This window comes from Perca flavescens, chromosome 18 (genome assembly GCF_004354835.1).
Source record: "Perca flavescens isolate YP-PL-M2 chromosome 18, PFLA_1.0, whole genome shotgun sequence".
Taxonomy (NCBI): domain Eukaryota; kingdom Metazoa; phylum Chordata; class Actinopteri; order Perciformes; family Percidae; genus Perca; species Perca flavescens.
In genome coordinates, this window is record NC_041348.1 from 21,200,523 (window position 1) to 21,316,212 (window position 115,690).

At 39.2% G+C, this 115,690-nt stretch overlaps 10 protein-coding genes across 24 annotated transcripts; 8 read left to right on the forward strand and 2 right to left on the reverse strand.

Annotated features, from left to right (window-relative positions):
- The first annotated feature begins 8,233 nt into the window (after positions 1-8,233).
- Positions 8,234-23,326, forward strand: LOC114572853 (apolipoprotein B-100). Its single transcript, XM_028604635.1, has 25 exons — positions 8,234-8,288; positions 9,090-9,202; positions 9,312-9,457; positions 9,607-9,754; positions 10,184-10,336; positions 10,633-10,757; positions 11,004-11,095; positions 11,180-11,630; positions 11,748-11,862; positions 11,967-12,113; positions 12,211-12,422; positions 12,550-12,769; positions 13,064-13,237; positions 13,340-13,543; positions 13,644-13,811; positions 14,084-14,289; positions 14,435-14,605; positions 15,297-15,427; positions 15,556-15,757; positions 15,923-16,095; positions 16,211-16,386; positions 16,486-16,601; positions 16,720-17,087; positions 17,207-21,894; positions 22,008-23,326. The coding sequence occupies exons 1-25, from the start codon at positions 8,234-8,236 to the stop codon at positions 23,115-23,117; spliced, it is 9,864 nt and encodes a 3,287-aa protein (XP_028460436.1). The 3' UTR covers positions 23,118-23,326.
- Positions 23,327-24,231: 905 nt separating this feature from the next.
- On the reverse strand, positions 24,232-27,269 carry LOC114573264 (rho-related GTP-binding protein RhoB). Its single transcript, XM_028605332.1, has one exon. The coding sequence runs from the start codon at positions 27,051-27,053 to the stop codon at positions 26,463-26,465; it is 591 nt and encodes a 196-aa protein (XP_028461133.1). The 5' UTR covers positions 27,054-27,269; the 3' UTR covers positions 24,232-26,462.
- A 53-nt stretch (positions 27,270-27,322) lies between these two features.
- Positions 27,323-56,563, forward strand: pum2 (pumilio RNA-binding family member 2). Of its 15 annotated transcripts, none has more exons than XM_028605316.1 (24): positions 27,323-27,924; positions 29,653-30,013; positions 34,567-34,635; positions 35,654-35,759; positions 35,981-36,180; positions 36,312-36,484; positions 36,836-37,127; positions 37,221-37,314; positions 37,443-37,550; positions 37,703-37,842; positions 38,666-38,713; positions 41,632-41,752; positions 41,960-42,100; positions 42,251-42,565; positions 42,666-42,893; positions 45,594-45,861; positions 46,001-46,130; positions 46,245-46,379; positions 46,530-46,667; positions 46,945-47,070; positions 47,341-47,412; positions 49,577-49,698; positions 51,711-51,903; positions 54,057-56,563. In XM_028605316.1, the coding sequence occupies exons 2-24, from the start codon at positions 29,666-29,668 to the stop codon at positions 54,186-54,188; spliced, it is 3,699 nt and encodes a 1,232-aa protein (XP_028461117.1). In that variant the 5' UTR covers positions 27,323-27,924; positions 29,653-29,665; the 3' UTR covers positions 54,189-56,563. The 15 variants fall into 15 exon arrangements, with proteins under 15 accessions (XP_028461117.1, XP_028461120.1, XP_028461118.1 ...); XM_028605319.1 differs by having other exon boundaries at positions 46,245-46,373; XM_028605317.1 differs by having other exon boundaries at positions 42,254-42,565.
- Positions 56,564-57,452: 889 nt separating this feature from the next.
- Positions 57,453-61,710, forward strand: LOC114573409 (syndecan-3). The gene is made up of 5 exons (XM_028605599.1): positions 57,453-57,604; positions 60,451-60,529; positions 60,658-60,722; positions 60,849-60,954; positions 61,037-61,710. The coding sequence occupies exons 1-5, from the start codon at positions 57,542-57,544 to the stop codon at positions 61,198-61,200; spliced, it is 477 nt and encodes a 158-aa protein (XP_028461400.1). The 5' UTR covers positions 57,453-57,541; the 3' UTR covers positions 61,201-61,710.
- A 2,032-nt stretch (positions 61,711-63,742) lies between these two features.
- On the forward strand, positions 63,743-77,110 carry laptm4a (lysosomal protein transmembrane 4 alpha). The gene is made up of 7 exons (XM_028605597.1): positions 63,743-64,010; positions 67,333-67,453; positions 69,259-69,335; positions 70,468-70,590; positions 71,180-71,275; positions 73,179-73,277; positions 76,197-77,110. Exons 1-7 carry the CDS (start codon positions 63,882-63,884, stop codon positions 76,269-76,271), a joined length of 720 nt encoding a protein of 239 aa, XP_028461398.1. The 5' UTR covers positions 63,743-63,881; the 3' UTR covers positions 76,272-77,110.
- A 1,143-nt stretch (positions 77,111-78,253) lies between these two features.
- matn3a (matrilin 3a) lies at positions 78,254-84,475 on the forward strand. The gene is made up of 6 exons (XM_028605742.1): positions 78,254-78,595; positions 81,359-81,934; positions 83,146-83,271; positions 83,693-83,791; positions 83,984-84,053; positions 84,149-84,475. The coding sequence occupies exons 1-5, from the start codon at positions 78,418-78,420 to the stop codon at positions 84,037-84,039; spliced, it is 1,035 nt and encodes a 344-aa protein (XP_028461543.1). The 5' UTR covers positions 78,254-78,417; the 3' UTR covers positions 84,040-84,053; positions 84,149-84,475.
- A 6,268-nt stretch (positions 84,476-90,743) lies between these two features.
- ttc32 (tetratricopeptide repeat domain 32) lies at positions 90,744-93,408 on the forward strand. The gene is made up of 3 exons (XM_028605772.1): positions 90,744-90,890; positions 91,072-91,238; positions 93,203-93,408. Exons 1-3 carry the CDS (start codon positions 90,772-90,774, stop codon positions 93,328-93,330), a joined length of 414 nt encoding a protein of 137 aa, XP_028461573.1. The 5' UTR covers positions 90,744-90,771; the 3' UTR covers positions 93,331-93,408.
- An 878-nt stretch (positions 93,409-94,286) lies between these two features.
- zpax1 (zona pellucida protein AX 1) lies at positions 94,287-99,087 on the forward strand. Its single transcript, XM_028605744.1, has 21 exons — positions 94,287-94,444; positions 94,577-94,653; positions 94,732-94,827; positions 94,912-95,036; positions 95,260-95,400; positions 95,480-95,563; positions 95,673-95,834; positions 95,904-96,000; positions 96,084-96,301; positions 96,374-96,527; positions 96,607-96,815; positions 96,928-97,045; positions 97,200-97,399; positions 97,472-97,586; positions 97,676-97,845; positions 97,911-98,002; positions 98,081-98,211; positions 98,307-98,496; positions 98,574-98,706; positions 98,784-98,913; positions 98,989-99,087. The coding sequence occupies exons 1-21, from the start codon at positions 94,425-94,427 to the stop codon at positions 99,084-99,086; spliced, it is 2,760 nt and encodes a 919-aa protein (XP_028461545.1). The 5' UTR covers positions 94,287-94,424; the 3' UTR covers position 99,087.
- A 2,417-nt stretch (positions 99,088-101,504) lies between these two features.
- Positions 101,505-108,098, reverse strand: LOC114573476 (uncharacterized). The gene is made up of 21 exons (XM_028605695.1): positions 107,926-108,098; positions 107,781-107,839; positions 107,625-107,711; positions 107,419-107,540; positions 107,186-107,329; positions 106,930-107,028; positions 106,683-106,853; positions 106,219-106,321; positions 105,503-105,723; positions 105,164-105,320; positions 104,875-105,086; positions 104,675-104,789; positions 104,397-104,596; positions 104,156-104,270; positions 103,906-104,075; positions 103,729-103,823; positions 103,158-103,288; positions 102,408-102,594; positions 102,102-102,243; positions 101,918-102,014; positions 101,505-101,588 (listed from the first exon to the last, which is right to left on the reverse strand). The coding sequence occupies exons 1-21, from the start codon at positions 107,946-107,948 to the stop codon at positions 101,524-101,526; spliced, it is 2,715 nt and encodes a 904-aa protein (XP_028461496.1). The 5' UTR covers positions 107,949-108,098; the 3' UTR covers positions 101,505-101,523.
- Positions 108,099-109,967: 1,869 nt separating this feature from the next.
- Positions 109,968-112,747, forward strand: kcns3b (potassium voltage-gated channel, delayed-rectifier, subfamily S, member 3b). The gene is made up of 2 exons (XM_028605678.1): positions 109,968-110,102; positions 110,663-112,747. The coding sequence occupies exon 2, from the start codon at positions 110,667-110,669 to the stop codon at positions 112,176-112,178; it is 1,512 nt and encodes a 503-aa protein (XP_028461479.1). The 5' UTR covers positions 109,968-110,102; positions 110,663-110,666; the 3' UTR covers positions 112,179-112,747.
- Positions 112,748-115,690: the final 2,943 nt, after the last annotated feature.

The following is a 115,690-nucleotide window of genomic DNA, read 5'->3' on the forward strand; positions in this document are numbered from 1 at the left end:
ATAATAACAATGTTCCAATGGTAAAAAGTGGTAACTGCAAGGTAGTCTCTTTGACATCATGCAATTCATTTCTCACACGCCCTGCTGGAGAGCATTCCAGAAACACACCCAGAAGTAATTAAAGCTTCAAGCTGTCTGTGAACATATTAGATATGGTGTTATAAAGGGCTTGTTGGCAATTGGACATGCATATTTTTACTTGTGTAAGTTATCTAGCTCTCTTACTTATTTAAATCACTCTTTATGTGTATTATTTTTGAACAACAGAAAATAGATAGCAGTATCCAACAAAAGGGATCACCTGAACACAACTCAGCAAGAAAAACAAACAAGCATCCCTCAGAGAAAATGAAATGCCCTACCTAGGTGCAATGACTGAACAAAAGGCTGTTGCCTCCCTTCTTTTGTACATTCTTATGACTGAAGTCATGTGGTGTGTGTGTAGGTGAAATTGTAAATGATAAATTTGAGGTAGATTTAGGAGATGATAACAACTTGAAACCAAGGGAGTAAGCTTCTCCTCGGAAAGCGTAGCTCCTATGGCGCCATTTTGATGCTAACAAGCCATCACCTCCCGTTAGCATTCCATTGACTGCCATTCATTTTGGTGCCACTTTGACAGCAAATAACTTTACATCTGAAGCGTTTAAAGACTCTATTTGTCCATTGTTTATTTCTAAAGAAACACGACAGTGTATAAAAGGCTCCATTACCTTGTACCTCACGTTATGGCTCCGTAGCAGACGTTTTTGTAAAAATAGGCTAACAATTGTGTTATAACCACGCGACTGTCTGTTGCATAGTAGAATTACCGTACAGTACAGAAGAAGCTCGCAGACAGTTTCGACTCACTTTAGCTGTTTAAGTTTAATTAGGCTTACTAATGTTAACTAGCATTTTAGTTAGCAATAATTAGCCTGTGCTCAGTCTCTGCAAGATTGGGAATGATTGAGATTTCTCAAATATTCAATAATGTGAGCACGCATTCCCCATGCTGTGTCATTTATGTCCCAGTATTCTTGCCATACTATTTCCATTTGATGCTTAATAATTGCTTTGCCCTCAGTTTTACTAAGGCTTTCCATGTCCACAATCTGGGATTTAGTTGATTGCTTGGCCAATATGTCAGCATCCTCGTTTCCATCTACACCTATATGGGTAGGAACCCACACAAAGCAAACCTTTACTTCCTTATTGTACATTCTATACAATAAATTATATTTCAAACATGTGATCTTGTCTGCATGATTTCATCGTTTTTATGCTTGTAAGCGCTGCCAAACTATCCAAAGCAGTTAGTGCATAACTTTTGTTACTTTCTTCCAACCATTCCAATGCTAGTATACTAGCTAGAAGCTCACCAGTATAAACTGATAAATGATCTGTGTCTCTCTTCTTAATACATATCTTATACAGTCCTGTGGAATGTAAACTGCGGTTCCAGTATGTCCAGTCTCAGGATCTTTTGAACCATCTGTGAATATCAACAACTTTTCTGCAAAGTGTTGCTCAATATAATGCTGTACTATATTTCCAGTATATCTCTGCTCAGACTTCTTTCTCAGTTGCTGGATATTTAAATCTACTAATGGCATCACAAACAACCATGGAGGAATAGTTGATGACGGGACTGTTGGACTATATTTTATATTTCCTAAACCTATATTTTTTGCTTTTACATTTCCTATCCACCCAAAACTATGAAAATTGGACGTGTTAGGCTCCCAACAATCCTGCAAAATGGTCTTTGTAGGATGAAATATTCCATGACCTTCTAAATTGACCCAATATGCCATCATAAACTTTACTCTCCTAATCCGCAGTGGCATTTACCCCATTTCAATCTGTATTGCAGCTACTAGTTATGTTTTAAATGCACCCAGGGGCAATTCTAGGATCAGACCTTTAGGGGGGGCTCAGCCCCTAATGAGAATGGATACGGTGCCTTGCAAAAGTGTTAACCCCCCCATGCTAAATCAGTAATTTCATTAGCCGATAATCTCTGAGCTAGCTATGGAACAACAACGTCAGCTAATGTTTTTAACTAAACCAGTTCAGCAAATTCAGCAAATTTATTTGCTTACGTTTCAATTTGGGTTCTAATCTGCGACTTGAAATTACTAACTTCTTCTCCTTCTCTGGAGACTACCAACGTTAAACTTCCCAACCGCACTCCTGCTCTCCCTCTGACAGATTAGATAGAGACACAGCCAAAACCGGGAGTCAACCACCTCGATTGGCCAAAACTATGTTTCTGTTAACCCTTTCTTTGACTGGGTTACAGGTGCTTAGCATCGGCGACAGACACACAGGACATTAAACCTGTTTCAAGCCCTTTGAACCTGTAATTGTTTGTTCTCTGTTACTAACAGACAAGTTCACAAACTCTCACTTGAAGCACCAAAATTGAAAAAAGAAAAATTAATATTGTAATTTTTACTGGGGCTGAGATGAAATTTAGGGGGGCTTGAGTCCCTGTAAAAAGGGTCTAAAATCGCCCATGAATGCACCACTACAAACATGTAGAGCCTGAGCCTGCTGTACATCAAGCATTTTAAGATTAGTCTCTGCTGCAGATGCATATGCATATGTTATGCAACCATAATCTAGTACTGCTCACATTATGTCCAACCTGTTCAAAGATGTCATTGATCATTATATTACATTTATTTATTTATTTTATTTACATATTAATAATGGACTACATACACTACCTTGCGGAGTTAAATTTTTGGATTGGAATACTCTGTACCACTTTTACTTCTATTGTCTATTTGCCTTGATCCTATATTTCATTAAACAATCTTACTTCAAGTGCATTATCTGACATATGTGCTAACATGCTATAGCAAAAACCATCTTTTCCTGGTGAAGATTGCCATGGATTCAAATAGATTAAATGGTAGGTCTAAATCTTCTCCTGATGAAACGCTTTTTTTGGTAACCCTTGGGTTCGTGCAAGGGTCTCTTCCCTGTTTAGCCTGTAACGATACATTTTCCGAACTATGAACCTTCACAATTGTTTTTGCTAGAATTTCTGCCTTTTCTAAATTACTTATTGCCTTTATATTATTGCTGTATAACACTGGTATTTCAAAGTTGTTCTTTACTCCACTGATTTTCCTTATCACTCCCCATACCTCTGATAACTTTATTTCTCTTCCAATTTTGTTACAGTATTGTCTCCAGTATGTACGTTTTGCAGACCTAATTGCTTTTTGAACCATTGCTTGTGCTTTTGTATATAAAATCAATGCATCCATTGTACGGTGAACCTTTAGCTGTCTAAAAGTTCTATTTGTCTTTTTGATTGTTTCCTCACTATTTTCATCCCACCACGGCACACTCTTGCACACTACTTTTGAAACTTAGCATCACCGAGCTAGGTTAGCTAACGTTACATCCCCATTAAAAATAGTTGGTAACAACTGTATGAGTCGGTCTTGCCCTCCAGACACCTGTTTATGGGTCTCTCAGTTGAAGACGGTCCAGGGTCGACTTTTAGGGGTGTTGAAATTAATCATTGCATTGCGATGCGGACCTGGACGATTCTGCATCGATGCAGTAACAAACCATAATAGATTATTGCCTAATGACGTAACATGTTGATTTTCCCGTCGCTTCTTTTTTGTTGTTGTGCCTTTTGTCTGATGTCTGCTGTGTTCAGACTCCCTACATTCAGGAAGTGTCTTTTTTAAGAACAGATACAATAAAAAGGGCAGTTCATATATATCTGATTGCTTGAATTTGTTGATGAAAACTTTTGTAGCAATATATAATAATATTGAGGAGGTGGCACATTGTGATGCATCGTGATATTGAATCGATTCAAAATGTTGACAGGATAATCGTTATCGAATCGTGACACCAGTGAAGATTTGCACTCCTAGCGACTTGCTGAGTCATGTGAAAAGGGAATTGCCGTAGTCTAGCCGGGATAATATAAATGATCATCTCTAGTGCAGATTTCGATACAACAGCCTTGAGTTTGGCAATGTTTCTTAACTGGAAGAAACATGCTTAATGCAGTTGTATGGTATTGAATTGTTTTTTTATTGCATTTGATGTATTTCTAATATTTTGTCAACCACATTTATATCAATGAATAGTTATATCAATAAAAAGAATTGCAACAAAAACAACTGAAAATTCATATTTATGAATGGTAGGCTATGTTGCACAGCTGCTGTATTAGTTGTTTTGTGTTTCATGAAAACACCACTTACACAACCAACTGTTAAATCAACAAAGCTGAAGAACATGAAAGCTATAATTAGATTTGGTCTATATTTTTTGGTGTACATCCAAGGTTTCCTGCAGTAAATATGTATTATTAATTTATTAATATTGATATTGTCAACATGTTTATTTCTATCTGGTCGTGATTTGAAAACATGACGGGTTTTTTTTCGTTTTTTTCTACTTGCCATATATCTGTTTTTCGGTCAGGAGAACCATATCTCTTATTCGTACCAAGTCCAGTAGTTATGACAACACCTACTGCATCATCAAGACTGTATTACCACAGTTGTAGAGGTGAGTTGATTTTGCTGAGCAAAGCAATGATGGGTCTGGCTCCAACTAATCCTGTCAGGGTCCAGAGAATGTCCAAAAACAGATTACAAGCAAGACGCCATCCGGTCGTATTGACTTTGGGATGACTTGCATTTTAAAATGGGTAAATGTAAAAATGATCTTCCTAAACTCACTCTTATAGTGCTAATGTATGTAAAAAGCTCTTTTAGTTATTGTGTAATCAATCCCACTTTTCTGCTGACTTTGCTTACTTTTTTAATGTTTGTAATATTGTTTGCACCTCCATGTTATTGCTTTACTTTACTGATCTACTGTTTAACTGCTTTGTGGTTTTTTATATTATACGTCATTAGTTTTGACGACCATTGTAGCCATACAATGACACCACGTGTAATGTATTGAATCATATTGATCTGGTGTGACTCCTTTCACAACACAATTGCACGACATACAGCAGATGATCAGTTTCACAGAACAAACTTAGAACCAGAGCTCAAAAGTCCTCACACACAGGGGTGGCAAAAATGTATTTGCTATATTTATTGATCCATATTTGTGGATCATGTTTTTATATGACAGAAAGTGTCAAATGCAATTTTGATTGATCTTAGATCTTAGAGGATCCATTGTTTCAGATTGACTCTGTGTTATATTTACACTACTAGTTAATGTACTATTGTAAATTGAAATCAATCATTTATTTCACCCTTGCAACTTTCGGTTCGCTGGCCGAAAGTTGCAAGGGGGGGTTTTCCGCTCACAGGCACTAGGGGGAAGCGAGACGACCACCATTCAACTCGAAAAAAGTCATATAACCATTCCAATGACTCTGAAGCTGTTCAGTTAAGGTAAATTAAACTAAAAAAAACCCTGCATAGTTCCCCTTTAAGAAAAGGTTTTACAAGACATCTGTGGATATTTTGGTTTTTGTGAACACCTCTATATCAATTCTATCTCTGGTTAATTAAACATTGAAAATGCTTGTACATCACAACAACCCCTAGAAAAGGATAATTTCAGCACTAATTTCTCTTTTATTTGTCCCACATTTTCTTTGTATTAATGTATCGTTTAATTATGGCCATTTGCTCCAAGTCCAATGATGTCATTTTGTACATACTGTAATCACTGTACTCAGTGCTGTTGTGAATTTGAGTCTGTGTTCTTCTGACTGATTAACTTATCTTGAGTTCACCTCTGTTGTAATCTCGATCAAACAGCTGTTACCTTTTTTTAGGAGGTGAAAGGTGAACCAAGATGTTCAGACATTCGTCTTTTTTTATCAGCAACATTACAGACAAATGTTTTCTTTGACTGTAACAGTATATCCACTGTTTCGGGGGGCATTGGCTTAATTTATCTTTTCATTATAGTAAATCTAACATTGTAGAACAGTGTCTCAGACAATTTAAGTTATTAAGCCAAGCATACTAGAGGCCTACTTCTGAATATATAGAACATAAGCCTGAACTTGACAAAGACATAGTAGTTTCCATCAAATTAGACTTTAACTATCTCCTAGAGAGTGATCTTATGTATATGTTTGTTGCTTTTTATCAGTGGCGGAGGAAGTATTCATATACTTTATTTCAGTAAAAGTACCAATACCACAAAAATAATCCATTAGTCCTGCACGGAAAATGTTACCGAAGTAAAAGTATAACTATTATCATGTAAAATATACTTAAATTATCAAAAGTAAAAGAACTTAATGCAGAGAAATGGTCCATGTGAGTGTGTAGATTATATATATTTATGATATACTATATATATATATATATATATATATATATATATATATATATATATATATATATATGTTTATATACTATATGAATATATCATTGTTACTCATGCATTAATGTTCAAACAGCATTTTACTCTTGTGGTTGGTTGAGGTGGAGCCTCCAAATGTCTGTCTGAGCAACAGAACAAAATTATTCAATTTACTGTAATGAAAGGCAAGGAGAACAAGAAGTCTTTACATTGGAGAGGCTGAAGTCATGACATGTTTGCCATGTTTGCATGAAAACGACTTAAACAATTAATCTACGAATTTGAGTTGTAAGATAAATGCATTAGAGTAAAAAGTAAAACATTTCCCTTTGAAATACTCAAGTAACGTACAGTAGGCTACATGAGTAAATGTACTTAGTTACATTCCACCACTGCTTAATGAGTATATTCATTGTAATAGGCCTCGTTCATGGGAGACATTTTGAAAAGCACATCCTAACATTGACACAATGCACTGTACCATAACTGAAGAACTGGCTAACCTAAATGGAATGCAGCCATTATTGTTATCTGTTACACTTGTGCTTATAATGCTATAATACAATATGATATTTTGTGTGCACAAATTTTAAAATCTGATGACCAGCATAGACTGATCAAAAGCCCTAAACCAGATCATATAAGATCAAGTGCTACAGCTTTAAGACATACTCTAATACAGCGGTAATAAAACTCCCCAAGTGCTGTAAGAAAAGCAGCAGGTGACTCAGGTTTCGATTCTGCGTGAATATGATTCATATTGTTGGGCAGTCATGGGTCAAAGGCTTACTTTCTGTAAAAGGCCTTCTATGTAAATGTTCAGAAAGGACACTATAGTGTAACCTTTGTGCTAAAAATCCATAAAGACTGGCGGAGTACTTCATTTTAAAGTTCCTAAATCACATCTCTGAAATAGTCAAAATTAAGCACTTGACTTAAAGTCAATAGTTTTGAAAACATTTAGAATGAAAAACAAAATAACACACAACTGGAATTTAAGGGAACACCACCTAAATTAAAAATATGTTATTTCCATGGCCTAGGAAAGTTCAATTAATATTTGTTTGTCCAACTTGTGATGTCATCAGGTATGAAGTATGGAGCTGCTCTGTAGACAATAAATAAGAGGCTGATTTTGTGAACTCCCACAGAATGTTTTTTGTTTTTGTTTTTTTTATCTACCCAAATGAGCTTTATTCTATTGTAGTGTTCTACTGTGTGCTCTCAGTGTCATCTATTACATCTTTCCCAGTTTATTGTTTATGGAGCAGCACTTTTTTCACAAATTTGAGTTTTAGCACTAACAAAAAACTCTCTGAGAGTGTCTTAGATCATAGGAATAACATGTATGAATTTTGAAAATGGGCGTAGTTCCCCATTAAAAAAGTAATCCCCTTACTTTGCTGATACAGCCAAATTAGTTTATTTGTGTACTGCCCTTTGAGCACTACAAATAAGCAATCAAAGTTAGTGATTCAGGATATATGAGCTGTTATATGACATTGAACTGATTACAAATGTTTTTTGGAGATAGAGATAAATGATAAACATTAATATATTTATTTCTCCATTAAAAGGACCTTAGGATCAGCCTAATGTCCCGAGAGAAAAAAACAACCAAAACGATAAAACAAAAGCTGAAGAGGATGATGTAAGATGTAACATACTGTAATCACATACAACACCCCCACCCAGTGCTGACAGTCAAGTCTTTGTGAAACGTTTTGACCTTTGGCCTGCCACAAGGACTGCTTAGACTTTGGAACCAGGGCAACACAGTTGCAAGTCCTGGAGATCACAAACAGTATGACATAGAGAGAGAACTATAAAAGCCAAGGGTCGAGAGTATAAGAATTGGACCTCACAGAAAGAGAAGATCTCTTCTTACCTCAAGGCATTCGGGAGCTATACTTATCCCATCATGGGGAGTACCAAGCTCTGCCTTTTGCTGCTGCTGGGCACATACACACTAGCCCGTAAGTATTGTGTTTTTATTTTGAAGCTAATAGAATTTAAGTATATAGTTCTACAATTTTTAGTGTAAATCTATTGAAAATTGTTGAAAGGTAGCCGGCTGGCTAACACTGGCACATTTACAGAAATGTTGACTAATGTGCATTGTCCTCATAAATAAATAAATCTCTCTAAATTTGAGAGAAAAGGGTTAGTGGACTTTTATTGCTTGGTATTTAAAAAAAAAAGGAAAAAAAAGATAATTTTCTTTTAAGATTTTGCTGTTTTTGTCTGTGGCAATATTTGATAGCTTGTTTGGTACTCGAGCATTCATTTTGTCATACTATTTGTGTTAGCTGTGATGCTATTAAAACCCTTTTTAAATGAGCTAAAAAATAAATGCTTAATGATGGTTTAATTATACTTATAAATACAGATTTTATTTAATTAAGTATTTAATTGTTCTCAGCTTAGTTTTACAGCAGCTTAATGTGGCTTTTTCAAAACGTCAAGCAAACACAGTTTTTCATCCTTTACAGAGCAAGATGTGGGAAGTGTTGAGGAACAATCTCCAGTTTGCTTATGTGAGTTGCTTTATCAATCTTAACATTGTTTTCCTAAATTATTATAAGATGTGTTTATACATGATAAATACACCTTTGAATGCTTACTAATGAGCCCACCTGTCAGTAATTATTGATCGTGTTTTCTTAGTATTTGTGTATTTCAAGATCTGAGAATTTCTTATATAAGTGTAAAAAGATGCACAGTGTACTAAACATCAACATTACTGAGCTCTAAATGATGTTATAAATATTTTTTAGTGGCCAAAAGATTCAAGAACTTCCGGCGGTTTGTGTACGACTACGAAGCTGAGACATTAAACGGCGTGAATGGAGCTACCGACAATAAGAGTGGACCCAAAGTCTCCTGCAAAGTATGTCACACAACCTAGACTATTTCTGCAAGCACAACAGGCGTGTAACCCTGAATAGAATAGAAAACAAACAGTAGTACTAAAAAAAAATGTTTACTCTGCTGCACAGGTTGAGGTTGAAGTGCCCCAGACCTGTAGCTTCATCATCCGCACAACAGAGTGCTCTCTGAGCGAGATCTCTGGTGTGGACACAGAAGGAACCCCAGTGTATCGTCCTGCTGAGGAAGCTCAGGCTTTTAAAGCTGCCATGGCCAAGTAAGTTGTGTAATACAGCAAAGATTTAACATTCACCTGTATTATTTAGTCCTACAATTGAGGACTGTCTGATTAGAAAAGTGGCTACAATTGAAGAAAAGGATGGTCTAAATGGCAGGTTGTAAATGATGATCTGTCCACGTCAACAGGAACAACTTGAAGATCACAGTCGAAGGACAGACTGACGTCAGACTCTACCCCGAGGATGATGAGCCTGTCAACATCCTGAACATCAAGAGGGGAATCGTCTCTGCTCTCATCGTGCCAGTAATGGAAGAAGAGAAGAACAACAAAATGGTAGCTCCCCTCACTGTTTTATTGTCTTTTTTTAGTTTTGTCAGTATTTAAAGCAGTTGCCAATCAATTTAGGCCAGAGTCACCATGTAGATCTTGATTCTGATTATGGTGTAGACTTAGGCAACGATAAAAAATAAAGTTGCACAATGAGTAGATAAGCTGTACCAGTCACAGGTGATAAGTACACTCCAGTAACATGATGTTCGCAAAATGACATTCTTCAGCTGCAGCTCAAAGTCCTAGATAAGTTTATCTTGCTAATGGCATCACCGGCTCTCATAACGGGGGGGGGTAATCATTCAGTAGAATTGATAATCAGATTTATGGAGGTTGCTAAATGACAAAAAGCACGTTTACCACATTTGCCACTTTTTTTTTTTTATTGTTTCCAACATCCTTGGTATTGATGATGCCTCTCATCATTTTCAGTCCACCGTGCATGGAGTGTGCCCCACCGACTTCAGCGTCAACGCCAGAGAGGACATCGCCACCGATGTGACTGTCAGCAGGGATCTTTCCAAATGTGACTTTTTCTTTGCCCGCAGGCAGGTCACTAGTCCCCTGGCACTCATCACTGGCATGGTAAGAGATTAAGCAACTACCTCACACTGTCACCATCACAAACTAAAGCCAAGAGTTGGTAGATTGTGTTTTAATAGCATAATATAAACTAAAAAGAAGCTATATTTCAACAGTATAAATCCACTGATGGATTGCCTTTTAGAAAGAGAAAACAAAAAACTGAACAGAATAGAAAATAACACTAAAAGTGAAAATTAAAATTAAAACATCAAATTAATCTTCAACATGCTATTTCCTTCCCTTTGTGCTCTTTTTCATAATCTAACAAAACATTGATGTTGTTTTTCTACCATTAGAACTACCCTCTGTCCAAAATGATTAGCAGCACCCAGACTTGCAACTACAAGTTTGACAACCAGAAGAAACACATGACTAGTGGAACCTGCACAGAGAAACACATCTTCCTGCCCCTCTCCCACCAGTGAGTTTTAAAACAATGACGAATCCACTAAATAATAGAAGAGTGATCCATTTCTAGTGTACAGCGCGCCCTATTTTCCAATTCTCAAGAGCAAAAAATGTGAATTGTAGGTTTGTTTTATTATTTGTGCCCAAATTAGGGAATTTCTTGACATATATATGCCTTATAAAAATACTACTTTTGGGAGGTGTAATTATTCCCTATTATGACCAATATGTGAAATTCTCTCTTCTCTTCTGCAAACAGGAATGAATATGGAATTTCTACTCTGGTGAAGCAGACTGTGACTCTGAGAGAAACCGCCAAGATCAATGACAGAATCTTTGACCGCAGTGAGTGTTTCGGTTTTTAAAATTGCTTTGTGTGTCAAATGTGTCAAATTTGCGGCATTTTCTCACTGTTTATGATATATATTTTTTCAGATGAGTACAACCTCAAGGCCTTGGCCATGGATGTTGCTGACGAAAAGTCCCCTGTGCAGACCAAGGATGCTGCCATTGCCACCATGCAGCAGCTGAACACCCTGTCACAGACCGCTCAGGGTGAGGAACGTGCCAGCCTCTTTCACAAACTGGTGTCTGAGCTGCGTGGCCTGAAGGTTGACGTCCTGGGATCTGCTACTGTTGAGATGATGGACATGTCCCAATCTCTGACATGGCAAGCTCTGGCTCAGTGCGGCACCCCAGAGTGCACCAGCGCCATGCTGAAGATTCTCAGGACCTTTGACGATGCTGCTCTAGAGGTTGATGCTGCTGTCTACGCCCTGGGACTGCTGCCTAACCCCTCCCGCCTCATGGTAAAGGACATGCTGGCAATGGCTCAGTACAAGCAGAGCAAACCCATCATGTATGCCCTGAGCAATGCAGTCAGGAAGTAAGTAAACCTACATATCATCTTTTTTTGAATCTGAAGAAAGTTTTCCACAGTACTGTAGCAGTGAGTGGTGGTTTCTGTTGTAAATTAATTACTAATGTCTCACTTTGTCATTAGACTGTATCAGGCTGAGGGCGTCACCCCCGAGATCACTGCCGTCTCTGAGTACATGACTTCCCTCCTGGGCGCAGACTGCGCTGGGGAGAAAGATCTGACCTTCTTGACGTTGAGGGTAGGTAACCAGCTGTGAAGATAGACAGCTTATAAACATATTACTTTTTATGGCAACTTCCACTTTTATGTTTTTTTTCTGACTGTTAATACTATTCCATCCAGGTTGTTGGTAACATGGGAGATGCAATGGAGGCTGCTGACGCTGCAATAAAGACCACCCTGGTGAAGTGCATGAGACAGCCTGCAACCACACTGTCTGTGCAGCTGGCTGCCATCCAGGCTTTCAGACGCATGTCTGCGACAGATGAGGTAACTAACATCCCCCTCCCCGAATGAACTTTATCCTAGATTCCCAGTTGTAGAGTTTCCACAATAACAAACATGTTACTGTTGTTTTTCTATCCAGGTTCGAGCTAACCTCCAGAGAGTCTGCCAGTACCCCAAGGGTGCTGTGCAGAAGCGGCTGGCAGCTTACCTGATTCTGATGAGGAATCCTCAGGACAGTGACATTGAGATGGTGAAAAAGCTGCTTAAGCAGGAGCAGAACATGCAGATCAAGGCCTTTGTGACCTCCCACGTCTACAATATAATTTCCTCCACTGATTCAGAGACCCAGAAGTAAGATTGGAGAGCCTTTCAACTGTCAACACAAGTTATGCTTTATTTCATGGAAATACTGTGCCGATTTAACCACCCACCTTTTTATATTCAGCTGATTTGTTTTTACATTTTATTATTACCCCAGGCTCGGTCAGAAGATAAAGGATGCCCTGCAGGACACTGATGTCACCACACACAGCGACTACACCAAGAAGTCCCGCAACTACAACCTTGGCATGGCACATGAGAGCATGCAGGCCGCCATTCAGGGCAACATTGTCTTCGATCCCAGTAGCCAGTTGCCTAGGGAGATGATGCTGGAAACTACCCTAAAAGCTTTTGGTTTTAACATGGATCTTTGGGAGGTATGTAGTACTAAAGTATACGTACTATAATCAGTAATTTGTTGCTGTTTCAAATTGTAGTTTTACACTTACTGTAAACACTAGCAGCAGTAAACGTAATTCATATGACTTATTCTTCTTCTTAATATTGTTTGCTATATTGGACTTTTTGGTTAATTTGGCCAGCCCTACCCATCTGCTCCCTGAAATTAAAACTTAATAGCATATGTAAGATAATTGTTTGGCTCAAATTCACACTTTAACACACTAAACCCACACGGTTTTTTAATCTAATTGTTTTATTTTTTCTGATAGATTGGCATGGAAGGAAGGGGCTTTGAGCCAACCATTGATGCTTTGTTTGGAAAGACCGGGTTCTTCCCTGACACTTTGTGCAAGACTCTGTACTGGACTTTAGACAAGATACCACCAAAGATGAAAGAAGAAGTGGAGAAATGGGTTTCTCCCCTGGACACAGAAGAAAAAAAGGTATATCTTGTGTGTTATAATTTCTGTTAAACACTCTTTAAGTATAAGTTATGTTAATCATTTCCACTGATACCACCATAACTAATACAACTTTTTCCTAAGATTCCCGAAAATCTTGTAAGAGAAATTGTTCGCAACTTCAACAAGCTGGTAAAGGATCTGCAGAGTCAAGAGTCCCCAGAGGCCGTGGCCTACCTGAAGATCATGGGAGCTGAGCTTGGCTACATCAAGGGAAACGAACTGAAGTCCCTTGTTGATAACGCAAAGATGTATGCAGAGATTTTCATGAGGACCATTCCTACCCAGGTACTCTTCTGAACTCCTGTTATCTATTTAATATAATGCCTGTTTTTTCTGTACCATAGTGAGAGAGAATTAAAAAGTGACCATTGATTTTTTTTATCAGGTTGTGGCTAAACTGATGTCCAGCACTGACAATGAAATCTTCGCCCATTACATCTTCATGGACAACAAATTCATCATGCCAACAGCATCTGGCTTTCCTCTGACATTTGCTCTGTCAGGCACATTCACTCCTGGAGCAAAGGGAGGCCTTCGCATGGCTCCAAACATGGTAGATTTTCCATCTTTTGTCCTCAAACTACTCTCAATGCTCTATCAAAAATGTAAATCATAGTTTTATTATTATGCTGTTGCTATTTCATTGATGTACTTCCTCAAATGTCTTGCAAAGTTGTATTAAAATCTATGACAATAATAATTCAATATAAATAATATAGACTATTGTCGACTGTCATAGTAGTTGTACAATAGTAGAAGTGTCATTTTATTTATTTCTTGACTTTGCAACTAATTTAATTTCATGTGATCTGTTTTTGTGTACAGAATGAGCTGCTGTTCACACCCTCTATTGGAGTTGAGTTTGTGACTCAGATGGGAGTCCATGTCCCTGAATTCGTTGTATCCGCTGTTGAGATGCACACCAACATGTACCATGAGAGCACGCTCAATGCCAAGATCACCATGGAACAGAACCAGGTCAAGCTATCCATCCCCACTCCACAGGGCACCACAAAGCTCTTGAGCATCGGGTAAAAAATAACATTCATAAATTATATTTGATAAATTATATATATTTTTAAGTGCTTTAGTAGACGATGGCAATGTTTATTACAGCATGTTTAACAAAGTTATTAGAAGATGGAAAGTGATGTTGCTGTTTTTTCTTTGAAATAGCAATAAAGTGCTGATTGTGGGTGCTGGTCAGGCTGCTGTGATCCCACACACAGAGGGTAACGCAGACTGCAGAACTCTCTTCTCTGGAGTCAGATACTGCACCAACACACTCCGTGCAAGCACTGGTGATAAGACTGCTGTTCCTTACTTCCCCCTGAATGGAGAGTCTAAGTAAGTTTTTCTTTGAAGAAGCTATGATTGTTTTGTTAATTTTTATATCACTGAATGCAACATACTGAATGATAATCATTCTTTCAATCACAAGGAAATGGTAATTTAATGGTGTCTCGCCTCTGTAATTTGACATATTTCAGTGTGTACATGTACTGGTATGCCATTCAGTAAGGACATCAGGGATGTGGACAGGTACGGGCTATTGTTGCCCGGGCAACAACCCGTTTGCCCTGATTGGCTTAGCTACCCCTCTGGTGGAATAGCTTAAATAAACTTTCTTTCTTTTTATATATTTTTTTTTTTTTCATTACTAAAGTTAAATCAAATTAAATCGCTATATCATTCAATCTTGCCCTCCCATGTATTTATATTTTCACATGGTGCACTGCATATAGCAACAGGCTAACGTAGCTACGTTACGTCCGTTACATTAGTGTGCGTTCTGTAGAGAAGAGAGAGGCTCAGGGATGTGATGGTTTGGGCTCTTGAATCATGCTAAGTTATACTTTGTTTCCAGATTAGAGCAATAGCCCCTCCAAATGTCTGTGCACATCCCTGAACGACATAAACAATGTTTAGTAGAATTAGTCAAAGTTTGAAACACAAATACTTAAAAAATGATTGTTCTTGTGTTTTTACAATATCATAGAATATTTGAGAGGGTTCAACTTTGTTCTTTTCCCCCTAGGTTCACCTTGGACATTAAGCCTTCTAAAGAGGTCTCTGAGTACACAGCCACCATTGCCTACAAACTCCTCAGCGAAGGAAAGGACGACCGCCAGAAGGTTGATTCTTTGCAGTTGGCCCTGAGAGCTGAGGGTATGAACGTCTTATTTGGAGAAAAAAAACAACCTGTAATGATTGACGTCTTTCTGTGCCACAACCACCTTTTTCATTTAATAGGGTTACATACATGAGTAATCAAGTTATACTTTCTCTAACTTTAGGTGCTCAGCCTACCGAGGCTACAGCCACCATGAAGTACAACAGGAACAGGAATGTCTTTACCACACAAATCCAGGTACCTGACTTTGATATTGAGGCCGGCGTTAAGGTTGGCTTGGCCGACAGCAGTGCCAAAGGCAAATCCATTACCCTTGAGATCTCCAACAAGAACGTGCCCCAGCTCTCTCTGATTGGCCGTGCCAAGTAAGTCAACAAAAAACAAAAATCTTTTGTTTAACATACTGTCAATAAATAATATATCTGACTTAGAGCTATGTACTGTAACATGCCCCATATCCACATTTACACAACAGCTAAAACATTTATTTACAGACAGTGACTTGATCATGTTTTTTTTATTAATCACAGGCTTCAGGCCATGACTGATGGCATGCTGCAGGTTCAGCTGTTGGTCCCCTCACTCAAGACTGATGCTGCCATCACTGCTACAATGAGCAATGCTGATGGACTCACCATGGAGATCAAAAGTGATGTCAAGCTCCCAGAGACCTCCTCCATTCAGGCAATCACATTCAAATATGGTATGTGTGTTTAAGAATATACTGCTAATGGACTTCAAAGATTGATGATTTCAGGCATTTGTCTCAAACACTGTCTCAAATGTAAAAGTAAAATGCTAAATGCTTTGTATCTAAGGTGAAGACCAAGCTGAGGTTCATCTGATGTCCAACATGAATGCTGATACTAAGATCCTGGTGCCTTACACTGAAGCTCTCCAGGCCTGGCTCAGGCAGTTTGCGGAGGATATTGTGGACCAGCAGGTTGTCAAGACTGACATGAAACTGCGTCATATCTTCAACAAGGCCGTTGAGGTCAAGATAATATAATCATTACAACTATTTTAGCAGACCTTGACTTAGTTATAGTTCCTCTGGACTAAAGCATGACAAATGTGGTGATTTCTTCATCAGGCCAGTGATATCTGGATGGACAAGATCTCAGCTGATGTTCCCTATGTTGAGACTTTGAGGAGTGGAATTGCAAGTGTTGAAATGCCCTCCATGCCTGAAAACCTATTCATGAACTTGTAAGTATACCCCACATCTAAAAATAATAATTACTATGTTTCACAACATGTAGTGACCAGTTGGATGTCTGCTTTAAATTACATAATAATACATTTTCTGCTTTTATCCTTTCACCAGTGATAGCACATTTAAGTACCAGTTCAACCAGGACCGTTTGACCATCACTGTCCCTCTGCCTCTTGGAGGCAAATCATCTGAGGAGCTAATGATACCTTCATTCAACACCCCACACATCTCAATACCTCAGCTGGGCATGGAGTTTGCCTCAAAAGAGATCCAAATCGATTTTATCATCCCTTCTGAATATGATCTCGCTCTGCCTCTGATGGGAATGGTGGAAGCATCTGCCAAGGTCAACAGCAACTATTATAACTGGGAGGCAACTGTGTCTGCTGGTAACAACACTGCAGAGTCTCCTAGCTACTTGGCCAAGTTCAGCATCATGGCTGACAGCCCAATTAAACTTCTCTCCTTTTCAACTGAGGGTAATTTAATCTTTATTCTTGTCTTTAATTCGAATAAGTATACATTTGTTATTTATCTCTAGAGAAACAACATAAAAGTTGATACTGATTAATATTTTACTGTTTTGTCTGTTTTAAAGGAGCTACAAAAATCACTGACACACCAGAGAAGACTATGAAACTGATCATTGATGGTTCCCTGAACCACATGCTCATGAACACAGGTTTTAATGTGCAGGAAACCATTGCTGTCACAGACAAAGTAATGTCAACAGGACATTATAACATCTATGCCAACACCCCTGTGGGTCTGGAGACTTCTCTGACTATTACCACCCAGGTCACCCTAGATTCAAACATGCTCTCTGGAGATATCAACACAGACGGAACTGTGTCTATTGGACCCATGACTGCTAGCACTACTTATCTACACACCTTCTCTGTTGAGCCAGCAAAGAAAGAAGCTAAACTGGAGAGTACACTGAGGGTGAACTCTGAAATCCTCAAGGTTTCAAACAAGATCAAGGCATCATATGCAAATGAGGAACTTTTGATTGAGTCGAACACCATCATGAACACTGACCCCATCAAGCACACCACCAAAATGAGCTTTAGCTACAAAGATGTCAAGCTTACCATCCAGTCTGACTCTGTGACCAAGGCTGATGAGAGAATACTTCGTAGCCAGATGGAGTTTTCTGCCTCTGGAGGACAGGCCAGCCTCAGGATAGAGAATCAAGCTGATGACACGGTGAACCGTGCCTACTCTTTGCTCACTGGGTCTATGAACCCCACCGGTTTGGAGATAAATGCTGATGCCTCCTTGAACATCTTCTCAAGCCTTGCCTCTCACAAGGCAACCTTAGCCCTGACCATGAATGGCCTGACTACTAGCTGTACAACAACTGCTCAGCACAGCCCAATGACCTTCGAGAATGTTTTCCATGGTGGAGTTGACAACTCTGGTGCTACCATGTCTCTCACCACTAAGGGAGCCATTAAAGAGAACAAGGCTGAGCTCAATGTTGATGGGAAGATTGCAAGCACAGAAGTGTTTCTCAATGGCATCCTTAAGGGCAACCTCTTTGACATCAACACCATAAACAGAGTGAACCTCAGACTGAATGAAGATGGCTTGATCCTCTCTAACAACATAGTTGGCTCTCTCAAGGAGATGAGAACCGAAAATACCCACTCACTGTCTCTTACGTTGAGATCTTTCTCCCTTCACTCCAAGACTGACAATTTCCTTGACGAAAGGAACTCCTACATGCATGACATCACAGTTAACATGGAGCGTTTTATTGCCTCAGTTATTGTGAAAAATGACCTAAAGATCATGGAAATTAACTTTGTGAATGATGCCCAGTTCAAGGCAAAGCCCTACAATATGGAGCTGACTGGAACAATGATGGGAGTCTTCTCAGAAGAAGAGCTAAAGCACACGTATGAAGTCAACTTCATTGACATGGTCTTCTCTGCAAAGTGCAATACCAATGGTAAACTCCTGGGATCTCAAATGACACATACCACTGATATGGAGGTTGTTGGTCTGACCATGAAATTCAACAATGTGGCTAACTTCAATTCACCAGTTCTTCGTATGGACAGTACAGTCAAAACTGTTGCTGCACCCTTCACTCTGAACATTGATGCCATTTTCAACTCCAATGGTGCAGTGTATCTGTATGGTGAGCACAGTGGTGAACTATACAGCAAATTCCTCCTGAAGGCAGAACCCCTTCTGTTCACACAGTCTTTTGAGTACAGAGCCTCAACCACCCATAAACTGAAAACCACTATCATCACAAATATGAACAACAAGTTCAACAGCATGCTGAGCCTCCAAGAGCAAATTGTCACACTGAAGATGGCATCCACAGTGAACGAGCACACTTTTGATCAAGAAATGAGTGCCTTTAACAATGCAGACAGAATGGGTATTGAGATGTCAGGAGCTGTTTCAACTGCCCTCTTCAGTGATGCCAATCAAGATTACGGCATCTCTGGATTTGTGAAATATGACAAGAACAGTGATAGCCACTTCATCCAGATCCCATTCATTGAGCATCTACCTGCAGTTATTGAAAACGTAAAGATCAAAATGATGAAAATGATGGACCACAGCATTGAGATGCTGAAAGACTTCAACACTAAGTATGAGATCAGTGCCAAGATTCAGAACAAAGTGGCCGAACTGAAGGAGGTCATTGACAACTTTGACTTCAAATTCTTTGTCCAAGACTTAAGAAAGTTTCTCAACTCAATAGAAAACGTCATGATCAACTTGACAACCAAGTTCCCAACTGACAAAGTCATGAATGTGCTGAAATCAATGAAGGATGCTATCATGGCTTGGATCAAGAAGCATAACATTGCTAACAATTTTGATGTAATCTATGCCAAAATAGAAGAGATCCTCTCCAGCTATGAGATTGAGAAGATGATCGGGGCCATCATGGATGAGGTTGTTAAAATTATGAAGCAGTATCAGGTGAGGGAAAAGATACAGTCTGCAATTTCTGCTCTCAAGTCAGTTGACATCCAGCCTTTGCTTAAAAGAGTTATGGCACCTGTTCAGGAGCTTGTGAATGAACTGTATTCCTTTAACTTTAAACAGCTGATTGATGACATGAGTGACTATTTCATGAGGATGGTCCAAAAAATCAAATCTTTTGATTATGACACATTCACTATAGAGTTGAAGAAGAAAGTTGCAGATATAACCATGATTCCCTGTTTTGGGAAACTCTACGGAGAGTTCAGAGTTACCTCCCCTCATTTGAAACTCAGGACCACTGCTGACCTTGAAAACACCACCACTACATCAGTCACACCAGAGTTCAAAATCAACCTTAACTCACAGACTACATCTACTTTGAAATGCCTTAACTTCAATGTGGATGCCAGTGCCCATTTTGCTGCACCCAAGATGAGTCGTCTGTCCATCTCTGAGAATGTTAAAGTTGACCAGTCATGTTTCACACTTGACCACAACGGAACAATGACTCTCTATGGCCTGTCAGCTCAAGCTTCCTCTGAAACTACTGCAAAGGCCAACACTGAGCTCTATGTTGCCAAGCTTGTCAACAATGCATTCTTTGTCCTTGAAAATGGAGTTTCTGCCACTGTGGAGACTAGCTACAAACATGACCTCAACATGCCATTCCTCAACATCTTCACTGAAACCTCAATGAATCAAAAGAATGTCCTCCAGATTGAGGCTGGCACTGCCCGTTTGACCATTAACAATCTGGCCAATGAAAAATATGCAGTTCAGGACTTCTCAGATGAGGTAAACCACAAGAGTGACATGGAGCTGGTCATGGATCTCCACACAGCCAAAGTGACTTTCACTGGAGCAACAGGTAGCAACCACCTCACACTGAATCAAAATGTGGATGCTGAAATCTGCATTTTCCGTCACATAATTATTAATGCCAAGTTTGAGACAGAAACACCTTTCATGAAGGGCAGCATTGCAAATGTCAAGTTCCAGGCTAATGCTGGAGACATGAAAATTGATTTCACTGCCTCTCACAGTGCTGAGCTTGCTGGACAGGTTGAGGGAACTCTCTCAAACTCTGCGCTTGCTTTGGTCACACCTACTGAGCTTATGTTTGACACCAAGAACAAGGGGAATGTCAAGGTTGCCCTTCCATTTAAGCTGTCTGGAAAGATGGATCTCCAGAATGACATCTCTTTGACCCTGAACTCTGAAGTGCAGCAGGCTAGCTGGACAGGTCGGGCTAGATTCAACCAGTACAAATACTCCCATTACTTCACCGTGGATAATGGTGACAGAGAAATTAACATATTTTCTCAGATCAACGGAGAGGCAAATCTGGATGTGCTCAAGGAGCCTATTACCATTCCTGAAATAACTGTGCCATTTGTTGGTATGTGGAGAGGAGTGGAAGACTACTCTCTGTGGGAAGACACTGGCCTGAGCTACCTCCTGACAACAACTCAGCAGACATTTGACATGAACTCCAAGCTGAAGTACATGAAGAGCCCTGAGATGATCACCATTGACATTAATGTGGATCCAGTGATCAATTACATTAACAACAATGTCAAGACTCTGCACAAGAAAGTGCTCAACTGCAAGGATAAGACTGCTGCCATTCTGGCTACATCTTATGACCAAGCAAAGGCAGAGTATGAAAAGTATAGCATTGAGTTGCCCAAAACCATTACAGTCCCTGCCTACAAAGTTCCAGTGATGAATGTTGAAATGTCCACATTCACGATTCCCCTGCCCGACATCAGTCTCATCACAATTCCTGCTCTGCATGTTCCATCTGCCCTCAGTAAGCTGACCCTTCCAAAAATCACCCTGCCCAAAATTCAGAGCATCAGGATCCCAGTACTGGGTGATCTGACCTATGAATTCTCCATGAAAACCGCAATGGTCACACTCAAAACTGATGCCAGCATCCTTAACCAGGACAGCATTCTCCTTACACTCGATGCTTCCTCAACCTCTGAATTTGAGGTTCTGACCGGAAAGATTGAGGGCAAAACCAATGTGAACACAGTCGGTGGATTTAAAATGGCCTCTGTCCTGTCTGTAAAACATTCAATGCTTGAGGGAAATCATGACAGCACCATCACCTTAAGCTATGAAAATGTGGATACCTCCATCACCAATTCAGCAAAGGTCAATCTACCTGTCCTGAATTTGGAAATCTATCAGGAGATTACTGGAAATCCAGATGAAGGCCTTGTTGTCTCTATGTCCACTCCATCTGCAGGACTCATTGCACTTCAAATGCAGACTAAGCGCCCAGCACAAGTGAAAGCCAGACTCTATGGTCGCTACCCAGTAAGATAACTTTTGCTTACTTGTTTGCCTACTAATGACCATAGAATGTGATTTCAATGTGAATAGTGTATTCATATTTTAATATTTGTTTCATGTTTAATTTTCCCCCACAGTCTGAGCCAACAACCGACATTGATATCTTGGGTCTGAAGATGTCTGTGATTAACTCTAAGAAGCTGAACCTTCAGACAACCTGGAACATGGAGATGCCATATGAGATGATGCTTGGCCTGAAAAAACAGGTGCCCACTGTCATGGAAATGATGTCTGATCCTGCTGTCAGGACATATAACACAATCTACAGATTTGCTAGAAGCCTTTCTTTTGAGCAGGCAAGAGAGCAGGGTAAAATGGTGTCCAGGTGGGCTTTTGACAACCTTGTAGCAGTAAATCATTATATTGAGACAACTGTCACAGATAAGACCATTTTGATCCTCAGAGCATACCAAAAGAAAGTTGAAATTGTTCTTGATGCAGTCGTTAAATTCCTGAAAGAAACCAAGTTCCAGATTCCTGGGTATGAACAGAAGTTGTCTGGGCTTGAGGTCTACCAGAAGTGTAGTGCTTTTGTTGCGGACGTATCTGAGGAGGCTGTTCATAAGGTTCCAGAGTACTTTGCCTCCATGTTTAGAGCAGTCATTGATTATTTCCAAGCAATTGAATTCACCCTTCCTGCCTCTAACCATGTTGTCAGAGGAAGAGAAATTATTGATGACTTGTTTGTAGCTTTGATGAAAATTCAGGACCAAGTGATTGCCACTGTTAGAAAACTGGGGGAAATCCAGCTGGAAGATATCATTAACAAATTATCTGCATTTGTGCAGTTTACCACTGAACAAAGTGAGAAGTTTCTCCAAACCCTTAAATCTCAGAATGTAGAGAAGCTTTATACTTTTGTGACTGATGTGTACAATGATGCCATCAACTCTCGTGTCCTGGCTGATGTTACCAGGCAGGTTGAAAAGGCCCGCAAAATTGTTGTAGAATATCTAAAAGCTGTGAGAGCTAAACTCCAGATTATTTTGGCTGACATGTCTTTTGAACAGCTTAAAGCTGACATCCAGTCTTGGATTGATTTATTGGTAAAACATGGTAATTCTTTCCACAACAATGTCATTAAGACACTTAAGGAGAAAAGCAAAAATGTTGAACCATTTGTGAGAGTAGGTGACAGACAGATGGAGATTGACATTCCTTTACCATTTGTTGCCAAATTCAACTAATTGACAGTGGCTGATATACTACAGTGTTTGTATTGATTGTATCTGTTGTGCAACCATGATGCTTGTCTCCCTACTCTGTTATTCAAATTATTAATTTTGTTTGTTATTTTACAGTAGACTCCCAGTTGTTCAGGTCCTACCGTGCTACCATTGTCTTGTACTATTTAAAATAAAACATGTGGCCTTCAATAAAGACAGTTTGTACTGCATACTGTACATCTTTGTGCATTTATTGTATATAATTTAACTTTGTTTATAAAAACTAATGCCATGGCAGGCTTATAAAAGTAGGAGTGTAAGCAAAGATTGTATGAAATGGTATTTACATGCTGGTAAATTTTTCTTTTACATTGATTATTCCTCCCAATAAAAAATGTGGCATTTCCTGACATGAAGCACTTCAGTTTGAGTCAAAGTTGCTCCCCTCAAACTCACAAATATATAGTTATTCAATTTTTTTTTTTTTAAACTTAATACTGAACACAGTCACAAAAAGCTCACTATATACTGCTGTCATTTGCCCATTTGTATCCTAGGAGTCTAAATTTAGCAGAGACACAAATAGCTTCGAAGACAAAAAAAAAATCTCTCTTATCATAAAGCAAAAAGAATAAGTAAAATAAGCAAAATAGCACATAACACAGTAAATTATGCAGTATTGTAATGTAGTTTGCTGGGGTGGAGCTGTTCTGATATACTTCACAAGCTAAGCAGTTCATTCTATAACCATGCATCATAAGTTTTAAACTCATATGTTTTGTTTACAAAATAATAATCAGCCAAGTGTATACCAACTATAGCTTTTAGATCCATTGTGTCGGGTGAAAAGTACAATATTAAGTATAAAGTATCATAAAAAGGAAATACTCAAGTAAAATATAAGTACCTCAAAACTGTACTTCACCACTGATCTTAAAACGTATATTTAAGTTATGATGAATGTATCCTACTAAAAACAGAAAAGAATTACAAATGCAATGGATGATGTAATTCACAAAATATAACATGTTCATATTATTATCAATAAGTATATTGGAACTAATGTCAGCTGCAACACGACATTAAGCATTTGTCTTTAATGTGAGCAAATGAGGCAAAATAATGGAAAAGTAGAGATGGTGACACAAATTGATTTTTTTTATTGGCTTTCCCAAAACAGTACCGCTTGTTCCCTTACATGCTGGATTGTTTTTCCTCACAACAAATTTCATTGTTCAATTCAAATGAAATGATGTCATTGCAACAATGTGGTCATAATTTGACACACTCTTACAAATATGTTTGGCACATTTTCAGCATTTTTCTTCTCCAAAATTCCATTGTTTTATTCTTCAAAACAAGAAAATTAAAGAAAAACATGCTCTGCTTTGTCTGATCAGTGAATAATAACCTAACAACATTGGAAATGAGGCACATGAGGGGGGCCAGTGTGGGAAAATTAACCAGTCCAGCACAATGCATTCCGGTCCTGTAAGTCAGCAAAAAGCCCAGCAACAGAAGACAGGGAGGAATGTGACTTTTACACCATTGTGACTCTGGCTGGATTTATAAAAGATACTCTTTTTAAACTCAGATTCATCTTCACTATGGTTACTACTGTTTACTGAACCACAGAAAAATGACATGTTTAAAGCAAAGATAATAAAGTGCATAGTAAATCCACCAGGGTTTTACCCTGAATTCCCAGTGTTGCAACACCGTCTGTAATTGATAATCATAGCTGTCATTTGAACAACAAGCACTCCCATCATCTGTAAGGGAAAAGTAACACAACATTTCTAGTAAGATCAGACTTGAGCTAAAATTCTTACACAAGTATGACAAATAAACTCAAATACATTGATTTCTGTTGCTAACTTCAAAGCTCTAAATAAATGTGAGGTACATGCAATCATAAAGGAAGACATTAAGATGTTTTTGTTCCTAATTCAGTTGTAGTGCTGTAAACAAACTTTAACATCTTCAGAAAAGAAATCACTACTGAACACTTAATTGTTGCCTAGTGTTTTAGTCAGATACCTTTTTGTTTCAGTTTGTGTAATTATTATAAGACAGTGGTTTTAATATATAATACAATTCCATCCAATTTGAATTGCCACACTCTCACATAAGTGTGTGCTTCTTGCTCATTGAGCTCTCACATAGCCTGCTCTTCTTTTGATGACATTTTCAAAAAAATAAAAAATAAATAAAAAACGTGTTTTACTGAGTGAAGCAATCACATGCTAAACCATCTCAAATGCTCAATCTTCCCTTGGTAATATCACCACCGTAACTGTAAATGAAGCTGTAGCTAAATAGAAAATGTCAAACAGGTCTTGTAAGTATTGAGACTGCTGAGATATGCCAGCCTACATGTGAGACAAGTAGATTTCAGATTTCAGAAACATGGTGGGATACTGTATTACCTACTTTGTATGGTTCAAATGATTTGGTTCAGGTGAGCTGTATGGACAAATTACCCCCCATTAATTAACGTCCTCCCAAATTGAGTCATTGTAGCCACCTGAAAGCTAAACTACAGTGGACAATATTTATATAGTTAGCCCTTTTCAAGGCTGGATAATGTGTATAGTCTCTAAGACCTTCGATTTGGCCTATTGAATAAAAAAAACTATTAAACTACGCATTTATTATTGTGAAGTTTTTGGTTGAGGCTCCAACTAACAAACCTGAGACAACTGATTTTGTTTTTTCCGTAAACTTAAGCTGTCTTTATTGAAAATGGCGTAAAACATCAGAAGAAACAGGCTACAGAACACCATGGGCATCCTTGCACTGACTCAAACTTCTAAGCTTTCTTTGAATTCTAGTGTCCAGATGCTGTGCAATTTCACAAACTAAATACAGTCATTGTTTTGTTAATACAAAGTGGACATAAATAACGAGTGCAATTTTTGTACTGCTTTGCTTATTATAACTTTGGCAGTAAGGCATTGCCTATATGCAAACACTTTGAAACACAAAAAGTGAGCAATTTAAACCTTGGCTCGAAAGCAGGCCTTTGAAAAGGACAAGTCCACATTGGAAAATTTGTGAATAAGGCGTCCACTTCCATGTTGTTAGTCATTTTTACCCCTCCACCGGCCAGACTGGGATCATGTGACGCACAAAGAACATGCAGTAAGCAGTCCATTTTACACACACGCCCCGGTATCAGATGATCAACGGATGTGTTCAAAGCACCTTGTTTGCAGTCATTTGTTTTAGTATAACCAAGGGTTGACTGATTACAAGGGAGTAATCAACCCATGGTCACTTCCCGTAGGCCTACATGATCAGACACAGATCCCAGCGGCGGAAGCGTCTTGTCATGCGCTTCACAGTTCTCCAGATAGCGTGGATTCACATCAAAACACAGCATTTAAGACAACTTTCTGATGGGGTTTTCCGTTTTTGTAAAGCTGCCCGTGTTGCAGTTTCGAATACCTCCCAGATCCCTTCCTTGGTTTTGGCAGAGCACTCCAAATAGGCATATGCGCCAATGCGCATGGCCATGGCCCGGCCATCCTCTGTTTTCACAGGCTCCAGCTTCAACCGGGACAGCTCGTTCTTTACGTTTTCATCGTTGCGCAGATCTTTCTTGTTGGCCACTAATATAATAGGTACATTCGGACAAAAGTGTTTGACTTCAGGGACCCATTTTTCAGGGATGTTTTCCAACGAGTCCGGGCTGTCCACGGAGAAGCACATCAGAATGACATCGGTGTCAGGATAGGAGAGGGGGCGCAGCCGGTCGTAGTCCTCCTGCCCAGCTGTGTCCCACAAAGCAAGCTGGACTTGCTTGTTTTCCACCTCTATGTCCGCCACGTATGTCTCAAATACAGTCGGAACATACACCTCAGGAAATTCGTCTTTGCTGAATACAATCAGTAGACATGTTTTCCCACCTGCCCCGTCCCCCACCACGACAAGTTTCTTCCTAATGTCTGCCATTCCTGCCTTTTCCTACCTCTCGCTTAAATGTGACATCAAGAATAAAGATGTTCCCGGTGTAGCCTACTCACTAGGCTACCTCGGTTTTAGTATGCTACTCTAAATAAAACTTGTCCCATAAGGCGCTCCCGTCTTCCAACTCCAGAACATTTATAAAGAACCACTGCGATCTCTTTATAAAGCATAGGGTGGTTTCCTAAATATAGCAATCCAATCGGAAATAGGGAGGTGAGATCACAGTTTGTAAAAGAAGAGGTGATTGGATCTCATCGGGGTTTCCTTATGTAGAGGAGGGTCAAGGACCACGAGGACCATCCGACTCAGGATAAGCCAATATCAACCAAATCTAACTGCATGCATGATGTATTACGCAGGATTTTTTGTAATTCTCCTTTGACGCGACTTCTATTATTATTCTCGTCATTACAACATTTCCCATATCCGGATTGTTTTTAAACATACTGTTTGAGCTACTTTTGTTACTGGATCAACCTATTTTTTTTTAACAAACGTTATCCAAAAATGTCTTAAGACATATCCAGCAGCAATATGGAAACGCTTAGGGGAATGTAAAGTGCTCATTTATAAAATGTTGGATGACAGCTTGCTATGCACATTAAATAAGCTAACGTTGTCTATGTTACCTTTGTGTACAAACGGTAGCCTACGCTGGGAAGGCAAATCAGCATTGGCTTTATACGCATGTCTACGTAGTTTACGCTATTTACAGGGAGGGGGCACTAGCGTAGGCAAACTCTTAGCCTTGACTATCAAGCCTTGCTAAATCACCGCTCTCTCCAAGGAAACAAAACAATATAGAATTGGGTTGATTGCGTGCAACAAGCATAGACCCGCTATCAAAACGACACGCGTAAGTATCTCCTCTTTATTTGTTCACATCGAAAGCAAAGGCTTTGCAAAGCGAGTGATTTAAACGCGACTGCCGTGGTGTGAGTATTTCCCCTTTTGTTTAGCGGTTAAGGCCCCTCTGTTTGGAACTTGAAGGGGGGCCATGTTGTTTAGCCACTGAGTGTTTGCTTGATGTTTTAGCTCACACAACACAAACTTTGCAATTAGCTTCCGCTAGCTCTTACATTAGCTATTTTGGTTTATTTGGCTTGTTGCATTCAACCAATGTGGTATTTCGAGCCAAGACAATAACTTGTTTTCCGTCCAACACGGGAGCCCACTGGCTTACTGTAAAACAAAGGTAAATTCACGGATTTAACTTTGATGTCAAGCTAACGTTACCAATAATAAACAGAGCAGGCCCGCTGCGGTTAGCTTGTTAGCGAAGGAGGTTGCTAATGCTCACTCTAGCGAAGTAACCTAGCTAACAATAAAAATGTTCAATATCCGCTAATGGCAATAAAGGACTGGACGAAGAAAGCAAGAAGGGGACACACGGTTGGCTATTAACAATTTTTAAAACGTAGCTAGCTAAATCATTTAGTCAAAGCCTCAAAGTTAGCTTTCTTGTTAGCCGCGGTCTTGTTGGCCAGGTTAGCTACTTGAGCTATGGTTAGCCAGCTTGCTGAAAGGCTTGCACGTCTGTTTGCTACAACGACCAGTAATGTTGGATATGTCGTTGTAACGTTAATTAGTTTAAAAAATAAATAAAGCTCTTATCGCGGAAAACAAATAGGTTTGTCTGGAGTGTTTTTTTTTTTTTTTTTTTTTAAATAATAATTAGTAACGTTGCATTAATGGTAGCGTTAGCCATTATCACCCGCTAACACTAGGCTAACAACGTTACCTAGCTAGCTAGCATTCTTGGTCTTGCAAGGCATCAACATGCTTGTCATTTATCGCTACATGTTTTGTACTTGTATTGTAAATTCGTAAATTAGCAAACCGTCAAATTAGTCTTCCTATTTGACGTTAATGTCCCGTTTTTGAGCAAGCCATGTAACTACATTTGGATATTTAGGGAAACATTACAGCTGTAATCTCGAAGATCCTCATTTAAATAAAGGGCTGTTAAGTCACTATCACTGAAGGAGGTGACACAATTGAACGGGAAAAAAAAATGTTTCCTGTAGTGAAGGGATTTTGAGAACGGCAACACACAAGAGCATAAGGTGAGGGACAAAGCCTGCGTGCCGGATATCAGGCTTTATCCTGGAAATGTACTCCTGTTGATTCAGACTAATTTGACCCAAACTAACGTTTCAATCTTCAACCATAGAGCAGCAGGATTAAGTCATGTCCCGGCGAAGACAATTAAATTGTACCCGTTATTCACGTAGTTTTTTTTTTTTAAGGCGCTTCCTTTTCCTAAAGTCTACTTAAAAAGTTGGTTTGTCTCAAAGCTCACATTAGTAAAGGCCACATGTTGTAACTTAAAGCTTTTAATTGCTTAAAAGCCTACCAGAATAAAGTAACCGGTCACGTTAAAATGGGTGCCACATTGGTTTTATACTGATATATAAAATGTAACTTAAACTATACATTTGACTTATTTGTGTTGGGCAGTAACTTTGGTAGACTACAAGTCATATATGCTATTATGCAGAACAGCACAAAAAGGTGATATAACAAGACTGCATATTCATGTCAACATAATACTCGTATGATTTGTATATTTTGTTTTGTGTAGGCTTTCCCGTGGAATGAGCGTTCCATGCAGCATCCTAGGTATGAATGACGTGGCCTGGCAGGAGACGAGAGGTGGGATGCTGCATGCAAATGGCGCTCCTGAGACTGGAGGTGTCAGAGTTCATGTTGGAGGGCCCCTAGCCACAGTTGTGGGAGCTGGACAAGCTGGAGTCCCACATTTACAGGGCATGGACAGGATTGCTAACCCCACCCCAGGTACCCCACAGCCTCCACTGAGCGGACGATCTCAGGATGACGCCACAGTTGGGTACTTCTTTCAGAGGCAGCCCGGAGAGCAGCTTGGAAGTTGCACACCCAGCAAGCATCGCTGGCCAACTGGTGATGCCAATCATGTTGATCAGGTAAACGGTGTTCAGTTATTGTACTGTATTTAATTTAGTGCAGGTTAGAGGTACAGACAGCAGTATTTTGGATCAGCCAAGGCTACAAGTCTCACTGGATATTGTATCAATAATTGCTGTGTCAGAGGTTGAATGCCTAATGTGATGTGTAGCCCAAACAATAAGACCCTGTTAGATTCCAGTGGCACTAGATCACATGTTTCACATGCTTAGTTGATCAGTGATGATTTACACCAGATGCCAGCCATTCATCAACTACCATTTCTAGGCCTGTCACGATAGTCAATCGCACGATTAAAAAAAAAAAAAAAAAAAATCGATAATTCCATTTGCATGCTTGTTTGTTTTCCTCGGAAAGTGGCTGCATGTGTCCGACAATGCACAGAACATTAACGTGGGTGTGTGGCAATGATTTCTGGGACAATTTATCATCCAGCAAAATTTGTTATCGTGACAGGCCTAACCATTTCTTCTAGGCATGTTTTATTGAAGTTAGAGCATGCAAAAATGTCAGTGGCTTTTGTTGGTAGAGCCTAATGCTGTGAGATGCAGCTATCCATAAATATAATTGCATTAATTTCATAAGAAAGAAATGCTAAGATTTCATAATTTAAAAACCAATTACTAACTTGAGATGAAAATGTAGGTTGGTAAGCATTTGCATTTTTTTTTTTTTTTTTTTTTTTTTAAATCAGTTTATGAAAAGTGTACAAGAATTTCACCAACAGGCAATTATAGTGTTTGTTTCTGAAAGAACACAGCCAAGAAAAGGCTGCTACTCTAACTGCTAAAATGATTAGGTTCTATGTTAATTAATCTAGATTTATTTATATAATTTTCAACAGCTAAATTGGAATAGAAAATATTTGCTACAGTTAAGTTGGTGCTTTATTCGTTGACGCCAGTAATTCATTTCAATTTGCTTCTAGTTGATAATACATTTCCAGTGAAGGAGTTTGTCCATTCAGTAGGACTTCCTGTTTAGGATGCTCTTGTTGCTTTTCACCTCCTCACTCCTCCAAGCAAAGTTAAGATAATTAAAAAATCCTTTATAATGGCAACCCGAGTTCTGGGTCCATCCAGTCTCTGAATGTGGTTATTCCAGCACACACTGATTGAAAGCTAGGGTACTCCCTGAACAGGTCACCAGTCTGTAATGGTGCAAACGCATACAGACCTAGGTGTGCAAGACGGCAATAGTGCTGCATATTTTTTATTTTTTTATTTTTTATTTTTTTTGAGCAACCTCCACATTTGCAGTTAGCAAATCTTGTGAGACCAGAGGACTGTACTACGAATCAAGATCAACATGCCCTGGATTTCTTTCAGTTACCCGGCTTCACCTAACCTAACAACCGTGGTCCTGCATAACCTGTGTCATGACGGTCGTTAACAACTAGTTCAAGCAACCCAGGGTTTCCCAATCCAGCGACGCGTGTGTGCACATGTTTGCACAGCATGACCAATTCCAATCATCTACTAGAGCTGCATATTTTACATAAGAAGAGCAAACTATAATTCTACAGAAATATGAAGAACACAGAAACTGTTTTTACAGGCAAAACGCAGGAAGGAAAGCTGGCAAAAAAGCTAACTGTTATGCGTAAATCACAACGCTTATCAATATCGCTTCCCCATCAGTCAGGCACAATATCGGACCATAATTACACTTGTGCTTTCCAAGCTGTCGTTACTTTAGCCTATTATTTCAGTTGCAACCCTGGTAGTGGTAAGCGATCGTGAGAGGAAATAAAATATAACCTAATTCAAACCGATGTGTGGCATTGGCAACACACGGCTCAAGAAGCTGACAAATTGCCTATCCCTCCACTGAAAATATATATTTTTCATAATAAAAAAACCATCAGGGAATGTTAACGGTTGTCTGTCTCTAAATGTTTAAACTTTTATGAGCGCAACTCTCTCTCTGCGCCCAGAGCTCCACCGGATCTTCTAAGAATGGTGACGTTATCAATTGAGTATTGATTGGTCGGTAGGCGGTGCTTTTACACCGGTTGATCTCTAATCTCGAGCAGGTTAGGAGTTAAGCATAAGTTACACGGCGATTTAACCCGGTAACAAGTGATCCACCGTCATGATACACAAAACCCTGGGTTGAAGCTGAAGTTACATCGTTGACGCCAAATCTTGCTTTGTAGTACAGGCCTCAGTGCTTTGGCCACTGTGTTGGCAGAGCAGGAGAGTGGCTGTCACTGAGATAACCGGCCAGACTTGTAATATCCTGTCTTACAGTATTAAACTGCCGTGCATTGTTTTGGTATGTGAAAAGTTTTCAAATGTATGGATTTGTTACACAAACTGGACTCCGTGGATTTGATCTTTGTACAGGTACCTGTAGCAACACACCCACTTAACCTGCTGGGCTATGGGAGAACAAACAACCTACTTTGTAGAACATCATTTTAGTAGAATACTTAATGATAGTCCTACAAGGGTGTTCCTGACCTGCAGTAATGTTAGAAATACTAAAGGTAAAAGAAGGAAAACCTTGGGATCAAAATTATCTTGAGTTTTTTTTTGTGTTCTTTTTCCACTCTTTACAAATCTTTAATTTGTGAAAATCTTGTTTCTAAATATTGGCCTATGAATCTCAGTCTCCAGGGCTCCAGACTAACTTTTTGCCTTGGTTGCACTGGTGCACCTAACTTTTTTTATTTAGGTGCACCAGCACAAACTTTAGGTGCACCCAAATATTTCCTTGCGTTGCCATTAACGCTGAATGGCAATACACTATATATAGCTCTGTATTTTTTTACAAAGTGGGCTAAATGTTCAGTCTTAAGTCGAAGCCACTTTTCACAAGCTTTTATTAAAACAGATTGTGATTAAAATAAAAATGCAAAGACAGGGTTTCCTTTACCAGTTTGAAAATATACAGCTGCAACACATGTAAATGAAAGTTATCTGAAATAAATAGCCTAGGATATATTAAAAAAAATATATCTCTGAGAAAGCTCCTTCACTTGTTTTCAACAACAATAACAGACTGATTAAAAGAGAGGACGCCCGGATAGCTCAGTTGGTACGTATAGAGGTTTGACTCCGACCTGCGGCCCTTTCCTGCATCTCATTCCCCCCTCTCTCTCCCCTTTCATGTCTTCAGCTTTCCTATCAAAATAAAGGCCAAAATCTTATATAAAAAAAACTGAGAGAGGGGGAGTGCGATGGACTGAAGCGTATGCTACTCACAGAATGACGGCTCATGAATGGGTCCAGCACGGGTCGAATGCGCTTTGCGCTTTTGTCAGAGGCGTTACACATGTCTTGTGTAAGCTATGAAATGTCTGTATCGTCACTGCGCTGCATTTTTATGAACTATGATATTCTGGCCATGGGACACATCCCTCGCCCAGGTCCAGCAGGCTCCGTCTCAAACGCCATTAGTCAACGAACTGAAGTTGGTTGCATTTAATAACTTCTGTGTTTTTCGCGTGGCTGCAATAACAGTTACCAGCGGAAACACTGGTACCAATACAGGTTTCCCTCTCATACTTAACAATATACAGCTGTGTTAATAACAATTAAAACTGTACACAAATGTCAGCAGTTTGGACCGGTGGCGCTGTCTCTCCATGTTGCAGGGGAGCCGTGTGAGTGAATGGGGGCGGGGCTGCGCGGAGGAGAGATCCAAACACAGGCACGGCTTTACAGAAGGAATGGGTCATGTAACGCAACATTAAACCATATCGATATAAATGACATCACTTTGTTCGTGGAGAGGCAGCGGATGTGAGGACGTTGGGTGCACCGGTGCGACCTAGGAAAAATCTTAGTCGCACCCTTACAAATTTGTCGCATGTGCGACCAAATTGGTCGCACTCTAGAGCCCTGGTCTCAATCCATTAACTGTGCAATGGTCCCTCTTCAATTAGGTCCCCATTTCCTATGCATGGGTTATCACTCAGCCTGATGAAAAGAAAGCTGTTATTGTTGAGCCACCTTTTTTCTCTTTGTGTTCTTTAGACCAGATACTATCCAGGTTAATTTTGCATTATTGCAGTATTCTTTTAAATATGTTAATGTTGTAACCTGAAGTGTTTCTGCCAAATATCTTCATTTGAGATGACAAAGGCCCACGGGCACACCAGAGTGAAGTTTTGTATTTTACAACTTTACTTTTCACGTGCACACAATTGGAAGGGGAGATGCAGCATCACTGTTTTGTCCTTTTAATGTAATGTTATATGATTCTAATTTTCCATCTGCTTGTGACCTTTACATCCAAATTACTTCCAGCACCAACAACTTCAATGCACAAATCTAACAATGACTCAACCATTGTATGAAAATCCATCTTGACAGAGTGGTACTTTGGTGATTAGGATAGCTTATTAGGCTTACACATTTCAACACTTTTTTTGTTTGTATTGTGTTGATTATTGACAGATACTTCATGTTGACTGCCTCTGTATTGAGCAAGCTTTTGTTGGCTGAGGGGCCTCTTGAAATTTGTAGGGCCATATTTTGTATTTGGCTTTGGCTTTTTTTTTTTTTTTTTTGTTTACGGTCCTGTTTTTCGTCCTTTTTCTCAGGTCCGTGCTGTGGATGAAATGAACTATGACTTCCAAGCGCTTGCTTTGGAGTCAAGGGGCATGGGAGAGGTAAGGGGTTTTGTCTTTTTTTCATTAATGAAGTACAGCAATACATCAAAATGAAAAACGTACTCTAGACTTGAAAGATGGCTGTAAGACATCTGTATTTTGCTCCATTTTTACATGATCAAATTAAGCTAGGACGGAGCAGTTTTTGTGACCAATGCAAGAGCGGGAAACAGCCGCTCTAACAGAAAAAAATCAATTCATGCTTGACAGGGTTGTATGTTAGTATTGAGATGAAAGTAGTGTATGCTCAGTGTCAAAGTGGATGGGTGAATCAATTTAAAAATGCACTATAACTCTGCACTGCAGTAGTTGCAATCATTGAGCATAAAATTCAATGAAGTGTTCTCTACGAAGGAGCAAACTAACATTTTACAGCCACCGTAAGTCTGTAGTAATAAGTGTTCATACTGAAAGATTTTTGATGGAGAATGACTTGGACTGAAAATGTTTAACTGAACAAGACTACATAAAGAACCAATATTTACGACCCACACAAATCGACAGAGAAAAAACGTGTAGTGAAGTGGCTCTGTTGTATAGGCTAAACAGTTTATTAGCAAATTGTTTATTGCAGATTATCACATTAATGAAAATACAGCTATTAGAAGTTAATATAAGAAGTTGAAGCTGACTCTGATCGCTGAAAAGGCAGCTAGCTGTCTCCATGAAGCTCCCAGCCAAGCTTCTATAACTTGCAACCAAGTTGGGAAACAAGAACAAACTTTTTGCATTTTGACTCGGTGGGGGTCAATTTAAAAACAAAATGTTAAAACAGTATTTCCCGTCATCTTTTGATTCCCAGCTGCAGCCTGTCACTCTATACTACTCTCTTTTAACCATTGCTCCCGTGCCCTAAAATATGACCATGCATTGCGTCGCTCACGTCACATCATGCATTTCTCTATACATCAAATTTTAAATAAGCTATGGTTGTTGATGGGAGGAGTAAATATTACATTGCACTTGACATGCGACCTTAATGATGCTTAGAAAATATGTACAATTTTTTTATTTGTAGCTTCTGCCAGCAAAAAAGCTCTGGGATTCTGATGAGCTGGCCAAGGATGGAAGGAAAGGGATGCTTCTTGGAGAGGAGTGGAGGGACAATGCATGGGGATCATCTCGTGAGTGGCTCCTATTTGTGTACTGTATTCTCATGTAGCTTTTCTTTATTCAAGATAATGAAATCATAAGGTCTGATATTCCAAGTCAAATTACATAATTGAAAATAGCATCATGCATCACCCATTACTATGATTTTTTTTTTAATAGGGTTTCCTTAATCTGACTGTTTCTTTACACAGCTATAGTTTATGTACATAACTATTTAGTTATTTGATCACAGCTTTTCATTCAGATCATTCAGTGTCACAGCCAATCATGGTGCAGCGGCGACCAGGCCAGACTTTCCATGGCAATGGTGATGCCAATTCTGTGCTTTCACCTCGCTCAGAAGGTGGAGGCCTGGGGGTGAGCATGGTGGAGTACGTCCTGAGCTCTTCTCCTGGTGACAAGATGGATGGTCGCTACAGGAATGGTGGCTATGTGAGTTGACCTTCTGTCTCACTTCCAACTCAAAAGGAGGGGCATCTCTTGCTTATTTAACACTTATTCTCAAGAGTGGCACATAGTCTTACTTAGTCTTTTATCTTTTTTATACATCTATATAAATACAGGGTGGAGGAGATGTTGACCAAGATGGTAGAGACACAATTGATGTCCAAGAGAAAGTGTCCCCCTTTGAAGAGGACAAGAGCCCAGAGAAGAAGGTGGGAGATGAGAATGATCCTGCTAAAGCCAACGGAAGAGGTCTATTAAATGGCATGGACAGAGACTGCAAAGATTTCAAGTATGTTTTCCTTTTACTGTAACATGAGGTCAATGGCTACCTATTGTTTGATGCTTTGACTATTGTGGTTTTAAATTGAGACTATGAGCATAGTTTTCCAACCTCTTCTGCAGCCCTTGTTCTAGATAATCCTTCCATTTCAGAATGCCTAAAGCTATTTTAACAGTGTTAAAGTTCTTCTAATGTTTTGATAAATTTTAGCGTTGCGGTGAACCAGAGACATAATGAAATTGTCCAAATGAACGTATGATATAAATGTAAAGGCTTATGGTCTCTTTAATGTTGCTAGGACTCGTGTCTGAGACAATGTTTTGTACTAATAGTGGCATATGCTCTTCTTTACTATCTTAGTCCAACCCCTGGAAGCCGCCAAACTTCTCCCACTGAGGCTGTGGAGAGAATGGGTCCCAGTCAGACAGGGTTGGAGATGATGGGACAGCACCACCCACATGTCCTTCAACAACACAACCACACCCAAAACAAGGCACCTGAGGACTTCCATAACCAGGAGGCTCAGAACATGGGAGGTATGGAGCAGCAAGCCGGTGTGGAGTCCCTTCAGTTTGACTATGCTGGGAACCAGATTCAGGTAGACTCCTCAGGGACACCAGTAGGATTGTTTGACTACAACTCACAGCAGCAGGTTTGTTGTAAAACAAAACGCATCTTTCAAGAGATCTAACTATGTTGGCTCAGCAGATTGTGATCAGTTTTTGTTTTTGTTTCTTTTTTCCAGTTGTTCCAGAGATCTAATACCCTGACTGTTCAACAGCTCACTGCAGCTCAGCAACAACAATATGCCCTGGCTGCAGCCCAGCAGCAGCATCTCGGTGTGTAGTAGTGCAATATAGTTAAACTACTTTTTGTCTCTAGAGATCTGTTTTTACAGTGGCATAGTCATTTGAATGAGATTTGATATGGAAATATGAATTACATTACTGTTCCTCATATTACCCAGCTGGCCTTGCTCCTGCCTTTGTGCCAAACCCTTACATCATTAATGCTGGCCCCCCTGGAACCGATCCCTACACTGCCGCTGGGCTGGCAGCAGCAGCCACGCTTGCAGGTGATCACACAGCACATTTTCATCCCTTTTGTTAACTGTCAGCTAAAGCTCTAATTTGATGTATTTTTGATACAAAATGCTGTTGTGCCAAGTTCAGATAAAGAGTACTATCTTGCTCAATTTGTACATGTGTATAAAAATGTTTTCTTCAGGCCCCACAGTGGTTCCACCACAGTACTATGGTGTTCCTTGGGGTGTGTACCCAGCCAACCTTTTTCAACAACAGGCTGCATCAACTGCGAATCACTCAGCTAATCAGCAAGCATCCAATCAGGGGCCAGGGCAACAACAGGTAGGAAGTGTTGTGCTATTGATTTAGAGAGGTGTTTCATTAAGGTGGCTCCAAAAAGCAGAGGTGATTTTAAAAATGTATGTAAATTGCACCAGGATTAAACTATTTTATAAACGCAACTCAAAGCTAATGTGGGCAGACTAATTCAAGTCTGGTTAATGTCATGTCTTTAAAATACATGCTGCACATAGTAAAGTCTATAGTATGGACAGGGTTTTCCCTGCATAGAGAATTAGGAGGAGGGACAGATTTGACCGAGGCACCCGCCTCCTAATTCTCTATGCAGGAAAAACCTGTTCTTGACATAACTCCAACAGGTGTCCTCATGGAAAACATGAAGTGTTGCACTTGGTGGATTTCTGTCATTTGTAACTGCAATTGCAGCATTAGGCCATTGTGGATGTGGTGGCACTGTATCATCAACACAATAGGCGTGGGCTGTATATATTTGTTTTCATACCTTCTTGACATTTTGGCAGGGTATACAGCATATGATGGTATTTGTGTTTAAAAAAAAAAAAAAAAAAAAAGTTTGCTGATAACCATTTTGCCAGCAGAATAATTTTTTTTTTTTTTTTTGCAAGATATGTCATGTTCTCAGTCTCAAATATAGCTTTAACCATGTTGTGTGATGTGCTACTTCAGTACACTTTAATATTACAAATGTTACTGGGACCACTACAGAAAATTGCAGATGAACGTTTAATATCTAGGGGATATAGACACCACTGACTATCTGTGTAACTTTTGGCCACACTCTAGCATATTGATCAAACACAGTCCAGCCATATACAGGTTTCAACCTAGTCTTGTTTCCCTACAGCAGGAATGTGTCAGGCAGCGCCCTGATATTTTGTGGCTGTTCAATCAGGTGAATATTGTTTATTTTGCATCCAAGCACGTCCAATTTCTTAAAGGTTTCCAAAATTAACGGTACATCCCATCAGTGTAATGTTTTTTTTTTTTAGTTTTGCAGATATGGCTTGTAGAATCAGCGATTTACTTTATAAAGCAAGGAAGAGAATAATGAGGGCAGATAAAACAGTGCAGACATCATCTGATTATTACAGGCAGTTAAAAAGTAATGAGATTTTAGTAATTGTATCACCTCATTTTGAGCCTGGAAAAACCCTGATATGGAGAGTAAAAACGGACAAAACCACTGTTCTCTTATACCTACCTTTCTGGGCGTCTGCTTGTTTAATTTTTAAATGATATTTAGCGAGAGAACACGTGGTGCTATAACGGCACACATGGTGCTCTTAACAGATAGTTTAACTGCAGTACATTTACAATGTTGATCCATATGCTGTGCATGTCCTAAAAAAAAAAAAAGAGCTCAGGTTTCAAATAAAAAGTGCAGTGCAAGTAAAATTAATAAAATTTTTAGTATTAGTACTAGTATTCACAATGCAGTGGTAAAGTACTATGGAGAAAACACGGTTACAGTCTGTCAGATTGATTGTAACACTGTTTAAGCCTAAGGCGAAGCTTAGCCAGAAAACAAAGAAGTTTATATGGTAGATTAGGGCTGACTTATTTGAAGCTAAAAAAAAAAGCAGAAAATTCTCTGAAAATAAGCATGATTTTATTAAAGCAAGTCTGGTTAAACTGGTAAACTAGTTTTGTAAAACACTCCTCTGGTTTATATATTTAATCTGGCTGTTACCCCCAGATTTTGTTAATCTTTAAATGCTCATTTGATTTGATGTCTTCATTATATAAGTTTTGTGCTTCAGAATGCATTTCCAATAAACTTTCTATAATGTATGTGAAGAGCAGGTTCTCACATGCAAAATGTGATTTGATTGGAAGCTTTAAAGGCCCCGAAACCTTTTTTTCCTCATTCAGCTTTTTGCTCTGAGCAATTGGGTCCCACACAAACAACTTTCTGTTGAATTTAGAAGTGTTTTGTGTTTTGTTTTTTTCTAGGGCTGTCAATCGATTAAAATATTGAATCAAGATTAATCATTAGGCCTGTAACAATTCCAAATTTAGCTGGACAATTAATTGTCCCAGAAATAATTGTGATTACAATATAATTGTTTCTTTTAGTTTATTTACTATTTCAAACAAATACAACTTTCAATAAACCCCAGGATACATATTTTGTTATATCACTAATAATAATCACTTATATAATTACAATTTTTAGCACAGCTAAACAAAATCTACAATTACCATCAATAGTCATACCCCTTAGGACCTTAGCAAAAGTTAGCAAGCAAGTTGTTATGTACAGACTAGAAAAATAACAGCACAAATCCCTGTTGAACTACGTTAGCAAAATGTTAATGAATAGCTGTCTCTTCTGCCACAGCGTTGTCATTTACGGTAACGTTACAAATTAAACAAAGCCCCATAGTAAATAGTAAACACCACAGACGGCCTAACTAAGCTACTCAAACATAATATAAAGGTGCTTCGGTGGATTTTTAACGTTCGAAAGCCGACAGGATTTGCAACTGCGGGTGGGGCGTCCTCTGGTAGGAATCCATAGTATCGTAGCTAACGTTACTGTTGGGTGATGCTACGCCAGTATTGCAAACACATTTGATGGATCCAAACAATAGTGTGACCAATCTCATTTAAAAATAAAAAAAAAATAAAAAAGAATTTAATTGTTATAGGCCTATTAATCGCATGATTTTCCATAGTTAACTCGCGATTAATCACACTTTTATTTTTTTAATCTGTTCTAAATTTAATTTAAAAGGATTTTTCTTATTTTCAAATTTGTGAAATAGCTCTTATCAACATGGGGAGGACAAATATGCTTGCTTTATGCAAATTATTATTATTATTATTATTATTATTATTATTATTATTGCAACAGTCCAAAACGATGACAAATACGGTTTAGAATATTCTCAATAGATGGGCATATTAACCTGAATGTAACATTACTTGGTCATAACACAATTTATGACATGGCTTGGTTTAATACTTGATTCGGATTGTTCAATCACGGCATCTGTTATTTCTGTAGACCATTGCTGAGCATAACAGACCGTTGCGTTGGGCGGCATTCTGATATAGACTCTGGCAGACCACATATTTTAATCAATAAAATCTTTTTTTTTTTATCTGTTTCTGCTTATACTGAGGATCAAAACGGGGAGAGGGTAGAGGAAACTGGGATCGCTAATGGGAACAGCAGTAGTTAGTTCCATCATGGTTAGCTCACTCACCAGCGTGACCTGGCTTCCACTGTAGAGCCGTGCTCCTCAGCAGTAAGGTTAACCGTCCTGACATCAGCAGGTAACCTTTTGTATGAGTAGCTGTGTAATCAGTTGTATAAAAATAATAAGTGGGATAAAGTAGAGTGAGCCAGTTAATATTGCGAATAAGAACCCAGGCGGTCGCACTCGTTATTGCGTTAATTTCGACAGCCCTAGTTTTTTCCAAAGGGGAGAAACTCTCTCGGTCTTCCTGTCATGTGTTTAAAGTGGGTGGAGCTCAGTTGGAAAAAGGTGATATCACATACTCCTGTGCACCAATCAAAATTTAGCAACATTTGAATCAATATGTGATGACAGTTGTGGGGTTGTTGATGTTGCTAGGCAACTGTTAATCAAATCTGAACAAACCAAAACCACACAGTCCTGATGAATGAGATTAGCTTAACTTTGACTGTTACTCATTTAGTCTTAAATATTTAATCTAATATAGAAATACTTAAGATTTGAAACCAAGTTTTCAGGCGCTTTAAATGCAGAATGTTTGAGAACTTTCAAACCGTATTTTGGTAGCCTGTGTGTGTGACCGTATCATTACCATCTCGTCCAGGTGATGCGCACAGGAAACAACCAGCGACCTCTTACACCTGGGCAAGGCCAACAGAGCCAGCAGGAATCTCTAGCTGCAGCAGCTGCTGCAAACCCTGCATTGGCATACGCAGGAATGTCTGGTAACACATTTATCTTCTTTTGCTTCATGTTATTTGAACTGCTCTTTTAAGAATGTTTTTTTTTTTTTTTTTTTTTTTTTTTGTAATACACATTTAAGTCATTGTTCTAACACTAAACACCTAACTTGTTGAGTGACTTTATACTTTGTTTAATTTGTAGTACTCTATAATTGCCAAGCTCCTTTTTTATGTTCCTTATCTTTCCAGGTTATCAAGTGTTGGCCCCTGCAGCTTATTATGACCAGACTGGAGCCCTGGTGATGGGCCCTGGTGCTCGGGCTGGTCTTGGTGGGCCAGTTCGTCTAGTCCAGACCCCTCTACTCATCAACCCTGCAGCAGCACAAGCTGGTAAGTACTAGTCCACCTGTCCATTATAATTTCAGTATGTATTTATGTATGTATGTCTACTCCTCCCTGTTATTTAATTAGTACCACTCAGGGTCATTCTGAACTCAGCTCTGCTTTTACCCCTCACACTCTACTTTCTCCCTCCACCAGCAGCTGCGGTATCAGCATCTGGCTCCGGTAACAATATGTCTGGTCCTCCAGGCAACGGGCTATACCGCTCCATGCCTCAACCTCAACAGCAGCAGCAGCAGCAGCAGCAGCAGCAGGCTCCCCCACAGAGCAGCGGCCTGCCTTCTAGTTCATTTTACGGCTCTGGATCAGTCCCTAACACTTCTCAGAGCAGCTCCCTTTTCTCACACACCTCTGCTGCGCCGCCACCACAAAGCTCCTCCCTGGGCTTCAGCGGTACTGGCGGCTCCCTCGGCGTAGGCCTGGGCTCTGCTCTTGGAGGCTTCGGCTCTTCTGGTCAGTGACTTAGCCACAAGCTACATGGGGATTAAAGAAACGTTACTTTTAGAGTCTGTTTTCCCACACTGTTTTTTTTCTTCTTCTTTTTTCCTTGCAGTATCCAGCTCTACCAGTAGCAGTGTATCTCGCAGGGACTCCCTGCTGGCAAGTTCTGATCTATACAAACGCGGCGGCAGCAGTTTAACTCCCATTGGCCAACCCTTTTACAACAGCCTTGGTTACTCCTCTTCACCCAGCCCCATTGGCCTCACACCAGGTCACTCTCCACTCACTCCTCCACCTTCTCTGCCCTCCTCTCATGGATCCTCTTCCAGCCTTCACCTAGGTAAGCCTTATATTTATGGGAATAGTAGTCTGGATTAACGGAAGTATATTTCCAGGATAATTGCCTGACCTCTATGTTGCTCACCTACTGCTCTGTGTGTTGTCATTCTCAAACTCTTTTCGCTTCGGGAAACAATAACCACAAACTTGGAGCTAGCAAGCTACATGCTGAAAATGGCAAGTTTTAAAGAAAATATGGATCGTGCAAAACGACAGGCCCGCTTTCGGTTAAAGATTGTAAAGATTAAAAAGGAATGTTTATGGCATTTACTATCTAACTGGGATGTTTTGGGACCGTTTGATGGGGATTGCTGTGGATGAAGTACACACTGGTAAGAGCAAATTGCGTTAAGCCATTTATCCAGCTAATTTCAACCGCTCACATTACTGTATTGTGTGAACAGTAAATTTAATATTGTATATGGCGTTTTCTTTAGCGGGGTGCAAATGTTCCACCAAAACAAGTTCCTTCCCTAGACAATTTTTCAGAGGCACTGCGTGCAGAGCTTAGCGCTGCCCAAGACTATGTGATTGGTTTAAAGGAATGAAAACAACCCAGAGCATTTCTCTCTCCTATCCCAGAATGTGTGTGTGGTGTAGCCAGACTTTACTCCACCGATCTGTGGTAATAAGTCTGGCAATGCGAGCCCATGGAATAGTGAACATTTTACTTGACATAGTTGATTAAAGAAGATATTTTACACCCAGTAGTGCTTTTTTCAAAAGCTTATTCAATGTAAATTCATTAGTTCAATTAAAGGTCACTCACTATGCTTTCCCAGAGACAAAGAGCCTTTGCTTCGTTTTCGATCTGATTTCAAGGTACATTGTCATTGTAAAACACAGGGTTGCACAACAAAATGCACTTTTGGTCCTTTTCGTGCTGCACAAGAAAAATGAAAAATAGTGCATTTTTTTGAATTGGCATCAGGAGGAATATAAACTGCAGCAACAAAAACACTGGGGCATTCTCTGGGAAGACATGGCCTGAATCTTAACATTAAAGATTCAACATAAAAGAAACATTGCCCCTCAACTTTGACTATGTTTGAGCACCAAGCATTACCGATGCAAATGCAGAGTCTGACTCTTTTCGTCCCACCCAAGTTCTGCGCTCTGTCAGCGTGGAACACACTGATCTGGGATGGTGCAATGAAGCCAGGTTTTTGCAAGATGTGGGCACAACAGTTTCCGATCTCCCCTTGCTGGGCCATCCGGAGTCCTATTTTATCCATTCCACTATCCGGACATCAGCCATGTCACATTGCCCTTGGTGGAGCTTGAACCGGCTGGTCTAGCTGGGTGGTTGGAAAATGATAATCGTCTCAAGGCCCACTGCACTTTATCTAATCCATGCGCTTCCTTCCTCTGAAGTTGATGACCGTATCTCATAAGTCATACGTGCTCCAGGCAAAAAGACAACCAATTAAAACAGCGGCGTTCATGGTAGCTACTGGCCGCTGCTGTCGCCAGAATATTATTTATTTTATAGAATTATTTAAAAGTGCGCTGCCACACATTTCATTACTTTGTAGTAATGTCTTAAGTTCTACCATGGACTCTGTAACATTTTTTGCGTTAAATGCCTTGGTTACCTTGTTTCAAGCCATTCTAGCAGCAACAAAAAGTCAAAGGTACAATCATCCCATAAACCACCGCGCACCACTGAATAAAGGAAGCTACGTTAGTTTAGCTAACAGCTAATTGGGCTAACTGCTAGCTGAGCATGTAATAACTTTAAAAGACCCTCAAAATAAAACCTGAAAATAACCGTTAAAATATATAACAGCTGTTACATCAGCCTGCTTTCCCCGGCGTTTGGTTTGAGTTAACGTTATTTTAGACTGAATCAAGCGGTCAGCTAGCAGTTAGCCGAATTAGCTGTTAGCTAAATTAACGTTAGCTTCCCGGCGGAGGCTAACAGCAGAAGTGTGGAACAGATTGTGATTTGTGCAGTGTCGTAAATCCTCGTGACAGATTGTGCAGGCCGCTCCCCCTCCTCACCAGCATGAGTTCCACCAATCAGAGGCATCACTGTGGGATTGTCAAGGATTGTGGGTAATGAAGTACTTATCCAAGACATCGCGAATAAAAGACATTTATCTCAAAACAAGGTTGGTGCCCCATGACTTTTGGCGTCTATATGAGCATATAGAATCAGTCACGTCGGCATGCTGGCTTTAAGTCTACCATCGACTGTTACCATTTTATGGCTTATACTCCAATTTGTCAATGGAGAAATTGCATTGTATTTTTACTTCTGGAACCCGCTGTGGGCGTGACTGTTGAGCTCCATTCAACAAGCTAAGCTGTTTGAATCTGATTGGCTAACAGCTAGCCAATAAGAGCCTGGCTGTCAGAATCCTTTACCCAGCCCAACTGGGCGACCTAATGAATAGTGATGAGCTCAGGCAGTATGATGTCAGACTGACCAGCTTTTATAATATGCCTGATTCTCTGCTTATTTCTTTACAGTGGCTAGAGCTGACAATGGAGGTAGCAATTCATTTTCATAACATAACACAAAGTGTGTGTGTGTGTGTGTGTGTGTGTGTGCGTGTGCGTGTGTGTGTGTGTCTTTGTCTTTGTCTTTTTTCCAGAAATCTATCTTGCGTCCCAAGGCGTGCAGTGTTACATTCATAACAGTCATGGTCAACTGCCGCCAATAATACAACACTATCCGGTCATTCTGTATTCCTAGGTGGCCTCACCAATGGCAGCGGGCGTTACATTTCTGCAGCGCCTGGAGCGGAGGCCAAGTACCGGAGTGCCGGAGGGACATCCAGTCTTTTCAATTCCAGCAGCCAGCTGTTCCCTCCGTCTCGGCCCCGCTACAGTCGCTCTGATGTCATGCCGTCCGGACGCAGCCGCCTACTAGAAGACTTCAGGAACAACCGCTTCCCAAACCTCCAACTCCGGGACTTGCCGGGACACATGGTGGAATTCTCTCAAGACCAGCATGGATCCAGGTGGATAAAATATGCTCAAAAAGGCTGCTTCATCCTGACATTTAAACTGTAAACCTTAGGGAGTGCATTGTTTTAGTGTAGCAAAGTCTGACAAATTTCTTTTCATCGCTACTCTTCTTTTTCATTCTTTTCTGCCTAGATTTATCCAGCAGAAGCTAGAGAGGGCCACTCCAGCTGAGAGGCAGATGGTGTTTGGAGAGATTCTGCAAGCAGCATACCAACTGATGACTGATGTATTTGGGAACTATGTCATCCAAAAGTTCTTTGAGGTCGGGACTGTTAAAAATGTTCTAGATGTCATTTCAGTACACAAGATTAACTAGAACAGATACTTTATTTTCTGTAGCATGTGTGCAATAGTTTTTGTCTTCTGGGTTGTGCAGTTTGGAAGTATAGACCAGAAGCTGGCATTGGCAACACGTATCCGTGGACACGTCCTTCCCCTGGCTTTGCAGATGTATGGTTGCAGGGTTATTCAGAAAGCTCTGGAGTCCATTTCCTCAGACCAGCAGGTAATTGTAAGTGAGATTATACTTCTTTTTTAACAATGTTTTCGATGTCCTTGTTTTATTTAGGATTTTTTTAAATCAATCCAACATATTACAATCCTCAATTTCATCAAAGTGACATCTGTTACAATCGCGCCCTCCTAATGTCTTCAATTTTAGAGTGACATTGTCCGTGAATTGGACGGCCACGTGTTGAAGTGTGTCAAGGACCAGAATGGCAATCACGTGGTGCAGAAGTGTATCGAGTGTGTCCAGCCTCAGGCCCTACAGTTCATCATTGATGCCTTCCAAGGACAGGTGGGTTTAGTATCCTAAGCAATGGCTCAGCTGCCAGTCATTTATCACATGTTTCATTCAGGTAATCAAAACATTGAGAGCTAAGTAATTGTAAGGCAAAAAAAAACAATTGCTTGCATTATTCCATAGCTCCGTAGGTAAAATAATCACCAAGGATAAACACTGGCTTAGTATTACCTTTCATCTAGTTTAGTGTAGCTTTAATGCCACAGCCATGCTATATTTTTGTGAAATCCCTTATATATTGATCAGCTCTTATTTCTTTCTTTCTTTGCAGGTGTTTGTGCTTTCCACACACCCCTATGGCTGCAGAGTTATCCAAAGGATTTTGGAGCACTGCACCCAGGAGCAGACTCTGCCCATCCTGGAGGAGCTGCATCAGCACTCTGAACAGCTGGGCCAGGTAAGCACATCTGTCTCAACCTCTCATTTTTAAGCCCATATTGATTGCAGATTGTTGTTAGATGTGACAGATCATTGTTGAGATATGTGTGCTTGTCGTATTTGCATGTCTCCTTCATGTTTTAGCATTTCATATTTTCAGCTTGTCATTGTTCCTGTGTAGTTGTGGTCTAAGTGTAAGGATGAATGTATTTGTTCTGTTAGCTGTCATTACATCTGACATATGTGATTATTTAAACATCCACCCTACCCCCTCACTTATTCCATCTAGAAATATCAAGGCGTATCATTGGAGATGACACCCAAAACATATTATACAGTGTCCCGCGATGCACTGTTCAAGGTCAGAGCAATTTGCCTCTCTCGCGGATGTCCCTGTGCTCCTTTCCTCTTTCCTTTTTTTTTTTTTTTTTTTTTTTTTTATTATCTTTTCTTGTGTAAAGAATAGGGTTGCAAAGGGTCGGAAAATTTCCAAGGGTACTTAAGCTCGGGAATTTGGGGAATTTTCAAACAATGTCATATATACAAAAATTGGACATGGCATGTTTGGTTTAAAATGCCCATTGAATTGGTACCATGCAGTGCATTCAGTAGCACACTCTTCCATATAATTGACAGCATCCCATTCAATAGGAATTCAGTAAAATTACGATGCTCTGCATGCACAGTGCATTGTTCCATCACATGTGCAGCCCACACTACTGCACTGTCTGAGCCAAAGGACTGCATGCTTTCATGTAAGTTTCGATTATATTACTGGAGTGAAATATATTTTAAAAACAAAATGACCGCAGATACTTCTGTATCACTTGCCAGTCGACAGCAGGGTGAACAGGCTGTTGCTGGGGTGGGTATTATCTAGAGCTGCAAAAATTGATTGGTAGTATCATAAAATTAATCGGTTGGAGTAAAAATCCTCAGATTCCAGCTTCTTAAATGTAAATGTTTTCTGGTTTCTTCACTCCTCAGACAGTAAACTGAATATTTTGGACAAAACAAGAGATCTGAGGAAGTCCTCTTGGACTTTGGTAAACATTGATCAACATTTTTCTCCATTTTATAGACCAAACAACTAATCGATTAATTGTGAAAATAAACAGATTAATCAAAAATGAAAATAATAATCTTTCAGCCCTAGTATTATCTTTTAATATCCTTTTGGGCCCTCTGCGGGCACCTCACCGATATCGGTGATGCTCGGTAGATGGTACCAATGAAGTTTTGGGCGGTTTTGAATAGCTGCTGCTGAGCCATCCTGTCCCGGGCCGTGCACATCCCTTGCCAGTTTGTAATGTTACCAGTCAGGATGCTCTCTATTGCTCCGCTGTAAAAGTTGACAACTTAGCATGGGAATTATATTGTAAAACATTTATGAATAAATTGTTCACTTTAAACCCTAAATTTGCACACCGCCCATATTGTGGGCTGGAATTTTCAAAGTACCTTTCCCCATTAGTTAACTTGCTAGCTAACTTACCACATGTCACAATTTTCACATTGTATGTATTTGAATAATTAATGGATTTATTTGGCAAATTAATGGATTATGTCCACTTAAGACATAGTAAAGACAGCCTGAGCAAATTTTATTCCCGTTAATTCCCATGGTAAATTTACACCTTAATTATTCCCGGAATTTTGCAACCCTTGTAAAGAATCTACTTTAACATTTTAGATAGTTGTCCAACTTTCAACTACAGGCCTTCTCCTAACCCACTGAGCCGCCTTCTTCTCGCCTTTTCCCCTCTCTTGCTTTATGTCACAGTGGATTCACGAGGCACATGCTTGCCTGCTGTCTGATAATCTCTCCTTTGCCAAAAGCATCTCCTGATCAATCTGATTTCCTGTTTTCATCTTCTTGATTTCACTGTAATTGTTTGATAGAAGCTTCCAGAGAGTTTGAACCTTTTTGGACAACTTAAGTGTTCATAAATAGTGCTTAAATCACTTCACCTTGAGTACTTGACTTAAAGTCAAGTCCAGGAGCAAAATAATGCAGGTTCTTGTTAAAACAGATTGACAGGAAATGGATTTTAAGGCAAATACTACCAAATTAAAGGTGGAGGTCACATTACCTACCCAACAAATTACTACTACTTTAACAAGATCGATTCAGAGTTATTTGTTGCTTGGTCAGGTGAGTTCTTGTCTCTATCTTGTCACACTAAAATTACACCCATAACTGTCTATCACCCATTTCTGAAGGGGCAACCATGCTAATGGTTGTGTTGTCTATTTATATTAGCAACACTCCAAACCGGCAGCATCTGTTTTGTCTGACCTTCCGCAGTGATGACGTAAGGGTATTTGTAAGACTTGAAATGGGGGTGTCACTCATTCGCCTACCTATCATTGTAGAGATGCATGATTATCTCGCACCGATTAAGACCAATGGTGAAAAGAAGTGCATGAGCATCAGATTAAAGGGTGTCGCAAGGATCCTTTTGTGATCATTGAAATTGACATTTTTTTTCTTGAGCTCACACCTCCACTCTCCCCCCCTGCAGGATCAGTATGGTAACTACGTCATTCAGCATGTTTTGGAGCACGGCCGACCAGAAGATAAGAGCAAGATAGTCGCAGAGGTTCGTGGGAAGGTTCTTGTCCTCAGCCAACACAAATTTGCAAGGTAAGTAGTATATGTTTTAATGTAGTGACAGATATGAAGACTTTACTGAGGTCTACCTATGTATTTAAATTTTCACTGTCAGACCTCAAATATTTCATAAACCAGTACATAGTTTTATTTATTTGAGCACAGTAAAACAACCAAATCATTTATCAATCATTTTATTTCCACCAATAATAAAAAATAATTTTAATTACTTTATAAATTAAAAAAACACGCTGTCTATAAAGCTTGATTTTATAAAAAGTAATATAGATATATAGCTAGCTTGATTCCAACCACACATACACTACCGGTCAAAAGTTTTAGAACATTTATTGAATTAATTTTAGCAGTTAAAGTCCAATGAATAGCTTGAAATGGTACAAAGGTAAGTGGTGAACTGCCTGAGGTTAAAAAACAAAAAGTAAGGTTACCCAAAACTGAAATGTACATTTCAGAATTTTACAAAAGGCCTTTTTCAGGTAACAAATGGGTTAACAACGTAAAGCTGTTCTGCAGCAGTGGAGGTTGATCAAGCTTTGAAAGTTGGTGCTACCAATTCCCACAGGTGTTCCAACTTGTCTGGATTACTTACAACCCCCTCTGTATAAAAGTATTGTTGGAACACACTGTGGTACCATACCCTCGTGAGCATTATTTGAACAGTATTGTACTGCAGAAAGTAGTGTGTTGCTATAAAAATGGCGGGGAAAAGGCAATTAACAATGGAAGAGAGACAGACCATAACACTTAAGAATGTTGGCCTTTCCTACAGAGAAATTGCGAAGCAAGTCAAGGTGTCGGTGAGTACAGTATTCTTCACCATCAAAAGGCACTTAGAAACTGGCGGAAACTCTGACAGGAAGAGGTCTGGCAGACCCAAAGCCACAACAGAATCAGAAGACAAGTTTCTGAGAGTCAACAGCTTGCGTGATAGGTGGCTCACAGGACAACAGCTTCAAGCACAGCTTAATAGTGGTCGTGATAAGCAAGTCTCAGTTTCAACTGTAAAGAGAAGACTTCGAGCTGCAGGTTTCATAGGTCGAGTTGCAGCAAGAAAGCCATTGCTAAGACGTCAGAATAAGAAAAAGAGGCTTGCCTGGGCCAAGATACATCGTCAATGGACTACTGAAGACTGGAAGAAGGTGCTATGGACTGATGAATCAACTTGAAATCTTTGGTTCATCACGCAGGATTTTTGTACGCCGTCGATTAGGCGAAAGGATGGTTCCTCAGTGTGTGACATCAACTGTCAAACATGGAGGAGGAAGCGTGATGGTCTGGGACTGTTTTGCTGGATCCAGGGTTGGTGATTTGTACAGAGTGAAAGGCACCCTGAACCAAAACGGCTACCACAGCATTTTGCAGCGCCATGCAGTACCCTCTGGTATGCGCCTAGTTGGTCAAGGGTTCATCCTACAGCAAGATAATGACCCAAAACATAAGTCCAAGCTATGCCAGAACTACCTTAGCAAAAAAGAACAAGATGGTAAGCTTAAAAACATGGAGTGGCCAGCACAGTCACCAGACTTGAACCCCATTGAGCTGGTTTGGGATGAACTGGACAGAAAAATGAAAGCAAAGCAACCTACAAGTGCCACACATTTATGGGAACTTGATTCCATGATTTATTTTTTAACTTAAATTGTTCATGTGTTCTATTCTTTCATTTCAGAGTACAATAAGACATTGAACTGCATGAATTTCAATAAAAACCTGGAAAAATTTGTGTTTTAAAACTTTTGGCCGTTAGTGTACATCAGAAAAGTTAGGTCTGTGAAAAACTTTTTAATGTTGACACATTTTTAATACACCTCCCACTGTTGCAGTTTGGAACATCAATTCAGAATACATCAAATCCAACAGGCCTTACAATTTAATGTGTCACAAATACAATGTGGACAAAAACTGAAACAGATTCAAACATTCAGCCTTTCAAAATAACAAGCATCCAACATGACTGGCCAGTGCTGTGACTCCTGCTGTGTAATGCATTTGTAATTGAAGCTTTTCTGTCTATTTTTCCTCAGTAATGTTGTGGAGAAGTGTGTGATCCACTCTTCGCGTTCAGAGAGAGCACTGCTGATAGATGAAGTGTGCTGCCAGAAAGACGGGCCCCACAGCGCTTTATACACCATGATGAAGGACCAGTACGCAAACTATGTTGTCCAAAGAATGATTGACATGGCAGAACCTGCTCAGCGCAAAATCATCATGCACAAGGTTGGTAAAACTACTAAATCTGTGATTATGCAGATATGGAATGAGGGGGCTTGCAGTGTGGCTCGAAAGTTTGGGCACCCCAGGTAAAATTTTTTATTAATGTGCATAAAGAAGCCAAGAAAATTCGGAAAAATCTCCAAAAGGCATCAAATGACAGATTAGACATTCTTATAATATGTCAAAAAAAGGTTAGATTTTATTTCCATCATTTACACTTTCAAAATAACAAACAAAAAAATGGCGTCTGCAAAAGTTTGGGCATCCTGCAGAGTTTATAGCATGCACCGCCCCCTTTGGAAAGCTGAGACCTGACAGTGTCATGGATTGTTCTCAATCATTGTCTGGAAAGACCAGGTGATGTCAATCTCAAAGGTTTTAAATGCCCAGACTCATCTGACCTTGCCCCAACAATCAGCACCATGGGTTCTTCTAAGCAGTTGTCTAGAAAACTGAAACTGAAAATAGTTGACGCTCACAAAGCAGGAGAAGGCTATAAGAAGATAGCAAAGCATTTTCAGATGCCAATATCCTGTGTTCGGAATGTAATTAAGAAATGGCAGTCATCAGGAACAGTAGAAGTTAAAGCAAGATCTGGAAGACCAAGAAAAATATCAAGACAGAACAGCTCGCAGGATTGTGAGAAAAGCAAGTCAAAACCCACGTTTGACTGCACGATCCATCCAGAAAGCTCTGGCAGACACTGGAGTTGTGGTACACTATTCCACTGTAAAGAGATACTTGTACAACTATGGTCTTCATGGAAGAGTCATCAGAAGAAAACTTCTTCTACATCCTCACCACAAAAATCAGCGTTTTGAAGTTTGCAAATGAACATATAGACAAGCCTGATGCATTGTGGGAACAAGTTCTGTGGACAGATGAGGTTAAAATGGAACTTTTTGGCCAGAATGAGCAAAGGTACGTTTGGAGAAAGGGCACAGAATTTAATGAAAAGAACCTCTGTCCAACGGTTAAGCATGGGGGTGGATCAATCATGCTTTGGGGTTGTATTGCAGCCAGTGGCACAGGGAACATTTCACGAGTAGAAGGAGAAATGGATTCAATAAAACTTCAGCAAATTTTGGACGCTAACTTGATGCCATCTGTGAAAAAGCTGAAGTTAAAGAGAGGATGGCTTCTACAAATGGATAATGATCCTAAACACACCTCAAAATCCACGGTGGATTACATCAAGAGGCGTAAACTGAAGGTTTTGCCATGGCCTTCACAATCTCCTGACCTCAACATAATTTGAAAATCTATGTATACACCTTAAAAGAGCAGAGCGTGACAGACAACCCAGAAATCTCAAAGAACTGGTAGACTTTTGTAAGGACGAATGGGCGAAGCTGCCTCAAACAAGAATTGAAAGACTCTTGGCTGGCTACAAAAAGAGTTTACAAGCTGTGATACTTGCCAAAGGAGGCATTACAAGGTATTAACTCTGCAGGGTGCCCAAACTTTTGCAGATGCCATTTTTTTTTTTTTTTTTTTTTTTTTTTTTCTGTTATTTTGAAATGATGTGTAATAAAGTGTAATTTACATTAAGTGTAAATGATGGAAATAAAATCTAACTTGTTTTGACATAGTGTCTAATCTGTCATTTGATGCCTTTTGGAGATTTTTTCCATCTTTTCTTGGCTTCTTTATGCACATTAATATAATTTTTTTTTTTTTTTTTTTTTTTACCTGGGGTGCCCAAACTTTCGAGCCCCACTGTATATGCACATCAAACGGGTGCACAGCTAGTAACAGTTCATATTATTTGGACTAAGTGCTAAAAGCCTAAACAAATGTGCACTTGTTTTTCCATAAATGCAGTGTACCAATACCAATGATCAAATACATCTTCAACCTCTAACATCAGAACTGGACTGTTGCCTTTGAACCAATTTGAGTGTCTGAGCCAGATGTGGAAATATTTACTATTCTTTTGTAACTTTGAGTATAGAATATAGTCCTTTACTTTCACAAAGCACTAATTTTAAACTAATTTTAGAAGCTTGAACCAGTTCATCTATAGCATTTTTACTTCAGAAATGAGTTTAAAAATTGTTACTATAAAGTTTTTGATTAACTAATTGATTAATCCACTAATAATAATTTCAGTTCTACTTTGAATCTGCTGAAATTTGCCGTCTCTCCCTTCTCAGATCCGGCCTCACATTGCCACTTTACGTAAGTACACCTACGGGAAGCACATTCTGGCCAAGCTGGAAAAGTACTACATGAAGAGTGGCTCTGAACTGGGTCCCATCGGCGGCCCCCCAAATGGCCTCATGTAGTCATGTCAACATCCCGGGTCCCCTGAAGAAGTGGAGTAGTACGAGCCCCAAACCCCCCTGTTCCTACGAGAGATGCTCCTTAGCCATAGGGGTTAGCCTTTGACATCCTCGGTTATCCCATTTTTGGGGAATTACCAAAAAAAAAGAAAAGGAAAAAAAAAAAAAAAAAAAGACAAGTAAACTTCACCTAAGAACGCTGTGACAACTGATCCCTGCCACTCTGCCACCCCTGGTGCAGGTCCCCAGAGTGGCCCCCACAGTCAGCAGGCCGATTTTTCTTTCCTGGGTAAAGCACAAGCCCATTGTTAATGATGTAATTGATGTATTTCACTGGTTTTCATATTCTCTTGTACATTTAGTTTTTTACCTTGTAAATTCTCTGTAGAAAAAAAACGTATACACATTTGCTGAAATTTCCAATTCCTACAATTAACACCAGCAAGTGATTTTATAAGGCTAAACTGAGTGATCCTTTTAAAAAACAATTCCACTTGTTTTGTAACCAGACTTACTGTGTCAGCTGTTCAAAGTCTAGGCAATTGAATATTATATTTGTATATTATCCCATGCACAGTAAATGTGTTTTCCCATGCCAAAGCAGCTGATGGATTAGTTTATAATATAGCACTACATAGTATGGATGGATTTTAAACCCCTCCGTCCACAGGTGAGTACTATGTGTCCTGTGCCACAGTCACCCAGAGGTCTTCGAGACCAGTTTGCGAGCTTGGCTTTGGGGATTGGTGCTTTAGTCCAAGGTGGTAATTTCCAGTGGTGGCTTATTCTTGACCTCATTTTCCAGGCTAATGGGTGAAGGGGGGGGGTGTTTACCCCAGGAGCTTGTAGTCTGCCTGGTGTAATTATCTGAACAGTTTCGGTACTTCATTTTACAGACTGACCAACCTGAGCTGCTGCATTCACTGAGCCCCATTTAAGCCGTCTGTCCCTCATCCAGGTGATCACTCGGGGTTTATGCAAAATAAAAAGCTACCGTTAACTTATAGAAGTAGAGCATGAGGTTTGGTTATACAGTGGGTGTGTTACCTGGTATAATCTTAACATGAAATGACCGTAGTGGGGGGCTTTTTGTGGGGATAGTGGGGTGGGAGTGGGGTATGTGTTGGCATGCTGTGACAGGTTTTAATCCTTGGAATGATTTTTTTCTTTATCATGTTTTGTGTAACATCGGTCTTGTACTTTGAGATGAACACTGCCCTAGAAAGGCTATCTTTATGTACTGAATAATCATCTCTTGCGTAGAAGTAGTTTAGCAATGTATAGCATCTTTATGTATGAGTAAATTGTTGCTTTTGGGTAGGGGGCTTGCAGCGATGATGGAACCCCCACCGCCTGATGGTCAGTGTAGTCCAAAAAAGTATATATATTGTGAAGTGGAGCTTATCCCAGCATTGTACATCTGAGGTGAAATGAACTAGAAGTAGTGGGATAAGATGAAGAAAGGGATACTTAAAGAACCTTTTTTTTTTTTTTTTTTTTTTTTAAATGGTTCTGTTTTTTAAAACTTAATTTGTTGGGTATGCAAGTGCATCGGTGGAGGCTGGTGGGGCCATCGAAAGCTAAACAACTCACCTGTTATGCTCGTAGTGATGGCTTCTTTGCTTCATATGAATAATTGTAGAATACATGTAGTATATGTGCAGTTAATAAGTGTAAGATTATTAGTTTAATTGAGAAAAAAATGTCTAGTCGTGGTGTTTGACAGGCCTTGCTCTAAATTTGTAGTGATGCTTTTATTTCGTCTGTACAGTTGTACATTTGTAAACGTTTATGCTGTAAATGGGATGTCTTTTACACTTTTTGGGGAGAAAAAGGCAAAAATGTGCATTTTGATGTGTGTATATTCATCACTCCTTTACCCTTGAATATAATGTATACAGTTTTATTTGATCAAGTGTTATTTTAAAGGAAAAAAAAAACTTTATGGCTTCACAATCTGGCATGGTTTTTGTTTTTAATCTGTTATGGGAAAGGCCAGCCTCTATTTGTACCGGAGCTGTAACATCCACTGTTAGTCTTTCTGAAGTTTGACAGTTTAAAAAGAAGAAAACAAAACACTACTAAAACTGAGGCTGCATTTAGTCCTCTCTGCTACCATGGAAACTTCACAGGATATGACAAGAATTATTTTTGTACAGAAGAGTGCTGTATTTTGGAACAGCTTCTACCTTGTAAGCAAAAGCAATGTAAAATATTGTCAATTATATAAATATGAACATATGAGTTTTGTCACACTGTCAAAGTCATGTACATTTTCAGGTGGCCTTATGTACATTTCCAGATGTTAGATGAAGAAAACAACTCATTTTTGGAAGCAGAATTGTGACTTATGATTAAACTGTTCTTCTAACATTTGACCAGAATTGTTGTGGCTTTTCCTCATGTAAGGTATTTTTCAAAGCGTTTTAGCTATTCCCGTACATAGTAAACCGTTAAAACTATCCCTACACATGCTTAAACAGATGGAATTTTTGTAAAGTATTGTACCAACTTTTTGACACCGAACTTTTTAAATTCTGAGTTAGTTTGTTAAATGTGTGTATACTCAAGTATGGTATTTTAGGTACTACAGTATTTTACTTTTATACCTCTACTCCATTATATTTCAATTGAGTCTTAGTCTATTTATTAATTAAATTTAGATCAGCTGTGCATCGTCAAGAGTCAATTAGTGGTAGAAATACAGCTGTATCCAAATTTTGTGATATAGAACTTTTTACTATTACTGCACTATATTTCAGAGGTAAATGTACTTTTTACTTCAATAGATTCCAGCTCTACTCCTAGTTAGTATTCAAGTTTTACATACAAAACAAACTATCTTAAACATATAAAGCGTTGTTATAGATTACCCAAAGGTATATAAATTAGTTAGTAGCTCAACCATGCTCTTTTGCAACATTAGAATACTGCTAACACATCAGTCGTTCTGTATTACGAAGTCTGCGTTTGTTTGTCTGATGTAGACCTTGTTTTTACTCCCGTTATTCTACCATAATGTAGACCTTTAAATGGATAAACATTCAGGGAAGCCAAATATATTAATATATATGTATGTAGTCTTTCCTATAGTTTCTTGCAACTCAGTTTAGTACTTTTAATTTCAGGACGTTTATTTAAGTTATACAGACCCATAACATCATGTTATGATTTAAAAACGACAACAAAACAAATATAGATGTTTTCTTCAGGTGCCCTCGGTCAACATTTCAAGTTCAACATGTTTTATTGGTGGGCGGGGTTTGGGCCGTCCGGGAGAGGCTCAAGGTTCAATTAGAACACCTGCGGAGGAGGAAGAAGAGGACAAAATAAATTGACACCAACTCAGCTGCAACATGGGGATATCTGTATCTTTTTTGTTTTTAGCTTTGGGATTAATACATCCTATCAATATGTCGGTAAGTCCTTTTCAGTGTTAGACCATGGATGTATTATGAGAACGTGGTAGACACGTTTTGAACAGCGTAGACGGTACGTCAATGTCGTGCTCATGCACCTTTCTCACTTCCTGGAGTTAACCAGTGTTATAATACTGTACAGAAGGCCCTACGTGTGATTATATTTACGATGTTTGGACTTGTTTTATATTATAGCCTAAACATTTTTCTTCTTTTTTTTTTTTTAAGTTTTAGGCAGAGTTACAGAGTAGAATTTAATGTAGGCCTATGCTACAATATTCGGATTTATTCATGCTTATTTGCTTATTCATGTCTATGTAATTTCAATGAAACATTTATTTGTAATACTCATTAGAAACTAATTAGGCCTATTTGGTGTCACAGGGATTATTTTCAGTCCTTAAAACTCAATTTCAGATCAAATATTGTAGGCAGAGAATTGAAGAGACTAATAATCAAAGCCAAGTGTGTTTCAGCAGAGGACATCACACTTCCCATGTTGTGGATTTTACATCTCTTACCTAAATCCCCTATATGGCTTTTGGGACCTTTAGTAGGAATTCCTTATATTAGTAGGGCAGAAAACAGATATTCATAGTTCCACCATTCAATATATTTCATTATTGGCACTAATGGAAGTATTCAAAGTAAAAACACCAACATATAAAATATAATCCATTACAAGTAAAAGTCCTGCATTCAAAGTATTACTTAGATAAATGTACATCAATGTATCAAAGTATTACCAGTGGGATTTACCTAAAGTATCAAAAGTAGAAGTGCTCATTGGGCAGAATGGCCCTGCTCCCACTATTCCCATACTATTGTGCATATTATTTCATTATTAATGTGTAAGATAATTATATAACTTTAAATATATAACTTACATAGTTATTAACTCTCCCATAGTTTACAGTGTACCAAATGTTATAAATCTATTATATTGTGTGCAAATTATAATCCACAAAGTAACTATTAACTATAGCTATCAAATATCTGAGTAAAAAGTACAATATTTCCAATGGTGGAAAACGTGCTTAAGATAGGCTACTTAAGTAAAAGTAGCAACACCACAATTTTAAAATACTTTATTACAAGTAAAGCTCCTGCACTCAAAATCACAAGTAAAAGTACTGAAGTAGGAAAATGTACTTGAAATATCTAAAGTAATCATTATGAATAAAAGTTGCCCCCATGCCTGTTAAATTGCCATGCAGTGTAAATCGCTTATTTTGTCTGATCAACAATACAAAAAAAAAAAGATATTCCTTTTATAACACAGAAAAGAGAAAAACAGAAAATCCTCACATTGTAAAAGCTGAAATCAGATATTTGTTTAGATAGTTGTTTTGTTGTTCTACAAATGACTCAAATAATTGATGGATCATCGACATTATTGATGATTGATTTTTATTTATACTTATTGATTAATAAACTAGTTGTCTCAATTCTACGTTCATCCTTTATCCACTCGGCATGCAATAGACAAGAGTCCAGCCCAGAGTGGCCAGTCTATCACAGGGCTAACACACGCAGACAGAAAACATTCACACCTAAGGAAAAGTTCATCTTGCGTTCATGTCTGTAGACTGTGGGGAGAAACCCATGCAAAGACGAAATAAACAAACCATCGATCGATTTCAAGTTAAACACAAGGTTCCCTGTGTCCCTCTTAAGCATTAGTCCTGCTTGACAAATGTTTCCAGCTGTAAACATTATTAGTGTGCACAACTACAGCTGGGCAGCACAGACAGAATGAAGTGCCTAAGGCACTTTTTTTTTTTTTTTTTGGGGGGTTTTTCCCAGTACAACTGTTCAGATCTTTTTCATTTTCCAAAACAAATGTTATTTCATTCCTCCACCCAGTTTTTGGAGTATAGATCAATTATTCACTCCCTGTGTATAAAAGCTGAATAATATTTATAGTTTTTATTTCATTAAGAACAGCATGCTTTAATATGGTATATTGGTTACAATGGATACAGGCCATTTAATCTCCATCAATTAGTCTAGCAAATGAATATCCAGTACAGTTTTCAAAATAAATGCCCCCTGTTTAAGAAAATAATATATCAGTGGATTGTTTACTTAAAAAAAAAAAGTTTGTAATTTGCTTTTTTTAAGTTTCACGTTGAGCTACTACATTAACTGAATCACAAAAAAAGTGTTGAGTCCAAACAAAAGATTCTGTGTTGTCTTTATCGCTTTTCCAAATAGGTGGAGTGACTTTACCTTTTAATTTGAGCTATATTCTCTACTCATTACACTTTATTGGTGATAGCGATTGCATCACTATGGGTTTGTCAGCCACAGTGTGCTTTTGAGATTGTGGTACTTGAATGGGACTTTGTATCCAAGACATGATTCATTTCTTTATTGTCCTCTTAAGAACAGTACATTTTAAAGGCTTCCTTCACCTCTTGTCTGTTTTCATATGTCTTTTTTTATTTTATTTTTATTTAACCTTTATTTAACCAGGTAGGCCGTTGAGAACAGGTTCTCATTTGCAACGATGACCTGGCCAAGAAAAACATAAGCGTGCAAGACAACATACAGTTTCATATACAATAAAATACAAGAAAACAGAATACAATATACAATAGGCTACATAAAGTGCAGATTAGGTAGGCATTACAAAACCGGCGTGAAGGGAGGTGTAAGTAAGTCGGAGGATATACAAAAGTGATAAGGTAATAACAACATAATATACATGAATAGACAGTCTGTAACACTGCTGAGATGTAGTGAAGAGTCAATATACAGTTAGTCTGATAATAAGACAGGAAACAATATTGTGGTGGTCTGCATCTTTAAATATCCTCCTCCCTTTTTCTCCATGGAATTAGTTTCCTGTCCTTCCTGAAGATTTGGAGGGATCAGGATATGACCTTGAGAGTTCTGGCTCTGGGGATTGGTCACAACAAGGTAATGCTGCGTACCCCGCACAAGGACTATAAAATAGTTATAATCCACTTAACATTGTATCTGATGGCCATGTCATTATTTTTTTCCAAAAGCAAACACATCATATTTCATGCTCTTTGTCTCACCAGGTGGAATGGAAAACAGCAAGTATCACCCCAACAGCGAAGATGTCAGAACGTTTACAGCAAACGCAGTAGGTGGAACTAAGAATACGCTCCATGTACAGTTGTTTTCACGGATCTCACCATTTCTTCACCTTATAATGTAGATGGCAGAGCAGGAAATAAAGTTGTGCAACTGTTCCTACTTTTGTCTTTAGGCTTCTTCAGTCCTGAACTTTGACGGTGCACACAAAGACAACGGATCAGGATTTGTTGTTGTGGCAAACAGCAAGAGTTTCTTGGAGAACAAAGAAATCTTTGCCGGTACTTTGCAGTATGGCATGCTGAATTTAACAGAGTAATTCACTGTGTGTCTGTATTCTAACTCCATCGTTTATGTTTACAGCTCTTATTGCAGGAGGCGTAACAGGAGTGGCACTTGCAGCTGCACTGGCAGCACTATTAATCTACAGATGGCAGAAGAAAGATAATGGAGGATACATTCTGGGCCAGCAGAGGGCTTCAGACGTAGATTATTACAGACCTGACAGGGCACAAGTTGTTGTTTAACTTAAAACTTTCAGAATAATGTTTGTGTTCGAAGGCAGTGATTCTCAATGTAGGGTCCAGGGACCCCCAGGGGTCTGTGGCACTCTGCCAGGGCGTCTTTGGAAAGTTTTCAAATTCTTTCTGTTAAATTATCATGATATTAGTCTGGATCGACGACAGTTCATTTACCGGATAGTTTGCGGCGCTGCCGGTAGTTCTGCCAGATGTCCCTCACCTTCTGCTTTCTTTGTGTTTACGTTCTAAACTCTGGTCACTTTGAGAGAAAATTACGTTAAACCATGTAGCTAGATAATTTAAACCGCTCACGTTACTGTATTGTGTGAACAGTTAACTCAATTTAATATTGTATGTGGCGTTTTCTTTAGCGGGGTGCAAAAGTTTCGTCAAAACAAGTTCCTTCCCTAGACTATTTTGCAGAGCCTCCGTCGCTCCGTGTGGAGCTTAGCGCAGCCCAAGACCATTGTGATTGGTTTAAAAACATGCCAACAACCCCGACCGTTTTTTTTCTCCTATAAAGAAGTTTATTTTTTTACAAAAGCCTTCATAGTTCCAACAAATATTATTTTAATTTTTAAATCTATAATAATAACTACTATAAAAATTACTTTTTAATCGAACAAACCTGTAACTCTTAGAATCTGCAAATATGTCAAATAATACATTTCCATGTGTTGTTCTTTTACATAACTGAGACTATAGAAGTGTAAAAAATAGTCTACATTGAATCAGTCCAAGGGACATGGCAGTATGGTCTCTATCTAACAGGTCCTTGAGAATTGAGAAGCTTCTGTTCTAAGGTGTTCTAGGGTTCTCGCACTTAATGCATATGTTTTTGCAGTTCATTGATAATTTATTTACAGTATATTACAAAATATGAAGAATTATCTTTAGTTACTATCTTTAACAACGATTTAATTTGAGATTGCTTTATTGTACACAGGGCCATAGTAAGTAACACTGAGGATAATGAAGTTTTGCTACTCAGTTTAACTTTTTGTGGAAAGTGTAGTCAGCCGGTGCTTATATGACTTGTGTTTATGGTTGAAAGAAGATGGTCAAAGCTGCACTATGTGATTAATTAATTATTAACCATGTATAATACACTTTGCTATGTTATTGTTTTAAAGTGGCAGCTTTCAATACATTTTTGTAGCATTTAAGACCTAGAGTAACTTCACCAGAATGGTTTTATACAGAAAATGCTTGTCTTTTCATGGAAGACATTTTGACATGTAACAGTAGAAAAGCACAGATGTAAAAAATAAAATAAAAAATAAGAATGATGGCTGAATTCCATTTAGCTGCCTCCGTTTCATGATGCTGGTATTGTGCATGCTGGCTCACTGTCACACTTTCACATCTCACTGGGAAACTTGAATAGAACAGAGCCATTATTAACCTCATCAGTAACAGTGCTTTTCCTACTATGACAAGTCAAAATGTCTGCTATGAACATCTCCCCTTTGTTACATACCAAGTGTAACAGGGCCTATCAAAGCTGCATGCAGGACTAATGCATTTTTCTAAAATCCTGTCTACAGCTCTGGTTGTACCAAAAATAATTGATCCAGTGTGACAAAAACCCTCAGTGTGATCCCCCATTACAGTCAGAGAAATAGTCCATGTGATATGAGATACGAATGAAGAATCTGGAGGAAACTCATTTGAGGGTGTATATTAAATGTAAATAACAATTAATTATAAATGTATGAATTATGATCAGCTGCTACTATATAACATATTATCTCATCTAGATATGTGCCATGAAATTATATTTTTACTATTTGTATATTCCATAATTCTTAATAAATAAAAAAAAAATTGTTTTATCCTCAATGCCTTTTTATGTTTTATGAGCATATATTGAGAGTATACCGTTTTTTTAAATTTACGTATATTACAGTATGTACATGCTGTTGTATTATGCTATTGTATTATATTATTATAACACCACCTGTTCACCACAGCCTACAACCTCCCTTAGCTAAACTTAGTCACAGTAATTTCTGTAAAGTGTGCTTGGGTTTCATGAGAGGTGCTATATAAATAAAAGGTATTATTGTTATTGTTATTGTTATTATTATTATTATTATTATTATTATTAGTAGTAGTAGTAGTAGTATTGCACAGTGGGTGTTACACCATAGTACAGTAAGGTGACTGAGGATTGCAGTGGTTTTTGAATATATATATATATAAACAACCTTAAAATAAAGTTTTGGTTTTAGCTAATGGCCCCTCTATAAGACGGGGCCTCAAGATTGGGTCAATAATGCAAGTGTTGCCTTATAATTTGCTTTAGCAGTATTGAAATTATCACAATTTGCCCCACCGGTCTGCTGAAGATCTGGTACCCTGGGGCAATTGACTGCTTTTCCTGTTTGGTAATCCAGACTGTCCTATTAAAGGAAAAGCTAATAATTGGAGTTTTTTGTTAAACTACATACAGTATGTACATTGATTTTTTTGTATCACCTAGCTCTAATATGGCCTGAAGCCAATTGGCTTAAATTGCTGTCTGTCAAAGGTATCCTTCTCTTACTGCCAGTCAGAGAGTCTGTTTTTTTATCCGCGGTGTCGCGCTGCAGGTCGTCAGGGGAAGTGGTGGGCGTTCCTCTGTGTTTGTGTTAGCTGGCTGTTGATGCTGCGAAGATTATTTTCCGCCACGACAAGCTTTCCCGATGTTTCTTCCTACGCTTGTGGAAGACATGCATCATTTTAAACCAAGTCGAGACAGACTGTACACCACCAGGTGTTGTGGATGTTGCCATGTCCGGACGGGGACCATCATCCTGGGGACATGGTACATGGTACGTAAAATGGTTGATGGGGGAACAAGCCAGTGCTAGCTAGCATTGCCTATCAACTGTTTTAAGTTTGCTAATATAGCTACGTGCTACATAATGAATGCCAACCAGATTGTCTTAATGTGGTTATAATTACTGTTGTCGGCAGATCCCATGTTAGCTAGCTAGGCGTTACTTTCGACCATTTTAAAACAGCCGTTAGCTATATGCCGAGTTGACGGAAACAGAACTCTAGCGTTAGCATTAGCCTGCTATCATTTCAGGTTTGGCCAAGAGTTTGACTAACCTAGCGTTAGCTAGTTGACTGTTTCTATCGATACAACTTGCCCAATCTTGAAAATGTGATTGGCAAACTGACACAAAGACAAGTAGCCGATACCGTTTGGGTTCAGAAGGGTTAAAATATGTGACAGTTTGACTTAACGTTATGTGGCACGTTAGCGCAAGCTAGCCGACATTACGCTGACTTGCTAACGTAACTAACGTTAACTGTTGTCAAATCATAACAAGCTTGACTATGAATGAATCCATAATAACATAATTTGCTAAAAAAGGACGCAGGTTTTTCTCATTTATGTTTAATACGGTATTTCTCGTTCCTGCAGCACTTTCATATAACTCACAGTTTAATTAATCCCCTCTCGTTTTTACCACGTCACATAACAGATGTTCTTGGATTTGGTTGCATTTCAAAATCCTCAGCTAGCTGGACAATTAAGTTACATGCTGCAACACAAGCAATTTGAAAATCGTGTGCTCACGTTCTGGTTTGCTAATGTAAAGAGGCTCAATTGATTACAAACAGAAATCTACATATTCAAATAATAATTAAATTCTTGAATATTTATTCATTTCACTGTGTTTATTACTTTGGTTTGAAGCCACTCGGAGAACAATCAAGAACAAATAATATAAATATAAAAATGAAACAAAAACAAAACACAATTGCTGGGAAGCAAACATAGAATGCCACACACTGTCACTTGTACTCATTTGTTTGTTTTCAGTCCTGAGACCTTCAAGCAAAGCTAAAATATTTTAAAGAGTCAAGAGTTTTTGATCATATTTGTGACTGCTAAAAAGACTTTATGGTGTGCAAGACCTTTTCTGAAATGGCAACACGGAGAACACAATTGCCAAAATATAATATTACAGTTTTAATTATGGTACTTGATGGTCAGGCTGCTTCCTTTAGTCTGTCTGTACAAGTGTATAGTACAAGTGTCTGCAGTTGTACCAATTTGACTTGAATTATTATTATCATTATTTTCTCTTCACCTAAATTATCCAGATTGCATCTCACTAATAAATGTTATCTTATGCTTTCCCAACTCTCTTCCCCTTGAATTCGTCAGAACACATAAACCGATAAACACAAGCACTTAACAAGACTTCTCTGCCGTTAAATCCACCCTATATCGAGTTGTAGATACGATGTTGGTGTAACAATTGGCAACAATGTGTTGTTTTGTTTAGGACGTTCTTGTTCCAGCTTGTTGGTTTTTAGTTCCACCTCTCAAAAGCTAGTCTCTCTATGAAAGAGTAGTCCCACTTATTTTTAGTATGTCACAATAACTTCCGATTACATTTTACAACATTGCCAACTGTTTTTCATAGCATATAATAACTTCCATTTTCTTCCATCCAGATTAGGGCTGGGCGATATGGACCAAAAGTCATATCCCGATATATTTTGGCTGAATATCGATATACGATATATATCCCGATATTTTTTTTCCGCAAAGTGAGAGCAAATGTTCAGTCAAAGCCAAAATCAAATATGACATGTCACAAGTAGTTTCATAGAGACAGTTGCAAAATCAAATACATAATAAACCGGTTTCTTCACCTGGTTCATGATTAAATGCTCAGCTGTTCAAATAATAAAATGTAAACCTAAATACTGTATAACAGGAGTACCTTTTTTGAAATCAAAGCTCCATATTTGTGATTCGTTCCAAAGGTCAATTAAGCTTTTGATATTAATATAATCTACTTTGTTCAAAATGTAATGCCTCATGCCTGTAAGCCTAGGTTTATAGTCCCATTCTTCCACTTGCTACTGCTTCCACTTAAGTAAACTAAAAGATGAACTATTGACTACAAAACAAAGAAACTAATTAATGTGTTAATACAAAGAATATTTATTATGATCGGTTCACAGATCTGAGTCCAAACGTAAACTTCACCCTTCTGAACTAAGAGTTTCTGCTTCAAGGTGAAGTTTAAAACAGACTGAAATGTCCAGGCTCATTCCTCCACTATTTATTTCTGTATGTATTTATGCGTTACATGTAATTTTAACGGGCACTGAGCTCCAGATCCTGCAGCCGCAGACGGTCTCTGCTGCCCCGCTGTAGCTTCTCTCCGTCCGCCTGCCGCCAGCAAACTTAGTGGAACTTTCCGCCGATATCGACATACAGGTCGTCCTGGACTACGTGTAAGATCCTACCGATCACCACTCTGTCTTTGGCTGGTCCGATCTGGATCAGCGGGGACCGGCGCAGCAGCAAGGCAAAGCTGTGTTTTTCCCGGGGGAAGAGACGCTGCGGCCGGCCACGGAGCTCTCAGCCTCCCGCTGCCGCCGGAGCTCAAATTGCTGGTCGAAGGCGGCATACATAATCATAAAACACATTGTCACCTGTTAAATGTTATTCATTGCTGTTTGTTCTTTTCATTTCCTCTATCGAACATAATTAAGCAGTACAAAAGTCTGGCATCTTTAGCGTTGATCTGAATGCTTCGGACCCCTGTTCCAAGATGGCGGCGGTTTTGCGTATGTTTAGAACCTCAAGGCGACATCTGTGTATATATCTATGGGAGCAAGGATCACATTTGAACTATATCGATATATGCGATATGGTCTAATTCCATATCTCATTTAAAAATATATCGATATATTTTTTATATCGATATATCGCCCAGCCCTAATCCAGATAACAAGTAGTTTCCGTTCACGCCAGCATGTATAATGTTTTCTTCACAGTATCAACTGTATCTTGTGAATGTAAGGCCTCTCAGCGGCTTGAATGCTGGAGCGTCCTTTAGTCCCTAAATGGTCCCTCCTCACGACTGCATTCCCACGTAATGATAAAGTAACCTTGACAAAAAGGGATATACATTGTTCACTGTAATGTTGCCGTTCATCCATGTCTTTGGCAAGTTGACTTCCCCACAATATTAACATGAACTGAAACCAATGGCTGACTTTAAGGGAGGAATTCAATCTAAAACGTATTCCAAACTGTTGTTGGAAAATGTTGTAAGTTATGTGCTAAAACATGTAAGAGTACTGCTTTCTTTTTTTTCTCCTTCCTCTCCTCAGGTAGTCAATCTGTTGATGGGCATCCTGCTGACTGTAGCTGTGACCCACCCAGAGAACGTGCCCACTATTGACTTGCAGTATGAGGTCATTGACCATTACTTTGCCTCTGACAGGATGTCTGGTAAGCAGTTAAATCTACATAAGAATTACTGTAAGAGCTAACAAACTGCATTGGAAATTTTATTGAGTTTGTCAAACATTAACACACCAAACACATTCTATTATGATGTCCAGGTGAAAATAGTTTTCCCACTGAAACTGCACTGAAAAAATATTCTCTGCACTGGATTTCGAAGTGTATTGCTGCTTTTTTCACTAAACGATGAGCAGCAGTTACGCTGAGGTTGAACGTGTGATTCATCTTCCACGGGAGCACAACTCTAGCCTCGTGAGACCGTCCTGATCTCGCAAGCTCCAGAAAATTTGGAGCCGTTAGCCAAACGACCGGGCCAATCAGCGTTGGTTTTGAGGTGGGTTAGGTGGTGATAGACAGATGGTTTATCCAATCAGCTAACCAGTATTATCAGACAGCGGTAGCCCTAATTCTGTTAGCCGCTCGCTAATGCTTTTTTTCTCTTGGATCCTTCTTTTGGAATATGGTCCGGGAACCTGAAATGGTGACTTTTATTCCTAAATTCTCGTTACACAAACGGCAAATATCCTTTACCGACATGTTGCTTGCATGCTGAGCTTACGAGCTATGCTTTGCCTGCAGCAGCAGGGGCGGGCTTGTGGTTGTGTTTTCATACGCTTTTTGGATCTGATTGGTTGATTTGGCCCGTCTATCACCAACATAGGTGATAGACAGATGGTTCATCCAATCAAATAACCAGTATTCCGCCCCTTCCCAAAAGTTCTCCAACGGAAAGTTGGAGATGGATATGCCGAGCAAATGCGAAGCAATCCATCTGGCGGAGTCAGGTTAGCACAACTCCCCCACGGACTGTAAAACAAAACAACTCATGAGAATAACCGATCACTGCTGTGCTGTGTACATGTTTGAAAATGTTGTTATTGGTGTTGTGTCCCCGCGGTCGTTCCTTTGTGTTTTCTTCAAGGATTTATGTCTGTCCAAGGTATTTGTATGTGCCAGGGCAGTGCTGCCAGGGCTACCAGAGTGCCATTTTCTTTCTAGCTGGCGGTTGTTGTGTTGGTTTGGCCTGGTGAAGGCTTCTTCGTTTTTCTGAAACGGTGACTCAGCGGGAGAGGAGGGGAAACAACCATGGTGGGTTGACCTTCCCACAGCAGGCTCATGCCAGCACACAGAGCAGTGGAGGTTGTCCACAGCCTGCAGAGGCAATGTTAGTATATAAGTGCAGCTTCATCAGGCTGCACTCATTTTATTCCAGGCCATGTTTAAAATGTATTTAACTAATAGAAATATAATGGTCTCTGGTGTTTAGTTTGGATTAAGCGGAGTATTTATCTTTAAATTTATTATACTAAACTACAAAATGCCAAATATTCTCTGGTGGCAGGTTCTCCAAATCTGCAATTTTCTGCCCCTCTTTCTGAAAGTAAACGTGTGTGTGGGTGTGTGTGGCTCCAGACAGTCCCCTTCATATATTGATGCTCAAGTTGTTCTGCTTGAGCTACTTCGGACCACATTGCTGCAGTAGCTTTCTCACCTTCTTTAGTGCAACAGGCAGAACAGTTGGAGGAAGTGAGAGACTGAGTGTGATGGAAAGAAAAGAGGATATGAAAGGCAGGCCTTTTAATTATCCCGTGCTGAGTTTCATTGTGTATTTACTGACACGCAGCTGAGAGGGAGATGCTTAATGCTTCCTGGTCTTTAACACAGTTAGCTGGAAAGGGAGACGCCTTGGCGAATATACATTCCCACACATACACTGATATGTATACATTAATGGTTAATGTGATAAATCGATCCCTGCATTTATTTATTCTCACTTTTTCCTCATACAGAGAATGCCTGTGTTGGATTTGCCATCTCTCTGCTGATGCTCACTATCAGTGCCATGATGGTATATGGAGCCATTACTGTAAGTCTGCACAGTGGACATGGTGCCATTTTTAATTCTATTTTGATAATCCCAGAATGTGCATGCATAAAAAAAAAACCCATTGCTTTCAAGTTGTATAATAATAGCACCAGAGTTAAGCAGTAAGCAAGACGTTACATGAAATACCGGAAGCACCCTCCCCGGTTTGTTTTCTTTACTCTAGTACATTTTAGCTCGATGTTAAAAAAAGAATCCTGATGCAGTGGGAGTGTAGCGCACAATGCTATGTTCTCACTGCCTGTCATCTTTATCTCACAGGCCTGCCTGATGGCATCAAGACTGACAGGTTTGATAGCCTTTTGACGTGGCCCTGCTTTAAGCTGCTAGTTGCGATGACTGCACAGTTAAAGCGTGTATCTGCAGGCTGGGTGCTCAGTCGCAGTCTATGCAAGAGTAATGCTTTAGCTGTGCAAGTACATGCTCCCAGACAACAGTAGTATAAACCCTTTTTCCAATACAGTACAGTGTGGTGGCGCAGAGCCGTGGTTGCTGTAGTGTCCCAATTAAATACCTTAAATGTTTGAACCATTATCGTAACTATACCAAAGCTATTCAGAACATTGCTGCATTGTAGGAATGCAGAGTAGGAGTATAAGAATGAGTATACTGTAGAGATTCTTGTAAAGTGACTCAGTTAAAGGACCGCAAGTCTTTGTTACAGTAAGACGTGCTTAATATACACAGTTACAATGGCAGCACTCCCTGTCTCTGTAGGCAGGCTCTTTTTTTATATACCCCAAACCACATCTGATGATGCAGCCACAGCCGGAGCTGAAGGAAAAATCTTTTCAATCCAGGAAAACTCCAATAAGACATGTAAGCCAAGAAAACCAAGGTTAGAAAATTTAGAATTGGAACAGACTTTAAAACATTGAAAACTATAGTGTTTCTGGTTGCTGCTCAGGCTGTGGATGCATCCTCATCTGTGGAATTTGTAGACGCAAAAGAGCCTACCTACTGGATATGATAGATGTGTAAGCATGTTAATCTCAGACGTGTGGACATAAGGTTGGAAAAAATGCAACATGGTCCTCCTTGTACACAATGACCTCAAACAGGATCTGCCTAAGTGATGAGTTTAACGCGACTCACCTGTAATTGTTTTCCTCAGCATCGTGACGGCTGGCTCATCCCGTTTTTCTGCTACCAGCTGTTTGATTTTGCTCTGAGCTGCCTGGTGGCCATCAGTTCTCTCACCTACCTACCCAGGATCAAGGACTACCTGGACCAGCTGGTCAGTGCCAAAAGTCCTACCAGTCCACCGTCTGATTCTGTTGACATTATGAGTCAATTGGATTATGGATGTCATAGTAGGAAAATACAGGTGTATTCAAAACCATTAATGATGGCTGTACAAATACTAAGATTTATGTAAAGGAGTGAAGGAATTTTAATGTCAATCTTTTATTTCCTCCTCCTAACACTAACACACTGTTGGTATTTTAGAATAAGATTCCACTTCCACACTCATAGAAAAAGAGGAGAGAAATGTGGAAAAAGCAAATGAGCTGCTGTCAAGTCCCTTTTAAAGTAATTAGAAAAATCATTAAAAGATAAACTAGTCTGTTTGCATTAATTGTATTTTGTGCAACTTGATTTTTTTCTGGAAAAATCTAATACAAACACTTGATCTAATGTATTTTTCAATAAATATTGAAAAAGTCCCACCTATAACATGTCACTGTTACAACAGCGTCACAACAGATCTTTTAAGGATGTGGTTTTTTTTGTACGGATTGCATGGTAACGTTGATGGCGATGGGAGTTGAATAAGTATAAAAAGGTCTTATGGATTATCTGACGTCTATTCTTGTCTTCCTCAGCCGGATTTCCCGTACAAGGACAACCTTCTCTCTCTGGACTCCAGCTGCCTGCTGCTCTTTGTGCTGGTCTTTTTCGCCTTCCTCATCATCCTCAAGGTAGGGCTAGGACGATTCGTTGACGTAGTCAACGTCATCGATTACGTAAATGCGTCGACCCAAATAATTTGCGTCACGGCGTAGAAATCTAAAAATAACCGGCTGCCTCCAGCAACAGTGCAAGTATGGATTCCTCGCAAGTTCATCAACACGTTGAGAAAAAGGCTTGCACGTGGTCTTCTAAAGTGTGGGAGTATTTTACTCGTAATGCCAACAACAACGTGGTAGTCTGTAGACGTTGTAAAATTATCCCTGAGTCAGGATAACGGCAGCAAAACACCGTAAGTTCTGCTCACCTATGCCTCTCCAGCTTCTCCCATAGCTCACCCGTATACAGTATGTTATGCACTGACTTGAGTGTGAGGTAAACTGTGCTAAATCCTGTCTTCGATAATTGCGCAACCAGGCCAGATTGTTTCAAGTGTCTCACAAGCCCTTTATAACAGCCCACAAATTAAAAACATTGTTGGGTTTAAATTGGGCTCGGGCTCATAATTCCCTTTAGAAAGGAGAGAGAGAAGTTAGACTTTTATTTATTTATTTATTTTTTAACTAGTTTTTTTTTTATTATTATTTTAATTTTTTTTTTATTTGTGTATACCTCCTGAAAGTGCCTTGAAATGTTAATTTGTTTTATTGTTGGGTTTATTTCATAGGGAGAAGAGCTTGGATGTTAAACAAGAGCTTATTCATTACCTACTACTGTTAAAAAGCAAGCAAATACAGGCTACTCTTTTTGCACTTGCTCTGTTTACTTTAAGTTTTTATTTTTGTATTCCTCCTGAAAGTGACTTTATTTTGTGGTTGGATTGATTGCCTACATCTGGCTTCAGGTTGCACTACAAATTCATTTTACTTGAACAGTGCAGTATTAAACTATTTTAATAAATAGAGATTTGAACCTTATTGAAATTAGTTTTGTGTAAATTGTTAATAATTGAGCAATGGGAAAATAATCGCTAATCGAAAAATTTATTGTTAAATTAGTTGACTAATCGAAAAAAATAATCGCTAGATTAATCGTTTCAAAAATAATTGTTTGGGACAGCCCTACCTCAATGTAAAAAGTATTGGTTATTCGCTAGGCCTGCACAATTTGGGGGAAAATATGAATCACGATGTTATTTTTTTAGCTTAGAATTGATATCGCGATTCTCTGCCACGATTTTTTTTCTCACGAAGTGTAATGTTATTGCACACATGAACCATGACAAAACTAAACAAATTGTCAGTACCAAACATAGATTTGTTTTGGCATCTATAGCACGTTGCGCATCACCACAAGCCTGTAAACATAGAGGCTTACATGAATAAAGAAAATAAAGTACATACTGGCCATTTAAGTACTGTAGGCTACCAAAAATAGTGACATACTATATAACACATTGAACTAAATATGGCCTATCTGAAACTCCTTGAACATGTCTTAACATAATTAAAACATGTTAATGTCAAATGCTTTCAGTAAATTAAGTGAAGGAGAAAAAAAGAAAATCAAAGTCCTTTTTTTTTAAAGTTAAATCGTGAAGAGGGTTGAATCAAGATCGCGATTTTTATAACGATTTATCGTGCAGGCCTATTAATCGCGGCCAAATCTAGTTTACTATATTATGTGTTGGTTCATTTAACTTATATCCTTCTAAAGGTATGGTATGATGAATGGATATTAGTTTCATGTCTGTGGATTGAGTAAAAGGGTGAGTGTAAGACATGGTAAACACAGCTAGCATAGCGCTGTTTACCAACTACACTCCATCTGTCCTATTTAAATTTCTCCAATCGTATTTAAATGGGAAAAGAGACATTGTGGTTTAACGAGATGAGGGATTGAAAGTGTTTGACTGTTGAGTCACACAGCCCGATTTAAACCGTAAAATCCAAAATACTTATCTTTGCTTTCCAGTCTTACCTGATCAACTGTGTGTGGAACTGCTACAAGTACATCAACAACAGGAACATGCCAGAGATTGCTGTCTACCCGGCCTTTGAGACCCCTCCCCAGGTACGCAAGCTGCTTGAGTTACTCTGGAATTGACCGTTATGAATTTTAGATTAGATTAAACTTTTATTGTCATTGAGTGGAGTACAAGTACAAAGACAGCGAAATGCAGTTTGCGTCCTACCAGAAGTGCAAAAAAAGCAAAAGTGCAATGCGATATACAAGTATGGTGCATAGGCAGGACAAGAAATATATTGCAGTGTTAAGCAGAGGTGTATGAAGTACTAGAGACCCATACTTGAGTAAAAGTACAAGTGCTCTATCAAAAAAGTGACTTGAGTAGAAGTAGAAGTGCTCTTTAAAGGAACATGCCGAATTATTGGGAATTTAGCTTATTCACCGTAACCCCCAGAGTTAGACAAGTCATACATACCCTTCTCATCTCCGTGCGTGCTGTAAGGCTGTCTGACGGCTCCAGCGGCATCAGGCCAGCACAGAACATGCAGGTGAATGGTTCCAGCAATTCTACTGCTCCGAATAAGTGACAAAATAACGCCAACATGTTCCTATATTCTTCCGCCTTCTCAGGCGGAAGAATATAGTACTTGGGAGGAGTGATATGCTCGCAGCAAACCTGTCTGAAAATATAGTTCCCGGTTTGTTTACGGTTAGAAGACGGCTGTGTCTCATGTTACGTTGTTTTGTGTACACACTGTGACTATACAAATCACAACATGTAAATAGGAACATGTTGGTGTTATTTTGTCACTTATTCGGAGCAGTAGGCTAGTTGGAACCAGTTACCTGCAGGATCTGTGCTGGGCTAATGCTGGAGCCGTCAGACAGCGTTACAACACGCACGGAGATGAGAAGGGTATGTATCGACTTGTCTTACTCTGGGGGTTACGGTGAATAAGCTAAACTCCCAATAAGTTGGCGTGTTCCTTTAAACACAACACTTAAGTAGAAGTACTAAAGTATTCAACATTTTTTGTACTTAAGTATTGCAAGTAGTTTATTTTAAAATGTACTACTCAAGTACTGAAAGTAAAAGTACAAGTATTGTTATTAAAGAAAGCAGTCAGAAGTTTGAATATCATATTGTTCATATCATGTCAAATGTTTAGCCAAGGCTGTAGCCAAAGGACTTAACAAATATTAAATATATTAAAAATAACATATTAACAAATACTGAAATAAAATGTACAATTATCACACTGTGCAAGTAAAATGAACATCCTCTCCAGCACAGTAACAATTAAAGCCCCAAAAAACGTATCGCACACTAGCTAGCAACATACAGATAAACTAGCAGCTTCACACCACATGGTCAAACGGTTAACATTCAGTACTTACTGCAGACTGAAATAACTCAGGAATAGATTACTCTGCTGGCTAAATAGGCTAAATAGAGTACAAACTTACATCGTCTCTGACTTCTGAACGGGCAACCGTAATGAAAAGAAACACGACGCAATCTCGGGGATTTCTTACGTAATTAGCGTACGTAACTAACGTACACACACTGTAACCTACACAGTCTCTGTAGCTTGAGGAATTCACAACAGTAACGAGTAACGATGCAGCACATAAAAAATCTATCGAAGTAAAAGTATTTCAGTCATCAAAAATACGTACTCAAGTAAAAGTGGAAGTAGGAGAAAAAAAATAATACTGCAGTAGAGTACAGATACAGCCTTTTAGTACTTAAGTACAGTAGTGAAGTAGTTTTACTCCGTTACTATACAGCTCTGGTTATAAGAGCAGAATAAATATGGCTATGTAATATGAACAATGTATGAACAACATGTACAGATATGTGCAATGTAGTAGCTGTGACATTATAATGGTAGTAAGAATAATATAGATATATATGCAGTGTATTAACAGAATATATAATAAAAACAACTGATATACTGAATTAACCACATAGACAAGTATGTACAGCTATGTGCAGTGTGGTAACACAAGAGTAGTAAGAATAAGTGTATGTGCAAGATGAATAGTATGAAGAGCAGTAGAATATGGCAATGTATCGGTGTAATTACAGTATACACATCTGTAAATAAATAAATAGAACAGTATGAGTATTTGATGTAGTATCCCCTGTCACAAAAACAGTTGATACTATCAGATGCAGCAATATGTAATGCTTAAGTGAAGCCAGCAGGTGGCATGCCTTCCACACAAGTCTGAGAAGCCAAAAGGGGACAATCATTGTATAAAGTGTTACTTTATACATGTTTACCTTGTCAGGGGAAAAAAAAAAACATTTATTGCTAGCTAATTTAGAAAGATTTATATTATACAATTTTAGACTCATTACTTCCAGTTTTCAAAATCTGCTTTATAAAAGAGGTTTAAATGTTTCTGAATTTTCTCGCACATTAAAAAGTTGAGTTTTACTGTTGCAAGAGTACACACTTTACTGATGTTTACACTAAAATGAGTCATTGTGTGGTGAGGTAAACTCTGAATTAAGGTTGAAACTAACAATTATCTCTGTTATCAATTTGTCTGTCTGTTATTTTGTCAATGAATCAATTAATTGTTCGGTGTATAAATCCCAACAATTAGTTTTTTTTTCACAATTTCCCAAAGCCCAAGTCGCCACAAATTAAATTACTAGTTTTGTCCAACTAGCAGCCCAAAACCAGCACGTTAACTATCGCAGAAGACAAAGAAAACCAGCAAACTTTGAGAAGCTAAAACCAGTTCATTTTCCCCGTTTCTGCTCAAAAAATAACTTCAGACCATTACTTGACTATCGAAATTGTGGCAGATTAATTCAGCAGATTACTCCATTATGAAAATAATCGTTAGTTGCAGCCCTAATCTGCACCCACACACACTCTTCTGGTCTGTGTGCATCTAGATTTCTTTGCTCCGAAACATCAAACCTAAATGTTATATAATGTTATGAATCTTGATATAGGCCTTTATGATTTTTTTAAAGTTTTGTTTTCCTTCTTTCCTCTCCAGTACATCCTGCCCACTTATGAGATGGCAATGAAGATGCCAGAGAAGGAGCCACCTCCCCCTTACATGCCAGCTTAAGCACCAACCCTGTTGCCAAAACACACATGCACACACACTCACACACCACCATATGCATTCCTACCTTCGCTCACTAAACCTTTCTGAAGACCCCTGACCTACTTGTGTATGTGTAAGGCCACTGATAATGTTTTATTTATCCCTACCCTCTGTATTTCTACAGAGCATCTGTAAAGCATCATGGAGGTGTGAGAGGAGAAAGGTGGGAAAGACTGAAATCTGTGTGAAATGAATGAATGAATGAATGAATGAATGAATGTGATGTTTGAAAAGCAACGGAAGCTTCCAGCCCGCCCTCCCACCCCTTCTGGCCTTTTTTAAGTCTTAGTAAAAGGGATAAATGTGAAAATGTAATTGCTTGAAATGCTATCATCAATCCAGCACCATCCTAGCTATAGATTGATATATGACGTGTAAAAACAAACATACTATTATGACAATCCAGTTATTATAGCTCTTATTGTTGAATTGTGTTACTTTTCCCCCTACTTATTAAGATCTAGACTATTCCATCTCAGTCATGAATGGATTCTGTAGCACTTTTCCGTCTGTTATTTATTTAGCTTTGCTGTGGTTCAGTTCACTGCCACCCTTGACATTTTCATCACTCTCTGCTGCCCTGGTGTGTTAGCAAAGCTAGTGAATCGTTTCCCAGCTGAGACAGATGATGGATCATTTTCTCTGCTTCTCTCTCACCTCACATCTGGAGAAAACTGCTAGTCTTGTGAACATTTGTAGTTGCATGCTTATCAACATCCTCCCCCATTACTTTACTGGTAATATGATTTTTATCCTAGTGGAAATACTTTTGACTTCAATAAACGTTTCAGAACATTTTATATCTTCATGAATCTTTTGTTCATGTCCAATATGCTGAAGTAAATTCAAAAGAGAGATTAATAGCAAACGGCTGTAAGTATGTGAGAAACAATCTTACCTCAAACTCAGACTTCTAGTTGTTGAGGAGCTTTCAATTACTCACATGATGTTAATCAGCAGATTGAGTCTGCACAGTTGTCATGGAAATATTCCATACAAACGGTAACCCACTGACTTTGAATTTAATTTTATTAAAACCTTGTGTTGTTACCTTTTCACCAAATTATAGACCTACAATATTGTGTTGCTAAAACACTTAATTGTACCTAATGACTTTCAATATGAACTAGAAGATTAGGTGTTGCTTGAAGTAGTGCTCCTTACCAAAAATGGGTCCTTAATATTTTATTTATGTAGTGAATTTGGGGGTTTAGCTGTTTGGGGCAGGTTACATTCTGTGATACAAATATACACCTCCTTTCAGTATTTTTTAGACTCAATAATTTACAATTTGACTAATTTACACATTTACAAATACAAAGTTCAGCGTTTCTTTACCAAACATTCCTGGCCGTGGGAAAGGCTATGAAACACAATTTAGACCTGATTTAGACCTTCATGGTGTGAATGAATGTATTTAAGTATTATTGAACAGTTCACTGAATTAATAAAATATGAAAATGTAATTAATTGGAAGCCTTTTTGGCAGTGGAAAGTGGTGCGTTTGGGGGACTCGTGATCTAAAACATCTTTAAGGCTTGTGTTGTCTTCCCGTCTACTATGCAACTTTTTGTTTTTTCTGGGTAAAATTTTTAAATTGTTTTAGGCTGTTTTTTTTCGACACTTTTGTCACTTTTCCCGACGTTTTTGAAGCTTTTCCCAAAGTTTTGGTCACTTTTTGGTCGGGTTTTTTGTCACCTTTTCAACGTTCTTTTATAATAAACAAAATGTAAAATGCTTTAAATTTATCAAAACACCCAAATTCAGTGAGTGTACTGATCATTTATTTCACTTATGAAGAGCGTTGTATGGAACCATCCACGTTATATACAATTTGGTTGAAAGAAACCCACGTTAAAATCATCGTCGATACAACGGGACAGATATTTGAGTCGTTTTCAATAACTGCCTCCATGCCGTCTTTTACGGTGGCCTGGAGGTCATGTCCCAGCCTTGGATTGGGCAGACAGTTTGATGCGTCGGACTGGGAGTCCCTCATATGTGGAGGCGGTCAGACCCCTGCTGAGCTGAGCAGCACCCTCTGAGACAGAGCAGCAGCACCCTCTGAGACAGAGCAGGCACAGGGCAGACCACCGGAGGACTCTGCATGCAGATAATGATGAAGTCTTTCCTCTGGAGCCTCTTGTTCTGCGCTTCGCTGATGCTGTCTGATGTTCTGGCCACATACCAGCTCAGTGCGGGGGATCCTCAGCTGATCGCCGCACAAAGCTACGCACAAACCAGAAATAATGGCCGACCACCGTTCAGGACCCTGGATCCCTCAAGTAAGTTTTACTTATACTTGTATTCGAAATGCTTTTTTTTTTATGATAGACAGTTTTAGTTGGTACTTTCTAACAGTGGTGGAAGAAGTGTATTTTATTCAAATAAAAGTAGCAGCAGTATAAAAACACCAGTGGTGGAAAGTAATTAAGTAGCCTACATTTACAGTTCTGAGGTAGGCTACTTGTATATTACTTTATACTTCACTACATTTTATTGAGAGATATTGCACTTTTTACTACTCTAGTTTACTTTTCAAATTAAGATTTTACTTCTTTTTTTTAAGCATATGATAAACGTATTAAATACATTGCATTGCTAAAAAATAAAACCATATATTTGGCTTGTGACCCCTTATAATAAAGCAGTATCTACTTAGACCTCCCGGTTACTTTCTACAAGCATATTGTGAGTTGTTAGCAGTTCCAACCAAAAAAAAAATTCCCTTTTAAACTTCTGAGCTACTTTCAATAACTTTAGGCCCAAAGAGGTAAAACTCTTCAACATTTAACAATATAAATATCAAATAGTTGAGAAAAGTGCAAAATATGAACACAAATTTGCATTGCATAACATTTTCTTCTTCTTCTTCTCCAATAATCATCTCACGACATCCCAGAGTCATCTTATGTCCCTTGAAATTTTGACACACACAACACACAACGTGCATGAACATGTGAAATTCCTGACTGGGTGTTTCACAAGCGTTATAGAACAGGATAATCCCAGCTTGTTGCAAACAACCCAGGTGGCTGAATTTACACTCATGCTTCAACTAATAATTTGTCCATCTGTTTTTGTTGTTGTATATTTCACTTTAACTTTACAATGTCAACTTACACACCTTTCCTGTACTTTCAACCTACTAATGTTCTCTATCACTTTTCCTTTCTGGTGGCCCTGTAGTTCACAGAAGTGATTACACGTATAGAGGAGGGTATCACTACCACTACCAGCCACCAAGGATCCCTCCACCGGTAGTGTATCGACCTATGCCTCCGTTTCCTCCAGTGACTTACCACAGGCCCTCAGTCCCCATGCCGCCCTATCACCACAGATTCAAAGGGCCAGTTGCACCACAAATGCACCACATATACAAAGGGCTATCTCCACCAGTAGCTCACCATCCCCATCAGAGGCTCAAAGGCCCATTCCCTTATAAATTAAAAGGTCCATGTCCAACAAAGTCAGACCCAACAGCACCTGTGGTACACCTTCCTACCGTCCCCCCAACTCTACCAGAGCCAACATTGCAGCCAACTCTGCCAGTAACTACAGTAGCACCAGTGCCAGCCATCCTGCCAGTGGTGGTGACCACTGTGCTGCCAGTGGAGACCACGGCTCCTGTGACGCTACCGGTCAGTACCCAAAGCGGCTTCATCACCACCGTCAGTCCTGTGGAGACAGGTAGAATATTACCAGTCAGGTTTGCTTTCGAACCCAAATCCTCAATGCTTTCCAGGTCAGATCTGTTTGCTTTCACTCTGAGAAAGAATAGAAATATGCAAACGCTACTTCAAGCAGATGTCATTTTAAAGGAATAGATAGACTTGCTAAGAGTGTGATGAGAAAATCGACACCAATCTAAAATCTGTCTGTTAAATATAAAGCCACAGCCAGCAGGCAGTTAGCTTAGCATAAAGACTGGAAACAAAGGAAACAAAAAAGAAAATCCATCTACCAGCTCCTCTAAAGCTAAATAATTACCACTTAATCTAGAAAAACTTAATGAGGAAACATTGCCTTTATATCAGGCATTCAAGCATCCCATTCAATAAATGTTTCACGAGGAATGTAACTGTTTTGAATAGAGAAGTTTGATTTTTTTTGTGTCATATGTGATTGTTGTAATATTAGTGATGTGTGTCTCCAGTCTTTGTGCTAAGCTAAGCGGCTGCTGGCTGTAGCTTCATACACTGTATTTAGGCCCTACTGTACAGACATAACAGCGGTATGGATCTTTTCATCTAAGCAAATAAGTGCATTTCCCAAAATGACAAACTATTCCTTTAAAGTAGATGCCATTTTATTTAAAAGTAATATAATCGAGTATTTATATATTTTAGTGGTAGGAGACAAAATAAGTAGCTTTCTAAACAAACTGAATTGCCATTTTGTTTCACATTATTCATCATTTCTGAATTTATGAGATGTGGACAGAGATTAAGATGTCTGGAAACTAAAATCTAAAAAACCAAAAAACAGGCCAATTTGAAACATGCATTTTAAGTTTAAAATGAGACAAAGCTTAAACTCATTGTTTGAAATAAAATATTTTTGATTTGAAAAAGCACAGAGGATCACACTAATTACTCATTACCCTAAACTGCAGAAGTGTAGTTTAGTATACAGTATGTGTATGTGATTGGACAGGCAGGGCTCCTAACACTGTCTCTATCTTTAGGTGTGATGTCACTTTTTATGTGTGGGCATCAGCATCCTTTTCATTCAGGGAAATGAGATAAAAGGATAAGTCTGATGATATGTCTCTGATGGACTGTTAAAACACTGAAATGATACAGTGTGTTTTATGGCATACTATATCATTTCACCACAACCACAAGCTTTTATTTTTACCACAGCAGTGATGCACAACAGTTTCCTTTTGTTACCATGGGAACGCGTGTTGTGTGTCCCAAAGTGTTCTGTATTTTGTTCTGACTGTGACAGTTTAACCAACAAGCTTTGAATGTTTGTCTGAATAATGAACTGTTTTTTTTTGTATGAAATGGACTTAATCGTGCCATGGTTTGGTTGATCACCAGAGACAGATTCTCAGTGTAGGAGCCGTCCCCTGGACCTGGTCTTTATCATTGACAGTTCTCGCAGCGTGCGTCCTGGTGAGTTTGAGAAGGTGAAGATATTCCTGGCGGACATGGTCGACACGTTGGACGTTGGCTCGGATGCCACCAGAGTGGCTGTGGTCAACTACGCCAGCACGGTCAAGATCGAGTTCCTCCTCAAAAGCCATTTCAACAAACCCGACATGAAGAAAGCCATCTCCCGCATCGAGCCCTTGGCGGCCGGCACCATGACGGGCCTCGCCATCAAGACCGCAGTGAATGAAGCCTTCACCGAGGAGTCTGGAGCCCGGCCTCGCTCCAGGAAAATCACCAAAGTGGCCATCATTGTGACAGACGGGAGACCCCAGGACCAGGTGGAGGAGGTGTCTGCTGCAGCTCGGGCTTCAGGCATCGAGATCTACGCTGTAGGGGTGGACCGAGCTGACATGCGCTCCCTGCAGCTGATGGCCAGCATCCCTCTGGAGGACCACGTCTTCTATGTGGAGACCTACGGCGTTATCGAGAAGCTCACCTCAAAGTTCAGGGAGACACTGTGCGGTAGGACAAAGAGACCCGTGAGACCTTTTTTCCAGCATTAACCCTGGTTCTAGTTCCTCTGTAAGGGGCACCTACAGTCTACAGGGGGTTTTGTTGCAGATTATGGATCATTTACTGTGTTATTGGTGAATTTAAATTCATGAGGAAAAATACCAGATCCTCTCAACCCCCACATGGACTGCAGATGTCGGCACTAGAACCTGCTTGTAGTTGCCAAGTTAAACCAAAGTATTTGGGCTGTGCAGCCCTAAACTTTCAGCTTCTTTTTAAGCAAAAAAATGTACATGGTGATTGTTAGTAATTTGTTTTTGCCTTCAAAGCATCATTATGTTGATTGCTTTGAATTGATCCCTTTTTATTTGAATTGATTTAAACGCACAGTAGAACCTCATTTTTTCAAACCAATTTGGAAAAGACAGCATCCAAACTAATGCAATTATGACCGAAATACACTTAAATATGGACACGTACGTAGACTTTATTCTTTATATGTTATATATTCTTTCTTCTGAAATAAAACAACCTACATATAATACACTTGTCTACATGCATAGAATTCCAAAAAAGCACTCTTTGTTGCTGGTGAAATGTGTGAAAATGTCAATAATCCGAGGCAATTCACTGATCACAATAATTTATTTGAATGGCTTGATTTTGATTCACTACTGTACAAGAACTTCAAAGATTTGGACAAATGAGTTTCTCCTGTAAAGTTTTTTTCCCACATGTTACTGTCTGATGTTTTTTTTGTCCCCCTGGTACTTATGAAATAATTTGACCATGTAACTGTCATTACTGTTGAACTTCAGGGTTCTGTGATTTTACCTGTGTTGTCCAACACACAGTGAAGCTTAGCAGTTCGCAAATGACCTTGGCTGAGATGTGGTGAAGGTGTATGAACGGATCAAGTTTTCCACCACAAGCGACATGTGGTCAAGTACAAACACACAAGAAAAGCTTGCAAATAGAATTTTTTGAACTCATACAAGCAAAATATATATCAGAAATTGAAACAGAAATAGCTGATTTTACTCCTTTTGTCAACATTAGAAAGAGATGCTAATAACCATCAACTGATTTAGTGGATTTTTGCAGCCACCTTACTTACTTATCACAAACTGCCTACCTTTAGTTTACTGTATGCTTGCACATGAAACTGTACCTATGCTGCCATCTTGACAGCGCCATCCCTTAACCCCGGCTTATTGCAGGTCTGGACCCCTGTGCCATGGGACATGACTGCGAACACATATGTGTCAACAGCAATGCCTCTTATTACTGCAAGTGCCGGAATGATTATATCTTGAATGCGGACAAGAAAACATGTTCCCTGAAACGTAAGAACATAATGTGTGGATTACTGCAGCAAATGTGACTTTTTACTCTGATATTAATGCTGCTAAAAGTATGTATAAAAGCTTTCAAGGCAATATGCTTGGCCTATAAGCAGGGCTTCACAACATCGCAACCAACTGGTGCATAATTCCTGACTATAAAATTCACTGTTGGCTGTAGCATTTGTTGGACAATTATCGGGTAATATTATAGAATTGATTCACTAGTCTTGCATTATTGTTGTGGCAAAATGGCAATGGTAAATTAATATTGTAGAATATTTTGGAAAGTGTACGTTCAAGCTTTGGTTTGTTCTTGAACAACAGCCCAGTTGGAAAAAAGTCGAGTGGGTGGCAATGTGTGTGCTTTTCCACTCTACATGATCTGTTACACTGATGGGAAATTTGCTTTCTCCCGGCGAAGAGATGAAGGCGGTGGTGGTGGAGGATCCCTGTAAATGTGAAGCCAGACTGGCTTTCCAGAAGCAGACACAGGCTGCCATCCAGCAGCTCACAGCCAAGCATATCCTTCCTGTTATTTCAGATGGAAGACATTTTATTATAAACAGCACATTTCGCTGAGGTGAAAGCTGATTCTTTCTACCTGCTGGCGATGTTATTGTAATATAATTGAACAGTGTGTCTTGTGTATGTTTCCATCATTTCATTGTGCCTGTAATTGTGTTTGCAAATGAGTTTCCTTGACTGATCTCACTAGTCGATGTGTCTGGGAGAATCGAGCGTCTGGAGAACATGGTGGGCCGTGCTTAAAGCTGGACACAGTGGTAAGAGTGGACAGCTTTTTTTCTACGGGTAATTTGTAGTAAAAGCCGCCCACCCACCACACAGTTTGACCTTTTGTTTTATTTACTTTCTGCAGAGACCGTTTGCTGGTTTACTTCCTGGACATGGACGTGTGCTTCCTGTCATCCACCGTCCCACAACTACTGTATGGACTTCAACCACAGAAGGAGTGAAGCTGTGATTCATAAACCAATATCCCTCAAGTTACTGACTGTAGTGGACTGTTGAGTAACAATATCTGCAGTTGAATGTGTGCTTTTCGTTAATGCAATATTTTTCAAACTGCAGCTACCTACACTATTTTCTCCAAACACCTATGATTATAGTATAACGTATGTTAAACAAGTGTTATTTCTAGTGTTTCTCCTGTACTGTATTGTTTTTCTGTGTCCTGTTTGTACAAAGTTGCATATTGTGTATATAGTAGTTTTTATGAAATATCAAATTGTATTTACTTAGTAAACAATTTTTGATGTTTATGCGCTAAAGCATTCAACCAGTAAAATGTTTAATACTTAACATATTTTCTTTATTATATCCTTTCTAGGTTTTATTGTTGTATCATGCATATAGAAATGTTCATCTTCTGTGTCTGTGAATGTTATGACATGACATATAATGTTTGCTAAGAATTATAAATCTAAACAAGCAAACAAATTGGACAATAAAATAATCCCAAAGGAGGTTGTTGTGCACACTGTTGTCTTTTTGAGTTTTTACTGACAATATTATGTGGGAAATCGCACTTTCTAACAAAATCTACTGGGGCTAGAAAAAGCTGAACAGTGAAACTGATATTAGAAAAATTTAAAACTGTAACTCTGGATTACATGCATGCACCAAGCCCTGTGAATTCATTCTGCAAAGGGATTTGAATCCATTGTTGGAATGGCGGAGTCCGCCACTAACAGTGAAAACTACCAGTTCTATATAGAAAGGTAATGACAGAATACATTGAATGGCTAGTAATGCTTAAAAAAGTGCTGACCAGAAATACAAAAAAATTTGGCTTAGTTTCATGAAAGTTTGAAGGATTGTAACTCAAAATTCTCTTAATACATTAACTATTAGGGGTGCGCGATTCAGAAAATGTCACGATTTGATTCAATATCGATTTTCAGGCGCAAGATTGGATTAAAAATCTATTTAATATAAAAATACAATTCACAGTATGTAAATGTAGTTACTTTTCCCATGTGATTGCAGTAGACATACAATAAAAAAAAAGTAAACAATAATTTTTTTAAATAAAAAAATTTGAATTTATTTTTGGAATTCTATGAATCGATTTTGAATCGGTAGAGCTTGAATTGCGATTCGAATATGAATCGATTTTTTTGCACACCCCTATTACTACTAACAAGCGTGCACTTTTCAAGTCAAATTTTCTTAATACATTCCCTTCAATAAAACAATTATTATTATGATTAATCCCACATTGTATCTTTATGAAACCTTAATGAAGATAAAGGTTCAGTCTGTATAAAGTATTTGGCAGAGTCAACCTATTGCTCTAAAATGTGTTTTTTGTAGATACAAAGGAGGCATTATATAACTGTACATTTCAATGCCATATATGTATTTCTGTGTCAATATAGAAAGGTAAACATGACAGTTGAGCTCTGGCATCTCTATTAACAATGTGATAGAATTTACTCTGGCTTCACAAAATGGTCAGAGGAAAATCACTTCCTAACCCTAAATCCTTTCTAAAACTTACTAAATAAAGCTGGATTAGTGTCTAAAATGTACCCACGACTGAGAGGAGCTGTTCATTTGACTGACCTGAGTTTATAAATTAATTTGGAGGGTACTTTTTTAACAACTTTCCTACACCACCATTTGTTTTCTACCCTGTTATCACCATCATCTTTTTTTTACACCTTCAGCGGTGCCAGAAAAACAACAGACAAGGGTCATCATGTAACCTCTGGAATGAGTTGGCTTATTTGCCTGAAACAGCGCTGACAACAGAGCTTCTCTGTCTGCTCTGTCTGGGTGAGGAAGAGAGTCAACACGCCAACGTTTACCTCGTGTCTGGTTTGGATCCTCTCCCTCCTTTCTTTAACCATACAGCTGTTTTATGTTTGTTCGCTATTTCAGTGGCTTTCATGGTTACCACACACACGGGCGGTCAGGGAGGTGAGCCCACCGGTGTTTCAGTGGAACAAGATGAATGGGACTCACACACCTCTGGGAAGTGGAAAAGACATCAAGTTTGTGGAAAGTTGGTGCAATTGGTCCATGGTCAGAAGCTTTTAGTGAGACAAGTTGAGGATAAACTTGGATTTTCTTAAAACAGTTTAACAGTCTTCAGTTTCATTGATAATTGTGTTGTTGTAAGGGTCATAAAGGGCAATTTTCTTTTTCCTGTAACCTTATAATGAACAATCGATAACAATCCTCTCAAATAGTAAGCTGAGAAATTGACTAAGGATCTTTAATATAACCATATAGTTGTATAAAAAATAAGAATACCAGTGAATTTGAAGATGAATACTTATTATATTATGATACTAACACTAAGGTAGAACATGGCTAATAATAAGTATAACATTATAATAAAAGGGACAACAGGAATTCAACAAAATAAAGTCCAACTGTGTTTGGTAAAGCAGATAAAATATATATGTTACTGCGTTAATGTGGCCGCAAACATGAGCTTCAAAGAAACCTGTCACTGTATACTTGAAATAATTGTACTCAAAATATTTTATTCTTTTAAATGGTCTTCTAATGCCCTGGTTTGTTTGTAGTTTGTTTCACTTGCAAATAATAAAGAAATATTTTTGTTAAGAGAAAACATTTGTCTCCAGAGAAAATTAAGAGCCTGACAAAAATAGACTTTAAAATATTTGAAATATTCTGTATCAGATAAGTTTTTTTTTATTTTTTTTATTGAGTACGAGTTCATTCCTGATCTTGGAAATAGTACTGTAATCACCAACTCCAGCTGCTGAAGAAAATGTGGTTGAAAGCTCTGGAAAAAGCTAGTGAGTGGACCTTGAGGTAAGATGTTCTTTGTCAAATCCATTTTATGTGCATCTTGATCAGCATTTGTTTTGTTTTCCTGCCATATCATACCGACCTCAAATGTAGCAGGGATTACCTCCTTACAGTACAAACATAACTGCATATATTCTGTTTTTAAAGTGCACTGTGGGTGTACCAAACTGAAATAAATGCTATTTGGTATAGTCTTTGGTTGAACTGAAAAATTACTTAAAGAACTGAGACAGGTTGACAGTAGGCTAGTGAACTGTAATGCTAAAAGTGCAGTGTGGTGGTGCTGTGTGTCTGTCAGTGGTGATGAGGAGTGTGTGTGATGGATGTGTGTCCTGGTTCTGCCAGACCAAAGTGGACTTTGATACTTTGTGTTAATTCTCTCAGCAAACAGCAACATTTAGAGCGCAAGAAGAAGCGCCAGCTCCCTGGCTGCTGAACATAACAGTCCTTGCTTCAGGTGTCCAGGTTATCCTTGCCAAAATAAACCTTTAAAGACTTTCCATAGCTGCATGGAGTTTTAGGTGGCCTCAAATAAACAAATCTGACCTCTAATGACGAACACAACCAGGTAATCATGTCTCATTTGAATGCATAAAAAAAGCACTTGAGTCTTGGTATTTAATGAATTCTGAGATGTGTACTATCTCATCTTATTTATAGTTTGTGACTGTTTTGGGATGCTTAAACCCCTTGATTCATGTGATGTGATGGCCTACAGCTTACTTTCTTACTTAATTTCCAGGTTGATGTTATTGCCATTTTCTTGGCAGTGTCAACAGCCTACACATCCTCTTCCTCTGGGTCAAACCGCTCTCCGTTTGATCTGTTTCAACTCGTTTACACAGTCTGGAGATAAATGGGCCGCAAAAGGGAAGTGCACGGGTACTGAGCGACCTCTGCTTCCTTAAGGTGTCATTTTTCACCAGGACAGTTGACTTCTTCACCTGGGAGATCGTTTAAGAATTTCTCACCAGTTTACTTATGGGTTGCCTCCTTGTTGTGTATTTACTGTAGCAAGTGTACACACTGTTCTGAGACTGGTGTGACAGATGTTTGAGTCTCTAATCATATCCTTCGCTTTAAAATGAAAACAAAAAACACCCCAATGCTACACTTTATGAAATCCAGTCAGTGGCTTACTGTTGCAATATTAGTATAATATTTCAAACAGCAAGCCACTGACTGGATTTTATAAAATTCTATGCTTTATAATCAATGGTGGAATGTAACTAAGTACATTTACTCAAGTATTGTACTTGAGTGCAAATTTGAGGTACTTGTACTTTATTTAAGTCTTTTCTTTTCATACAACTTTTTACTTCTACTCCACTACATTTCAGAGAGAAATATTGTACTTTTTACTCCACTGCATTAATCTGACAGCTTTAGTTACTAGTTACTTCACAAATTAAAATGTTTGCACACAAAACACATGTAGTTTATATAATACAATGTTTTATTATAAATTAAACCACCGTACAATAAAATGGCTTACAAGTAGGGCTGAAATAATTAGGCGATTAAACACAGAACTGTTTGGATCCTTTACAGTCTCTAAAATGTGACGATTTTCTGCATTGAGTACTTTAACTTTTACATTTTCCTGATGCTACTTACATACTTTTACTTAAGTAAAATTTTTAATTTAGGACTTTTACTTATAACAGAGTAGTTTTACTAAAGTAAAGCATTTGAATACTTCTTCCACCTCTGTTTACAATGTATAATTTGAACTTGCACAGATGGCTTCACTGCCTTCTTTTAATGAGATCTGAGTCAAGTCTGCCACCTGCTGTTACAAAAAAACTCTAACCATTTACACATTACACGGTGCAGCTGTGGCTCAGTGATAGACGGGTCGCCTGCCAATTGGAAGGTTGGTGGTTTGATCCTTGGCCCTGCAGTCCCATGTTGAAGTGTCCATGGGCAAGACGCTGAACCCCAAGTTGCCCCCGATGCAATGCATCGGAGTGTAAATGTGTGTGAGTGTTTATCTATATAAGGTGGCACCTTGTATGGTAGCCTTGGCCACAGTGTCTGAATGTGTGTGAATGGTTCCTGTACTATGTAAAAGTGCTTTGAGTAGTTGTTAAGACTAGAAATCAGTTATACGGTTTTATTCACATTATTTGGTTGTCTAACATGAAATAATACTGAGGTACATGTGGTTAATAATAATAATAATAATAATAACTTTTATTTATATAGCCCCTTTCAAGAAACCCAAGGACACTTTACATAATTACTGTTGCTAAGCTAAAGGAGGTTGTAGGCTGTGGTACACAGGTGATGTTTCAGGAGTTTTTAAAATAATACTTTATTTTTCACAAAGGAAATGTGTGTGTAAAATAATAAATATATACATAGCGTATTCTATAAATTCAAATACACACATATTAAAATAAATAATATACAAATAAATAATGAATATATATTTACAAAGAACAACAGGAGGTACAACATACCGTATCAATGAAAGAATAATCTGAACTGGACTGATAACACCCATGCTCTTTACAAGAAAGGCCAGAGTCGCCTCCATCTCCTGAGGAGATTCAGGTCCTTTGGAGTGTGCAGGACTCTCCTCAGGACTTTTTATGACTCTGTGGTGGCCTCTGCCATCCTTTATGCTGTGGTCTGCTGGAAAGGAGGCAGCTCGGACAGAGACAGGAGCAGACTCAACAGACTGATCAGGAGAGCGAGCTCTGTCCTGGACTGTCCTCTGGACTCCATAGAGGTGGTGGGGGAGAGAAGGATGTTAGCCAAGCTGACATCCATCATGGATAACACCTCTCACCCCCTACATGACACTGTTGGAACCCTGAGCAGCTCCTTCAGCAGCAGACTGATACACCCACGGTGTAAGAAGGACAGGTACCACAGGTCCTTCATCCCGGCCGCTGTCAGACTCTACAACACCTACACCACCCGATAATTGTTGTAGTTTTTTTTTATTTTTATTTTTTTCGGGTCCTGTCTCAATCACCCACCACTCAGCATGGATCTATGTATATATTTCTTATTATCTGTATTTATATTTTTCCATCTGTATTTATATCTTTTCCATTCCAAGTACTTACTTTTTCAATATTATTTATATTATAGTCACACTTAAACATAATTTATATTATGGTTAATTACTTTCGCTGTTATGTAATTACATATTTTTTTAATCTCACGTCAATTACTTACTTACATTACAGTATTTTTTTTTGCACTATGGCCACCTCACTTTACTTAAATACTTTTTATATAATACCACTTTACATTCATTCAGTGTTTGTTTTTTTGCACATTGTCTGTTATTTGCCTGTTGTTTGTTTGTTTGGTTGTTTGTTAGTTTGTTTTTATTGTGGAAAAACTGCTGCTGTAATAAGTGAATTTCCCCATTGTGGGCTAAATAAAGTATTATCTAATCTAATCTAAAGTGCAGGGACTGATACAAAAATTTAAAAAAAAATCTATGGATATATTATTAAAATTACAAAAAAATGCAGAAAGGGTTGAGTATGAATAATATGTAATACAATATAAGTAAGTACAATCAAAGGGATAACTAAGTAATATGAGATGCAATTGAAAAACGGTGTTTACTCATGTTAACAAGCCACGCCTACTTAAGATGCACTAAAAACGTGATTGGACGTTATCTTGCGTGACGTCACATCCGCAGTTGGAAGAACACTTCGACCCATGGAGGAAGATAATAATCCCCAAATACTTGAATATGCTCACTCTGAGTTTAAAAGACATAATTTTAAACAGGCAGAAGAAATGTACTCAAAGTTTATCTCTTCCTGCTTACAGTCCAGGTGCTGTTTGTTCATTTTTGGAGATGTAAAACGAGCTAACAGTCAGCCACTGTAGTCGAGCAAGTGTTACACCATATATATTCTGTTACCCGTCAAATTCCCGGCTTTTGCTAACGTTAATTCTGTTTCTCTTTCTCTCTCTTCGGTATCATTTCATTGCGACGGTGTCATATTTCCACAGGGAATGTGACGCCAGTGATTTGGCCATTGCTTATAACAACCGCGGACAGATAAAGTACCTCCGGGTGGATTTTCATGAAGCAGTGGAGGACTACACCTCCGCAATACAGACTGACAGCCGGTTTGAAACACCTTTCTACAACAGAGGACTCATCCACTATAGACTAGGTAAGGATACAAAGACACCTTTGTCAGAGTACACACAGTAGACAGCTGTCATCGTCAAGCCTGACAGAGCAAACTGAGTGACTTCCGGTCTCCTTTAAAATAAATGTCAATTTTGTTGTATGTTCCAATATTTTTTAACTTTTGTTTCATTAAAAAAAGTCCAAAGTGAAATAAATATATATTAATGGAGGAATTTATAGTAAATTAAATGTCAGTTGTTTGATGCAAAAACATACAAAGCCCATACCAGACAACGTGTACATACAAAAGGTAAGAAATTAAAAGAAAATAAACAATGCAGATGCTTGTGTGCAGATGTTTGATCAGCATGAAAATGATTTTAATGACATGCTGGCCTATGATGGCCTTCACAGTCACACAATATCAACCCAGTTTAACACCTATGAGGGATTCTGGACCAGTATGTTAGACGTTGGCTCACTGAACATCTGATGTGGTGTGCACATTTTAGACACTGGATCCAGTGGCGCCGTTCCAACATTTTATTGTTGTCAATGCAGTAAAATGGTTAACACTTTGATGATGTATGGTGGATTATTTTGTCCCAACAAAGGCATAAAGAATGTTACAGATCGGAATAGCATTAAACAAATAATAAATTAGGGTTAACTCATCTTGACTCATTAATGCATCTACAATCTGTACATGCAATGATGCAGGTGAGGTGGAGACTTGTTATTTAACAGGGGGTGTTCATTTCTTCAGTAGAGTTGTAGTCTCCATGACGAAGAGCATTGAAGCTGTTCTGTTGGCTCATGATGGCCCAACACCTTATCAAGACACATGCTGTTGTTATTTCCTTTAATTTGTCACCTATCTGTAAATGTAATGGATGGTAGTTCAGTTTAGTCCAGTTAAGTTTTTATCAAATTCAAATTTGGGCAGTATAACGACTGTAAAAACACTCAAATATATAAAACAAACAGATGTTCAAGTTCCTAAAAAATGAGGATTTAGTAATATAATTGCAGTGGAGATAAAAGAAGTAGCCTGTACTGGGTATCTGAAAGAAGAACAGTGAACTTGGCTTACATTGCCTTATGACTGTCTGAAAGGCCTGGATAAGATTTCTATAGAACCTTTCTATTAGAAAAACTCTTATGATCCTCCCTTTGCTGTGACACTAGATACTGAGATTAGTAATACAATCAATGAAAAAAAAACATGTGAACTAAGATCTAAGCTGCCTTTAACAAATATGCCACAATATTCCACAAGCTTCCTGTTGGCTTTTTTTGCACAATACTGCATTTTCATCAAAATGCATGCTGGTGTCAGCGATTGTTTCTTCAACAGTTAACCAGCTGTCATTTGATATAGATCAGAGATGAGATTCAGTTTGAAAATCAATAGCCATGTTCTTATGATCACAACATTAGGTGGGTTGATCATTACATTACATCAGGTAACGCCCTGTAGTGCCATGCTATGCCATAAACTACTACAACTACTATTTCTGGTCATTGTTCCATTATTTTTATTGTGACTATTATTGCCACTGTTCATCACACCCCCAACTGACACCGTCAGACACCACCTACCAAGAGCCTGGGTCTGTCCGAGGTTTCTTCCTAAAAGGGAGTTTTCCTCGCCACTGTCGCACTAAATGCTTGCTCTTGGGGTAATTACTGGAATTGTTGGGTTTTTGTAAATTATAGAGTGTGGTCTAGACCTACTCTATCTGTAAAGTGTCCTGAGATAACTCTTGTTATGATTTGATACTATAAATAAAATTGAATTGAATTGAATTGATGCTGTATGTGTGTGGAGTCAGTTTGATGTATTCTTCTTTACGACACTAGATGGAGCTGTGTATTCTCTGATAGCGATAGCGTGCTCATGCTGCCCAGAAAATAAAATTGCTGACTCTTAACAATCCAGTTTGGCAGTACATTACAAATCATAAACTTATTATGTATGTTACATTTTTTATTACCTTACAGGTTTTTTCAACGATGCCAAGAGTGACTTCCAGCAAGCATTAAAGCTCAATCCAGATTTTGAAGATGCCAAAGTGAGCCTGCAACAGACACTTCTGGACCAGCAGCACAAGATAAACAGGGGATACTGACAGTTTCATAAACTTTAGAGTACATATTTTATATATCCTGAAATCTGGTGACTAAAGAAAAGATGTATATTCTGTCAAGTGTTGTCATTTTACTTTAATTTATGCACAGCTGTCATATAACAAATTAAGACGTCATTATTTGATCTGAAGATGAACACTTTGATTATTTGAAGATATCAGCATGAAGATAAACCGAGAAGAAAATCACACACAACATAAAGCAATCTGCACTGGCAACAACACCAGTGAAAATCAAACTCAACACATGAAAGGAAGAAGACATCTCACTGTACAACGTACAGTATATGGATTTTTGCTAAGCAGAGCATTGACAATTCCTTTTCTGCATTGACTCGAGACTCTTGCAGTCAGAAAAAAATATAATGGCCTCATAAATGAAAGTATATCATTGTATAAGTCTGTGAGTGGACAGCGCAGTCTAAATAACCCGGGCGCACTAGGTAAAATGATCTTGGGTTTTACTGTCAGTAATAAATGTTAGTGCACCATCTAGCAGACACTAGGAGAAGGGTTGTGATGACTATAAACAAACCACAATCAAGTGTTGGCATACAGTCATGGTAAGAAGTCTCTCAGCTGCAAAGGAAAAACCTGTTTTGTGTCTTAAATTGAAGCCCGGTCACAGTTAACATCTTTCTACAAGGTATGGTTTTAAGGAAAGGTAGTCCCCCTCTTTTGACATTTCTTGAATAATAAAATATATATATATATATATATATATATATATATATACACATCAAACACAAATGTATATATGAACAATAAATTGCTTTATCACACTACTGATTAATGTGTATTTATCTTTCACATATACAGATTTCCCATTCTTTAAAAACAGAGGCCTGTAATCAATAACCCTGACCACATTAATGTGAGGTGGGTGGAGAATCACTTATGCGCCTCACCTGTGCATAATCATTAGCTGATAAAACAGCTGGTGATGCCTCAGCAAAGCACTCAGCCGTTCACTTCAGAGTTGGTTCATACGAGGTGGGGTGCTGCAGTTTCAGTGCCAGTCTCTGATAGTGATCGGTTTCCTGTAGTGTTTTGTTTGGCTGTACTCTGACTGCAACATGGGGCTGCTTGATAACATGTTAGTTTATCTTCTTGTTTCTTTTATCTCTTTTTTTTTTTTTTTTTTTTTTTTTTTTTTTTTTTTTTTTTAAAACTGCCAGCTGCCCAGTTTAATGTCTAAATGATAAATGATGTGTTCTATTTGTTCCAGTTTGTTATGGAACATGATGGCTGCGTTAATCCTCCTGGGTCAAACAATGCCAAATATGAAGCTCAATTTGCAGTCAAGTAAGCTTTCATTTACGTGAAATCTTTATATCACCCAGTCAGCTTGTACTCTTCCTCACAAGGCTTTTCTTTTAACAGGCAGTGGTTTAAGGGCCGACTGTGTGGGTAATCTAATGAGGCTGTCGTTAGACAAGGCTTTAGCAGTGGGGAACCAGCTTGAGGTGGAGGCCATCAGTGAGTATAAAGTGGGCTAATGATGAGCAGATTGGTTCATTTCTGTGAGAAGTCATCCCTGTCATGTTGCTCCCCCCCCCACAGATTGCACCCAGCACATTTTGATAACCCCCAGCTTGGCTGCTCAGTGTGGATACAGCATGGAGTCTGACCCGTGGGGTAACACCAGAATCTACACATCTCTGTTGGGCTGCTATGTGAACAACAAAGTATGTAAACAAAGTATATTAGCTAAAGTTAGTTGATGGCTTTTTTTTTTTTTTTTTTTTTTTTTTCCCCAGTAAGAACATACTTTTTTATGGTTTTGTGCTTCCCTGAAAACCTAAATCAAACCTCCAATCAGTGTCATTGTGCAGTTTGCCAGGACTCAGTTAATGCCAAAATTCTTCTCCATTCAATGTTTGTTTTATTTTTTCTTTTTTTCTTTTGTAGGAAGATACATTTAATGTTGGCTTGAGACTCCGAATGTACAGCAAGAGTCAATCAACTGTGATTAGTCATAATGTGACGCAGACTTGCAGCTACACTCGGTGGGCCTCCAGAGAGATTCTCTGCGATAGGAACTATATGGAGGTAGGTCACTTTACATTGATGGTTCTACCATTTTGTGTGTGGTAAGAATATTACAACTACCAGTTTTTCCTGTGTTTAGGTGTCAAACCGCTTGGCTACACCTAATGCTAAAGGATGGACTCAGGATGTTAAAGGCCACTCCAAGATCAGCACCATTCCTGATGTATGTTGATTTTAAAATTCCACTTAACTACAGTTGCCTTGATTTTCACCCTGCACCATTTGGCATCCCCTTCAATAGAAGAATTTAAGAAGTTTGTTCTTTCCTATAGGCCTCGGAAGCACTTGGTATCTGGAAGGTAACGATTAACACCCCACAGCCAGTGACAATGGCGCTGAGGGAGGCTCAACAAGCTGGCTACGGTGCCATGGCTACCTCAACCCGTCTGGTTATGCGAAGCCCGTACAATACAGCGGGGACTTATTCTGAGGATGTAAGCAACACACAGCCATCTCCAGTGTTTATTTTCCTCCTCAATGACATTAAACCTGACATCTTTTAGGTGGCTGGAGTCCCCATGCAAGTTTTCAAGGTCAGCGCTTACTACAAGGCAAAACTGGGTCAGAGTGTGGTGAACCTGGCAGCTGCTTGTCCCACAGGCGAGTCTCGAAGCAATCTGTGAATTTTACAGTAAACATTAAGTGGTTGCCGTTATGTCAATAGTTGCTTTGTCATTAAACAGGTGGCATCCTCTTTACAAACGATGTAATCTCTTGGCACGTACCTCGCCGTGTTACCCCTTTGGTAGATGTCAAGTTTAAAATCCTAGAAATGTACATGGGCATCAACGGGCAGAGGCTGGATAAATCTCAGATGGCAGCACGGGGGTACACACTATACACCACAGACTTGCACATCGTCATTGAGATCCCAGTGGGCTCGCCTGATGGTTACTACAAGGTTGGAAAGTCTTTAGATTAGAAATACAAAGGCCATTTGCATGTTTTATTAAAATGTCATGAATAATTGCAGAGCCATGCCCCAGATTACCAGTACCACATCACCTACATCGTGGAGCCCATGCTTGAGGTACTGTGGAGGACTAACTCTAAAGATGATACTAAATACAAGGTTTTGTTCCCTATTACCACCCCTCTAATGCCTCGACTTCCCCACGTCCAAGACAGTAAGTCACATTTTCTGGTGGACTATAGAAAATCGGGCTTGTGGAGAAGGTTACAAACCTGCTGCTTTCTATTCCTCAGCTACTGTTTCAGAGACTCGCATGTTCAGCGTTTACTTGGGGACCTTCCTTCATGATGTGCAGCTGAGGAACATTACCTTTTCCACTGGGGTTCTCACTATTGAGGAGTGCAGTGCCAGAGACTTCATCGTCCAGGAGCACCACTTCCCCAATGGAACCAAGGGCTTATCTTTACTCGTGCCCTTTGGTGATGATGTTGTCCTGAAACATGTATGTGGAAATTATAGATGCAAAGCATCACTCAGTACCAGCTGTTTGCTCTGCATTTTTAAGTGTTTCAGTGGCATCCCTAAGCTTTGTTTTTATACTTGCATACCTGCAGAATCCTGAACGCTTGGTTACAGTCTATTCGCTCCACCTGATCTTTGGGTTAATCATACTGCCTGAAGAAATTCCATTTGCCCACCCAGTGGAGTTGCAGGCATCTCTGCAGGATGTTGGTGAGATCTTATGCTTTGGACAATATTTCGCTCCTGATGGCTGCTTTTTCCAGACGTAAATGTGACATTAAACCAAAGCTACCCTATCTTAAACCTATGGGAGGGAAAAAAAGCTACAGTCAATGTTTTTTTTTTTTTTTTTTTCTGCTTTTAGTGCTACCTATTATTTCTGGTACCTGTGACCAGAACATGTTTTACATCCACGTGAAATACGGGAGTCAAGGCACCAATTTCCAGGCCATGGTTGGACCTCGACAGCTGACACCTGAGGTTGCCGAGGAATACCATTTCCAAGAAAACGGCACCCACCTCAGCCTCATACTGCCATACGCTGCCAAGGACACCGCGTTTGAGGTATGTCGAGCTGCAAAATCACAATTATCTGCACTGGATAACTTCTGCACTGGATAACTTCTCTTTTTACAGCTGTTTACCTCAGGCTCAGTCAGAGCCAGAGTTGACCTGCTTCTGTTGGATATTATCAACAACTGGGTGCTTGCTGATTACTTTCTGGCATGTGACTTCCCCCTAACAACAACTGGTAAGATGTAAACATTGTTTCTGCTGCTTGAGATCATAGGACATTTTTTTTTTTTTTTTTTCTTAAACCACTGCCTCTTCTACCTTCAGCGTGCTACCCCAATGGAACAATGAACGCTTTGGCAGTAAAGGTGGAGTCGGTGCCCAATCTCGTGCCAAGCCAGCTTACTCTAAAGGACAAGTCCTGCAAACCAGTGTTCAGTGACTTTCGCTTAGCATATTTCTCTTTCAGTGTTGATTCCTGTGGGACCACTAGAAGAGTAAGTATAAGGTTGCATTCAATCTATAAAAGCTTTTTTTGTTAATGCCACATTTTTGTTTTTAGTTCTTTGACCACTACATGGTGTATGAAAATGAGATTACCCTGTCCTACAACAAAGGAGTAGCCTATGCATCACCAATTGATCCAGAGTACAGGTAGACTCTCCAATCTTATATTCTGATGTACCATCTGGAGATGGGTTTAAAAACACTTATTTTTGTTCTCTCAAATAGGCAAACCATTTCCTGCTACTATGTGATCAATGCAACTCAGAGTGTTGCATTCAGCTCTACACATAGAAGCTTTGACCCCACAGCAGAGATCGGCTTAGGGCAGCTGATAGTGCACATGAGGCTATCCCAAGGTAAGGTTGAGTTTTTACTAAATCCTTGATCTTGTGTTCACATACAATAGTCTGTTCGGTCCATGCCTTTCTCTAATGGAACTCTTCTCCTCCAGATTCATCATATCATCATTTCTACCAAGCAGAAGACTATCCAGTAGAGAAATATCTGAGGCAGCCTCTGTATTTTGATGTAGAACTGATAGAGTCTACTGACCCACAGTTGGAGCTCATCCTGGAAAACTGTTGGGCCACCCTTCACAATAACCGGACATCTCTGCCAAGCTGGGACATTATTGTGGACAGGTAATGTCCATGATTCATGTTTTTGAAAGACTGCTAAAATGCAAAGTTTATTTTTTTTATTTTTTTTTCTTCCCTAGCTGTGAGAATGGTGATGAGACCATGTTCCATCCTGTTGTGAGTGATGCCAAAGTTTTGGTCCCATCACACATAAAACGCTTTTCTGTGAAGATGTTCACCTTCACTAAAGATGAAGAGGTTCTGAAAGACGAGGTAAGACTTGTGCGTTCAAATGAGTGGAGGGACTGCTGCACGAGCCCTGCGTAACAAATCCTTCTGTCCGTCCTCAGATTTATGTCCACTGTGATGCAGTGATTTGTGACACAAATAGCCAAGCAGATGGTTCCTGCAGAGGCCAGTGTGTGCATCCTACTGGCCTGGGTAATGCTAAACATCAAGGAAGAAAAGGACTGAAAAGGGGTAAGTGGGACCAAACGAGTCTGGACAAGCGTTAATCATTATGTGCAGTTGGTGATCTATAATGCTTGTTTCTAGAGCGCCGCACAGACACCACCCACCAAAGGCAGATCTCCTCTGGGCTGATTTTTCTTCAAAACACTGTCAAACCTCAAATAAAAACAGAAGTTTCTTAAACTTGTTGTGAATTTCTTTGCCTAAATGACTCCATTAGTATCAAAGCTTTGACTGTCATTTGCTTTTTAACCTGCATCTGCCCAACCTGTTGCAGATTGGCCAGAAATAATAGGTGACTTTGTGTATACAGACAAAAGCACTTGCAGCTATAAGCGTAGTGGCACATATGCACTTGCAAATCCTCATACCAACTTGTAATTTGGGAGTTATTTAAGGAACTTTAACCTACCCACATTGCTTTTTTTTTTTTTTTTAAGCTAAAACAATGTCCCATGCACTTTTTAAAATTGCTTCATGTAAAATCCGTGCAATGGCCCATAACAGCTAAGCTGTGTTGCAGAAACTGAGAATATGCATTCTCTTATCCCAGTGGTATCCAGCTGTGCAGATGGGTTTGTTAGGTTTTCTTATTCTGCCTCTACCCCAAAATTGTTTGGAATTTAATTAACATAATTTGGAAGCTCAACCTGTCTTTCAGAAACAATGTTCTTGTTCTGGATAATCCAGACCTCTGTTCAGTTTTTACTGAACTACTTTCTGTGTGTGTGTACACAATGGAGCAAGTACAATGAAATCCAATTTTCCCCTGAGGAAGTATTCTTACTGATTTTAGTGGTCAGTCAATACACAAGTATATGTGTCTGTAGATCTTCAGTAAAATCAGGTAAATTTCCTTTGAGAATATTTTTCCACAAACGTTTAGCTTCAAGTGAAGGATTTTTTTTTTTTTTTAATGGTGCTCAACATGGAACAGGTCCATGAGTTACACGATCATTTTTGTCCTTTACTCTAACATTGAAAAGGCAGACCCTGTTCTATATAGGTTCCACATACTTTACTTGTTAGAAATGAATCACTAATACAAAGATCCATAATTGACATGGATGTTTGTGCAAGACAAAGGGGTCAAAAGTTCAGTGAAAATCAGATTTGTAATTTAAATGTAACTACTGTAAAAATGAACACATTCTGCACACTACATTTTTATTTATAAGTAATGTGACAATAGTTTTAGACCATTCCAAGAGCTAACGGATGTACTGAACACAGAACAGTGGCTTGGTGGATAAGTGAGAAATTAGTGCTGAATAGTTTTTGGACCTAAACATGCTGGTCAATAACTCAACTAAGCATCACTTGGTGGAAAGCTAGAACAAGTTGAAGACTAAGCTTCTTGGCATTGTGTTGGATGCTAGACTTATGTGGAATGATTGGCAATATTGTAACAAATGGGTAAGAACATTGCCGTTACCAGAAAATGTGAGTATGTAACATCAAGCAATCTGAACCAGGGGATTCAAACTTTGGTTTTGTCACACCTTGAGCACTGTACAGTCATTTAGCCAGCAGCCCAGAATTCTAAAAATGGCAAATTGCTCATAACAGCAGCCAGACTATAGGTCTTGATTGCTAAATTGGCAAATGTTTTTCAAATGCACCACTGTAATCTCATGGCTTCCTGTGGAGAATAGATTACATTCCAGTCTTCTGAGCTTCAGGAATGTCTTAAGAAAACATTTTGCTGACCAAGTAGTGTACATCTACATCAGTAGAACATTCTGACAAGACAGGCCAGTTTAGGACATCTCTTACCAGCTAGACTGAGAAGAAATATACTGTAATTTACAATCATAACAGGATGGAACCCTTTCATAAATCAAAATTAAAACCAGAGCCACTTTGCAAACATTAACTGAGCAAGCAGTAAACGATTCATTGTGCCAGTTTGTTTATAGCGCTTACTGGGTAATGGATTTGTGATGTTTGAATGTATACAATTGCATGAGTTCTGTGCCAGACTCCAGGAAAACCAACAGCATGGCATTAGCTTTTGGGGATCCAATCAACATGTGATTTTAAGGGTAAATCTAGGCTTCAGTGGTTTCATACCACCACAGATACTTATTTTACAAAAGACAGGAAAGACAATGTTTATACACACACACTTTATTGAAGGGAACAAAACCAGAACAAAGCACATTAAATCAGAAAATGAGCCTGTTCTGCTGCCTCATGTTACCAGAAAGGGTTATGCAATAAAGCACACCTTCCTGGACACCAAACCTAAAACATTGTGACTGACCATATTTAAGAAAAACTGTTTCACTACAGCATGTTGAATAATGGTTTATTCTATCATGGTTGATGAAGTTGTAGTGGTCTGCTGTCCTTTGCCATACATTTTTTTTTGTACCTGTCCATTTTATTTATTATGGACATGGCATTTATATGCACTGTTAAGTGTTGTAGCAAATGCAATATTGTATCATTAGTTAAAATAATGCTCAAGATACAGACATCTTTTCCAACTACTGCAACATTTTTAATTGGGGCTGCATTTTAACCATAGAAAGCTTAAGACAAAAAAAAAAAAAAAATCCCATCTCCAAGGTAATATTTCCAAGAAAACAAAAGTGTAAGTTCTTTTAAAACATTTTAATAAATAGGGGTCCTGATAACATGTTTGGAATTTTGGCCTTCTGAAACAGCACGTTTTTGACCTGTGGAAGAAGAATTTATACATTAGTCACTTTAATAATAGAACACCAGCTATGGAGTATTTATCCCATCCCTTGTCTGTGCCAACAAGTGGAAACCTTACTAGTGTGCATTACTATAATGAGGTCAACCGTCCACCAAGAGCCTGGGTCGATCTGAGGTTTCTTCCTAAAAGAGAGTTTTCCTCACCACGGTCACACTAAATGCTTCCTCTTGGGGGAATTACTGGAATTGTTGGGTCTTTGTAAATTATAGAGTGTGTTCTAGACCTACTCTCTGTAAAGTGTCCTGAAATAACTTATGATTGGATACTATAAATAAAATTGAATACCTGTTATTGTGTAGTCTGGGTTTGAACACTGCCCGGTACAAGCTCTACCCACTGGATTTCTAGCATCACAGAGCACCACGTCACAGTGGAAAAAGAGCTAGAACAAATTAATAGATTTATGGCTATTGGGATTAATATTTACAGCACAGGTTTCACAAATTTGATGCATTTAATCTAAAATTACCTTGCTTCTCAAGTTATCTTTGTCTTCGGCAAAGGCAAACATTGGGACCTCAAAGCGCTTGACATTAGAAGGAAACTGAACTCTGCCATCAGGAAAAACAGGATGGAATTTCACCTGGTACGGGTCCCTTGGGCTTGGACAGCTGAGGATAAAATAGTCCACTGGTTAATTAGGTAAATATGTCCCAAAAATTTAAAACAAGCACTCCTGCCTTGGACACCGTCCCATTTTGTGTTAATGCCCAGGTTTCAGTTTGATCGTTATATTTGGTGTATGTGGGCAAACGTCCCAGCAGGGAAAGATTACCCATCAATGATTATGTCCCATCTGGGAAGGGATTTCTTGTCATTCTCCAGCGTCGCCCAGCAGGACACAAGCTCCAATGATATCTCGGGGTTTGTAGACCTCATCAGTTCCACCTCAAAATACAGCGGCTGTTGTAGGTACTTTGTGATGGGACCATCTACGATGTGAAATTCTCTGTATGAGTCGTCTGAGTGAAGAGAGACAGAACATTACTAAATTATGGATTCAGACAATATAAATGGGCCTGTACACTAGCCCATGTGTTGACTTTGGGTCACATTGCCCAGTTTTTCCATTTGTTTTAGATCAGAAAATATGGGATGTAGAAATAAGCACTGAAAGTGTGTAGAAGAAAAATTTTACAATATAAAATGTTGGAAAAAGCAAAAAAAAAAAAATGAGGTTGACAGGAAGACAACACAAGGGTTAAGGATATAATGCAGTGAGTGAATTAATCTTTAAATTATAGGGTCATTCTACTTGCCAACTTCATTTAGATAAAGAGGTTTAAAGATGAGTCAATTAACTAGGTCAGAAGTCCAATTACTTTGACAAACGTGATTAGTTCCAAGATTAATTTGTGGGAATGCCTCCTGTCTTTAGGCAACCATTAGTACCAATTTAGGAACATGCAGTCATTTTGAAAATCTGTCTCGTCTTTAGAGTTGCAAGTCCCAAGATATCCAAGTGTTTATTATGCAGGTTTGTGAGAATCTGATCCATGTCCCTTGCATCCAGAACTTTCCTTACCTGAAGCAAGTCTCATTTCAACTTGCAGCTCGCCTCTTGCATTTTCAGCATATGGTTCACTTGTGCGGTGGCTGGTGAGGAAGGCCACAGCATGGTTTGTGTTGATGTCATAATGACAAGAAACCTTTAGACTTTAGGGAGGGAAAAAAAAAAAAACAAGACAGCTCATGAGACAACTTTAGTCTGTTTAGGGGTAGAACGGATTGTCAGACAAAAATAACTTTAGGTTTTGTCATTAGTTCCATTTACATCTGTGATGTACCAGAGAGGGATTCACGTTTGTTGCATGTATAGCTTCCACTAAAGTAATTTCTTGAAATCAAGTGTCAGTTCACAGATCTCCTGGGTGGACATAAATGTGCTTTAAGGGCTGCAAATGACCATCAATGAATCTGCCAATATCAGATTTATAATTGGTCTATAAAATTTTCCAAAGTGACATTTAGCTTGTTTTGTCCAGCCAGAAGTCCAAAACTCAAGATGCTCAGTTTGTTAGAAAAGTTAGGATGTTGGCACTTTAAAAAAAAAAAAAAAAAAAAAAAAAAAAAAACTTGGGTTTTAAGTCACTCACTGATACTCCGGTTCGTCCTTATTTGATTCCCTTTTCATTTGAAGTTCATCTGGCACAGAGATTTCATTTTCATACGTCATCATATTTGGCAAAAACTGAGGAAAAAAATAAAAACTTGTTTCAGGTCAATCTGTGTTAACAGTCTGCATTCAGGGAAATAATTCAACAGCATGTTACCTTTCTGGTTGTCCCACAGGAGTTTCCAGTAAAGACAAAATAAGCATAGTGGTCATTGCTGTAGGAGGGGCCACAGCGAGGGTCTCTGAGAGTGAGCTGCCTGGGGTTCAGACTGGGAACTGACTCCAGTTTCATAGCCAGAGCTGTCATCGTTCCATTAGGAAAACACTCTACAGAAAAAGAGGATCAGACATTAAGTCAAATTAGTGTGCCCCCCAACCCCCCACAAGAAGCATTTTCTCTAACAAACCAGTCAGTGTTGAGAAGAAATTGCAAGCCAAAGAGAACTCTTTGATATTTTTGTTGGCCTCAGGATTCTTCAGAGCCACATTGAGTCTGCTTCTGATGGAGGACCCCTCAACAGCCTGAGAAGTTAGTCAAAGAAATAAAATTACACATTATAATAGGATGATAATATCTACAACAAATGTCACCAAGATAAATCCCTGCACATTTAATGCTTTGGTTAGGTAAACTCATTGTGATGGTACCTCTTTTGCAACAATGGGGGAATAAGATGGTACTGTAAAACTGAAGTGTGTTCCATTGTCCATGAAGCCGTATTGCTGAGCCAGGTCCGGCGTCAACACTTGTCTTCCTACTATGGTCTGGACGTTGAAGTCGTGGATCCCATGTTTCACGAGGACATAAAAGTTTTGATCATCACAGCCACCAGAGACAGAGGGAGGAACTGTAGAAGGGGGGGGCAGTTTCAAATAATTTTGCCCATTTTATTATGAATAAATCCATCATATCCCCAAGTACAGACCTATGTCTACGATTTTAGCTTCCAGATAAGCAGAGAGAGAAAATGGAGCAAACTCTGGCAGGACCAGCAAGCCAAAGGTCAGGTGAAGAGAGTAGACTGTAATGCCCTTTTCTGTCTGTTGGGAAATAGAAAGAAAGATTAGCCCTCAAAATTAAACTATTTTTTGCATGTTATTTCCCCAAGTTGGGAGTAAAGCTTACCATTTGTAGTACGCTAGGGTCCGTGAAGGGCACTTCAAGTGTAAAGACCTTCGAGCTGCTGTTTTGAGACTTGTGCTGCAAGATGTTAAAGCCTCTGACATTGCTGTCCGCCACTGACAAAACCTCATAGGGGAAGGTGATGTTCATTAGTGCCACATCAGAGGTGAAAGGCCCAAACAGCACCTTAAATATCTGCTCATTGGGAACGGTGTCTGTGGGGCAAAGAAGAATGAAGGCAGCTTACAATATATTCAAAAATGGCCAAGTGTACCAAGATAAGAAGACTCACTGTCAATAACTTGCAGAGGTCGAGACAGAAATGGTGTCGTGATGGGAAGGAGGACTTTGTATCTTGTGTCCTCGTGAGCATTGTAGTCAGTCCAGAGCAACTCAAGCATCGGCTCAATGGTATAAGTAGTGAGATACTGACCATCCTGAACATGACTCTGCAAAAAAAATATAAAACCTTCAGTAAGGCATTCCCTTAATTACATTCTAGTCTTGACAACCCCAAATTAAAAATAGGACATACAGTATATGCAAATTAAAATGTAAAATATAATCCCATGCAGGCTGGGCAACCTCATCCATTCACTTATGAAAAATGGTTCTAATAAGTAAATCTGACCTTAAAGTGGCCACCAACAGCCCCAACAGGAATTTCAATAATGATGTGTTGCTCATTGACAGACAACACGTATTGTCTGGCAGCCATCTCAGCAGTGTCGAGCCTCTGGCCATCGACACCCATGTGCACCTCCAACAGTTTAAACTGACCAGAGGAAATCAGAGTGTCAATGTGCCTCGGCAGGATCCAGCTGATTTTGTTTGGAGTGAAGGAAACACTACCTGAACACAAAAGGCAAACACATACAGCACTTTAGCCAAGGAAAGACCCAATATACACACATTTAATGATTGAGCGATCTAGACACAACGATCGATCTAGTCACTCAGCAGTTCGTTAAATGTATTTTTTTAAAAGAAAAAAAAAAAAGGGGGGGGGGGGAGAGGAGTATGTATCAAACTCAGCAAAAAAGCAAATAAATTTATGTCCCTACAAAAAGGGATACAAAAATAAATAAGTGCTGCTCTTAAAAGGCCTACTCCACACTGCAGTTATAGCAATTCTAGTAGAGAAATGAGTTTGCCTCATTGTAGTCCTAAATATATACATTCAGTCTAAAAATACTGGAATCAGGAATAAAATAACCACTATGTGCAAGTTGCTCAGTAGTAAACTGCTAAACCCCCAAATGCAAGAGCCACAATTCCCAGAGAAAACACTAAAGACATAACCTCAGAGTGGTAGCTGTGGCCCTGCCTAGTGTTCTCCAACATTACCCTCCAGTATTGGGCAAGCCGCTTCTGCACTGATTTGAGTCACCAGCCACTTCTTTTCAAATTTCATTGAAGTTTTAAGCACCATCATAGGCACACCGGCTACCTGCAGGTTGAGATAACAGAACACTGCATGTAAATGCAGTATTTACTTCATTTCATGCATACTGTGATCACAAGAGATAATTTAACTCCTAAGGATGTGTGTAATGCAACATATTGAGGGGATAGCCTACTAATGTATTTAACTGTGCCAACTGAATTTGAGACAAAGTAATCCATTTAAAAAAAAAAAAAAAAAAAAAAGGCAGTCCAGATTACATTAGCTGAACCGATAGTTTACTGCAAGTGTAAGCAAGTAGGGAGTTGTCTAATGGACTGCAATTCATTTAGCCAGAGCCTGCCTGAGGGGCAAGATGTCCAAAGTAAAGCTTGTTTAAATTTTAGTGAACTGCAGTCCCGCTTACATTCTGGGTGTATATTTCAGGTGAAGTCTTTGGGATTCGCAGAACCAGCCTTGTAGGAGTGTTTGTGATCCCATAACCTCTGCGCTGGGCCTCAGTGACCTTCATGATCCTCTCCTCGGGAGTGAAGAACACGAGTGTTGTGATTCTGAATTCTGAATCTATGGGTTGTTTCTGTGAAGAAAATATCAAAAAAGACATTAGGCAGAAAAAGAAATAAATAATGAAATTCACAACTAGCTCGTCTAACCTTAGCAGCGTGTCGAACATCACGAAACATTGAATTAGCCCCTGAGACGGGATGTTGAGGCAGGACATAATCATCTGGAGCTGCCCTCTTCACAGACACCTAGAAATGAGGCCACTCCATAAGTGATAATCAATCTCACCCCCCTCTCCTCTGCAGTGACATCAAATGTACCAGCCTTGATGCTCATACGGGACATAAAGCCACTTATCATATAGACTGGAAAATAACCCCTGAGAGTCATGCTGCATTCACTTGCCTCTATATAGTTGTGGACACAGACAATTTCCCTGGAGGCCCAGGCAGTGTAGTGGCAGGTCTCAGCCACCTGGTAAAACTCCTCTTCAACCATCTGATTCCCGTGCAGACGAAGATTTAACTTTGTTGTGAATACTTTATCATCCTACGAACACATAGAAATAGGACTAAAAATTATTAACCCCTCAAAAAAATGGTGCTTTTCTACAAAAATCATATCTCCCATCTTTTTACCACATTTTGAGCAAAACAGTTTTGAACGGAGGCATAAATCATAGCATTTCCTAGAGAGTCGATGTTCATGCTGAAGCCACACATAGAAGCTAATCTTGATGTAAGGAGGATTGCGGAGTTATCTGAGGAGGGAAAAGAGGACAGTTAGAAGAAAGAAGGTGAAACAAGTCAAGAAAAACATGCCAAATTCAGAAATGTCAGCTTACTAGTGACACCGGACACTTCAAGAAGATTTCCTCCAAGTGGACCGACATCCACACGCATGACATTCCCCAAGCATTTTGAGTTGATATCTGGGATTAAAAATTTATATAGGTAAACAGCATATGGTACAAAAAAATAAAAATAAATATATAACTTACTTATAGAGGGCTTCTTTTGAGCCCTTATATTTACAACAGCTAATAGGAGAGTAAACCACCTGAAAGAGATGGAACAGGATATGAAAGTAGCAAGAAAAATCCAAAACCTTAAGTGAAAGCAGTGGATATAAATAAAACTACAAACCACAATCCAACTAAACAACCCATGGCCCAAGAGGTAGGAAACTGGTGACCATAAAGTCCCTGTTTTTGCCGTTTTTTTAAAGAGTTCGTGACGGGAATAAACTCTACAGGCCTCCACCTATGAACAGGATGAGGGAGGTTCCTGCTTAACAAATACAACCAGACACAGGTGAATCCTATTCCAGTCTGATTGGGATGACTGTGTGGACCGGTGTCTTGTCATATGGCCTGAAGTGAGTCTCAACATTAACTGCAAAGAAATTGATTTACCTAGTTGACTTATAAATGTCACCATGATCATCTACAGCGCTTCTATATGTAGGTGGGCAAACATAAATCAGTAAAATGTCACAAAATAGATCTTGCAGGAAATGTTTTTTATATATATATATAGTAACTATTGGTATGAATAGTGAGAATGAAATGTGGAATAAAGTGTTTTAAATTTTAAATTTAATTTCATAAATTATGTTTTTGGCATTTTGACAGGAAATGAGAGAGGGAGAGATGCAACAAAGTGCCCAGCTAAACTTAAATTTAGGGCCTTTGTGATTTATGGTCAGCATCTTAACCCCCGAGCCACAGGGACACCACAAATTTAGAAGTTTTCATGATCCTGGAAAAAACTGATATTTAAGTTTTTGGATCACATAAATTAAAAAAGTAACGGTCACAGTACAACTTTCATCAAATAATGACGTGTTAAACCGAAACAACAAACTGAAGAGTTTCAACTGTTTTTTAAATCAGGAGATTTTAAAAGAGTACATACATGATCATTAATAATATATTTTTTAAAACTCCTGCCCTCAATCATAACCACCACATCTCCATCTTCACCACTGAAATGAAGATCTTTATGCTGTGAACATGGCAGGTTTAACCTGTTAGGATGTAACTGCTCTTGCTGTCACCATCACACAGGCCACCGTCAAGGGTCAAAGGGTACAGATGACCCTGGCCCAAGGCCCAAAGGGTCAATGCAAAGGTCTATGGTGCTGCTGGACTGGGTGAGGGGCCCAATTTGGAAAATGTTGTCCCCCTGTCCATAATTCCTAATTATGCCATCCCATAATACAAAGAAAATCAGCAAATTCTTAGAATTGAAAAGCTGGACATGTTTTTGCTTGATAAATTACTTGACAATTTAATGTTTATCGAGACTCACTGATTCATTTTATGTTGATCTGATAATACTTCAGCTCTCACACATTTTATTAAACCCTGTGCTGAAAAGGTGCACAAATATACCCTGATGAGATAAAGAAAATGTTAAAACGCCACATTCATTGTAGGAGTAAAACAGAGATAGAGTCCACATCTCCCTGCAAGGCTTTGGTGCTTTAAGGAACTATATGTTATGCTACAAGCAGCACATCTTGGAGATCCTAAGAATGTTTTTTATTGAGGTAATAAAATGGATAGAAACCACCCTCAGCTATGACACAAATGGAAAAAAAACCTGTCACATTATTTCATAGATTACAAATTGTCAAACTGTTGTGAGTGCAACGACAACCAATAGCTGCTCTCTTTTTTAAACTGCTGCCACTATAAAGGTTTGTTGTATTTCCCCTTTGCTGCCAAATACTGTGTTACTGCTTGCTGTGGCAGTTAGCCTGCCAAAAGTGCTTTCTCACAGAGGATTGAACTGTCAGAGTGTGATTTTACTTACTTCAGTTCTCCAGCTGCAGTCTAGTTGCAGTAGGCTACTTTCACACAAATAGAGTCGTTTCTGACTCATTAGGCAGGCATGAAATTACTGCAGGTGCACTTTTTACTAAAAGAAAGTCATATGATCTTATAATAAATTGCAAAGATTAAATATCACAACAGACAACAGAACGACAGCTTCTTTTAGGAATAATATAAGCATATCAGGCTAATTAATAAATGCCCTAAAAAGCGACTATATATTACAGTCATTTCTGTGCAGTCCCTCTCCTTCTCTGCCTCCCTCCCTCCCTCCCCTCCTCTCTCGCCCCTCCCTGTTCCCTGTAAAAGGGAACAAACTGCCGCCGTGGCGCTGTCCCGCCTCCAGCTCTTCTTGTCCCGTCCATGAAGCTGCAGCACCGCACTCTCTCCAAAGACCTGCCGTCTACTGCACTTTACAAGAATGTAAAAACTAAACCATCCGGATAAAAGTTATTTTCATGGAAAGAAAGGCTCCAAGTACAGGTACGTTTCAACTTGACGTTTTGCATTCAGTTTGAGTAAAATTCAAAGTAATTGACTTATTTATCAATAGGGTTTGGTGGTGAAAAACAATCTTGGTTTCATGCACGGGTGTGCATGCTAAACGAATTGTAGAAGAGTCGATATTAGGACCAAACAATATAGAAATACATCTTTGGCTTTAATAATTGCTTAAAATATTGTTTGGGTTCAGTTTGAACTTGAACTTGTCTCATTTGCTCTGAGTTAGTCTAGTCCGCTGTGTAATTTGATTCTTCTGGTGATAATCCTGTATTAGGCTATACTTGATCCCTGGAAGAAGTGACAGCACCACAGCCTCTTCACTCACTATAGCTCAAGCCATTACCTGTGTGTATTGTAGGCCAATTGGTTTTATTTTCCTTCAGAGGACTAATGTGTTGTACAAACAGTGGAGTCAAATATGTCTTGATAGACATCCCTCCACATAAATGTACCACTTACAATCTTAATGCTTGTGGTGCATAAAATAAAATCTGAATTTACTTAATTTCTCGTAGTCATATCTCTGTATGTATCATCAGGACCATGGGGTATGGGCAAATCCTCCACCGGCAGGGTAAAGAGGAGGACCAGGTCCACCTCAACGTGGGAGGGGTCCGACATAAAGTGGATTCAGACATGCTGCTCCGCTTCCCTCACACACGCCTGGCTCGCCTGCTGTGCTGCCAAAGTGAGGCGGCGATCCTTGAGCTGTGTGACGACTACAGCCTGTCTGAGAAGGAGTACTACTTCGACAGAAATCCCCAGGTTTTCCTCTGCGTGCTCAACTTCTACCACACGGGATGCATCCATATGATGGAGGAGGTGTGCGTCTTCTCCTTCAGCCAGGAGATTGAGTACTGGGGAATCCAGGAGCACCACCTGAGCCCCTGCTGTAGCTACTGGTACCATGAGAGGAAGGAGTACATCGACGACAGAGAGTGGGACATCAGGAGCGACGACCAGCAGCCGCCGAGCTTAGACTCCTCCTTTGAGGAGCTCTCTGCTCTCGATCAAGACCTGGCCAAGTTCAAAGGCGCCTGGTGTGCAGAAGTGAGGAGCTACGTTTGGCTCAGGCTGGAGGATCCAGGTCACTCAAGAGGTTCAAAGATCATCGCCGTGGCCTCCCTCAGCTTGGTGTTGACCTCTATTGTTGCCATGTGTGTCCACAGCATGCCTGAGTTTCAGCGGGTGGATGACAACGATAAACTCATCGAGGACCCTGTCCTCGCCATCCTGGAGGAGATCTGCATTGCCTGCTTCTCCGCAGAGTTCATCATCAGGATGATTGTCGCGCCCTCCCTCAGGAAGTTCCTCGGAAACCCCTTAAACATCATCGATGTTGCCTCAATTTTGCCATTTTACTTCACTTTAGCTCTGGAAACAGCCGACGAGGAGGCCGCAGAGGAGAACGAGGACTTAGAAAACATGGGGAAGGTGGTGCAGGTTCTGCGCCTCATGAGGATTCTCCGAATCCTCAAACTGGCCCGCCACTCCATCGGGCTGCGAGCGCTGGGTGCCACCATCCGCCACAGCTACAACGAGGTGGGCATGCTCCTTCTCTTCCTCTCAGTGGGGATCTCCATCTTTTCTGCCCTCATCTACTTTGCAGAAAAGGAAGAGGAGAACACGGATTTGGGGACCATCCCTTCAGGCTGGTGGTGGGCCACAATCACCATGACCACAGTCGGTTATGGTGACACTTGCCCGGTGACGCTGGCAGGGAAGATAGTGGCCACGTTGTGTATCGTCTGTGGCCTGTTAGTGGTTGCTCTGCCCGTCACCATCATCTTCAATAAGTTTTCAAAGTACTATCAAAGAAACAAAGCCATGGATGGACAGTGTATCACTAAGCCTCAAAGACAAGACCCAGAGCTCCCTTATTATAACATCAGAGACCTGTTCACAGGAAGTGTGTATCCCTTTATAGGAGGTATCGCCTTCAGGAACAGTGTGAGCAGCGCAGGGGACGATACAGATGCCTCCAGTCTCAAGGATATAGAAGTGTATGATGACACTTGTGAAAATGGGGCAACAAAAAATGAGATTCCTTTATGACTGCAAGTCACTCTGTGCCTCTCAGGGCTGAGCACTCCATCACTGACCTTGCCCCCCTGCCTCTGTCTTCTTTTAACAGAGAAATATCGTGGTATGAATTTTTTTTATTTAATTTTTTTCTACAAGGGAATTACTTGTGAAATAAACAACGTCGCTAAAACCAGGAAATCTAAAGGGAATTATCTGAGCCTTGCTCAGAGGTTTGAAAGCCCATTTTCTGCTTGAGAAAACTGCAATGATGCATGTAGGAGGCCATAATGTTAATGTTTTTTTCCTAGTAATGCCCTGTATTGATTTGTATGCTCGCTGAAAGTTCAGAAAGCCGAGAATGACAACAACACTGTTTCAAAATGGTATTATAAATCCAGTTGACTGATATTACACAGTCTGCATGAACAAAAATAAATGCATTTTTAAAGACCGTAGTGTGTAGAATTATGCAATATTATTGATTCTGATGAAAATAGAGCATACACCTCTCTCAGAGCACTGTGGAAAGCACTGATATTATACCAGGTTATTTGTTATTTAGTCTATATCCTTGACGTTCCACTTCCGGGATTGCTCCGGTGCCGCAGGAAATTCTGCCGGATGCATGTGTTTCCCGTTTCCTTCCGCTTTCTTTGTGTTGGAGGACTATTGTTGACTGCTCCTCAGAGCTCTGCATGGTAAATGGAGACAGCTAGCTAGACTATCTGTCCAATCTGAGTTTTCTCTCGCACAACTATTTTGCAGCGGCTCCGTGCGGAGCTTAGCGCCACCCATGACGATTCTTATTGGTTTAAAGAAATGCCATTAAACCAGAGCATGTTTTCCTCCCATCCCTGAATGCTGTGTGGAGTAGCCAGAGAAGAAGGGTCTGGCAAAGCGAGACTATTTGTTATTCAACTTTACTTTTGAACAGTTGCTTTGGCATGTGGACATGAAATAAAACTCAGTGAATCAGAAGAAATATGCCTCATTCAGACAAGGTTCATTGCATTTATTTATTGGCATATGTTCTTCACTAAAATTACTTAAATCTAAATAGAAATCATCAACCATGTCTTTTCTCCAGTGGTGAAATGCTCTGAGACTGTTGAGGAAACTTTCTTCACTCTTTTCTGTTCCTGAAAGCATTGATTTCCTGTCCCCTGTCATAATCTCTGGTTGGATGAGCTGCTGTCCTACTAGAGCTAGAGATGTAAAAGATCTTTTCTCTGCAGAGGTCTAAAAGGTGTTTGTGCAGTTGACCAGAAGCATTTACGTCTCAGAGACTAGAAAGTAAAAAAAAAAAATTCTGATTGGATTTTTTCAAAATTATGGCTGATTTGGCAGTTTAAGCCCAAAATTTTTTTTAAACCGTTAAAATGATAGCAAATGGGTGCCAGTAAGGAGTTGAGGAGTCTGGTGTAAAGACTAACTGGAACATAAACAGAACAGATAAGCCCACTCTCTCATTATTTGTTGATATTGGCAAATGAGTTTCGATTGCTGGGCTTCCTGTATCAGGTATATTAGCATATTGCTGAATGCCCACTTTGTTTTTGTTTTTTGCCTTTTTCAGCTGCCATTTATTGTAATGTCAAACACAAAGTATTGGTACAGACAAGCATTGGTTCTATGCACCGCACAGTTACTATACAGTACATGACAGTGGCTTAATAAAACTGGATATTTGTCAACATTTCTGTCCCAAGAAAAATCTGACAAATTATATTACTCAAAATCATAATTATTTGTCTGATTTTTCTCTATGTCTTGCTCTTATTTTGTAAAATTACTGCATATTTTCAACTCTTCTGGGCCTTCTTCAAATTAAGAAATCTAAAAAGGAAATCACTCTTCGGTTGAACCGCTCATTAACCACTGCACTAACAAAATAAATGGAGGTAATGGGGTAATACATTTGAAGCATTGCTGTAAAAATGACAGAACATGTAAACAAAGGTGTAAAAATGAACTATGGATGTCATGAAATGATAAAGTATGCATTATGATGATCATTACTGCTGCTTTAAGGCTACTGACATTTCGACAGCGAAGAAAAAGCTCGGGGGTAGACCGTACAGGAGAGAATGACAGCCATGGCAAGGTTCTCACTGTGAGCTGCCACATATCCCAGCATCATGATCCCCGGCAGCCGCAGGTTTCCACAGCACTCGCCCAGATAGTCGATCACAGCTGCCATGCCACCACAATTCACAATCACCTGGGACAGCTGGAAACACAGACACAGATACCTTTGTGTCCAGCCTACCAGCTTTAACTGTTAGGTCGCAAGCTAATTAGCTAATGGGACAATATTTTGCACCGTTTATTCAAAGCCTATTTGTAACATCAACTCCTGTCTCACAACTGTTTGTAAAACTATACGTTTATACTCCTCTATATGACAGAGCTGGTTACATTAAAAGTGGAAGGCTACACACAGCTAATTAAGCTACAAAAGCTGGACACTCCCTCAAAGGTCACCATTGTCATGACCTGCTATTGGTTAAAGGTCCAATGACATGGTGCTCTTTGGATGCTTTTATATAGACCTTAGTGTTCCCCTAATACTGTATCTGAAGTCTCTTTCCCGAAATTCAGCCTTGGTTCAGAATTACAGCCACTAGAGCCAGTCCCACAATGAGCTTTCCTTAGTATGTGCCATTTCTGGGTCTGTAGCTATTGAGGAGGAGAGAGGAGGGGGGCAAGGTGGAGGGTGGGGTTGTGGTCTTGATCAACTGCCACTTTGCTCGTTTGAAAGCCATGATGTCTCTTTCTCATGGGTGGGCCAAATTTTCTGGGTGAGGTAACCTTGCTCCTTATGACCTCATAAGGAGCAAGATTCCAGATTGGCCCATCTGAGCTTTCATTTTCTCAAAGGCAGAGCAGGATACCCAGGGCTCGGTTTACACCTATCACCATTTCTAGCCACTGGGGGACCAAAGGCAGGCTGGGGGAACTCATATTAATGTTAAAAAACCTAATAAAGTGAAATTTTCATGCCACTGGACCTTTAACCTTTAAATAAAGTTGAACTTGACAAAGATGTGCACAAATTCACATTTCAAATCCACAGCTGTGGCAATTTAATTCCATTGAAATTAATTTGATTTTGGCATGAAATGTTACTGTTTTTAAATCTAGTGGCTGAACCTTTAGACTTTAGAGTATTGGCTGATTTCCTTGGACAAGATATATGTTAAATAACAGCATGTTTTGCCTATATATAGGCAAAACATGCTGCTATTTAATTATATAGTCTGCAGCATGGACTGTAGGCCTACCTGATAATAACTTGTGTTGCAATAAACAATAAAACGGGACCATGAAACATAGCTAGTCAGTGGTTCAGTGGGGAACCGCCAGGGCCCTCCCTAAGATATTCAAAAAAATATAATAAAAAGTCAGCAGTTGTAATTTGTAATTTTCGTCACTCTAAATGGGCGGGCTCAGAGCCGTTTAAATGTCTGGGGCGGGCTTTGTTATCGCTAACTTTATGGCCGCCTGCAGTGGGGGTCTGGGACACGAATCACAAGCTAATG

What these genes read in the sequence shown, in the direction of transcription:
- LOC114572853 (XM_028604635.1), top strand. Translation starts at nt 8,234, where the DNA reads ATGGGGAGTACCAAGCTCTGCCTTTTGCTGCTGCTGGGCACATACACA. An exon ending in AAGAGAAGAACAACAAAATG is followed by an intron (nt 9,755 to 10,183) that starts GTAGCTCCCCTC and finishes CATCATTTTCAG; the next exon opens with TCCACCGTGCATGGAGTGTG. An exon ending in TCTCTCCTTTTCAACTGAGG is followed by an intron (nt 17,088 to 17,206) that starts GTAATTTAATCT and finishes TCTGTTTTAAAG; the next exon opens with GAGCTACAAAAATCACTGAC.
- LOC114573264 (XM_028605332.1), bottom strand. Translation starts at nt 27,053, where the DNA reads ATGGCAGACATTAGGAAGAAACTTGTCGTGGTGGGGGACGGGGCAGGT.
- pum2 (XM_028605316.1), top strand. Translation starts at nt 29,666, where the DNA reads ATGAGCGTTCCATGCAGCATCCTAGGTATGAATGACGTGGCCTGGCAG. An exon ending in CAAGACCAGCATGGATCCAG is followed by an intron (nt 45,862 to 46,000) that starts GTGGATAAAATA and finishes TTTTCTGCCTAG; the next exon opens with ATTTATCCAGCAGAAGCTAG. An exon ending in ACTCTGAACAGCTGGGCCAG is followed by an intron (nt 47,071 to 47,340) that starts GTAAGCACATCT and finishes TATTCCATCTAG; the next exon opens with AAATATCAAGGCGTATCATT.
- LOC114573409 (XM_028605599.1), top strand. Translation starts at nt 57,542, where the DNA reads ATGGGGATATCTGTATCTTTTTTGTTTTTAGCTTTGGGATTAATACAT. An exon ending in TGGGGATTGGTCACAACAAG is followed by an intron (nt 60,530 to 60,657) that starts GTAATGCTGCGT and finishes TTGTCTCACCAG; the next exon opens with GTGGAATGGAAAACAGCAAG. An exon ending in GAACAAAGAAATCTTTGCCG is followed by an intron (nt 60,955 to 61,036) that starts GTACTTTGCAGT and finishes TTATGTTTACAG; the next exon opens with CTCTTATTGCAGGAGGCGTA.
- laptm4a (XM_028605597.1), top strand. Translation starts at nt 63,882, where the DNA reads ATGTTTCTTCCTACGCTTGTGGAAGACATGCATCATTTTAAACCAAGT. An exon ending in TCCTGGGGACATGGTACATG is followed by an intron (nt 64,011 to 67,332) that starts GTACGTAAAATG and finishes TCCTCTCCTCAG; the next exon opens with GTAGTCAATCTGTTGATGGG. An exon ending in TGGTATATGGAGCCATTACT is followed by an intron (nt 69,336 to 70,467) that starts GTAAGTCTGCAC and finishes TGTTTTCCTCAG; the next exon opens with CATCGTGACGGCTGGCTCAT.
- matn3a (XM_028605742.1), top strand. Translation starts at nt 78,418, where the DNA reads ATGCAGATAATGATGAAGTCTTTCCTCTGGAGCCTCTTGTTCTGCGCT. An exon ending in CAGGACCCTGGATCCCTCAA is followed by an intron (nt 78,596 to 81,358) that starts GTAAGTTTTACT and finishes GTTGATCACCAG; the next exon opens with AGACAGATTCTCAGTGTAGG. An exon ending in CCAGCAGCTCACAGCCAAGC is followed by an intron (nt 83,792 to 83,983) that starts ATATCCTTCCTG and finishes GACTGATCTCAC; the next exon opens with TAGTCGATGTGTCTGGGAGA.
- ttc32 (XM_028605772.1), top strand. Translation starts at nt 90,772, where the DNA reads ATGGAGGAAGATAATAATCCCCAAATACTTGAATATGCTCACTCTGAG. An exon ending in TCTTCCTGCTTACAGTCCAG is followed by an intron (nt 90,891 to 91,071) that starts GTGCTGTTTGTT and finishes ATATTTCCACAG; the next exon opens with GGAATGTGACGCCAGTGATT. An exon ending in ACTCATCCACTATAGACTAG is followed by an intron (nt 91,239 to 93,202) that starts GTAAGGATACAA and finishes ATTACCTTACAG; the next exon opens with GTTTTTTCAACGATGCCAAG.
- zpax1 (XM_028605744.1), top strand. Translation starts at nt 94,425, where the DNA reads ATGGGGCTGCTTGATAACAT. An exon ending in GCGATAGGAACTATATGGAG is followed by an intron (nt 95,401 to 95,479) that starts GTAGGTCACTTT and finishes TCCTGTGTTTAG; the next exon opens with GTGTCAAACCGCTTGGCTAC. An exon ending in AAGAAAAGGACTGAAAAGGG is followed by an intron (nt 98,914 to 98,988) that starts GTAAGTGGGACC and finishes GCTTGTTTCTAG; the next exon opens with AGCGCCGCACAGACACCACC.
- LOC114573476 (XM_028605695.1), bottom strand. Translation starts at nt 107,948, where the DNA reads ATGGGTTGTTTAGTTGGATTGTG. An exon ending in CTGAAATATACACCCAGAAT is followed by an intron (nt 106,322 to 106,682) that starts GTAAGCGGGACT and finishes CTCAACCTGCAG; the next exon opens with GTAGCCGGTGTGCCTATGAT. An exon ending in CCTGTGGGACAACCAGAAAG is followed by an intron (nt 103,824 to 103,905) that starts GTAACATGCTGT and finishes TTTTTTCCTCAG; the next exon opens with TTTTTGCCAAATATGATGAC.
- kcns3b (XM_028605678.1), top strand. Translation starts at nt 110,667, where the DNA reads ATGGGGTATGGGCAAATCCTCCACCGGCAGGGTAAAGAGGAGGACCAG.